The following is a 143,065-nucleotide window of genomic DNA, read 5'->3' on the forward strand; positions in this document are numbered from 1 at the left end:
ACAGACACACCTAGAATCATACTGAACCAAATATCTGGGCAGTGCATGCTCCAGTCAAGTTAACACGTAAAATTAACCATCGTGGGGACTGTCTGGGGGAGAGCAGAGATGAGGAGTGGGAAGGTCCTATTAATCTGGTACTTTGTCACCTGGTGTTGGTACCCTGGGCTGTGTTGCATTCACAGTTACTGAGGGGGGCTTGCTCCCCCAACACTGAGGCTCTCTTGTGTAGAGCTTTTAACCCAGGCTGTGCCTCCTCGTGTTGGCAAGTGTTGACCTCTCCTCTCGGTCCCCGGCTCTCCTTTTGCCCAGTTTGGGGAATCTCTACTAAATACCACTCTTTCCATGGGGTCCACTGCTGGCCCACAGGAAATAGGCACAGGCCAATGCTGACGGTCTGAAGATCTGAAGCGCAGGCCTGTTTTAAGACAGTCCTCACCAATCATCTGCTGTCAGACAAGGGCAACTCCAGCCAGGAGCTGACCTTGAGTCTTTATCAGGTCTTGTGTCCCCTCAGGTTTCAGGAACCTCTCCTCTGACTTGAAGTGCAAGGCCAGGTGGTAGTGGTGGGGATTACGCTCACTGCTAACACTCACTTTCCAAACGCCTCTGCACTCCTCCTCCTCAACCCCTCAAGTAACCTCGTGATCTGGAGGGTTCTCTTGGGTGGGCAGAAGTCAGGTGACTGGCACGTCAAGGAAAGGAGGTGCTAGACAACTCTGCCCTTCTCCTTGGCCTGTGGGGTTCTGCCAAAACTCTGTTTTTAATATCCCTTGTGTGGAATAAGTATTCTCTTTATACACAGCTAGGTTTATTAGCATCTTTTAATGTTTGCCCCTATTTTCACACATGAAATTTCTCATTTATTTTTTTCTACTTGTTTCACCAGACTTTGATACTAGGGTATTTCTAGCTTCATGAAATTACTCAGGGGCTTTTCTCTATAGTTTTGTAAAGTTGGAATAACAAGGAAATTGTTTCTTTGGGGGAAGTTAAATAAAAGTTAGCTGTAAAACCATCTTGGCATGGTGCCTTTTTAAAATTATTATTAATTTATTTGGTTGCCTCAGGTCTTAGTTGCAGCACATGAAATTTTTGTTGTGTCAGTTCAGCGAGGCACACGGGCTCTCTATAGTTGTGGCTTGCAGGGTCTGGAGTGCATGGCCTCTGTAGTTGCGGTGCATGGGATTAGCTGCCCCATGGCTTGTGGTATCTCAGTTCCCTTGTGTGTGTTAGTTGCTCAGTTGTGTCTGACTCTTTGCAACCCTATGGACTGTAGCCCACCATGATCCTCTGTCCATGGAATTCTCCAGGCAAGAATACTAGAGTGGGTTGCCATGCCCTGCTCCAGGGGAGTCTTCCCAACCCAGGGATTGAACCCTGGTCTCCTGTATTAGCAAGCAAATTCTTTACCATCTGAGCTACTGGGGAAGCCCTTGTTGCTGTTGAGTCACTAAGTCGTGTCCGACTAACTCTGTTGTGACATCATAGACTGTAGCCTGCCAGGCTCCTCTGTCCATGGGATTTCCAAGGCAAGAATACTGGAGTAGGTTGCCCTACTAGGGATCAAAACCAAGTCCCCTGCATCACAATGTAGATTCTTAACCACTGGGCCACCAGCAAAGTCCTGGCATGATGCCTTTTTTTTTGGTTGCACTGGGGTTTTGTTGCAGCAAGTGGGGGCTACTCTTCATTGTGGTGTGCAGTCTTCTCATTGAAATGGCTTCTCTTGTGGAGCACGGGCTCTAGGGGGTAGGCTCAGCAGTTGTGGTGCATGGGCTTAGTTGCTCCACAGCATTAGGGATCTTCCTAGATCAGGGATTGAACCTATGTCTCAGGCAGATTCTTTACCACTGAGTCACTGGGGAAGCCCTGGCATGGTACCTTTTAAAGTGATAAATCCATAACAGTGTTTCCAAGTTCTTCTACTGTCACTGAATTCCTCAAGTTTTCTACCTCTCTATGGTTCATATTTGGCAATACACACTTTGTCAGAAAATCACTTTCTTTATAGACTTTGCCATTTATTGCCATAAAGTCGCACATGTCCTAGGGCTGATGGAACAAATTACCACAAACTGGGTGGCTTAAAGCAACAGAAATCCATCCTCTCCTAGTTCTGGAGGCCAGAAGTCTGAAACTAAGGTGTTGACAGGACAGTTTATGCTGGACGCTCTCAGCAAAGCTTGGTGCTTCTTGAGCTGGAGCTTCATCCTCCAGTCTCTGCCTTCGTCCTCACTTAAGCCTCCCCTGTGTGTCTTTGATCTTGTCTCCTTTTTCTTATGAGACACTGGATATTAAACTTAGCTGCTGATGCTCTTTAGTCGCTCAGTAGTGTCCAACTCTATGCCCTCATGGACTGTAGTCCCCCAGGCTCCTCTGTCCATGGGATTTCCCAGGCAAGAATACTGGAATGGGTTGCCATTTCCTTCTTCAGGGATCTTTCCAACCCAGAGATCAAACCCGAGTCTCCTGCTTGGCAGGTGGATTGTTTACCACCGAGCCACCTGGGAATTGAGTTTGGGGGTCACCCTAAATCCAGGATAATCTCATCACTAGATCTTTAATTACATCTGCAAAGACCCTCATTCCAAATAAAGTCACCTTCACAAGTACTGGAGTTCAGGACTTGGACATATCTCTTTTTGGGCCACTATTCAACCCAGTTTGTTGTTGTTGTTTAGCTGTTAAGTTGTGTCCAACTCTTTTGCAACCCCATGGACTGTAGCCTGCCAATGTCCTCTGCCCATGAGATTTCCCAGGCAAGAATATCCGAGTGGGTTGACATTTCCTTCTCCAGAGGATCTTCCTGATCCAGGGATCAAACTCATGTCTCCTGAACTTCAGGCAGATTCCTTACCACTCAGCCACCCAGGATGCCCATTCAAATCACTACAGAATCATGAGAATTGGATTGAGGGTTTCTGAGAAACATATACATTTATCTGTAATTAAAATTTTAAAAATCTTTTATTTTCTTGGAGCTTCCAGCATCAGTAAGAAAGCCTTGTTTACAAGATGCCACCAGGTCCATTTTCACAGGAAATAAGTCTATTGCTTCCTTTTCACCACATGTGTGGGGGATTTGGATGGCAACACTGAGTTCTGTGAAATTCCTCCCTTAGAGGTGACCTGGAGAGAAAGGAACAAATGGTTCACACTTTCTGCAAAAAGTTTATTCATCTATTTGAGATTTTGAGCTTTCTAAAGAGTAGGGGAGTCAGAGGCACAGAATCATTCCTTCAGGTAGCATGCTGCTGCCTTCCCAGGCCTGGCACTTCTTGAGGGCAGGGACTCTCATAACATCATGGTGGGAGGGGGTGGAGGAGGGCAGGACCCGCATCTCCTCCCCTTTATGCTGTCACAGGGCCACCTCAGTGCAACCTCCTTTTGAGGAGAAAAATAGTGTAGCTGCTGGAAACAAGACAGATCATGAAATCTGATGAGATTGGCTATCACAAGTCAGGGTTCTATTTGCTAAGCAACTGTCATGAAAACATTACACATTTCCATCAAGATTAAAAACTAAAACCACAATAATTCTGAGCACCATCATAAGTGAAAACACCTGTCACAACCCTGTCAGGTGGCATACCACACAAACCACTGACAAAACAGTTCAGCCTCTTGGAAGTTATGAATTATGGGACTTCTCTTGTGGTCCAGTGGCTAAGACTCTGCGCTCCCAATGCAAGTGGCCTGGGTTCGATCCCTAGTCAGGAAACTAGATCCCACATGCCAGTAAAGATCCCAAATGCCACAACTAAGACCAGGCACTGCCAAATAAATTTTAAAAATATTTTTAAGTTCTCACCACAAGAAAAAAAATTTTTTTTAAAGGAAGTAGACCCACTGGAGCTGTGGAAAGAAGGAGTCCTGCGGCCATAGAAGAGGAGAGAGTGCTGGCTAGTATATCTCAATCTTCCCAATGCCTCTGAGTCACCTGGAGGGCTTGTGAACCACAGGTCTAGGGTGGGGAGAGGAGAAGGCAATGGCAACCCACTCCAGCACTCTTGCCTGGAAAATCCCACAGACGGAGGAGACTGGTGGGCTACATACAGTCCATGGGGTCACAAAGAGTCGGACACGACTGAGCAACTTCACTTTCACTTTTCACTTTCACGCGTTAGAAAAGGAAATGTCAACCCACTCCAGTGTTCTTGCCTGGAGAATCCCAGGGACGGGGGAGCCTGGTGGGCTGCTGTCTATGGGGTCGCACAGAGTCGGACACGACTGAAGTGACTTAGCAGCAGCAGCAGCAGCAGCAGGGTGGGGAGAATTTGCATTTATCACAAGTTACCAGGGACTTGTGAACCACTGGCCCAGGAGGCTTTGGAATCTGCCCTGTTAATAAGCTCCATCTATGATTGAGGCAGAGACTTTCAACATTTTGTTAAGTGCTGGTTACAGGGTGATCAGCGCTGGTCAGAGGCCAGGGACTTAGGTTTGTGGGTGTTTAGACCCAGAGCGGGGTATGTACTGGGGTTCATCTAATGGTTCCTAAGAGGGTTCTCCAGCCTGGGCATGTGTGAACCATTTGTGAAATATATGGTGAACTTGCTATGCTACACACCCTGGGTCCCATGGTGTACCTGAATCTGGATACAAGCTGCTGTTCTAGAAGGCAGAAAGGCCCAGAGGGTGGAGTGAGAGCAGGGTAGAGGGGTCTGACCCTTGATATCCCAGGAATCTTACCCTGGGAGCCCAGTCAGGGGCCTTTGGGACCAACCCCACCAGGAGAGGCTGGCAAGGGACCCATCTGCTCTGCGATGGCGCCACCTGGTGGACAAGAGGGAAACTGGCCTGGTGGCAAGGAGACCTTCAAATGGGGGTAACACATACCACTTAGTGCTGCTACTACTTCAAACATCACGTTGGTAGTGCCAAGAACAACAGCTAGCAAATATCGAGAACGTACTCTGTATATGCCAGGCACATACCGTATAAGCTCTGTGGATTCATCAACGTTCAATCTTCATGACACTAGAGGACTGTAGTCATATGGGTTTGGTTTTCACATGAGGGGACCCTGAGCCATGGAGCTGGAATAACTTGCCAAGGCCACATGGTTAGTGAGGCAGTGTCCTCAGACCCCTGTTTGGGGTTGGCTTGGAGGGCACCCTTGTAGTCCAGGCTTTGCCATTCTGGCCTCTGAGAACTGGAGAGATCTGTTTAACATTTCTGAAGCTCAGATTCCTCTCCTGAGAGGAGTTTAGTGTTCTCCTCCTAGGGACTAAGTGAGGGGAGACCTGGTGAGGGAAGCCCTCAGCTCTGGGCTTGGCTGCTGTGCAACCCCAGGACATCATTCCCACAAATGTCTGGTCAGTGGTTCCCCATCCCATGCAACAGACCCAGCCCTGCCCAGCACAGAGCAAGCCCTCAATAAGTAGCATTTCAGCTCTTGGCCTAAAACAGGGGCCCCAACCCCTGGGGCCACAGACTGGTACCAATCCATGGCCTGTTAAGAACCAGGCCAAACAGCAGGCTGTGATCGGTGGGCCAGCAAGTGAAGCTTCACCTGTATTTCTAGCTGCTCCCCATCGCTCCTGGTACCACCTGAGCACTGCCTCCTGCGGGTCAGCAACAGCATTAGATTCTCACAGAAGCACGAACCCTACTGTGAACTGCCGGTGCGAGGGATTTGGATTGCATGGTCCTTAAGAGAATCATCTGGAAACCATCAAGTCTTCCCCAGTCTGTGGGAAAATTGTCTTCTACGAAATCAGTCCCTGGTGCTGAAAAGGTTAGGGACTGCTGCCCTAAAAGAAAATATCTGTGTCAATAAATCCATCTCCTCCCCCCCGCCTTCAATACTATACCCCCGCCCAGTGAAAATGTGTGTCACTTCTGAAGAACTTCCTCGCAGAAGTGAATGACAAGGGAGAGAAATTAACAGTGTCTGAGTGTTAGAGAAAACCTGGCCCTGACTGAATCCAGGAACCAGCAGTGGCCACAGAGCCTGGCTGGGTACCACCCCTCCCAGTGCTAAAGCACCCCTCACCCCCTCACTATGCCCCAGCACAGGGCAAGTTCTACCCCTGGCTCCTGCTGGGGCATATGCTGGCCAAGTTGGGGGCAGCTAGAGACCATGTCGAAACAGACTTAGTGGGCTGTGGGAAGGGTGTGGTTAGAGAAATATGGATCTCATTGGCCCCTGAGGCCCAAGTGAAGTGGGGGTTTATGCGAAGACTGAGGCCTTAAATTCAGGAGGCCCTGAAGCTGGACTGGAGAGGGAGATGGCATCCTACTGAGTGTGACTTGGCTTTGCCCCCTACCATTAGGAAACCTGTTGTGACAGAGGTCTTGAACTTGGCCCGGGGAAAAGTTCTGGGTGAGAGGATTCACAGGACACTTTGGAGCAAACTTACCCCCAGATTACTGCTCTGTGAAGGGAATTCCCCCTGGAATTCTGGGGTCAACAAAAAGATTGCCTTCCGTACACAGGCTTTTTACTGGGACAACTGGCTTAACATGAAAGATAATACTTATTTCACTCTTAATTCCAGAATACATTTCCAATGAAGTAAAGTTGATGACAGAACACCTACTATGTGCGAGAATTGTTTCTAGAGCTTTCTATGAAAGCTTTCACCACAATGGTATGAGAGTCCAAGGAAGAGTCCCTTGGACTGCAAGGAGATCCAACCAGTCCATCCTAAAGAGATCAGTCCTGGGTGTACATTGGAAGGACTGATGCTGAAGCTGAAACTCCAATACTTTGGCCACCTGATGTGAAGAGCTGACTCATTGGAAAAGACCCTGATGCTGGGAAAGATTGAGGGCAGGAGGAGAACGGATCGACAGAGGATGAGATGGTTGGATGGCATCACCGACTCAATGGACATGGGTTTGGGTGGTCTCTGGGAGTTGGTGATGGACAGGGAGGCCTGGCGTGCTGCAGTTCATTAGGGTCGCAAGGAGTTGGACACGACTGAGCAATTGAACTGAACTGAACAATGGTATGAGGTATGGATGATTCCATTTTGCTATTTAATGGATAGGAAGTGATCTGGGGGAAAGGTGTAAATATAAAGGTATCAGAATAAAATATTTGGGTGAGAAAGAACCTGGTTAGCCTTAATACCAAAGACAGAAAACCATAAAGGAGAGAATAATAGTTTTTTAATATGTACTTATTTATTTTATTTTTTGGCTATGATGGGTCTTTATTGCTACACATGGGCTTTCTCTAGTTGTGGTGAGTGGGGTTCTCACAGTGGTGGCTTCTCTTGTGGAGCATGGGTCTAGGGTGTGTGGGCTTCAGTAGTTGCAGAGAGCGGGCTCGGTAGTTGCGACGCAGGGCTCTAGAGTGCAGGCTCAATAGTTGTGGCACGTGGGTTTTGTTGCTTCATAGCGTGTGGAATCTTCCTAGACCAGGGATTGAACTGGTGTCCCCTGCATTGCAAGGCAGATTCTTAACCACTGGACCACCAGGAAAGCCTTGAAAATAATAGTTTTTTGTTGTTGTTGTTTTAAACATTGAAAATTAGAAGTATCTATACAAACCATAAATAAAATTAAAAGATTAATTAGATGCTAGGAAAATAAGCATGAATAAGCAATTTCTGAGGAATAAAAACTGTCAAATAAAAAGCTTAAAATGTCCAATCCTACTGGTGCTCAAAGAAATGAAAATAAAATAGAAATTTGATGCCATTTTCTTCACGTTTCCGTTAAGCAGACATTTCGAAAAAGATGATACAACCAGGGATGGTCAAAGTACAGGAACTGTACATTTCTTATGCTGGTTCACACATTTTCTCTTTACTAGCTGGTCACAGGTATTGCATTGTTTATTTAATTTTGCCCAATTACTGTTCACTTAGATCATTTCCAATTTTTTTTTTCTGTCTTTTGAATGCAAAGACCGTCTTTGTTCATCCATTCTTTGCAACTTTGACAATTTCTTTAGGAAAGGGCCCCACGAATGGAACTTTTAGGGCAGAGGATTTGAAACCTCTTGATGCTGGTTCCAAATGACTTCCCATGAAGGTAGAATATGTTTGGCTTGACAAGGGGAGCTGGGTAAGAGCAGACCTCAGAGCAGCCCTGGGCCTGGAGAAAAGAGGCAACAGCAGAGTGAGGAGAGCCTGGGGGCTGCCTTGCAGATGAGGAGCATGGGGCGGGAGGGACTTGGAGGAGAGAGGCAGACGGGGAGAGGTGGGAGGGCAGAAGTCAGAGGACGGGGTACAGGGTGGAGCCTTCCAGGCTGGCCATCCCAGGGAGGATAGTTGATGCCCAGGCTTGCCCCACAAGGGAGGCAGGGGGACCCCATGGGGCAGATTGGCCTGGATTCTAGCACTTCACTTACTGGGGCAGTCACCCAGCTTCTCCAAGTCTTAAGTGAAGTGAACCAGGCAAAGCACAATGACTGGTAGGTGGTCAGTTGCGAAGTGGTCAATAAATGGTGGCTGTACTTACTAGTCGGCACTCCAGAAGCATTTACTGATTTGATTCTGGAATTTTGGCTAACACTTAAATAAGACATTCCCTGTGCCAGCCATTGGCTTCCCAGGTGGCACAGTGGTAAAGAATCCACCTGCCAGTGCAGGAGACACAGGAGACACAGCTTTGATTCCTGGGTTGGGAAGATCCCCTGGAATAGAAAATGGCAACCCACTCCATTAATCTTGCCTGGGAAATCTGGACAGAGGAGCCTGGCAGGCTACAGCCCCTGGGGTTCCAAAGAGTTGGATATGACTGAGCACACACACGCGTGCCAGCCATTATTCTAAAGTGTATATGTCTAATTCAAACCGAACAATCTGATAAATGAGGAAATCTAGGCACAGAGCAGTTGGGCACCTTGCCAAAGTCATCAGCCAGCAGCACAGCTGGGCCAGACCTGGGCACCCATGCTCATGGCCCTACCCCATGCCACCCTGCACATCAGTAATATCAGAATCTCAGCAATGCCAACTGCAGAGAAGGAACAAAAGTCTGAATTCATTTGGGGGTGAGGGGTAGTTGTCACATTGACTCAGAAAACGGTTGGGGTGCCTGCATCAACGACTCCTCCAGGTCGCCTTCACGTAGGGTCGAGGTGGATCCCAAGCAGCCCCTGGCTGCAGGCTGCTCCCACAGGCTGGAGGCCAGAGGCCCCAGACTGCACTTGGGGCCCCTGGGTCTCACCCATTGTGCTAACTGCTGGCTGGCCAGCCTTGCTCAGGAAGAAAGTCTGGAAAAAGGCAGCAGACAGGCCAGGCGGTGTCCCTGGAAGGAGGCCCAGTGCAGAAGCTCCAGAAAATGACAGTGATCTAGGTTCAAAACGCCTCTGCTGAGTCACTCAGGGGAAGTTGATCTGCAATCAGCTCACTCGGAAGAAGGCGGGGATGTGGGAGATGCAGTGAAAGATTTGCCTCAAACAAGTTAAAATTAAAAGAGGGTGGGGTGACTGGCAGGACCAACTCATCCTTGGTGTGGAGGGGCTGTCAGTACACAGCCCAGTCTTGGGAGCCAGACAGACCCGAAAGCAAGGCCAGGCCCCATCAGCCCTGGCTGTCCCTGGGCCTTGTCTTCTTTTCCTGTAAAACAAGGGCCATAACGCCTACCTCATGGGTGCCTGAGGAGAGTAAACGAGATAACATGCACGAATAGCACAGTGCCTAGCTTACTGTAAGCTAGTATCATGAAACATTCGCTGGTAACTAGTGTGTCTGGTTCATGTACCCTGTGTGGACCGAGTAATGTGGGTTGGCTGATTCAGGGTTCTCAGCATCACGTGCCAGGAACTTGGGAGAAGCTCAAGTGCTCAGGCCCCATCCCAGACCTGCTGAATCAGCCTTAACCAGTCTCCCAGGGGATTATGATGGTTGCTAATGTTTGAGAACTGCCACCTAACTGATAGTATTAGTATTGCTGTTATAGAACAAGGTGAAAATTTTTATTCTTACTAATAGGGGGAGCCACTGTCCTGGTTTGCCAGGGACTGTCCTGGGTTAACACTCAAAGTCTCACATCCCAGGAAACTCCTCAGTCACAGGCAAACTGGAACCTTGGCCTCCCTCATTAACAGTTGGACCCAGGGACTTCCCTGGTGGTCCAGTGGTTAAGAATCTGCCTTCCAATGCAGGGGATGCAGATTCGATCCCTGTCTGGGAACTATGATGATTCCACATGCCAGCAGGCAGCTAAGCCTGCCACAACTAGAGAAAGACCAGGCCACATAACAAACACCCAGCATAGCACACCTGCCCCTCCAAAAACCAAATAGTTGGAACCATACTGTACCCTAGGAAGGGATTATGGGATTGTGGCAAAAGAAAGCCAACAGGCGAGGGGGAGGGAATCTGAGGGGCAGGTGCTTAGCTGACTAGTTGTTGGGGGAGGTTGCTGTCAGAGGAGGCGTGGGTGGGATGGCAACTGGGCAAGGTGTGGGGTGAAGGCCAACTGAGAGGCCTTGACAGCCGAGGGGCCATCCTGGGGACCCCAAGTCCTCAGCACAGCTCAGGGGTGGCTACTGAGTGTGGACTCCCTTTGTAGAAACTGAGGCAGAGGCTGAACTTCAGAGGAAGGCAGCTGTGGAGCCTCAGAAACTGAGTCTGCAGCTGCCCTGGGGCTGCTATATGCTGGGGACCAGGGACAGAGGAGGGCAGCACAGGTCTGTCTGACTTAGGTTTGAAGGCATGGAAGCCCCTGCTGATATCTATAATCATTATTAATCCATTTAATAGTCATTTGGCATTAACATTGTAGCACCAGGACTGGCCCTGGATCTGGGGTCATACATGTACATCATTTTAGATTGGACAGACTGGTCAACAAGTTAAGCCAGGCTCTGAGAGACCAGCTTGAGTGAAGAGAGAATCATCATAGTCAAGTGTTAGTTTACAAAAGGTTGGGCTCCTCGACCCACTTGCTTCTTTTATTAACCAATTTTCACTGGGAAACTATATGGTTCAAGGAATCAGCATAATGCTCCCTGGTGGTGCAGTGGTTAAGAATCCACCTGACAATGCAGAGGACATGAGTTCCTTCCCTGGTCCAAGAAGATTCCACATGCCATGGGGCATCTAAGCCCATGTGCAACAACTACTGAGCCCATGATATAGAGCCTGTGCTCTGCCACAGGAGAAGCCCCTGCAAAGAGAAGCCCACAAAATGCAACTAGAGAGTAGCCCTCACTGGCCACAACTAGAGAAAGCCTGCACACAGCCAAAAAAAAAAAAAAAAGTATGCCTCCAAATTAATATATATATATATATATATATATATAATTAGCATAAAAATGGAACCCATCTGGTGGTCTCAACCCTGGCCATCAACTGAATCCTCTGGGGAGCTTTAAAAACTCTTCATACCTGGGCTCTTACCCAGGCCAACTGCACCTGATTCTCCGGGGGTGTGGCCTGGGCAACAAGGTTTTTTCCCCAAACTCTGGAAATGATTCTAATACTAATATACAATCCTTTGCAAACCACCAGTTATGAATTCAAGATGATGACATGTCAGGAACCTTAGCTATATGCCTTACATCTCTTCTCCGAACCTGGTTTCCACCTGGGGAGGGTTGCCAAGTGATCTCATGCCATCATGGCATCCTAAGTTTCCTCTCCACTTTGCCAATTCTGCCCAGGAGGTTGGGGCCTGAGCGGCAGGTGGTGTTAACCCCAGTGGGAGGAGCTGGATGAGTCATGTATGGGTCACACACTTAGTCACTTGGGGGATGGGGAGAAGAAGGGAGGCCACCCTCATCTCAGGATGTTGCGGGGGCGATGCAGGGGTGTGTGAAGAATGTTGTCAGAGCTGCTCAGAAGAAAAGATGGACCTTTGCTCCGTTCATTTCCTCTCCCTACTCTCGGTGGCCTTGAAACTAGCAGAAGGCCCTGCAGTCAGAAAAGGAGGTTCAAGGGGCTGGTTCACGTTTTCGCTGAGGAAGCGGGGAGGGAATCCATGACCGTCTCCCCAGAAGAATGCACATGTACACACAATTTTGCATGCGATTTTTGAAAAATGTTTATTATTTGTTTATTTTTGGCTGTGCCGAGTCTTCATTGCTGCTTGGGCTTTTCTCTAGTTGCAGCAAATAGGGGCTACACCCTAGTTGTGGTGTGTGGGCTTCTCACAGCAGTGGTTTCTCTTGTGGAGCACCAGCTCTAGGGCATGCAGGCTTCAGTAGTTGTGATGCTGGGCTTAGTTGCCTGGCAGTATGTGGGATCTTTCCAGGTGAGGGATTGAACCCATGTCCCCTGCATTGGCAGGAGGATTCTTTACCACTGAGCCACTCGAGAAGCCCCTACATATGATTTTGAGGAAGGGTCAAGAGGGGGTCAGCCACCCTACCCGTCACCCCACAGAGCCAAGTCTAATAACCCCCGTACTAGGGTTCCTGGTGGTCCCTAGGGTCCCTTAAGGGACCCTTATTCATCAGACACAGGAAGGAGAGGAGGATCTGGGCAACTTCCCCCAGAAAGCAGGCTGCTGTCCTGCAGATTAGAACCAAACAAGCTGCCATTACGTCCACGCGGTAGGAAAGCACTCAAGGCTGGGCCTCAAGTCACAATTTCTGACTCAGTAGGTCTGATATGGGCCTGGGTGACTTGCATTTCTAACAAGTTTCTAGGTGATACTGAAGCTGCTGGTCTGGGGACCAAACTTTGAGAGCCACTTACCCGATTATTTTACCTCTGTTCATCAGTCCAGATACGTGTCCCATGATTGAACAGGAAGCTGATTTTGAGTCAGAGTTAATGGTTTCCCTTATCGTCACCAGGATGTATGTTCTACTGAAAGCATCCCTCAGTTCTTGGCTGGTAGAACTCAGCTTTCTTATGTTTAAAAATTCACATTAGCATGATAATGCACTGTTTGCCACAATGTGTGTGTGTGTGTGTGTGTGTGTGTGTGTGTGTGTGTGCACGTGCATGAACATTCATGCACCCTCATTCATATCCAACTCTTTATGACCCCAGGGACTGTTAGGCTAGGCTAGGACTCCATGGACCCTGCTAGGCTCCTCTGTCCATGGAATTTTTCAGGCAAGAATACTGAAGATCTTCCTTCTCCAGAGGATCTTCCCCACCCAGGGATCAAAACTTTGCCTCTTGTGTCTCCTGGGCGCTTTACCAGCTAAGCCACCAGGGAAACCCCAAGCATGATGGTGGAACTCTGCAAAGTGAGAGTCCTGGGGGGTGAGAGTATCTCCAGCTGGTACAGAACACCCACTTTTAGAGAAAGCTCCAAGAACACTGAGCTTTTGTGTGTTCTCAGGTTGGATTCAGGGCTCTGTACATTGAATGTGGCTGTCTACGTTTTCAGAAGAGTGAGTGTTTGAGAAGCAAACTGGGATCCAATCTGCCTTCGTGTAAAAACTTCCCATAAGTAAGGAAACTACTTGCTGGCTGTGGGAACACTTCTGAGTTTGCTGCCTGGCAAAGGAGCAAACTCTAATTGTTGAGTTGAAAGCAGATGAGACTTCTCCTGGGTGGACTGGCTGAGCTGGGTCCCAAGGCACAATGCATCCAGGCTGGATTTCATTCAGGTGCTGAGTTGATGTCCTTTGTAGGGCAGTGATACTCAGATTTTACTGCACATACGAATTACCTGGGGATCTTGTTGAAATGCAGATTTTTTTTTATAGCCTGGATTTACTTATTTTAAAATATTTATTTATTTGGCTGTGTCAGGTCTTAGTTGAGGGACACAGGATCTTTTGTTGTGGCACATGGATTCTCTAGTTTGGGGAATTCAGGCTCTGCAGTTGTGTTGTGCAGGTTTAGTTGCTCCAAGGCATGTGGGGTTTTGGTTCCGTGATCAGGGATCAAACCCATGTGCCCTGCATTGCAAGGCAGATTCTTAATCACAACAATCAGAGTTAAGAATTTTGTCCTGATTTTGATTGAGGACAGGACTAAAGGAGAACTATCAGAACATCCTTCGCCCTGCTCAGCACCATATACCCAGTACCCAGCCCAATGCCTGTCATGGGTGGAGTCCAATAAATCTGTGTGGAAGGAATGAATAGGCAGGCAGCCACACCACCCCTCCCCATTCTAGTCGACAGTCTTCTCTGCCCCCAGCCCAGAGGGGATGAGAAGCTTCCTCTAGCCCCCAAGTTAACCTGCTTCAACTGTCATCACCCAAAGAGTACCCAGGAAGGGATTTGATCTCTACACCCTGGGAAAAAAGACCCAAAGTTTTTTGCCAAGTACCCAACAGTTTCAATCAAAAGAGAAATCACTTTATACAAAAGACAGTTGGGGGCAGGGGGCAGGGGGCAGTTTCCATGAAAAGCAACGTCAGACAATCCACTTGGTGTCCTTTATAAAGAGCATCATTTCTAGGATCTGTACTATGGATGTCCACACTTAGCTTTAGCTTTTGTCTACTTAGGAAGCGCACATCATTGTCCCATTCATAGGAGGGGAAGCTAAAGATTGAAGCAGGTAACTTACTCAAAGGCATATAAAAGTCAGAGGCAGAGCCCGAATGCAGGGCTGTTGGACATCAGGAGGCTGTGTCTCTAAATAAGTGCTCACCTGCCTTCATCCTCTGGCTCCATGCAGGACAGGGACACCGCTCATAGCCACCTGTGGTCTCCTTCTCGCGTTAGATTTGCTCTGCAAGAGGGTGTCATTTTGGGCCAGACACTGATCACATAAAATGTTCTCGTCAAAACTTTAGGTATATTTGAGTAAGAGGAAATCAGACAGACAAGAGTTCCTCTGCTTTTCTTTATTAATGAGTTGGGATACACAAAGACTTAATAAAAGTTACACAAAAGGCTCAAGCATCATCGAGATCTTCAGGCATCACTCGTTTCACGGACAACGGCCACCAGCGTAGACAATGGCTAACACGGTGTGATAGAAGCTGGGTGCTCATGGGCGCTCAGCAATTCAAGTGTCTTTCATTCTAAGTAAACCCGACATGGAATCCCTACTCCAATGGGGGCGGAAAAGGGAGGGGACCTGTCTCTGGCTCTGGATTGACTGTAACACATCTGAGGGGCCTCTGAGGTCCGAGCGGCCATGTGTTAATGGGTCTTGTCTCCTGGGAACGGGAGCCAGGCCACACGAGGCTCACAGGCACTCTCCACAAGAAGATGGGGGTGGGGTGGGCGCACAAAGTCCTGACTGAAGCCACCTGGTGTCCCCTGTGAGGCAGAGTACCCTGTGAGGGGAAGTCAGTGGCCATCACCCCAGGAGTGGGCGTGGGGAGGATGGCGGATTGCTTGCCCTCCGAGGGGAGAAAAGGAGCCCTCTGAGTGGGGGGCAAGGGCAGGATGTCAGAAGGAAATCTGTGAGCGCACAGTGACAAAGGCTGGGGGTGAGGGGATTTCAGGAATGGTGTGCTCCAGGGGCATGATGGTAGCACAATTCAAATGGAAAGCCAGTAGGAACACCAGAGTGCCACCAAAGACGCAGGTCTCACTGGGCTCTGCACTCAGGGAGGAGCATGGCTACTGGTTTTCCAAACTGACCTGCCAGGTGCCCATGTGCGGGGGGTACCCCTGGGCATACTCTAACTCAGGCCTAGGTGGAAGCCGCCACTGCCCCAAGAGCCCACAGTTCTCTAAAATGCAGAGAACCATCTTTCAAAAGTGTTATTTACCCATCGCAGCTGTGGGGGAAATGAGGTCATGGGAAATGAAGGCGGACTATTAACTCAACAGGGAGTCTGCCGAAGGCCATCGTTTACCCAGTTTCTTCCTTCAGCATTGTGGGCTATGTGCTGAGTGCAGGAGAGATGCCCTGGAAGATGGGGCTGGGGGCTGGGGTAGATGGCACTGCCTTAATTGGGGGAGGGCCCGGAAGCAGCTGGAATCCCCTTGTCTGGTTACATTCAGAGCTAAGGGCTTCATTCTAAGTCAACTGGTCTGCTTCCAACAAGACTCCCCAGTGCCATCGGGGAACTGCAGGCTCCACAGTGGATAAGGGTGCTGGTGGTGGTCCATGCCTGGGAACGTTTCACAGCGGATGCTGCCCTGTGGGCAAGGCTTCCTGGCCCACTCCACCACTCTCTCCATCACCACATCTCCATCCTTCCTTCTTCCCTCTGTCTTGCCTCTTCCTCATCTCCACTTACAGCCGCCACCGAGCTGTACCTGGGCAGCTGGGATGTGGCCCAGAGGAGCATGGCAGTTGGAAACGGCCTTGTCCTGTCAGTGTTTAGAAGGCCCACTAACGTTACAAGGTCTTGGGAAGATCTGAATGCCTGAGCTGAATGTTCTTTGTTATCCTTCCTTTTCGATTCAGAAAAAAAGGGTCATTTAGACAAATGATGAAGGCTAATTCTCCAACAAACTATTTCGTTCGGCAGCAGAGTCACTCTTTGGCTGTGCCCCCACCCCTTCCCCCACATTGCTGGTGACCTCATTGAGTTAGGAACATAGCATATTTTCACAACTAAAGAATCCAGGTGTCTCCACGTCCAGCGGGGTGCTCACTTGCTCCGGAGTTTCTTTCTCCAAGTGGTGGCCAGGCCACCTGCTAAGGATGTTCTACTTTGCTTGGTGGCCTGATTTGTGACAGAGAGAAAATACGGTCACTAGCCGACTGCCTCGTCTTCCTACTTTCTCTCTGGGGTGTACTGTGGTTCCTGCTGCCCCTCCACCCTGCCCCACCCCACCTCACCCCGTCTGGCTCATACCAGCAGCACCTGAGAGGCAGGTGGGCATTGTCAAGGAGCTGGGGGCTGGCCCCGTGTAGAAACAGGTGTAGGAGAGCCATGTCATCACCCCCACCTTTCTTTCTCTTCCAATTATAGTAAAGATCCAAGAGGTTAATAAAAGTTTGTGTCAGAAGGGCAACCTGTAATACTAAGTTTGCAAATACTTCAAGGGGTTTTTGCTCATTTATTGGACTGAAGACGTGAGTCAGTTGACTCAAAGGGAAAATGGCTTCAGGTCTTGGTGCTATTTTAGTAAGAACAGTATTGGATCATTTTTGGTGAAGACTTAGCACAAACCAGAATTTTCCAGATGGTGTCCATGTTAGCCGACTTCAACGTGGAGACCATTCACACCTGCTCAGTGTGTTTGTATCAGAGGCACCAGATAGCGCAGGTGATGGGAGAACGCTCTCTCACAGATGCTGCGAAGAACACAGAACTTAACCCACAACAGTTGGAAAAGAAATGAACACTTTCACAATGCCAGTCAGTTTGCTTAGTTTATACATCTCCAGGTTAAGGCGAAGCCCTTTAAAAACCGATGTGCCAGCCTCTCTCCTCAGCAAAATAAAATTTTGTTTCATAATATCTGTATCCTGAACCACAGTAAAGCCTTCTGGGTAAACACATCTCTCTTCTCTCCAGTTTACAGGCTGTGAGTGGGGTCTGTTTCTCTTGAACCTCCAGCCAGTGTCCCTGTGAACTTCCCAGTCTCAGTCACTCTACTTTCATAATGAGTTGAGTTTTGGCACGGCTGGGAAAATTCAGTTTGAAAAAAAACCCACAATATTCCAGACATGTTATCGGAGAGGTCTGCTGAAGACTTGAAACTTCACCAGGCAGTGGGTACAGACCCCTTTAATAAAATAATAATCCCTAAAATAATTTAAAAACCTACAAAAGACACCCAGGCTCAGACACTGTGGACTGGGGGTGGGGATGGGGGGAGCTTGATCATGGCTTGTTTTTGTACGTGGAGAAACACTTCCACATCAAACCCACACTGTGGAGTTCAGAGAAACAACAGCCATGAGAGAGGGAAGGACCGGATTGTATCAACACGGGGGCTCGGAGGCTGCTTTGCTCACCGCTGCCTCCTCGTTTCTGGTGAGACTCCGGGCCACCCGTGCCCCTCCAGAAAAGCCAGACCCTACCTCCTCCCTACCCACCCTCCCTCTCTCCCTTTCTGTGCCAAGTCCTCGGGCCAAGGGTCATGGTTAGAATGGTCTTCGATGGAGTTAGGCAGTGGAGGGGTCCCGAGGGCTGGCCAGTTCCCGGTCACTGTGCCCAGAGCCTCGGGCCATCACAATATCACGCACTGCAGTTTGTGGGTGCCCGTGGCCCGGTCTCCCCGCCATTTGGTTTTCTTCTTCTTCTTTTGGCTTTTTTCCGGAATCTGTTGCCTTTTGAGAGAAGGAAGGACAGAATGGCAATGTTACAATGTTACAAACGGCTTTGCTTCTCCCTGCCTCTTCTCCCTTGCTCCTGGGTCTGTGACTGGGTGGTCAGCTCTGGTTCTGGATGGGGAGCAGTTAGGGGATGGGGAGGGGTGGGGGAAGGGGGACAGGGAGGGAACATCCTGGTCCTGGACACTGGAGGATGAAGGCCTGGCCTGGAAAGCATCTCTAAGGCAGGGAAAGTGGGAAGGGAGGGAAGGCAGAGCAAAACCTGCCATCCTACTGGATGAACCTGCCATTCCTGATAACACGCTATGGCTGCATTTATTTCCATCACATATAACATCAGGCTATAAGTCATACAGTTACATGTCATACAGTGGTGGCTTCTATGTCTGTGTTTCATATTTTATTTTTTTAAAGATTTTTTTTAATGTGGACCATTTGAAAATTCTTTACTGAATTTGTTACAATATTGTTTCTGGCTTATGTTTGGGTTTTTTGGCCAAGAGACATGTGGGAATCTTAGCTCCCTGACCAGGAATCAAACCCTTGCTCCCTGCATTGGAAGGTGAAGTATTAACCACTGGACCACCAGGAAGTCCTGTTCATTTTTCCTATATCTAAAACCTGCCCTTGGAACTAGGAGGTCCATAACTAACTAGGTCCATAACTAGGAGGTCCACACCCTCCTGGTGTGGTAGCATCTCTTAACACCAGGAAAACACCCATGAGAAAATAATTTCACGAGTGCAGGACTGCCAGCTAAAGCATAAAGTGAAGGCTGCCAACCACAGTCCACTCTGGGGAATAATCAGAAAAGGAGGTTTTTGGGTGTGTATGCATGAGTGTGAATGTGTGCACACACTGGGGGTGGGGGGCTGAGAGATGGCAGGTCAGGAAGCACATGGTTACCGCCTGCATGTGATTCCACAACTATATGACAGTCCTAGAGGTCCTCAGCATAAGACAACGGGCTAAATGCACGTTGTCTGCAAACCACTGATTAGGTGTTTCTGTAGGTTGAGGATTTGGGGAACAGGAAAGATAGAGGATGATGAGACCAGCCAGGAGGCTGTCTCTGTCATCTAAGCATGAGATGATGAAGCTTTACACCTAACTATGCAAAAGAATGTACAAGAGACCATGGCTGGGGTTTCTGACAATCCTCCCAGACCGCCAGTGTGTGGGGACTGGTGAGGAGACACATGTGCAAAGCCTCTGTGACTGCAGCCTAAGAATCGGATGCTGGTCGTTTAGCTAAAATGTCAAGGGGTGCTCTGACATCAGGGAAGAGGGGAGGGCCTACTTTTTACAGAGTTGGCAGCTTTGGTGTCGGGAGAGCCTGGGATTGGGGGGGTACAGGATGGAGGTGCTGCCCAAGGGGATCCTGAGCTGCAGGATGGAGGAGATCCAGGGAGGAGGCTGCGCTGGTGCTTGTGGCTCCATCCACGGGGAGTAGGGGAAGGCACAGGTGGGTGGGAGGACAGAGATCGATGGACAGAGGCATAAGAAACCCAGAACAAGGCCCAGAAGAGCCCGGCCTGGGCCTGGACAAGGTGCCCCCGAGTTCTTCCAGCCCTCCCTGCGCCCATCCTGCTGCAGAGGCCCGGCTTCCGGGTGGCGAGCCTCACTCACCTAATGACTCTAACCAGGTCGTGGAAGGCTTTGTCGACGTTGAGAGGTGGGTCCTTGGCACTGGTTTCTATGTACGGAATCTGGAAGGCAAAGTGGAGTCACTGAGATACACAAAGCCCCTTGCCCTAAAAAATGCAAAATTCTCAGTCCCCGAGGAACCCTGCAGAGCCCCCTGGCACCTACAACCTCAAGCCTTGGGTGGCTTCTCACTCTTTGTTTACTTATTATTGCTTTATTTAGAAGCTGTGTGGATTTTATTTTTTACTTAATTTTTATTGGCGTATACTCACTTTACGATGTTAGTTTCTGCTGCCCAGCACAGTGAACCAGCTATACATTTACACACAGCCCCTCTTTTTTGGGTTTCCTCCCCATTTAGGTCATGACAGGGCATTGAGTAGAGTTCCCTGTGCTGTACAGCAAGTCCTCATTAGTCATCTATGGTTTCTCACTCTTTAAAGTTGGAAAGTTTTCCTGATGGCTTTTCTGACTCTCTCTTTGTTCTTGGTTCACAGAGATATTTCAGAGCCCCCTAAAAATAGAATGAAAAAGACCTTTTTATACACTTGAAGACTAAAGACTGTTTCATTTATCAAACTGATGTATGTTCTGATTCTATTCACTTTCCTCCCTGAGGTCTCTTTCTGTGCCCTGGGGGATCCTGCCCCTTTTCCCGGGTCCTCCTGAGGGGATGTGGGTGGGAAAGGGGATGGCCCTGGGCAGGACTCTGCACCCTGGTGGTCTGTGCATCCCTTCTGGTCTCCGGCAGCCTGCCTGGCCCAGCTCTCTCTTGGTGTGCATCTGGGAGCCCAGAGCTCAGTATGTTTACAGAAGGCTCATGTCTGCATCCGGCTAGAGGGTGGCAGTTAACTGGGAGACGTGGTTGAAGGGACTTCAGAGGGCCATGTCTACCTCAAGCCGTGGGCAAACAAAGCCTCCATGAAGTCAGGACAGAGACTCCTCCTTTCATAGGGACCCCATAAAAGCAGGAGGCACACCCCCACTTTCCTAACAAGTGGAGACAGTGTGGGCTCTGGACAGCACGCACTGGCCTCCCTAGATGAGATGCAGGCAAGCCAATCGTGATTAGACTGAAGAATTCTGGTATTTTTTGCAACTTTTTCCTGATTACAAAATTAAGACATTTCACTATTGGAAAAAAACACAGCGAAGAAAATAAAAATGACTGAAAGGTTAAACCTGGGGATAGGGTAAGTCATCATCTTAGAGGAGGAGCAGGTTGTAAATGATTGCCCAGAACACATCAAAAAGTACCTTCCCACCAACGATCATCACAGGAAATCAGATGTTCACACATTGCTGTGGCTTTGAGCAGGGGCCTTGCTCTACTGATCCAGACACAAAGAGCAGAGCACAAAGGCCAGGGCTCAGACCTTCGAAATTTCCAAACTTCCATTCAACAAATATTTGAGCCTCTGATAACCCTGAGAGGAAACGGCCTTCCTGAAGGCTATTAGGTTGTAGGCTCCTCACTGAGGTGACTGTAGGCTGTTTGGTCTCCCAGGTCTCAATGTCCCCAACCTCGCTAATCCTCACGTTAACCCACTGAGGTAAGCAAATCAGCTATCTCCATTTTGTAGCTGGGGAGACTGAGCTCAGAGTGGTGATGTATTTGCCCAAGGCCACACAGCAGCCAGCGGAGACTCAAAATCTGGACCAGGAACACATTCCACTTCCTGCCTGGCCTGACGCGGACAGGTAGGGGTGCTGAGGTCCACTCCAGAGCCTCTTCTAAGCATGATAGGCACCCCAATAGGTCCCGGGAGCTGGAGTCCTATTTGATCTTTTGAGGGCAGAACAGTGTTCTTCCTTGTGGACATCCAGGGGCCAGGGACCTACCCAGAGCCTCTTAGATTCCTGTTATCCTGCCAGCTCGCATGTCCCAGGTTCCTAGGGCCAGACCTCTGCTGCCTGCCCACCCCTTCACAAGCACACCAGCTGTAATATCCCTGGCCCCCAGACACTGCCACATTTTTTCTGGGGGGTTCGGCCTCTGCAGAAACACTGATGTGCATTACCTGGGTTCTTGGAATTCTAAGAGTTCGTAGTAACAAGACTTAAACTTGTGAAATCGTGCAACAAATGGTAATACTGTTTGGCTCCACTGAAGGGCCAGGAAATGCCACCTTCTTGCATTGAGTGGGGGTGACCTGCCTTGGTCAGCTCAAGAGGAACTTGCCTTATGAGCTCTAAAATTAGGACAAGAGCTAACAACAAGGTCATGTGGTCTAATGATAAATGAGGTTGCAGCATTTGCTGTAAAAGCAACATAAGCTGAGGCACTGGAGACCTGGGTTCCAGTGGGGGTAGGTGGGGTACACCTCACCAGCCCCCTGTGTCTCAGTCTCTGTTACCTGAAGAATGGGGCTGCTGCTACCCCTGCACTGCCCACTTCCCCCCATCCTTACCCACCCACCCAGAAGGGGTCTGTGAAAGCCCTCAGCATCAGCTCACTGTGTGGAGCCTGAGTCTATGGGATGGGATAGCTCCTGGCCTCTCTCTGTTCAGGATGTTGGCTGGTAGAGAGGTGCTTTCTGAGGTCTGAATCTAATTCTAAACCCACCGGTCAGTTCAGTGCTCACCTGGAGACTTCTGAGCACATCTGTCTTGGTCGATCACTTCCTCTTCTTTGAGGCATGTCCTTTTCTTAGCTCTCAAGACCTCACTCTGGTACTCACACATCCGCTCATCTCCCCGCATGCATGGCACTGAAGTGTCCCCAGCCTCAATCCCAGGACTCTTGCCCTACCTATAGGGGTTTCATAACTTTTTTTCCCTTGGGTTTCAAGGCATTTTTTTCTTTTTCCATGTATACAAACATATAATTATACATGTACACATAAAATTGAGGTATAATCGACATATAACACTAATTTCAGGTGTACAACATAATGATTTAGAGGAACTTGCCTTATGAGCTCTAAAATTAGGACAAGAGCTAACAAGGTCAGGTTATATACTGTATATACTGTAATACAGTATATTAGACAGCTAATATACTGTCTAGGTATTTGTTGTTGTTCAGCTGCTAAGTCATGTCCAACTCTTTGCCACTCCCATGAACTGCAGCACACCAGGCCTCCTTGTCCTTCACTATCTCCTAGAGTTTGCTCAAACTCATGTCCATTGGGTCATTGATGCCATTCAACCATCTCATCCTCTATCACCCCCTTTGACTTCTGCCTTCAATCTTTCCCAGCATCAGGGTCTTTTCAAATGAGTTGGCTCTTCACATCAGGTGGCCAGAGTATTGGAAGTTCAGTTTTGGCATCAGTCCTTCCAATGAATATTCAAGGTTGATTTCCTTTAGGATTGGTTGGTTTGATCTTGCTGTCCAAGGGACTCTCAAGAGTCTTCTCCAGCACCACAATTCAAAAGCATCAATTCTTTGGCACTCAGCCTTCTTCATGGTGCAATTCTTACATTCATACATGACTACTGGAAAAGCCATAACTTTGACTATACAGAACTTTGTTGGCAAAGTGATCTCTGCTTTTTAATATATTGTCTAGGTTTGCCATAGCTTTCCTTCCAAGGAGTGTCTTTTAATTTCGTGGCTGCAGTCACTGTCCACAGTGATTTTGGAGCCCAAGAGAAGAAAATCTGTCACTGTTTCCACTGTTTCCCCATCTATTTGCCATGAAGTGATGGGACCTGATGACATGATCTTTGTGTTTTGAATGTTGTTTTAAGCCAGCTTTTTACTCTCCTCTTTCACCCTCATCAAGAGGCTCTTCAGTTCCTCTTCACTTTCTGCCATTAGGGTTGTGTCATCTGCATATCTGAAGTTATTGATATTTCACCTGGAAATCTAGAGTTCCATGTCTGGTTCTAACTGTTGCTTCTTGACCTGCATACAGGTTTGTCAGGAGCCAGGTAAGGTGGTCTGGATTTCCCATCTCTTTAAGAATTTTCCACAGATTGTTGTGATTCACACAGTCAAAGGTTTTAGTGTAGTCAGGGAAATAGAAGTAGATGGTTTTTTGGAATCCCCTTGTTCAGCCAGGAGTCAGGCCATGTCACTCCTCACTCAGAACCCCAGTGGTTTCCCCCTCACTCTGAGTAAAAGCCCTTAAGGCCTTAACCCACTGCACCCCACTTGCTCTGACCTTGCCTCCTGTTACTCACCCCTTCCATTCCTTCTGCTCTGGCCTCCTTTCACCTCCCTGCTGTTCCTTGAACTCCCACAACAGGGTCTTTGGACTGCTGGATTATTCCTCTGCTGGAACATTCTTTCCCCAGATATCCAGAGGACCTGCTCCCTCATCTCCAGCCAGTCCTGGCTGACAAGCACCTTCTAACAAGGCTCTCCCTGATCACCTTTTTGCAAAAGTGTGCCCCCCACTCCACATTCCCTCCCTCTATCCCTAATTTACCTTCCCCCAGAGCATGTTACCTTTGGGCACACTCTAATTTACCTGGTTTACTTATTTTTTTAAAAGCTGGGTTTTTAAAAAATCATTTATTTATTTGGCTGCATTGGCTGGATCTTAGTTGCAGCATGTGGGATCTAGTTCCCTAACCAGGGATGGAACCCAGGCCCCCTGCATTGGGAGCTTGGAGTCTTAGCCACTGGACCACGAGGGAATTCCCTGCTTTGTTTATTGACGGTCTTCTGTCACTAGGAGTAAGCACCTGGAGCATACAGTTTTGTTTCCCAGGACACAGGATGGTTGAATGAATATGTGAATAAACACAGAAGGCAGAGATAAGCAAGACTAACCCACAGTGAACCCTTTCCTCTACTCACAGAGCCAGGCCCACCAGGCAGAGGGAAGCGATAATCCTGTAGACTTCCTGGGAGGCTAGGTGGATGTCTACAAAACTGACTAGTGAGGCCAGGGCATGGCTTGGCCAATGCAGGGGAGAGGTGGGAAGAAGCCCAGTGACCCCACCATCCAGTGGGTAAAGGGGCATCACAATGAATAGAAAAAACAAAAACAAAAAACTTAAAGATGTCTGCTGACATGCACTGTGGGCTGGGCCAACCCAGGTTTGATCACTTCCAAGATGAAGACAGTAGTGCCTACCTCCCTGTGTGGTGGCTGGGAGTAGATGCTCCCCCAACACAACGCCTGGCACGAGCAGCGCTCAGAGAAGGTGACTGATCCGATGGTTCTGAGCAGTCAGGTGCTGGCTCAGAGACAGAAGCCAACTCTTTGCACGGCCCAGTGATGAACCTGCCGCGTCAGGGCCAGGGCCAGGGCCCTCCCCAGAGCAGGGCCTCTACTGACGGACAAGGACATGCTTCCTCTCTAGGTTGGCATCTTCTTTCACAAAATATCCCACACTGCACATGCCCCATGTCTATGGAATCCAGCCCATGACCTAGGAGGTCTGCAGGAGTGAGGTGACACTGACATCCCCTGATGTCACACTCCAACACACACACACACACACACACCACCTACATTGTGTTTGGTCGCCATTTCTTTCCCTTGCTCCCTGGTGATTTTCCTCAAATGCATCAGATCGACCTTGTTGGCCACGAGGATCATGGGGAATGACTCCCTGGAGAAAAAAGGAACAGCTCGTGAGCTTTCCCTGGTGAAGGTGCCCCTGGTGAAGGCGGGGTGCCCTCGCGCCAGGCCTGACACAGCACACAGCACCCCCCCATGGCCTGAGGCTGACTTCAGAGTCTTCCCTTCCACATCTCCAGGGATGGAAGAGGGGCCTGCGGGCTGCTGGCTGCCTTGGTTTGAAGCCTCATACCTGTTGCAAGGCGGGTGGGAACTCTCCTGGGAACCCTGTGGCTTTACACTGTCTGGGCCAGTGGCTGGGTTCCCGGGCCCACTTCCTCTCATCTCCCAGTCACCGTGACACACGCCCATGCAGGCCATCATGCTGTGGCCATCAGCAATGACTCGTGAAGAGCGCCAGGGCCAGGGGTGGGCACACGGCTGCCCCTCAACAGTGGCAGCTACAAAATCAGGATGGCTCCCAGGAGAGTCAGGAAGGGATCTGGAGGCGTGTCTGCCTGAAAATTTCTGAAGGACACATGTGGCCACACTCCTGTCCCGAAGTCAATGAAATGCCCGTCTCACAGCATCTTTGTCAGCAGTGAGGATTTTCATTAAGAAGTTGTAATTGATGGGTGAAAAACAGTACTTTATCCTGCTTTCTTGCACTTCTTTGATTAGCAAGAAAGTTGAATATCTTCCCACATTTGTGTCATTTGTGTTTTCTCTTTAGAGATTCCTATAGTCAAGGGTTTAACCCACATTTATCTCTTAGAACTTTATGTGTATGTATGTGTACATGTTTGTAAGCATGTATACCTTTATCTTGAAAAGTTACTAACACTTTGCCTTTAAGATAGGTGTTAACTGGACTTTTCAAATTTACTGAGATTTGTTCAAAACTCCTATTAGTTTATCCTTTTGTTTTTATACTAACCTCTTTAAGAGCTGATTAACTGAAAAGACCAGTTGGACTTACAACAATTTCAAATTATTTAACTACTCCACGTTATGCTAAGGGAAACTTGAGCCTTTAACTGTTGCTACTATTTAGTTGCTAAGTCCTGTCTGACTCTTTTGCAACCCCATGGACTGTAGCCTGCTAGGCTCCCCTGTCCATGAGATTTCCCAGGCAAGACTACTGGAGTGGGTTGCCACTTCCTCCTCCAGGGGATCTTCCTGATCCAGGGATTGAACCTGTATCTCCTGCATTGGCAGGTGGATTCTTTACCATTGATCCACCTGTTAAGCCCAAGCCTTTAATTAGAGCCTTATAAATCTCACAGTCAAATGTGATTTAACCAATTACAATGTACACTGGAGAGAAAATTCACCTTTTCTTTAGCTGTAATAAAATTTGGTTAAATTTGAGCTGAAAAACAGATGTTACTTATGATTCCTTGAGTCATGAGTGGCGACAGTTTAGGCAGGATGGGAGGGAGCCAACCCCTTGAGGCTGTGGATGCATGTCGATCCCTCTGCCATGTGGAAAGGACTAGGGTGGGAGCTGGTGGGAGTTGGAGGAACCAAGGGCTGAATTCAGTTCTGCTCCTTGAATCTCGGCTTTCACCTAAAGATCTGAGATAGACAGACAGAGCCCACCCTGAGCCAGGCCTGGGGTGTCCCGACCCTCACCTGTCCTTGACGCGAAGGATGAGCTGGTGGAAGCGGTCCACGTGCTCGAAGCTGGCCTTGTCCGTGACCGAGAAGACGATGAGGAAGCCATCCCCTGTGCGCATGTACTGCTCCCGCATGGCGCTGAACTCCTCCTGCCCGGCCGTGTCCAGAACTGCAGTAGGAGGAGGCCACTCAGGGGCTGGCATCATCCATCTGGGAGCCCCTGGGGCCTGCAGACCCCCAGGCTACAGCTGTGCCCCGCCCAGGGTGGCTTCATGGAGCTGTCTCCACGAGGCCCCGGGCTGTGCTATTAGGATCCAGCGGGGCCTCAGGCACTTCAATGTGAGGCTCTGACTGACTCACTTGTGGACCCACCGATTCTACCCCATGGTGCTCCCCGGGCCTTAATTCTTTGTCTGAAGAAAAAGCCTCATGAAGTCACTGATCACCTCTGTGGCAGAATTCCTCCGGAGTCCCCAGACCCGGGCCTGGAGCCCTCAGCAGCCCTTACAAGCTGAGTCTTGGGGAGATCACCTGACTCTCTGAGTCCTTGTTTCTTCATTTGTAAAATGGACACAGTGCCTCTACTTGGCAGCCCCTTGGAACGAGAGGCCCTGGACAAGCCTGTGGGAAGCCCGAAGAGGCCTTCCCAGGTCAGGAAGGGTCCCCGGCCCTGTGTGCACAGACGCCAGGCAGGACCAGGGGATGGGGCAGCCCCCTTAGAGCCAGGGCCTTTGCCACCAAGGATGAGGCTGCTGCAGGCCTCCTGGGATCTGGGAACTGAGGCTCTTCCCCTCACCTTCCCCATCTGCCACCCCATAAGCCTATTCTCCAGAGATAAAGGTTCTCCCTGATTGTTTCAGAGGTCACAGCCACAGCTGGGGGGAGTCTCTCTTTAGATCTGCGAGCACGACAGGCTTCGGGCCCATGGGGGTTGTGAAATTTAAACCCTTCAGCAGCTTGCAAGCTTCTGCTGTCTGCCACCCCTCCCCATTCCCCCAGCTCTCTACCTCTGACCACACACCTCCCCTCTCCTGGAGGCCGTGGAGCAGGTGGTTACAGATTCTGAAGCCCGATTCTGGGCTGAGTCTGGCTCCTCATTCCCAGAGTGTGACCCTGTGCAAATTCACTTCTCTGTGCCTCCTATTCCTAAAATGGGGCTCGTCAGGGTTGTCCTGAGTTAATATACTAAGGCCATGAGAGCAGTGCCGACACAAAGAAGTCCCTTAGGAGCATCTGCTATGAGTATCTATCCTCTCCTGGGGCTCCTTTCCCCAGCCATTCCTCCTCCCTGCTCCACTTGCTTTGGTGAGCTGATACTGATTCACAGAATATTGCTGCCTCAGCCCCGACTCTCCACCCCCATAAAGGCCCACTTAAAAGGCCCCTAGCTGGATTGTCAGTTCCCAGAGGCAGGGACCTGGTTTGCGCATCACCCGTCTACTCGGAGTCTGGCATAAACAGTACTCAACAGCAGCTGAGTGAATAAATGAATGTGAAGTCTATACACTTTCATTCGTTCATAGTCTATACACTTTCATTTGTTCATTTATTCAAGAAATATTTGAGCATCTACTGTGTGTCAGGCAGTGTTCTAGGCACTGTGCATACAGGGGAATGGGGCAAAATCCTTGCTCTCATGTGACTTACAATCTAACAGGAAGACAGATAAATAAATGAACGGATACTGTAATTTCTAGTAAAGATGGGTACATACTAGGAACAGTAGCACCAGTTGGAGGTAACTGGTGGAAGCTGGTGTCACTTTGGGTAGGGAAAGATGGCATCTCTCCTTCTCCTTTGGGAGAAGCTTTTGAGCAGTGACTAAATGATGAGGGTGGGGGAGCCATGTGACCAATGGCAAGAGCATTCCGGGCTGAGGGAACATGGTGGGTGGAGGTGTGCAAAGGCAGGCCGGCTGAACTGGGGAAGTGGAGGGACTGGTGAGTGGAAGATGGGGAGAGGTGGGGCAGGTCAAGGGTGGGTGGGACTGCTGCAGCCAGATAAGGCTGACTTCATTCACGGCAGAGACTGGGCAAAAGAGAGAGATGATCTACAGGACATCTGAAAAGTTTACCCTGGTTGTTGGGGAAATCCAGACCAAGAGTAGAAGCAGGGGCACTAGGTAGGAAGCTATGTAATAATCCAGCAAGACAAGATGGAGAGCTGGACTGAAGGTGGGGTGAGGTGGATGTTTGAGTGGCCTGATTCAGGCCACTATCTAAGACAGAGCCAACAGGAGCAGGGTGTTCTGGAGGGAAACATGGGGACGTGGGGGTGAGAGAGAAGAGCATTGAGGACGGTGGCTGTTTGGGGCCTGAGCCAAATGAATGGTGGTATCATATCCTAAATGGGGGAAGATGGTGAATAACAGGGTTGGGGGGGGGGAGCTCAGTTTCTGACACACTTCAGAACCTCTCAGACATGTATGTGGGACTTCAAACAGGCATTTGGAGACTTAAGTCAGAAAAGTAGAAGAGCGGCAAGAGATACAGACATAGGAGTTGCCAGTATGTGGATGGCCAGGAAAGTCATAGCACAAGCTAGTCAGGACCCCCCGGAATCCACATCTCAGGCAGACACTGTGAGATCATGCCTGAGAAAGTGATCTTGTCCCCACAGCCTGTCACCCTGCACACCCCCCTGAGTCACTCAGCAAGGCAGAGGGCCAAGGCTTGGTGGTCACACGGACACAAGCTGTACCCTACACATAACAGTCCGGGTCTCCTCATGTATGAAAGCAGGGCAGGGCTCCTGGGTCTTCAAGTCCTTTAAGTTCTGACATCCTAGAATTCTTTGGTTTGAATATTAATAATAAATGAAGGGGTTAAGAAAATAAGATTTACAGCTGAGGACCAGTGGGGAGACTGAGGAAGTTTCCCCAATTTCCTTGGGAAGAGGGATGAAGACTGACCTTCACCCAGAGAGAGTGAATCCCACTCAGAACTGTAGTCAACAAAACAGATGCAAATGGCAAGGACTTGACTAAAGTGGGGATGGCAAGGCCTGAACTGAACAGCACAAGACATTCAGGTAATATTGTAATTCATGTATGCACAGATTTTGAGGGTATATATTACCTGAAACAAAAATAGAGATCTAAGATATCTATAAATACCATCATTCGGAATTAAAACAAAAAATTCAACAGGGAGTTGAAAATCAAAATGGACCCCTTTAGAAAGGAAAAATAGTCATTCCAGACATCAACTGCCTTATAAATTACATTATCCATGCTTTCTAAAAGAATTCCTGGAGGACATACTCCAGCAAAGTGAAAAATAGATCCATGAAAAAGAAAGATGCCAACAGTGGTATGCAAAGGAAACAGCAAAACCTGAGTTAAGTTTCAACACATATTATAATAAATATTATAAAACAATTTGACAACAATGAAAGACAATCTAGAACTAAAATCTATGATGATCCATATGTGAATGTAGGGGCTGGGAAAAATGTTATCATTAATAAATACTAAAGTTCTTGCCTCATTTGGGAAGAGTCTAAACATACTGATTACATCCAGATGTTGATATAAAAATGTAAGTATATACACATATATGTACAATATATAGAATAATCACCCGAGATAAAACTCAAAACTTCCTAATCATTAGAGGAAAGAAAACAGGACAAAGTAAATGGGACCAGTTCAATGAAAGGCAAAAATAAACTATACACGGAGTTCCCTGGTGGCTTAGTAGTTAGAATTCTGGGTTTTCACTGCCATGGGTTCAATCCCTCATTGGGGAACTGAGAGCCTGTAAGCCACACAGTATGGTAAACAAACAAACAAACAAAAAAACTGTACACAAATAAGAAAGTTTAAAACATAGACGTGAAATAAGATGGCAGAAATAAATCTATGATTAACGATAGCAAATGGGTTAAATCCACTTATTAAAAGCAGATACTCAGTACAAAACCCACTTGTCTGCTACTATAAAAAATATGTATAAAACAAAATGACACAGAAGAAATAAACAATGAAAGAAAAAAAGGATATGCCTGTAATATGCACCCACAAAACAGAATTCAAGACTAAGGCATTAAATAGAACAAACCAGAGTATTTAGGGGAAAAGTACAGCATCAAAAAGTATCAAAGTCATGAGTCATAAATATATAAGAATATTGCCTAAATTATATGTATATGTATAAAAAACTGATTTTTTAAAATGGTAGGAACTGATAGATCCCACAATCATTGTGGGAGAATTGAACAGCCTTTCCTTAGAGATAGAACAAGTTACTCCCAAAATAATGATTTATCATTAAATAACACAATTCAAAAATGTAAACTGAGAGACTGAAAGAACAAACTTTACATCCAAACCATAAATAAATATTTTCAAACACATGTGAAACAGTCATAAAAATTGGCTATATATTAGGTCATAAATTAAAATGTCAACAAATTCCAGAAAGCAGAAGTCATATGGAACATCTTTTGCACTATAAGATCAGAACTGAACAGTAACATGATTCTAAAAGAAACTATCCACTTGAAAAATCTAAAAAGCTATAGTGCTCTATGGTGTGGTGGTGGTTTAGTCACTCAGTGGTGTTCGACTCTTGCAACCCCATGGACTGTAGCCCTCCAGACTCCCCTGTCCATGGGATTTTCCAGGCAAGAATACTGCAGTGGGTTACCATTTCCTTCTCCAAGGGATCTTCACAACCCAAGGATGGAAACTGAGTCTCCTCCATTGCAGGCAGATTCTTTACCAACTAAGCCACCAAGGAAGCCCATAGTGCTCTGTAACTCTCCAGTAAAAGAGAAAAGTGAAGCAGAGATTACAGACAATTTAGAATTGTATGATAATAAACAATAATAAACCCCTCTGCTTTGAGACCAAAGTGGTACTCAAAGGAAAATTACGGCTTTAAATGTACTTTAAAAAACAAGAAAGACTGAAAAGTAACTAAGCATTTAAACCAAAAGGCTAAAAAGAAAAAATAAAACCAAAGAAAGAATAAATTGTCAATAAAAGTAGAAATTAAGAAAATGGGAAGAAGGGAAAAGTAGCTGATATCTAAAAATCAAAAGCTGATTCTTTGAAAACTAATTTAAAAAGAACCCTTTAGGAATTCTTATCAGAGGAAAAATAAGATATTTGGAATGAGAAAAGGGCCCTGTCTATGGATATAGATAAATATTTAATTACACGAGAAAATTATCTACAGTTTTATAGCAATACATTTTCAACTCTTTATTTAACTTAAGAAAATATGAATGAACAAAACTGGCTCAAGAAAATATGTAAAACCCAAATAGGTCAATACTTATCAGTGAAATTGAAGAGACAAAACTATTCTGTGAGGAGCACAAAACTAGTTTTATAATCAACGTGGCTCAGTGGTAAAGAAGCTGTCTGCCAATGCAAGAGATGTGGGTTTGGTTCCTGGTTCAGGAACATCCCTTGGAGAAGGAAATGGCAACCCACTCCAGTATTCTTGCCTGGAAAATCCCACAGACAGATGAGTCTGACTGGCAACAGGCCATGTAGTCACAAAGACTAACAACTAAAGTCACACCAACTAAACAACAACAAGAACAATACAGAACTTTCTAGCTCATTGTAACAACCTAGCATAATCCTAATAACAACCTGGACAGAAATAGCACGTGGGCATGTAGTGACTGCCAGGCCTGGACCACCTTTGGGGGACAGAAGTAGGCTGCATTGTGACCCTATGAGGTACACCCATCCATTTGCCAATTACTTTCTCAGCACTTATTTGGTGCTAAGCCACTGTGCTGCTTGGTACTTTGGGTGGTTAAAGAATAAGATGCATCTCCTTCTCAGGGTACTTAAGAGGCCAGTTGGGCTGATACTTAAATAAGAATACAGGACAGAACAACGGACTGGCTCCAAATTGGGAAAGGAGTACGTCAAGGCTGCATATTGTCACCCTGCTTATTTAACTAATATACAGAGTACATCATGGGAAATGCCAGACTGGATGAAGCACAAGCTAGAATCAAGATTGCCGGGAGAAATATCAATAATCTCAGATACGTAGATGACACCACCCTTATGGCAGAAAGTGAAGAGGAACTAAAGAACCTCTTGATAAAAGTGAAAGAGGAGAGTGAAAAAACTGGCTTAAAACTCAACATTCAAAAAACTAAGATCATGGCATCCAGTTCCATCACTTCATGGCAAATTGATGGGGAAACAATGGAAACAGTGAGAGACTTTATTTTCTTGGGCTCCAAAATCACTGCAGATGGTGACTGCAGCCATGAAATTAAAGACACTTGCTCCTTGGGAGAAAAGCTATGACCAGCCTAGACAGCATATTAAAAAGCAGAGACATTACTTTGCTGACAAAGGTCTGTCAAGTTAAAGCTATGGTTTTTCCAGTAGTCATGTACAGATGTAGAGTTGGATCATAAAGAAAGCTGTATGGCAAAACCACTATAATACTGTAAAGTAATTAGCCTACAATTAAAATAAATTAATTAAAAAATAAATAAAAATGCAAAAAAAAGAAAGCTGAGCACTGAAAACTTGATGCTTTTGAACTGCGGTGTTGGAGAAGACTCTTGAGAATAACTTGGAGTGCAAGGAGATCCAAGCAGTCCATCCTAAAGGAAATCAGTCCTGAATATTCATTGGAAAGACTGATGCTGAAGCTGAAGCTCCAATACTTTGGCCACCTGATGTGAAGAACTGAGTGTTTGGAAAACACCCTGATGCTGGGAAAGATTGAAGGCGGGAGGAGAAAAGGACAACAAAAGATGAGATGGTTGGATGACATCACCGACTGGATGGACATGAGTTTGAGCAAGCTCCCAGAGTTGGTGATGGACAGGGAAGCCTGGCGTGCTGCTGTCCATGGAGTCACAAAGAGCCAGACATGACTGAACTGAACTGAACAGGACAGAAAATGATACATGTTATTGGAGACCTAGAGGCGGGGTGGGTCGCTTCAACTTAAGAGGGATAATGGAAGGTTTTAGTGAAGAGAGGACATTTATTGGAAGAAGAGAAACTGATATAAAAAGACAGAAAGCCCTTCTAGGCAGGGGAATAGCAGAAGCAAGGGCCCAGGGGCTGGAAAGGAGAGAGCAGTAATGAGGCTGGCACATCGCGGAAAAGGCTTGTGCTGGAAGAGGTGGGAGAAAGACGAGATGGGGAGGTCAGAGGCTGGGACCTCGGATTCTAAACTAAGATGGCAGAACTTGGTTGTACTGGGGAGCTACTGAAGGTTCTGAGAGGGAAGAGATGCAGTCAGAGGAGAGTGAGTGAAGGAAGCACTGGTGAAGAGGAGGAGGAGGGGCCTGGGCAGAGGCAATGAGCATGGAAGAGAGAGAGGGTGTGTGCTTCAAATAGAGGAAAAGGAACAAGTGGGGCGCCCCAAGGACATGGAACACAGGGATGGGAGCCAATGGGAGACGGAAGACTAACCTTGAGCCCTAGGAGGGGAGGGCAGGTACAACCAGGGAGGACATGGGGGCTGAGCTGAGCCTTGTCTGGTTTGGGGTCCACCCCTCGCCCACCTCTCCCCTCCACACATCCTGCAAATGCCCGGTCACAGGCCCCTTGTCAGCGGCCCTGCCTCCAAGAAGAAAATGGGCAGCTGTGCTTCAAAAAAAAATTATGATTTTGCCTGTATCCCTCATGCCTGATGTCATGAAGGTGGGAGGACTCCTGAGACAGAAAGTATTAGTCACTGTGAGAGGGGTCCTGCCAATGTGTGCGTGTGAGAGACAGACAAAGGCAGAGACAGACAGAGGCAGAGACAGACAGAGGCAGCCAGCCTGGAGGAGGGAAGAGAGAAAGAGAGATTCTGGCATCAGAGCGGGTCAGGGCTGTGCACTCCATCTGCCCTGCTCCAGGCTTCCCACCCAGGGGTGGATGACCCTGCAGTGTTGCTGAGGAAGATTTGAGTGGACACCCTGGAGCTGTTCTTGGATCTGGTGGATTCTAGAAGCCAAGCCCATGTGCTGGCAGGGATGGGGCCCCAGGCAGGCGGGCAGCCAGCGTGCAGGCAGCACCAGCCTGGGTCCCTGCTAAGCCCTCCCCTCCTAACCCCTCCTCGGTCTCCCCCTTCTCCTCCAGGGCCCCTAGAGGGAGACAAACCCTTGGAGAGGGGTCTGGGGGCTCTGACATTGGCCCACAGCCAGGGTACAGTCCAAGCTCTTTGGCTAGAAGTAGTCCTGCCCAGTGTGTTCCGACTGATGTCAAGCACTGCGCTGAGACTTTATACACACATCTGTCCTTGCAGGCCTCTTCATGGCCCTGGAAGGAGGTATTACTGTCCCCCTAGTACAGGTGAGAAATTTGAGGCCCAGGAAGTTAAAGGATCTGCTCAAGGCCACATGCTAGGGAGAAGGTCACCCTGACTCCCCAAGACCCAACTGCCTCAGCTCGTCCAAGCTGTCTGCTTCAACCAGAGGGTGTGGATCCGACCAGCTGTGCCTCAGATCCGGGTGACCTCTACCAGAACGCCTACACAGGGCTCCCCCAGCTGCCCCCAGCTGGGCTGCAGCCCCTCTCCTTCCTGAGGGCCCTGGCCTCTGATCTCCATCTCTGAACCCTTCCTGTTGCACGTGGCTCTGGTTCCTCCAAGCCTATGCTCAGTTCCACACTAGGGTGCAGTCCCAGAGGGTGGGAGTCTAGCTTTCATTTCCCTGGGTCCCCCAAAAGCTTCGGCACCCAATGAAGTCTCAAAAAATATTTGCAGAATGACTGGACAAATCACACGCACGCTACAGGAAATGCAGTTATTGTGTTCAAACAGCCCACGCCAGCTGCAAGGGTAACCACTAAAAACGGACTTTTAAAGCCCTATAACTCACCCTTCAGAGTGAAGTAAGTGTTCTGGAATATGAAACAACACAGATGATAATTTCTAGAGATACCATGCCTCCAAGGACCGACGTCTCTCATCCAAAGGTTCACCTTGGGAGGCAGAAGGGACTGTGTCCAATTTCACAGGGCAGTCAGACAGGGAAGCCTGGGCTCTGCCTAGGAAAAGACTCCCATTAAAAAATGCCAGTTCACTGAGGATCAATAGTGATGAGGGTTCCCCTATGGGGTAGGCTAGGTGCCTGGCAGAGGGCTTGATGCATCAACCAGCCACCATGCCCAGGAAAGGGGCTGCTCTTTCCTTCTCCGAAGCACTGGCCCAGCATGTTGAGCCAGGCAGCTCTAAGCGGGAGGGAGCTAAAATCCTGTGGCAGGCGCCGGCTGGCTCTTTGGCAATGGGGGAAGAGTCCCTCTGGCAGTGGCCCCAGCCTTGACTGGCTGACGTCAGGGGAGACGTGCTGGCCACCGGCCCCAGGGAACAGTTGTCCTCATGACCACACTACTGCGGTTGGAGGAGTGGGGGAATGGGGGGAGGTCTTGGGAGACGTTTTCATGAGGCCCATGAGACCCCTGACTTGGTGGGCATGTTACATGTGAGGGGTCCATGACTTTGTGGGATTCTGAGAGGAGCCTGGACCTCCCCCCAGTCCCTCCTCAATGTCACTCTCAGGCAGGGAAGAGAAGAGAGGGCAGAGAGCAGCAGGGGATTCACCAGTGTAACCAGGGACCCAGGAGCATCCCAGAAACAGATGGGGCCCAGGAAGGGAGGGAAACAGGGAGGCGAAGCACTGTCCTGGGACCCCATTTCCATCTTACAACCACAGGGATGTGGGGGGGTTTACAGGGGAAGAAACTGAAGCAGGGCAGGGTTGGGACTTGCCCAGGTTCCTGCTGTAATGAGCAGCAGAGGCAAGATCTGCACACAAGTGTGTCTGGGCCTGGCCTGGCTCTGCTCCTGGCTCTATCTGTCTCCATGGCCTGTGAAGAGGGGCAGGCCCAAAAGGAGGGGTGAGGACAGAACACCTGAGGTTTGAGGGGATGGAAGACAAAGGCCTGAGGGCTATGCCTCCTCCCCTACCCCCACCTGGTTACCCCAAACCCTCTACCTGTTCCACACCTGCCCCTGGGCAGTCCCGCTGAGCCAGGAGGAGAGAGCTCGGGTACACTGGCCTGGTTCCCTCACAGCAGTTCCCAGGGCATCCTTAGAGCACCCAATAAATCTAAACACAGCCCTACCAGTCCATCCATTCTCCAGCCACTGTTTCCCATCAAGTCCTCACTCCTCAAGCTTCCACTGCAGCTGAAGGTCTAGAACAGATCAGCAGGTACTAAACTCCACAAGCTTCCAAACCAACCCTCCTCAGGGACAGCACAAGACTCACCTACTGTGGGTGAGGAAGGTAAAGCAGTGCAGCCACTTCAGAAAACATTTTGGCAGCTTCTCACAATGTTATATGCAGAGTGCATCATGTGAAATGCTGGGCTGGATGAAGCACAAGCTGAAATCAAGATTCCGGGGAGAAATATCAATGCCCTCAGATATTCAGATGACACTATCCTTATGGCAGAAAGTGAAGAGGAAGTAAAGAGCCTCTTGATGAAAGTGAAAAAGGAGAGTGAAAATGTTGGCTGAAAACTCAACATTCAAAAAACAAAGATCATGGGATCCAGTCCCATCACTTCATGGCGAATAGTTGGGGAAACAGTGAGAGACTTTATTTTCTTGGGCTCCAAAATCACTTTGTACAGTGACTGCAGCCATTAAATTAAAAGACACTTACTCATTGGAAAGAAAGCTATGACCAACCTAGACAGCATATTAACAAGCAGAGACATTACTTTGCTGACAAAGGTCTGTATAATCAAAGCTATGGTTTTTCCAGTAGTCATGTACAGATGTGAAAGTTGGACCACAAAGAAGGCTGAGTGCCAAAGAATTGATGCTTTTGAACTGTGGTGTTGGAGAAGACTCTTGAGAGTCCCTTGGACAGCAAGGAGATCAAACCAGTCAATCCTAAAGGAAATCAACCCTGAATATTCATTGGAAAGACTAATGCTGAAGCTGAAGGTCCAGTACTTTGGCCACCTGATACAAAGAGCCCACTCATTAGAAAAGATCTTGATGTTGGGCAAGGTTGACGGCAGGAGGAGAAGGGTACGGCAGAGGACGAGATGGTTGGATGGCATCACTGACCCAATGGACCTGAGTTTAAGCAAGCTCTGGGAGATGATGAAGGACAGGGAAGTCTGGCCTGCTGCAGTCCATGGGGCTGCAAGGAGTAAGACACGACTGAGCAGCTGAACAACAACAGCACACCGTTAAACACAGAGTTACCACTCGACCCAGCAATTCCACTCCTACAGGTGCATCCAGGAGAACTGAAATCACGGGTCCACACAAAAACTTGCACATGACTGTCCACAGAAGTATTCTCCATCACAGCCCCAAAGTGGAAACAAGCCAAGTGTCCATCGACTGATGACGGATAAACAAAACGTCATTCCTCCATATACAGCTGGGCCTTGAACAGCACAGGTGTGAACTGGGCAGGTCCATTTATATGGAGATTTTTTCCCAATAAATATACAAAAATATATGCATAGAACATTGTGTGAAAGACTGGATTGAAGTGGATATCCTATCCTTACACTAGGCATAAGTTGAGAGAGATTTAAAATCATCAATGTGTTGGGCTTCCCTGGTGGTTCAGTGGTTAAGAATCTACCTTGCAATGCAAGGGACACTGGTTCGATCCCTGGTCTGGGAAGATCCTATATACCATGGAACACACACACACAATGCTATTGAGTCTGTGCTCTAGAGCTCAAGAGCCGCAACTACCGAGCCCAATACGCTACAGTTACTGAAGCCTGAAAGCTATAGAGCCTGTGCTCCACAGCAAAGAGAAGCCACAGCAAAGAGAAGCTTGCATATCGCCATGAAGAGTAGCCCCTGTGTGCCACAACTAGAGAAAGCCTGCATGCAGCAATGAAGACCCACTATAGTCAAAAAAACCAAATAAATAAACCTTAAAAGAAATAAAGACACGCAACATCACTCATTACCAGAGAAATGCAAATCAAAACTACAACAAAGTACCATCTCACGATGGTCAGAATGGTTGCCATCAAAAAGTCTACAAACAATAAATGCTGGAGAGGGTATGGAGAAAAGGGAACCCTCTTACACTGTTGGGCTTCCCTGATAGCTCAGTTGGTAAAGAATCTGCCTGCAATGCAGAAGACCCTGGTTTGATTCCTGGGTCAGGAAGATCCCCTGGAGAAGGGATAGGCTACCCACTCCAGTATCCTTGGGCTTCCCTTGTGGCTCAGCGGGTAAAGAATCCATCTGCAATGCGCGAGACCTGGGTTTGATCCCTGTGTTGGGAAGATCCCCTGGAGAATGGAAAGGCTACCCACTCCAGTATTCTAGCCTGGAGAATTCCATGGACTACAGTCCATGGCATCATAAAGAGTTGTACAAGACTGAGCAACTTTCACTTACACTGTTGGTAGGAATGCAAACTAGTACACCCACTAGAGAACACTGTGGAGATTCTTTAAAAACTGGAAATAGAACTGCCATATGACCCAGCAATCCTACTGCTGGGCATATACACCAAGGAAACCAGAATTGAAAGAGACACGTGTACCCCAATGTTCATTGCAGCACTGTTTATAATAGCTAGGACATGGAAGCAACCTAGATGTCCATTGACAGATGAATGGATAAGGAAGTTGTGGTAAATATACACAATGGAATATTACTCAGCTATAAAAAAGAATGGATTTGAGTCAGTTCTAATGAGGGGATGAAACTGGAGCCTATCATACAGAGTGAAGTAGGTCAGAAAGAGAAATACCAATACAGTATATTAATGCATATACATGGAGTTTAGAAAGATGGTAACGATGATCCTATAAGCAAGACAGCAAAAGAGACATGGATGTAAAAAACAGACTTTGGACTCTGTGGGAGAAGGTGAGGGTGGGATGATTTGAGAGAATAGTATTGAAACATGTATATTACCTTACGTAAAACAGATGACCAGTGCAAGTTCGATGCATGAGTCAGGGCACTCAAAGCTGATGCTCTGGGCAACCCAGAGGGATGGGATGGGGAGGAAGGTGGGAGGGGGCTTCAGGATGGGGGGACACATGTATACCCATGGCTGATTCATCTTGATGCATGGCAAAAACCACCACAATACTGTAAAGTAATTATCCTCTAATTAAAATTAATTAATTAATTTAAAAAATGTGTTAGTTTCCTTACTTTATAACTTTGCTTTCAAAGAATTATAGTACCACACAATGTTTGGCCCCCACCCCTCTTTTCTGTCTCTCTCTTTCATAATTAAACTGCATATCAGTCTATCATCACAGGTTAGTGATTTTTTTTAAAAAAATGCAACAGTGTTTCCAATACGGTATTATGAATATGACTATAATACTACATGTCATAAAAACTGTATAACCCTTCATTAGTGTAAAAACTAGGCTACTGGGAAACAATTGTATCAGTTACACCAGGCTACCAAAAACACTTATATCGCTGCTTTTCTGTTATCAATGCATGAATCATTATGTATGTAAGTGCTAAGTCACTTCAGTCGTGTCTGATTCTGTGCGACCCTGTGGACTGTAGCCTGCCAGGCTCCTCTGTCCGTGGATTCTCCAGGCAAGAATACTGAAGTGGGTTGCTGTGTGCTCCTCATGAATTATTATACCTGTACAATGTATTTTTCATATCATCCTTTCATTTTTGATGTTTAGTGTTAGTAATACATATAATATTGGCAGTGTTTTATATCCTGTAAGAGAAAATTGATGTAGATACTGACAGATATAAACAGATGACATAAACTTACGGTATCAATATATACAGTATGGCACTGTAAAATTTTCTCTTCCTTATGATTTGCTTAATAACATTTTCTTTAGTTCACTTTATTGTAAAAATACAGTCTATAATATATATAACATATAAAATACATGTTAACGACTATTTAAGTTACCAGAAAGGCTTTGGTCAACAGTAGGCTATTTAGTAGTTAAGTCTTCAGGGAGCCAAAAGTCATACCCAGATTTTCAACTGCATGAGAGGTTGGCACCCCTAGCCCCTGTGTTGTTCAAGGACCAACCATATTAGAATATTATTCACACAGAATAAGGAATGAAATTCTCAGAGCATGCTTGAAGTGCTAAGGGACAGAAGCCAGACACAAAGGTCACATATTATATGATCCTATTTATGCGAAATGTCCATAAACGCAGAAAGTCTCGGAGACGAGAGGTTTGGGAACTGGGAGGTAGGGAGGGTGGCTAATGCGGGTGAGGTTTTTGGAGGGTGATGAAAATGTGGATGAGATAGTGATCCCAGTGATGGGTGATTTTTTTAATCCACCAGAAATGTTGACTGCACACCTTTGTGTATATACTATCAGCCACTGAACTGTGCACTTTAAAAGGGGAGGTGGGGTGGATGTCACATGAGAATTACATCTCAATTAAAAAAAATTGTACGGAGGGGAAAAACCCATTTCCCTTCTCTGCAGCGCCTTCTCCACCTGCCTCTCTCTGCGGTGGATGACTCAGCCCACTCCTGCCCAAGACCATCCCCTCCCCTCCAGCTACATGCTGGATCTTGTCTCCTGTCCCCTATGCAAGGACATGGCCACTATTTTGACCTCTCCCCCTCCTGCATCATCCATTGCTCTGTTGGTTCTTTTCCATCAGTATGTAAACATTGCATAGTTTCTTTTATCTTAATAAAACAAAAATAAAGCCAAAAAATTAAAAGTAAAAAACAACCCTCCCCTTGACCTCATACCTTCCAATGATCGTTCATTTCTCTAGTCCTTTTACAGCCACACTCCTTGACAAGTCTGTCTTCACTGCCTGCCCTTCCTCTCCTCCACTGTCTCTTGAACCCGCTGTAATCAGGCCACTCTATCAAAGCTGATCCTGTCAAGTCACCATGATCTCCAGGTCACTAAATCCAGCAGACACTTTGTGGTCTTCATCCCACTGGGTCACTTTCCAGAATCTGACACACTTGATGGTTCCCTCCTTTTTGAAGAGCCTCTGCACTTGGCCTTGGTGAGTCACTCTATCTTGCTTCTTCTCTGATTCTAATCACTCTCTGAACATTGGTGGGTGCCCGCACTCAGTCCTGGGACCCCGTCTCCAGCCATGTTCACTTTTTCTCAGAGGTCTCCTGTCTCATGGCTTTACATGGCAGTTCCCAAGTTTCCATCTCCAGCACCTCCCCTTACTCCAAACTTAGACCTCTGCCACTGGCTTGACTTCTATTTGTATGTGTGAAGGGCATCTCAGATTTAACACACCCAAAACTAGACTCTTGATTTTTCCATCAAACTTACTTTTCCCAGTCTTTCTAATCTCCTTTAAATTTTATTTTATTCAAGTATAGTTGATTTATCAGTCTTCCTAATCTTGACAAACATCACTCTATTCTACCAACTGTCCAGTCTGAAATCTCTTCTCATTCTCCCCAACCCATCCCACATACTCCATCAACAAGTCCTATTATTTCCTCCATAAAATACATCCAGACTCTAACTCCTTCTCACCACCTCCTTTACCAATATCCTAGTCTACCATCAAGAGCTTCTTAACTGGTCTCCCTAGTTCGGTCCTGGTTTCCCTCTGGTCTGTTCTCCACCCCACGGCCAGAGTGAACCTTTTAAACATCAGTCAGACCGTGCCTGTCCTCTGCTCAAAACTTCCCATGGTTTATATCCCTTCTAGGTTCTGGAAGTCACTGCCCTCAGCTATCTCCCTGATCTCTCCTCTTAGACTCTCACTCACCTCCTCTGCACCCTGGCCTCCTAGCTATTCCCCAAACACATCCCTGCCTTTGCCCCTGATTCTTTATCCAAGATCCTTTTCCCCGCAGCTTTTTCCTTCAGGTCTTTGTTCCAATATCACCTCTTCAGGAAGGCCTTCCCTGCTCTGTGTGGATGAAGTAGCAACTTCTTCCTTTCTGTCTATTTCTTCTACCTTGCCTCACTCTCCATCACAGCATTCATACCATTTGACACATTACATATCTGTTTACACTCTGTTTCCCCCATTCTACCAGAAACTTCATGAGACCAGGGACTTGACCTTGCCAACTGTTGCAACCAAAGAGCCCCAAAGAGAGCCAGGCACACAACAGGTACCCAGAATTGTTCATAGAATGAATTAGTGAACACTCCCACCTACATACATCTCAGGGACTGATCCACACATCACTGAAGGGGAGTGGCGGCGGGTCCAAGTCAGGGGCACAAGCCGCACTCTGGACCTCCCCAGATGCAGGCAGATAGGTCAGCGATCCCTCATCTGCATGTGTGATGGGACCTATTCTTTTTCCTTCTTTCACCTGGTTGGATGATGCATTTTATTGCTTGCTTCTTTTTGTTTAAACTGGAGTATGATTGCTTTACAATGTGTCAGTTCCTGCTATACAGCGAAGTATATCAGCCACTTCCCTCCCTCCCTCTTGATCCTCCCCCCCCACCCCACCCCCATTTCACCCCTCTAGGTCAACACAGAGCACAGAGCTGAGCCTACGCTTCCCTGGTGGCTCAGACAGTAAAGAATCTGCCTGCAATGCAGGAGACTCGAGTTCGATCCCTAAATTGGGAAGATCCCCTGGAGAAAGGAATGGCAACCCACTCCAGTATTCTTGCCTGGAGAATAGCCATGGGCAGAGGAGCCTGGTGAGCTACAGTCCATGTGGTCGCAAAGAGTCGGACACAGCTGAGTAATTAACACTTTCACATTTCTTTTTTCCCAGGGTATACAGGTGTCAATGCTACTCTCTCTGTCCCACCCTCCTCTTCCCCAACAGGACCTATTCTTGAAAACATCAGGCCACCCTCTTCAAATGTCACATTAGAACAATTTTAACAATGAAAGCATCTCGAGGCTTACTCTGTGCTGTGCTTCACAAGATGTCACATTCCCTCACTCACTCAACAAACAATAATGAAGCACCTGATAGGCGCTGCTGGGCTTCCCTGGTAACTCAGCTGGTGAAGAATCTGCCTTCAATGTAACAGACTCCGGTTCAATTCCCAGCTCGGGAAGTTCACCTGGAGAAGGGACAGGCTACCCACTCTAGTATTCTTGGGCTTCGCCAGTGGCTCAGATGATAAAAATTCCACCTGAAGTGGTGAAGACCTGCATTCGATCCCTGGGTTGGGAAGATCCCCTGGAGGAGGGCATGGCAACCCACTCCAATATTCTTGCCTGGAGAATCATATGGATAGAGGAGCTTGGCGGGCTACAGTCTGTCCATAGGATCACAAAGAGTCGGACAGGACTGGGTGATTAAGCACAAAAGGTGCTGCTGGCAGCAGACACACAGTGGTGGGCAAAGCCTCTTTCCTCCAGGAGTTACAGTCTGTAACGTTTCACCTACTCTTGGCAACAACTATGAGGCTCTATAGCTCAGACAGAGACTCCACCAACAAGGGCATGTGGTCTTGGTCCACAGGGTGTTTGTGCCCAAGGGAAAGAGGAGCCCCCAGTCACTGGAACTGGGCCCTGGTGATAACAGGCTGACAGTGGCTGCACGGGGGCCCGGAGCCAGGAGCATCACCCAACCCAAGGGCAACAGGAGAAATCTCAAAGTGGACTGGAGCGTGCAACCCAGAACTAGTCACGTGACTTCTAACAGTGATCAACAAAAAGTTCTGAAATCAGGGCAAAAGCCAGAATTAACTGCAGGAGACTAGGGCCTGACTGTGAGTAAAAGGAAACCACTCCCCTGGGGTTTGGGTTGCTGACAAGCAGGGACTGACCCCACACTGCACTCAGACCTTCATCACTCAGCCCTGCCAAGCAGACTCTAGGTCACTGGCCAATGGCCAGTCCCGCAGCTCCCAGGCTGGCCAGTAGGGCTAAGGTGAGCACAGAGCAAGATCTAGTCGGCTTTGGGGTCAGAGGGAATGGGGCACTGATTAGCTGTGTGATTTGGGACTTATTCTTTCACTTCTCTGAGTCTTAGTTCCCGCCCCTGCTGAGGCCTGACCAGAGGGCTGCTGGACAGGTGTGGGAGCAGGAGGCCTGAGTTCCCAGGAGGAGTGCTCTTGGAGTGCAGGCGGCGGCAGCAGCAGTTATCCAGTGGTACTGAAGGATTTTACCACCCTACCCACTGGTACCAGTAGTACTGGTGCATACTGGCTAAAGAGCTTTTGTGCTCACTGGTAAAGTGGAGACACTAATCTCAATCATCACAAGTATGAAACAAAGCAATCCCCGTGAAGCGCTCAGCACAGGGTCTGGCTAGGAAGCGCCAGTGCTACTCCACCTGTGGGGAAAATGGTGAAATGTGGGGTTGGCCAAAAATTCACTCGGGTTTTTCCATACGATGTTAAGGAAAAACCCAAACAAACTTTTTGGCCAACCCAATACTTTAGTGCCATTGGAAAACTGCCACCCCGGTTGCCACCCTGTGTTCCCAAGAGCCCTCCCCTTGGGAACCCCGACTTCCTGCCCTCCTATCTGCCCAGCAGTAGCTGCTAACAGTGCTGAGGGCAGAAGGAGTGACAGTGACCTGGCCTCAGTGGAAGGAAGGACTTTCTACCAGCAGGCACTGCCCCCAGCAGCTTGGAGATCAGTGAGCTCCATGTTACTGGGAGCATTCAAGCAGTGATAGCTGATGGAGGCAAGATAAAGGGTCAGGCAGAGGTCAGCAGGGCTGAATTGCATAATCTCAGGGCTGTGGCCTTACTCCCTCAGAAAGGAGAAGAAAGAGGGGAATTCCTCCCCCATCACTGCCCACAGGGAAAGGGGGGGACAGGGCGGGAGTGGAGGAAGGACAGACAGCTTTGCCTGAACCCCCTCTTAGTGGGGGCCACGGAGAAGGGCCTGCTCTGCAGTTGGCCTAAGGACTGCTGAGCATAGAGCCCACCATGCAAAGCCCCCGGCTCAGAATAAACTCTCAGTAAGTGTTCTTGTCCTCTCGCTGCCCTACCCACGCCCTCCTCCCCGACCTCCCCAGAAAGAATGTGGATTCGAGTGTTCGGGGAAAGGCCAGATCCAGGCCCGTCCGTGAAGACAACAGCACTTGTGTCTGTGGTTTGGGCAGAAGCCAGGGTGGAAACGTCCCAGCTTCTGAGGGTGCAGGAGGGGAGCCGACGCTTTCGCTCTTGGCAGAGACTGAGCCCTTGTTGAGGATAGAGTGACTGCAAAGCAGGGGGCCCAAGAGCCCCCAGGTGGGAAGGGGAGTCCGGAGACCACTGTCCTCTGTTGAGGGGAGACAGATTCCAGCTTCCAGAGACTGGTGGGGCCAAGGGCGGGGCTGGCGGCCCTGTGGGTGGCAAAGCGAAGACTGTGAGTGGGCAGAGGATTTGGTCAACATCCTCCCCTGCAGGCCTGAGGCCTGGGCCAGAGGAGGAGGCAGGCTGACAGGATGGGACGTGCTGGGCAGAGGGAGGAGGCCCTGGGCCTGGCTCTGCCTCCAGCGAGGTCTGACCTTGGCAAGTCACTTCTCCGTCTGCGCCGTACTTCTCCTGGATGTAAAGTAAAGGGGCTGACACCACACAGCTCAGGAGCCTTCCAGCTCCAAGCTAACAAGAAAAAGAGGCAGGCAAGAACTCCACGACAAAGCGAGGGAGAGCATGGACTGGAGCAGATATCTGTAGACCCACATTCACGGCAGCAATAGTCACAAGGGCCAGAAGGTGGAAACAATGCCAATGTCCATGCTGGATGCATGGCTCAGCAGAATGCGGGTAGATGCACACAGAAGATTACTGGGTGTTAGAAAGGAAGGGAATTCTGACGCATGTTATAACACAGCTGAACCACTGTGGCAAGTGAAATAAGCCAGTCACCAAGAGACAATATTGTATGATTGCGCTCATATGCGGTAGCCAGAGTACAGAAAGGAGAATGGGGGTTACCAAGAGCTAGGAATGGGGAACAGGAGTTGTTGTAACAGGGCTTCAGCTGGAAGAAATGAAAATGTTCTGAAGATAGTGGTAGTGATTCTGTGAACAGTATGAATGTACTTAATGTCACAGAGCTGTCCGCTGAAATATGACGAAGATTGTCAGTCTCATGTTATATCTATTTTACCACATACACACACAAACCCCACAAAACTCCAGGACTCTGCCTCAGGCTTGGGTCTCTCTGACTGGGGTGTGGGGAGTCACACAGCTCCAAGTCACAGACCCCCAAAGAGGGGGCCAGAGACCTGGGAGACGGGGAGGAGAAGCAGTCCCACAGCAAGCGGTGGGCCCAGTAAAGAGGGGAGGTGCTCCCAGAGTTGGGCCCTTAACAGCGGAAGGCGAGACAAAGGTCCCTAACCCTTGTAGGAAAGAACACAGAGCAGGCTTGCTCCAAAGTTGGGGGCCCCCTGCAGACACTGGGGAACCTGACTGCTGGCCCCTGAGGTCGTCCATCTCCTGTCTTTTAGATTCTGGGAGGACTCGGGCAATGAGACTCCTTGAAAGAAAACAAGAAATAGGGAATTCCCCAGGGGGTCCAGTGGTTAGGACTCTTCGCCTCTACTGTAGGGGACCCAGGTTCAATTCCCGGTCAGGGAACCAAGATCCCACATGCTCTGTGGAGAGGCCACACACACACACAAAAAAGAAAGAAATATGGAAAATAAGAAATAAGTTTGTTTGTAAGTAGGTAGGGAGCCTGTGAGACTCTTCAGTGTGGAAACCACAGAGAAGGCCCCTTGAGCATCGTGAGCATCTCTGCTCTGAGGTTCAGATCAGAACCGGGGCCCCTGGCCCTCTGAAGACCTTGGGGCAAGGAGCTGCAAGGGCAGGTGCAGGTGTCTGTCGACCCTGATAATCCAGGCCACACCCAGTGCTCTCGGGATTTCAACTCTATTTCCAGAGGCGCAGGGACCAGCTGTGTGAGGTTTGGGAGGTTTTCCCACCCAGCCAGATTGACAGAGAACAGAGGAGACAAAGGGAAGTTGAGACTGTTGCTGGCTGTGTGACTCTCTCTGCACTTTATTTTTATAACAACTGTAGCTACCACAATTATGTTCGTAAGGACAAAAAGTATGTGGCACAGACCTTCCACACAGTAATCGCCCGCAGATATCATTACTCTCTCCTCCTCTTCATCAAAACTATCAAGCTGCCATGTGTTTCCTCCTTCTGAATTTGGAAGAAGAGAAACCCCAGAGTTCGGGGCACTTGGCAGGCATCCCGGGCTCAGCACCTCCCCAGGATGCTCTGGCCTCCAGGGAAGCAAGATGTCAGGGAAAGTCCCATCCATCCCAGGGCTGCAAACCACTCAGAAGAGTTCAGTCCCAGCAGGGGTCAGAATTATGCCCAAGCCTAAACATAACCAGCATTTGATGAAAGTTCCCCAAATACGGGACATCCTTTTAAATGCTAGACTAATTAGAACTGAGTTGTAACGTTTTAATCCTTTCTTTTCTTAATAAGACCTGATTGAGTGGAGAACTGTGCTAATCTGGGAATCTAGTATCTACTCCTGAGGCAGGCCTGGGTGGTGTGTGCTCAGTCACTCACTCATGTCCAACTCTTTGCTACCCCATGAACTGTAGCCTACCAGGCTCCTCTGTCCATGAGATTCTCCAGGCAAGAATACTTGACTGGGTTTTACCATTTCCTCCTCCAGGGATCCTTTCTGACCCAAGGATCAAACCCATGTTTCCTGCATCTCCTGGATTGGCAGGTGGATTCTTTACCACTGAACCACCTGGGAAGCCCTATAGGCCTGGGTGGGCAATGCCCTAAATCAGGTCTGATTCTGGGGTCAGGATCAGAGGTGCGGCCCCTAGGGGAGTCCAGGAGCTTCAGAACACAAGCTCTGCAGATTCGCACTTACAAAGTAATGCCGTGGCCATGCTTCCCCCTCCCTGGCTCTGCTGCTATAAATGTTATCCCAAAACCTTCCTAAAATCACTCTTAAGGAAAAAAAATTTTTTAAGAAACAACTTTGAGTAGTCTAATACCCAAAGTTACTTTCTAAAAAGTTAGAGAGGGACTTTCCTGGTGGTACAGTGGATAGGAATCTGCCTGCCAATGCAGGGGACATGGGTTTGATTCCTGGTCTGAGAAGATCCCACATGCCGCAAGGCAACTAAACCCATGCACCTCAGCTATTTAGCCTGTGCTCTAGAGGCTGCAAGCTGCAACTACTGAAGTCTGCGCATCCTAGAGCCCGTGCTCTGCAACAAGAGAAGCCACTGCAATGAGAAGCCCATGCACCACAATGAAGAGCCACCCCCTCTCACCGCAAGTAGAGAAAAGCCCGCAAGCAGCAACAAAGACCCAGCCCAACAACAACAACACAGTTAATTAATGGATTTTAAAAACGCTAGAAAAGATAATATGTCTCTGAAGAGAAATAACATTTATTGAGCTCCATCTACATACCAGGCATGATGTTACTCTCTTACAGGCATTATGCAATGTTTTTCAGAACGTTTTCTGTAGAAATAGACCAAGAATGATATGCTAAAAACGGTCCCTTGGGAAACCCTAAGGGCAATATATTCTCCTAATAGACTTCTAAGATGTTTGTATATTGAAAGTTCTTTCAAACCATGTAGTATCGAAACTGTTTATATTTCTTTAACTCAGTATATTCCAAAGTGTGGTATATATTCAAATGGGTGATGCATGAGAAGATTTTAGAAAGTGTGTAAATGTAAGTTTCAAACTTTACTGGTTACACATATTTATTTTGATGTCAGTTAGCAAATGTATATCACTAGCACATCAAACCTGTGATTGCACATATATTGTTCAGGACTCATTCATTTATCTCAGAGACATTCACTGTGGACCTACTCAATACTCTAGATGCTGAGGATATAGCAGTAAATAAAGTCCCTGCTCTCATAAATTTATATTTTAGTGGGGAGCAACAAAAACTCAAAGAAACAAGTAAGTATATTGAACATTTATAAACACATGTTCAACAGCAAAAGGTAGAATAAAGAAAAAAAGCTGGGCAGGGGGACAGGGGGACAGAAGAGACAGGGGTGGAGTGGATACGAGTGTAGGGAAAACCTCTCAGACAGAGGGACACTTGAACAGAGATCTAAATGAAGGAGATTGTAATTCTGCAGGAAGAACGTGCTCAGCAGAGAGAACAGCAAACACAAATCCCCAAGGTGGGAATGCACCTGGTACCTGAAGAAACTGTTCCAAGCTCCAGGACTACAGACAAGCTCTGAAGGATGCTTTTAAAAATTAATTAAATTCATATTCCACAATATTTGCCCTTTTAAAGTATACAAGTCAGTGCTTTTTAGTACATACACAAAGTTGTTCTATTTTTTTAAAGTGATGATTTGTTTTGGTTCTGGTCAAGATGGAATATGGGCGACCAGATTTACCTTCTCACCTGAAATAACCAAAAAACAGACAAAACATATGAAACTGGATTTCAAGACATCAGACAACAGGCAACAAAGGACAGTGACTCCTGGGGGATGGGATAAAAAAGAGGGCACCTGTGAGTGCCCAGCTCACTGCCCTGAGCACTGCCAGGCTGCCGTGCTGAGAGGGGAAGCCCAGGGATAAAGAACGTCATTTTATAATATAAAAGGGTCAGTTCATCAAGCGAATGTACTCATCCTAAGCACGAAGCAGTTAATAACAGAGCATCAAAATACATGCAGCAAGAACTGATCAAAGTAAAAGGAAAAAAAATAGACAAATCCACAATTAAACTCTGAAATTCAACACCCCTGTCTCAATAATTGAGGGGACAAGTAGAGAGAAGATCAATAAGGATACAGAAAACCCAGAGAACACTACTTACAAACTCGATACAGTTGACATTTACGGAACACCACACCCAACAACCGCAGGATACACATTCTTCTCATGTGCGTGTGGGACATTTACCAAGATAGACCATATCCTGAGTCATAAAACAAGCCTCAATAAGCTTTAAGAATTCAAATAATATACCGTACATTCCCTGACACAGTGAAACTAAAATAGAAATCAATGACAGAAAGATCTTTGGAAAATTCCTAAATAGTTGAAACTAAATAATATACTTCTAAATAACTTATGGGTCAAAGAAGATATCAAAATGGAAATTAAATGGTATTTTTAACCTAATGAAAATGAAAACATTAAAATTTGTGGGACACAGCTAAATGAGTAGTAGTTAGGGGAAATTTATAACACAAAAATCAATATTTTATTAAGCAAGAAATGTTCAAATCAATGATATCAGCTTCTACTTTAAGAAGTTAGAAACAGGGGACTTCCCTGGTGGTTCAGTGGCTAAGACTCTGTGCTTCCAATGCAGGGGGCCCGGGTTCATACCCTGGTCAGGGAACAAGATTCCATGTGCTGTAACTAAGACCTCATGCAGTCAAATAAATAAATATATATAAAAAAAAAAAAAGTTAGAAACAGTATAGAAACTTAAACCCAAAGTAGTCAGGCAAAAGGAAATAAAAAACACAAGAGTGGAAAGCAATAAAACCACATGGGAAAAATTAATTGACTCAAAAATTGGTTCTTTGTGAAGACCAATGATACTGATAAATCTCTAGTCAGCCTGATTAGGAAAAAAGACAAAACGCAAATTACCTATATCAGAAATGAGAAAGGCAACAGCACTATGGATTATACAGATTATAAAAGGATAATAAGAGAACATTAAGAACAACTCGATGCCAATAAAATTGATAAGCTTGATGAATTGATCAAGTTTTTAAAAGACACAAACTACAAAAATTCACTGGAGAAGAAACAGATAACCTGAATAGCCCTGTATCTATTTTAAAAATTGAATTTTTAGTTTAAAACCTCCCATAAAGAAAACTCCAAGCTCAGATGTTTTCATAGGTGGATACTACTAAACATTTAAGGAAGAAATAATACCAATATTGTTCAAAGTCTTCCAGAAAATTGAAGAAGAGAGCGTACTTCTGAGATCATTCTAAAAGCCAGCATTACTCAAACATTACAAGAAAACTACAAACCAATATCTCTCAAGAAAATAGATGCAATAATTCAAAAAAAAAAAGTGAGGTTTATCTACAATACAATGTTGTTTTAACATTAGAAAAATTAATCAATGTAATTTACTATATCACAGACTAAAAAGAAGAACCCCATATAATTATCTCAGTAGACACAGAAAAAGCAGGTGACATGTGCAAATGAACAAATCTAACATGTACTCCTGATAAAAACTCTCATCAAACCAGGAATACAAAGGAGCATCCTCAATTCGATAAAGGATATCTGTAAAAACTCTACAGCCAACATCATACTTAATGCTGAAAGACTAAAAGCTTTCTCTTTAAGATCAAAAACAAGACAAGTACAACATTAATTCAATGGAATAAGGTAAGAAAAAGAAATAGAAGCCATCCAGATTGGAAAGGAAGAGGTAAAACTATCCTTTTTCACAGACATGGTCATCTCTGCAGAAAATCCAATAGACTCTCCAAAAATCCACCAGCACTAATAAGTAATTAGCAAGGCTGTAGGTTACAATATATAAAATTCTATTGTATCTCTATATACTAGCAACAAACATTAAAAACTGAAATAAAAACTAGTGTCATTTATAATACAAAGGTAGGTATAAATCTGACAAAATATGTAAAAGACCTATGCACTCCAAACTACAAAATAACTGACGAGAGAATTAAGGAAGACTTAAATAAATGGAGAGAGACACTGTCTTCATAGATTGGAAGCTTCAGCACTGTTAGAAAGTCAGTTCTCCTCAAACTGGTCCATGGTGGCTCAGACTGTAAAGCATCTGCCTACAATGTGGGAGATCTGGGTTCAATCCCTGGGTCGGGAAGATCCCCTGGAGAAGGAAATGGCAACTCACTCCAGTATTCTTGCCTGGAAAATCCCATGGACGGAGGAGCCTGGTGGGCTACAGACCATGGGGTCGCAAAGAGTTGGACACGACTTAGCGATTTCACTTCCACTTCCACTGTCTTCATAGATTGGAAGGCTCAGCATTGTTAGGATGTCAGTTCTCCTCAAACTGATCCATAAATTCAACATAATCTCAATCAAAATCCAGAATTTTAGAATTTAACTGATTCCAAAATTCATACGGAAATGAGAGAAACTAGGCTATCCAAAACAGCTTGAAAAAGTATATGAAGTTGGAGATTTAACCATACCTGATTCTAAGACTTATTATAAAGCTACAGTTGACAAGATGGTATGCTACTGGTGTTAAGACAGACAATAGATCCAACAAATAGAATACACGGACAATCAATTTTCATCAAAGGTACAAAAAAGACAATTCATTGGGGAAAGGACAATCTTTTCAACAAATAGTGCTTGGACAAGTAAGTGCATGTCCACATACCCAAAGATTAACTTTGTCCCATATCACACCACATACAAAAGCTAATTCAGATCATAGACCTAAAGGTAATACCTAAAACCATTAAATTTCCAGAAGAAAACATAGGAGAAAATCTTTGTGACCTTGGGTTAGGAAAAGATATCTCAGACACAACACCAGAAGAACAATCCATAGAAGAACAAACTGATAAACTGAACTTCATCAAAATTAAAAACTCTTGTCTTTGAAAGACACTGTTAAGAGAACAAAAAACAAACCAAAGACTAGAAAAATGTTTGCAATTCACATATCTGATAAAGGACTTGTATCCTGGTGGTTTTCAAAGACTCGCCTCATAGCATAACACTCTATGATTAATGGCTCTTTGTTTCAAGAGTCAAAACAGTACAAAGTAAGGATCAGTAAGAATCTAGAACAGCGGTTCTCTAATTTCACCATCACCTGTGAAGTGAAGTCACTCAGTCGTGTCCGACTCTTTGCGACCCCGTGGACTGCAGCCTACCAGGCTCCTCTATCCATGGGATTTTCCAGGCAAGAGTACTGGAGTGGGTTGCCATTTCCTTCTCCAGGGGATCTTCCTGACCCAGGGATTGAACCCAGGTCTCCCGCACTGCAGGTAGACGCTTTACCGTCTGAGCCAGTAGGGCTTGTTAAAACATAGGTTGCTGGGCCCCAGCCTCAGAATTTCTGAATCAGTAGGGCCTGAGGGTTTTCATTTCTTCTAGGTTCCCTGCTGGTGAACTGCTACCCCAGACCAACATAGACTAAACTAGAAACACAATGTCAAATGCAAGATTTCCCAGCCTGTCCTAGGGGCAGTTACCAAATAAACCATGCTTATTAAGAAAAAAGTTGATTTCCTACTTTTTAATTAGTTAGCGCTCAGTTGTGTCCAACTCTTTGCAGCCCCATGTACTGTAGCCTTCCAGGCTCCTCTGCCCATGAGATTTTCCAGGCAAGAATACCGGAGTGGGTTGCCATTTCCTACTTCAGGGGACCTTCCTGACCCAGGGATTGAACCCGGGTCTCTTGCATCTCCTGCATTGGCAGATGGATTCTCTACCACTAGCGCCACCTGGAAACTTCGTAATCAGCTAGAGATATCTATAAATGTTAATCAGAGCTTCTGATCAGAGAGAAATAACAACCATGACATCACTGAGTCGGCATGATTCTAAGCCTTGCCTCTTTGTTGAATACACATTTTGGTTTCTACAAAGCTGTTCAGAATTCACCCTGGAAAACATGCACAGCCTTACACCAACCATCCCATAATGGCAACATGGAAGAAACCAGAACACCCAGATGAAGACTATCAACTTTCCCTAAACCTGCATTAATGCCCCACCCCCATGCAGGGCTGTCATCAAGTCTCACCGTCCAAGATGGCCCATTGATTGTCAATCTCTGTATGTTTCAGGTAGGAGTCTTCGATGGTGGGGTCATAGTCAGGCACAAAGATCTTCTGGAAAAACTGGATGGTGAGGGCGCTCTTGCCCACACCCCCGTCTCCCACCACCACCAGCTTGTACGTGGGGAGGTTGTCGCTGGGGACTGCGCTCGTTGCCATGTTGCTGGTTGGTCAGACCTGGGGAGGCAAGACATGTGGGATGAGGCAGAAGGCTTCTTCCTCTTTGACTTAGGGGAAAATATTCACAGGGTTTCCTTTTTTCTTCTTTTGAAAATGAAGACCTGCAAAAGAAAAGTACCAACCCTGATCCCTCACCCAGAGACTGTAACTGTTAAAATGACTTATTCAATCATTTATTGGAAACCAACTATGTGCCAGGCCTGGCCTTGGGGACATAATACTAGTAGATGCCATGGAGTCTTTAACCAGCCAAAGGCCATGTCAAACAAGCTATACCACCACTGAATTCTGCACTATATTCCTGTACAGCTAAACACATGGGCATTGGTCTGGGCAGGGAGGGCATAGAGGTTCACCTTTGACATCGAGTCTGGTCATTGGATTGAAGTGCTGAGAAGGATGGGAGGTTTTCTGAGCTCAGTGGAAAGAGGAGCACAAGAGCTTAGCACACCTGAGCTCAGAGTCCTGAGTCCCTTCTGACTCTCAGAATTCCGTGATCCTGGTTCCAGTCTCTGGCCAACTTGCCTTTGATCATGCAGAAAGTCATGCGAGAATGTCATGACATCTGGTCAACCCATCTTTTAGTTGGGGAGGAAGAGGAGGAGGATCAGAGACAAGTTTTATGTTGATGGTGTTGAGTCCAGAGAAGGCAGTGGTTGTTAACCAGGGGCAAGATGCAATGCCTAGAGATGTATTTAGATGCCAAAACCAAGTGAGTGCTACCGGCGTCCCACCAGCAGAGGTAAGGGATGCTGCTAAACATCCTATAATGCCCAGGGAATTCCCCCTTCCAGCACACAATTATCCATCCTAAAATGTCCAGAGTGTCAAGGTGACTAGGAAGGGGCTGGAAACATGGGACCAAGATTCCAAAAGACAATTGAGCCTGAATAGCTCAGGACTGGCTGTGCAGAGGAGACAGCAGAGACATGAAGAGTGGCCTTTGGAAACTGTATCACAAAGTGACAAGGAGGAGAGCATGGAGCATGGAAGGAGCACTCAGAAAAATGGAGGGAAGCTAGGACCTGTCACAGCAAAGGGAGCCCAGAGTTTCCAGAAGGAGGAGGGTGACAGCACCAAGGCTAAACACTGGTGGGGGAAACAGGAGGAGAGTTACCCAAGGAAGAATTTGAGGGTGTTGCCAGAGACCTAAGCTGCTCACTGCAGATGCTGCTGGAGGGAAGCACAAACTACCTGGGGTGAGCCATTCCCGGGTAGCTTCAGGGCTGGTAGAAGGGTGGGGGGTGGCATGCCAGGAGACAATGAACTGCTGTCCTGTTTGCATCTCTGCTGCTTGGAAATGCCACCAATTGAGCCACAGTTTCCTTATCTAATAGAGTAAAGGGCTGAGTTTTCACAGTTGTTCTTAGCTCCAAGAGTCCTCCATTCTAGATTTCAACAGAAAGGGTGTTAGACACAAATGTGGATTATGAGGTCACCCTGATTTGCATGGGGCTATAGGCGATTGTGCAGTTACTGAAGCTTGATGTTGACATTTAGGATTTCCCTGCAGTGGCGGGGAAGTAGGCATTTTTATACATTGAGGATGAGAGTATAAGTCTGTCCAAACTGGGCTGAGAGTACACTTGCATAGATATGTCAAAATTTAAAATGGACATATCCTCTTTTAAAGCTATACCACATGTGAGAATGTAGTCCAAGGAGGTAATCAGACAAGTGTACAAAGATGTTAAGAACAGGGGTAAAAATGGAAATAACTTAAATACTGGGTAGATGGGGGAAGAGTTAAAGAAAAGTTTATCCATACAATGAAATACTAGATAGTCATTAAAAAAGAATGCTATTGACTAGCCTAGGGAAGGTTTACAATATATATTTTAAAAAACAAGCTGCAAAACAGCAAGTACGTATGATTACATTTCCACGAAGTTACCTACCTATGAATCTACATGTCTAGTGTGCTTCCAGGCACAGAGAGGATTGGCACGTAGCTGTCTCTAAGGCAGATTTGGGGGCACTTTTTCAATGTCCTACAATAAGCATGTATTCTATTTGTGTATTAGAAAAGCCGGACAATATTATGAATGTTCAGGCCATCTGGAAATGTGTGGTTCCCTCTCCTTTTGAGTGGGAATTTAAGCTCCCCTGGTGCAGGATAAAAGGACCAGGTGCCAGCTAAGCCCCAGCATCTGGCTCCCTCATCCCCACAACAGGTAAGGATAATGGTGGGGATAAGCTGTGGCTTCAACACACTGAGCTCTCCCACATGACAAAGCTGGTGGTCCCACGGGGCCAGAGGGGTGTTGAGGGAGACAGAAATGGGGCGGGGGCAGGGGGAGGGTATGGGCCACTCTCTGTCTTCTCTGCCTCTCCTTAACCGCTGACCTAGCCTGAGGAGGGAGGTGACACTTGGGCCAGAGTGAATGTGTCTTCCTGTGAGAGGCTGTTTTTATTTTTTTTTTATTTTTATTTTTTTCTCCTTTATTTATTTATTTTTTCAGTGGGTTGTGTCATACATTGACATGAATCAGCAATAGATTTACACGTATTCCCCATCCCGATCCCCCTTCCCACCTCCCTCTCCACCCGATTCCTCTGGGTCTTCCCAGTGCACCAGGCCCGAGCACTTGTCTCATGCATCCCACCTGGGCTGGTGATCTGTTTCACCATAGATAATATACATGCTGTTCTTTTGAAACATCCCACCCTCACCTTCTCCCACAGAGTTCAAAAGTCTGTTCTGTACTTCTGTGTCTCTTTTTCTGTTTTGCATATAGGGTTATCGTTACCATCCTTCTAAATTCCATATATATGTGTTAGTATGCTGTAATGTTCTTTATCTTTCTGGCTTACTTCACTCATCGCAGCACTGTTTATAATAGCCAGGACATGGAAGCAACCTAGATGTCCATCAGCAGATGAATGGATAAGGAAGCTGTGGTACATATACACCATGGAATATTACTCAGCTGTTAAAAAGAATTCATTTGAATCAGTTCTAATGAGATGGATGAAACTGGAGCCCATTATACAGAGTGAAGTAAGCCAGAGAGGCTGTTTTTAAAGCTCCCTTCCGAGGAGATATAAACTACTACGCATAAAATAAATATGCTCCCAGGATATAATGTATAGCATAGGGAATACAGTCAATATTTCACAATAACTTCAAATGGAATATAATTGATAAAAATTTTGAATTACTATGTTGTACACTTATAAGCAGCAACATGAATAAAAAATACTATGCGGGTGGAAAGGTATCAGGAAGAAAAATAGTTCCTCTTGATTTGCTTCTCAAGAAATAAGAAATACATCATAGATATGATAGAGGACATGAATCCAACCTTCGAGGCGGCGCTCAAACCACCCACAGCAGAATCACCTGGGGACCTGACAAAACTGCCCTCTGCCTGCAAGCAAGGTAGCTGGCAGGAAACAGATGAGGGCCGATTTCCTTTCACAGTGCCCCACACTCAGGGGTTGAGCCCAAGCGATCACAGGGTGGGGGTCAACTCAGAGTTCCCTCCAAACTCAGACTCAATGGAACAGGGTTAGAAAGCATGGTTAACACAAACACTGGACTGGTCCCTCATAGAGGAAAACCCTTCAGTGCTTCCCATAACGGATGGGGATTCACTGGACATTCATGGCTGACCTCTCACACTGCTCTCTCCCAAGCAACTGTGTTTTCCAGTGTACCCTGAGGTCATGCGGTGCCCTTTGCCCACCCCACCCCCACTGGGGCCCTGGGGAAAGAGCTCAGGCCCATGGGAAGAGCTCACCTCCCATGGGCGGCGCCCCTTCCGACCCATGCCCCACAGCTCCTGGTGCAGAGGCCCCCACTACTTGCAGAGGACTTGAAGTCCTCTACACTAACTGCACGTAACAGGGGAGGGCTGCATCACATCCCTCCATCACCTGGCCTGGCACAGCATCAGCAAGGACATATGTTAGCTAGAGGTACCAGAGCCCATCAATGGCTTTTTTTTTTTTTTTTTTAATTTATTTATTTGGCTGTACCAGGTCTTAGTTGTAGCATGTGGGATCCTAGTGCCCTGACCAGGGATCGAACCCAGGTCCCCTGAATTGGGAGCAAGGAGTCTTAGCCACTGGACCAGCAGGGAAGTCTGAACAACCATTAGACGACCCACCACACAGCGCCAGCCTCTCCACACAGAGGGCTCGGAGACAGCTCACTCAGCCACAGGTTGGGACTGTCTCCCTCCCCTCCCAAGCATGACTGGTCACACAGATAAGACCCTCCTGGAACCAAGTGTGAGCCTAGGAGAAAATGAAGGTTTGCAAGGGTGGGACTGGAGTCCAGAAAACTCCCCAGTCCGTAAGGGCTCTTGGGCAGAACCTTCCCTGAAATAATCCCTGACTCAAAGGATGTCTTTGTAAACAGGCAAGGCAGTCAAAATGCCAAGGGGCGTGCACCACCCTCCTACAAAGTCGGCTGATCTCACGTGGTGTGGAGAAAGATTTTTGAAAGTCACCACAGGGTAAAAGGTTGGTTGGTGGTTAAGTAGCAAACTGGTCCCATTTACATCCCTCTCCTCTCCGGCCTGTTCAACTAGATAGCATCTTGGACATCATTCTAGAACACTGGTTTTTCGCCATTTGGGGGTCATAGACGGCCTCTCGGAGGTGGGAGGGTGAAATAAGGTGGGTCTGGGGCTCCCTTTAAAGTCTCCCCACCGATTTTCCATGTCTGATACTCTCCCAACCCACCAGCTGAATGACCTTGGGCGAGTTAACCTTTTGCAGCCTCAGTTTTTATTAACACTTGTAAGAGAGGGCTGGCTAGAGAACCATCTTTTGCAGGATCGCTCTCGGCATGAAATTAAAATGTTTGAGAGGAGCCCGGCTTAGAGAAGGTGCTCAAACGTCTGTTCTCTTGCCTTGTTGACTTTTTTTCCCAGAAGAGAGACCCACAGTCCCCCTCCCTCCACTCTAGGGGCTCGGCAATTCCCAGCCTCCTCCCCCGCCCCCATCAGAAGCCCCACTGCCACCTCAGCTCCCTTGCAGTCGGATTAAATAGGCTTGTGTGGCAACGTCACCCATCATTTAGAACATTGTTTCCATGGGAAAGGGCTCTGAGGTTCCAGGCAGCCCGCTCCACTCAGAAACCAACTTCGGGAACAGCAGCCACGGGGCAGAGGCGGCGGCTGAACGCGGGTTGCCGTGGCAACCACCGCTCGCAGAACCCCTCCCAGTGCACAGGCAACCCAAATTCTACCTCATATTGGAAACTTCTTCCTAACAGGCAGTATCACTTTCAGCTGAGAAATAAGCTTTTCTGGTGGCTGTCTTTTGCTCCTTTTCTCTCCCCAGAATTAGCACCATTCTGCATGGGTTGAAGTTATTTCCTGAATGGCAAATTCACCTCCCCAGCAACTGGGGAGCTCCACGCGGACAACAGCCACGTTTCCTCAATCCTTTGCTACTCATGCAGCCAGGCAGGGCCCAACACATGGATACCCCTTAGAGTGTATTTGACTACTCAGCACTGCCCAGGGCAGCCTTCCACCCAGCCCGCCCTCCCTTGGATCAAGACGCAGGGCAAGACACCCACCCGCCCGTCTGATAGGGGCAGCCTCGTCACCCTAGAAGGTGTGTGTATGTGGGGGGTGGGGTGGCTTAGGTGGACACAGGACCCCAGAACAACCTTTTCACCCAGCAATTTTCAAAGTGTGCTTGGAAGTGGGGGGTGGTTCCTGAGACCTCCTGGGAAGTCTTGGGCAAAGACTCTGTTCTCGGGGGCAGGGGGCGGGGGGGGGGGGGGGGGGGGGGGGGGCGGGGGAGTTGGACGGGGCTGTCAGTCATAGCCTTGGACTTCAGCCACTCAGTGTCTCTGATATGGACTGCCTATGTGACTGAGAGCAAGTTTCTTAATTTCCGGGAGCCTCAGTTTCCCCATCTATAAAATAGAACAGAACCCTTGAGAATGCGTAATTACAGTCCCAGTGGGAAAAAACTGGGGGTGGGGGTCCCCGAGTAAGGGCATATTTGCACTGATGTGCCAAGTAGCTGGGCCCCTGGGCTTCCTCCCAGTGTGGTAGGCCCCAGTGATCTGGACCTTGCCCACCCCGTCCTGAAGGCGCCCGTACCGCAGAGGGCTGCTGGAGGACCCAACACAGTAATGAATGCCTAGGACAGCGGTGGGCCCCAGCAGTCCCTCAAAACAGCAGTGCCCAGTGGTTATTATCCCTCACCAAATCTGCCCCCTTCTCCCCAAGTTCCCAGTTTCTAGGGCTTCTACAGAGCTATCCCAAAAGAACAGTCCAGAACCCTGCCCATTTTTCCAAGTGGACACATGGTAAAAGAAGACTTTGGCTGCAGACACTGTCAAGGGGCTCACTGGGCTTCCTAGCCTCTCCATGCACCCCACCCTGCCAGCACCACTTCCAAAACAGTGTCACATAGTCCTGGCCAGGAGAAGAGGTGCCCAGGAGAAGCTACACAGCAGTAACAACCCCCACCACTTAGAGGGCATTGGCTGTGTATGGATCAGACACCAAAGGCGCCATCATGCCACACTGCCTAGAATTCTTCTGGTTATTTTTGCAGCATCACAGGACATTTCTTGGACTGTCTTTGTGATTCAGAACCCAAAGGGCATTCTTCATCCTCCCTGACCACAGGAACCATGGTAGTGGTCATCCCAGAGCCTCCCCCAAAGATGCTACCAACTTAATTGAAGCTTTAGCTTCCACTGCTTTTTGCTTCTCTGTTTCTAGACTAATCATTTTAAAGATTCCTTTCTAACCCGATCAGTTGAACTACAAGTTGTCTGGTAAATAAAGCTGGAAGAGGGGGACACATTCATTATTAATGCAGCTCTTGGGAGAGTGAATGGACTTTCATTCACATTGAGTGGAATCAGCCTGGGGAAGTTAATCTCATCTCTGTGATGTCTGGGTGTGCCCGGTGCAGGGGGATGAGGACACACTGCGGGGGAGGACCCAACCCATGTGGAGGAAATGGCTCTGCATTCCAGGAGCTGCCCTTCCCTTCTGCACAATTCCCAGAAATGGGCAGCTTCCCCGGGGGCTGCTGATTTGCAGGCGGTGCATAAATGATGTGCAGACCCGCCAGGGGTCTAGGCCACTTGGCGTCCCTAAGGCTCCACTCTCACCTCGGGGAGACTATGCTCCACCCTTTGTCTCCCACCTTGGCTATTCCCAGGCCGGCACTGTTACTGCATCACTCAGGCCGTCCAGGAAGCTACCGGTGCATTCAGCTCACTTAATTTTAAGACTTAACCACCTATGGCTGATTTATGTTGATATATGGCAGAAACCAACACAATATTGTAAAGAAATTATCCTCTAATTAAAAATGAACAAGTTAAAAAAAAAAAAAAAAAGATGACCACCAACCCAACCGTGTGTGTCATTTTATGCTGGACAGGACCTTAAATATCATCAGGTCTAGATGGTGAGTATATGGCATGGGTGCCCCTCCTTCCCAGAGCCAAGGCAGATATCGAAGTCCATTGTGCTCCTCTTCCCTGCTCAGTCTTACAACCCTTTTCAATGCAGCACCCTTGGCAGACAGAACCAGACGATTGGTCCAGAGATGAAACTTGTTTGCCATCCCAGAGGGAACCCAGTTGTGTTCGACTCTTTGCGACCCCATGGACTGTAGCCTGCCAGGCTCCTCTGTCCATGGAATTCTCTAGGCCAGAATACTGAAGTGGGCAGCTGTTTCCTTCTTCAGGGTATCTTCCCAACCCGGGGGTTGAACCCAGGTTCCCACACTGCAGGCGGATTCTTTACTGTCTGAGCCGCCAGGGAAGCCCCACTACTCTTTAGGTTCCTCCCAAAACATCCCACCTACTGGCCATCCTGTTCCATGGAGGGGCCCAGGACCTTTAGGGGGAGACTGCCTGGCTATCCGTGGAGAACTCTGCTAATGGATCAGCCCCTGCTTTTCTACCCCATCAAATCCAAGTTCCTCTGCCAGGATCACACCTGGACTGTGGCAGCAGAGCAGAAATACCAGACAGAAGTGCAGAGATCCAGGCAAAGGCCAATGCTTGCAGTAATTCAGGTGAGGAAAACAATGCCCTTGACCTTCCTCATGAATCCCAAGTACCATGTGCTTCCTTATATCACAGCATTAACACTTGGGTCTTACTTGCTAGCCTGTGGGTGCCTCCTGACAGAGCCTGGGAGCTTAGCCATTTACAACCCAGCACTATGAGTCAGAGTAGGTGTGCAGAAATGACCTGTTGTAATAATTATATCAGTGGCCCTGTTAAAAATAATAGGAACACTTAAATAATATAAGTGATGTGTCTGACACTATTGGAAGATTTTACTAAATTAACTTATTTAATTCTCATAACAACCCTATGAGGTATAACTTAATTGTCCCCGTTTTACAGTTTAAGAAACTGAGACACAAGAAGTAAAATAACATTTCGCTCTCTCTCTTTTTCTGCCATGCCCCGTGGCTTGTGGGATCTTAGTTCCCTGACTGAGGGCTGAATCCGGGGCCTTCAGCAGTGAGAATGCGGAGTCCTAATCACTGGACTGTCAGTTTCCCAAACTTCTTTTAGGTCATCAGCTAGAAAGCAACAGTGACAGGATTTGAAACCACGCATTATGGCTCCAGAGCCTGTGGCCAGCCCAACAGGCTAGGCATCCTCTCGTGATAGGCAGGATGTTGTGGGGGCAGAGTCAGGCCAGGCCAGAGAGAGAAGATCCAGAAGCACTGGGAAGAGGTCAGCAGTGAGCCGGGGAGGTGGTGTTAGAGTCAGGGCGACCTCCATGACCAGACGGCTGCCCCCAGAGGAGCAGCTGAGCAGGTCAGCACCCAAGAATCATCAGGGCAAATGCTAGTCTCTGGGAACAGACACGCCATCCCCCCCCATCCCCTATCCTGACTGTGACCAAACGGGACACAGGGCTGGTACTGCCAGGTCCTCCTGTTTTGAGGACCAGGGAGGAAGCTGAGGGATCAGGTGGCTGCTCAGCATCATGGGAGCACCAGGGCTCTGAGACCTCATTTTCTGGCACCCTGGTTGGGACCCTCTCCACTGTGCTTGTCCCTGCCTCAGTCCATCTCCTTGTGGTCTTACACACCGGTTGCTCCTTGACCAGCTTGGGGCTGCACCTCACTTAAAACCCCTCACCAAGGAACCTGAGCTAGGAATCACACATTTGCAAACTCTGACAAGTTACATTCTGTACCTCGGTTTTCTCTTCCATAAAAGTGGAGACAGCAGTATTTGACTTGTGGGGGTCTGGCTCACAGACAGTGTTCAATAAACATCAGGTAGTTACCATCATTTCTCTACCAGAATGCCAAAGAATTGATGCCTTCGAACTGTGGTGCTAGAGGAGACTCCTGAAAGTCCCTTGGACAGCAAAGAGATCAAACTAATCAATCTTAAGGGAGATCAACCCTGAATATTCACTGGAAGGACTGCATCTGCAGCTCTAGTATTCTGGTCATCTGATAAGAACAGACGACTCATTGGAAAAGTCCCTGATGCTGGGGAGGATTGAGGGCACAAGAAGGGGGCCTCAGAGGATGAGATGGCTGGATGATGCAATGAACGTGAACTTGGGCAAACTCCAGGAGACGGTGAGGGAGAGAGAGGCCTGGCGTGCTGTAGTCCATGGGGTTGCAATGAGTCACACATGACTGGGCTATTGAACAACAACAACAAAGTTACCATCATTAGCATCCTTCAAAGTTCATCCCAAGTCCCTCCTCCTGCAGGAAGCCCTCCTGCCTCCCCAGAGTCCTTCCTGTCCTTCCTGGGCTCATGCCCTGCCAACCAGCTGGTTCAACAGATGACAACTCGTCAGAACTCAGCCCCTCGTCAGTTCCTCCTTGGGGCACTCTCACACCCATCTGCCAGCTGGTCTCAACACCCCATTGTCTTTGGGGGGTGGCAGTCTCCTATAGCGATGCTGTAAGACATCAAGCCCCCACATGCTGCTGATCCAACATTGGAGGAGATTTAAGCTCCTCAAAGACATGTCCCCAAATATTCAGGAGATGCTTGTTCACTGAAAAGACCACAGCAAATATCAAATTACTGGGAACTCAGCATGAGACACAGTTTCTCCCTCTTTAAATCCAGAGGTGATCTCCATCATAAAACCCAGCCCTGAGCTGGGTTACTACTGGCTTGGCGGATTTATCCTTGGAAAGAAAAACCTGTTAGGAACACACGACATGAGGAAGGGCCCAGAGGAGAATGAGCCAGGAGGAGTAAAGTGGACAGACCACCAGGGCACACAGAGGCTCAGGTCCGGGAGACATGCATGTCCAGTCAGTGCTCCCAGAGCACCACCAGTGTGCCTGGTCCTGGGACCTGGGGAGCCTGAGATGAATGAGCCCCACCCCTGGCCTCAGGGTTCAAGGGGTGTGTGGGGGGAGGGGCAGACAGATGGTTACAATACAAGAGGCTATTAAGTAGGCACACAGGGAGAGCAGGAGGGTATCATGCCCAGCCTGTGGGCATTGCAGAAGGCTTCCTGGTAGAAGCAAGGCCAAAATGGGGTCTTGCAGGCCAAGTAGGTATCAGCTAAGGTGAGTGATGGAGACAAGCGTATCCTAGGTGAGGACCAGAAGGTGCAAAGGAGTAAAGCACAGAGGTGTGAAAAACCAAGCAGGTGCCAAGTTCTGCAGACAACACGCTGGACTGGACTGCAGCACGTGTGCCGTGTGCCAGGGCGGGAGGGCGGGAGGGTGAGGTGGGGTGGGAAGGGGGCAGTGAGGAGCGCCTGCTGCTCCCTGACAACCAGGGATGTTGGTCTTTGCATCCTGAGCACTAAGCACAGAGTCTGGTGGGTGGTGGCTGCCCAGCAGCAATGAATGATGACCACGTGCAGGGGCTGCGGGGCGAGGTGGGGGGAGCACAGGGGGCCCGGGGGCCCTGGGACCGTCCCCTCCCCACAGGGCGCCACGCAGGCTCTCTGGAAGGCTGCCTAGTCTGGTGGGCCCACAGCCCTTTCTGATGACCACAGCGATGTTCACCCAGCAGAAAAGCCCAGTGGAGACTGGATAAGTTGGGTGAGAACTAAGGGCTCCAGAGGCTCCGAGGAGAGGGGAAGCAGATGGAAGGGGCTGCAGGGTCAGGTGGGAGCAGGAAGGTCACATAGGCACAGCTCGCGTGGCCACAAAGGTCCCAAGGCAGAGCTGCAAGGGGTGGCATTTGGTCTCCCCAGTTAGCAGCCGGGAGCAGCGTCAGGGACACCAAGGCACGTGCCCTTGGGCACAGCTGGAGGAGGGCCAAGCTGGGATTTGGCACCGAGACTGACAACAAAACACTAAAATTCTGCCCCACTCCCCACCCAGCTACTCCAGGGGTGGGTGGTCAGAGAGGTTCTCAGGACCAAGGGATTAATGAGGGCTTCAGGGTCCACACTGCCCTTCAGAACCACGTACTCTGTTAGCATCCCTGGGTCACGGGGTGCTGCCACTGGCCGCTTGGCCCTCACAGACCCACGTCCTCATGGGTTGGGGTCCCACCAACCCCCTGCCCCTTCTGTCCCCACATCCCACCACCACAGGGAGGGTGGGGCTGAACTCAGTCCAGGGGTGAGGGACAGGGCTGCCGCCCTCCCACAAGAGGCAGAGAGAAATTTAAATTCTTATTCTCAGGGACTTCCCTGGTGGCCCAGTGGTTAAGAATCCAACTTGCAATGCAGGGGACGTGGGCTCGATCCTTGGTCGGGCAACTGAGATCCCACACGCCATGGAGCAGCTAAGCCCACAAACTACAACTAGCGAGTCTGTGTTCTGCAATGAAAGATCCTGCATGCTAGAACTGAGACCCGCATGCTAGAACTGAGACCCGACGCAGCCAAAGAAAGAAAGAAATACTTTTTGTTGTTCTTATTCTCAGTGCTGGGGGCCTCTGCCTGTTTCCCCTAGTGCGGGGCAGTTCCACCGGCAGCTGGAGGAGAGCTTCTCAACCTTAGAGAGGCATCTGTGTGCACATTGGGAAAGTCCTGCTGGCTGTCACCCCGCTGCAGAGGGCTGACTTCTGGGCTCCCAAAGCGAGGCCCTCGGACTCCCCAAAGCCTGGCAGGTTGCTCCCCATTCTGATTGAGCTGCCCTCTCAGGCCACGCCTGGAGCAGGGGCTCCTGTGAGCCCCCCGCCTCTTCACGTCTCCTCCTGGGCTGCTCCGGCTCCAGCCCCGCAGGCCCCTTCTCCCACCCCCTGCCCTGGCCCTCTGCCCCCTGCCTTGCCTCTGTCTTTACCTTGCTTGAGTCCCAGGCCAAGGCCTGGTGGCACGTCCCCCTCCGTGGCTGGCCCTGCCTTGTCGCCTGGGACCCCTCCACCAGTGCTGGCCTCCCCAATTCCAGCGGTGTCATCCCTCACCCAATCCCCGGCACTGCTCCTGGAAAACCCACCATGGGAGCTGGAAGCTCTTCCCACACGCCCACCCGAACTGCCCCAGCATCTTCGTCCTTAGGGACAGAGGCGGTGCCAACCTGTCAGGGAGTCTGCAAATGAATGCTATCTGCCTGCACTGCCTTTTTACCTTCCCTGCCTGTGAAAACATTCCCTCTGAGGAACACCCACCCTGTCCCCGCCTCCCAGGGCCACACCTTCCTCCCCAGCCTCTCTCACTCCCCAAGTCACCTTCCACTGAACTACCTTGCCTGTGACGACCTGGAGCGCTGGCCAGGTGGCAGCCAAGAGGGCTTTGCAGCCACTATTCCATTTGACTCATCATGGCCACCTCGCTGACAGGGCTCTGTTTAGCCCCTGAGGTCCTCGAGGTTGTCCAGGCCACGCATCTCCATCTGTAAGTGACCATGAGCTCCCTTCTTAGCTGCACGGCTACACTGTCTTCTCCCTTCAAATCAACGAGCCAGGAGTTGTTTTATTATCACATTTCCCCCGCTAGAGTGGGGCTGGGGAGCTATAGGCTGGACCTCATTTTCCTTATCTCAAGGTCACCCTAAGGCCCTGGCAGAGAGACTCCCAGTGTCTGCTGTCTGCATTCCAGAAATGCAGGGGAGACACTGGGAGCTGGCCAGGGTTCTGCTTGGGTGGAGGGTAAGGTGAGGTGGTGTGGGTACTATGACTGTGGACCAGAGAAGTGGGGCGGTGGTCCTCAGAGGGGAGATACCATGTGAGGCGTCCCAGTGGGCACACGTGGCCACCAGTCCAGCAGGAGGAGTGGGTGACTGTAAGGGGGTCCTTCCCTGCCACCCACTCTCCCAAGGCCCAACTCCTGGACCATCCCTGCCTTCGGGATGTGGGTACCATACCCCACCCCCAGAACCCTCTGATAGCAGCAAGGCAAATGTTCTCATACTATCTTTCTCTTGGGTGGGGTGTGTGCTAACCGGGGCACAACTTCACAGGCTGTCCCTCAGGGATGACCCAGCCTAGAGCTGCTGCCTCACAGAACCCAGGGCCTCCCACCAGCCCAGGAGGCAAGTGGCCCAGGAGAAGGGCAGGCATGGTGACAGACAGCAAAGGGGAGGCCTGGGTGCAGGTAGCAGGCCTCCATTTGTGTCAGCAGCCCCTTGCCTCTGAGATGGATGCTCCTTGTCAGGGCTGAATTGTTAAACTCCACCCTCCCACATCCTGGCTGACCCACCATCTGAACTGCTTTATCCTGCAGTAGCAGAAAGAGGAACTCGGGAGACAAATGGATATCCCAAACTCACATGTAGGCAGAGGCGAGGTGGATAAATGAGAGAAGGGAACAGGGACAGGCAGTAGGGAGTAGTGGGGCCTGGGGTAAACAGGAGACCTCTGGTAGCCTCCACCAGCTAACTATAATGACAGGAGCATGTCTGCAACAGGATTACCAGAGAGTCCAAATTTTTTAAGAGTAGCCAGATATCTGAATTTTTATGTGAAACTAATTTTTTCTTAATGTTGGCCTCTCAGGTGGTGCTAGTGGTAAAGAACCCACCTCCTAATGCAGGAGACGTAAGAGAGCGATGAGGATTTGATTCCTAGGTCAGGAAGATCCCCTGGAGGAGGAAATAGCAACCTACTCCAGTATCTGGCCTGGAGAATCTCATGGACAGAGGAGCCTGGCAGGCTACAGTCCACAGGGTTGCAAAGAGTTGGACAATGACTGAAGTGACTTAGCACACACGCACCAATTAAAAAGTTGTGTACACTATACAAGCCAAACAAATCACCCTCCTGGGGGACCCCAGCCCATAACGGTACCTGCTGCCCCCCTGGCCACCGTGAGCATGCCAGCGCTGAGCGATGTGGCCGCTCCAAGGCAGATAACCTTTTGCACTGCCTTGGCCTGGCCTGGCTTTTGGCCTTGACTTTGGTGTGAGGTTAAAGGAAGGGCTTCCCTGGTAGTTCAGCTAGTTAGGAACCGCCTTCAAGGCAGGAGATTCCAGTTCTATTCCTGGATGGGGAAGATTCCCTGAAGAAGGGACAGGCTACCCACACCAGTATTCTTGGGCTTCCTAGGTGGCTCAGATGGTAAAGACTACACCTTCAATGAGGGAGACCTGGGTTTGACCCCTGGGTTACAAAGATGCCCTGGAGGAGGGCATGGCAACCCACTCCAGTATTCTTGCCTGGAGAATTCCCACGGACAGAGGAACCTGGTGGGGTCTACAGGTCATGGGGCTGCGAAGAGTTGGACAGGACTGAGTGACTAAGCACAGATTAAAGGAAGTGACCATCACACCAAGTAGGGGGTACTCAGTTCGGAGACTCTCCAGTCTGGCCATCTTTAGCTGGGAAGGGGGATGGTGCACGCAACCACCCCAAAGCCTGGCAGAGCCTGAGAAGGAGGAGGGCAGAGAGGCACACTCAAAAATGACTATTGCTTTGATTTCTTTCCATCATGTATATACAAAATGTTAAACACCATAAATGAAAAATGTGAAAAATTTTATGTTCAACCAAAAATGAGAAAGAAACAGGATTGAGGCCCATCCCTGAGGTGAGGAGAGGCAATCCAATCCCCCTTCTAGACGAGTGAGCAGACTGTAGAGAGAAGGGCTGGAGCAAAACAAAGGGGAGACTTTCTGAAGGCGAGGCAGGCATGGCAATGAGCGCCCTGGGGAGGTGGGGGTGGGGGGGTGGCGTTCCTGGGCCAAGGGAAAAGCCAGGGAGGCAGGACCGGTGGAGGGTCCAGCTCCCTGGGTCTCAAGGCCTGAACTCGGCCAGAGGTGGGGAAGGCAGACTTCTCAAGGACACTGCCAAACTCTGAAAGGGCAGGAGACCACTTTTCAATCTCTTTCCCCAGACCCTAAAGAGCAGCTGCATCTTCCCTGCCCTCCTGGCCAGGCTGGACCGCAAGCCCAGGATGGACAGAGAACAAAGGGCAGAGTGGGCGGGCCCACTCGGTTCCCAAGCAGCAGGAGCCACCTAGAAGCCTCCACTGGCCGGGGGAGCTGGCTGCCTACCTCTCTTTCTCCTACATGCGGCACTTTTATAAAAAGCTGTGAATCAAAGCATCTGCCCCCTTGGCTACACAGGTGCTGACGCTGGTGCGAACTCGCTTCAGTTGTGTCTGGCTCTTTGTGACCCTGTGGACGGAGCCCGCCAGGCTCCTCTCTCCATGCGAGTCTCCAGGCAAGAACACTGGAGTGGGCTGCCATTTCCTTCTCCAGAGGATTTTCCCAGCCCAGGGGTCAAACCCACATCTCTATGTCTCCTGCACTGGCAGGCGGTTCTTTACCACTAGCGCCCCCTGAGAAGCCCAGCTTTGTGTGTGACCTTAGGCAAACTGCTCCACCCATGTGCGCCTCAGCTTTCTCACCTGTTAACAACCGAATCCACCTCACAGGGCTGCTCTGAGGATGGAGTGAGCCAGTATACATGAGTGCTTAGATTAGCGCCCGGCACGTGAAGTGTTTGTTAAATTACTGTCGTCATCATCGTTGTCATCACTATGTTGTGAGAACTCTGGCCAGGGTCCCCTCCACCGAATTGCGCAGAAGGGTGCCTGGGGCCATTCAGGGCTGCTCTCCAGGCTTCCCTGAAGCACTCAGGATGGGGCTGGAGGGGAATGAAGGGGCTGCCTTTGCATCACCTCCTTCGGCCTGCGAGGCGATCAGTAGGGAGACTATAGTGAGACCTCAGCCACCCAGCGGGATGCAAGACCACCACTCCTGCTGCTAGGGCATGCCAGGGCTCAACAAGGAAGCACATTTTATTCCTGATGACCCAAGGAATGATCACCACCCACAACCCATGGGTGGCTTGTTTTGGGGTGCAGAGAAAGGCAGAAACTGCAGAGCCTCATTCCATCTGACAAGGATGAGCCCAGGAGGTAAAACTGGAGGCAGAGCAGATGTTAGAAGCATGGGAATGAGTCCAACAGGCCCAGTGCCACCTACTAGCTGTGTGATCCTTGACAAATTAATGTATAAACCTCTCTGTGCAAAACTATCATTGTTGGATGGGTAGCAGTAACCAGCTGGAGCAAATTCAGGCTGAGTCCTGTGGCCAGGGCTGATCATTAGAATGCCTGTTCAACACTTCCTGACCAAGTGCTAAGCACTCACCTACCTTCCCGGACCAGCACCTCAGACAAGGTGAGGTCACAGCTCCGCCTCCCAGAACACCCAGTTGTCTTGTCTTGACAGCACTCTGCATGCTGCACTCATGGCTTAATTGTTTATGAGGCAGTGTGTATTCCCCATTAGACTGTCAGCTCCAGGAGGACAGGGCCCATGCTCCGTTTTATCCTCCATTGTATCACTGGAGCCCAGCACATAAGTTACACTGAGAAGATGCTCAATAAATATATTGACCTACCTCAGTTCTAATCCTCACAGCTACAGTGCACACTGTTCTAACACAAAGAAAAAAGATTAACATTTTGTTTGCTCTGGTCACTGGGGAAGAAAGCCTGGCTGAAGACTTTGACCGGGCTCATAACAGTGACAACAACAACCCCACAGTTCCTGCTGTGGTTCCTGCAGAAGGCCACAGTGTAGGTCTGGGGTGCAGGTGCATACGTCTTGCTCGAACAAGTTCTTTAATGGCTCACAAGCAAAAGGGTAGGCTCCCAGCCTAGTCTCCACGTCATCATTTCTCTGTAGTCACAAATAATGGTACAGAAACACAAAAGACCCCGATTAGCCACAGCAATCTTGAGAAAGAAGAATGGAGCTGGAGGAATCAACAATCCTGATTTCAGTCCACACTACAAAGCTATAGTCATTAAGACAGTATGGTATTGGCACAAAGACAAAAATATAGACCAATGGAATACAACAGAAAGCCCAGAGATAAATCCACACACCTATGGGCACCTTATCTTTGACAGAAGAGGTAAGACTATACAATGGAGAAAAGATAACTGGGAAAACTGGACAGCCATGTGTAAAAGCATGAAATTAGAACACTTCCTAACACCACACACAAAGATAAACTCAAAATGGATTAAAAACCTAAATGCTAAAACCAGAAACTATAAAACTCTTAGAGGAAAACATAGGCAGAAACTTTTTGACATAAATCACAGCAAGATCCTCTATGATCCACCTCCTAGAGTAATGGAAATAAAAATAAAAACAAACAAATGGGACCTAATTAAACTTAAAAGCTTTTGCCCAGCAAAGGAAACTATAAACAAGATGAAAAGACAACCCTTAAAATGGGAGAAAATAATTACAAATGAAGCAACTGGCAAAGGATTAATCTCTAAAATATACAAGCAGTTCATGCAGCTCAACATCAGAAAAACAAACAACCCAATCAAAAAATGGGCAGAAGACCTAAACACACATTTCTCTAAAGAAGATATCCAGATGGCTAGTAAACATGTGAAAAAAATACACATCATCACTTATTATTAGACAAATGTAAATCAAAACTATAGCTAGGTATCACCTCACACCTGTCACAATGGTGATCGTCAAAAAATCTACAAACAATAAATGCTCGAGAGGATGTGGAGAAAAGGGTACCCTCTGGCACTGTTGTTGGGAATGTAAATGATACAGCCACTATGGGGAACAGTACGGAGATTTCTTAGGAGTTTTATTCCTGGAAATAAAATTACCATATGACCTAGCAATCCCACTACTGGGCATATACCCATAATTGAAAAAGACACATGTATCCCAGTGTTCACTGCAGCAGGATTTATAATAGCTAGAACATGGAAGCAACCTAGATGTCCATCGACAGATGAATGGATGAAGAAGCTGTGGTCTATATATACAATGGAATATTATGCAGCCATAAAAAGGAACAAATCTGAGTCAGTTCTAGTGAGGTGGATGAACCTAGAACCTGTTATACAGAGTGAAGTAAGTCAGAAGGAGAAAAACAAATATCATATATTAATGCATATATATGGAATCTAGAAAAATGGTACTGATGAACCTATTTCTCAGACATAGAGAAGACACTTACTGACACAACAGGGCAAGGAGAGAATGGGAAGTATTGAGAGAGTAGCATTGAAACATACACATTACCATGTGTAAAACTGATGCTTTTGAACTGTGGTGCTGGAGAAGACTCTTGAGAGTCCCTTGGACTGCAAGGAGATCAAACCAGTCAATCCTAAAGGAAATCAACCCTGAATATTCATTGGAAGGACTGATGCTGAAGCTGAAGCTCCAATACTTCCGCCACCTGATGTGAAGAACTGACTCACTGGAAAAGAGCTTGATGCTGGGAAAGACTGAAGGCAGGAGAAGGGGATGACAGAGGATGAGATGATTAGATGGCATCACTGACTTGACAGGCATGAGTTTGAGCAAGCTGCGGGAGTTGGTGAAGGACAGGAAAGCCTGGCGTGCTGTAGTCAATGGGGTCACAAAGAGTCAGACACAACTGAGTGACTGAACTGAACTGACTGAAGTGTAAAATAAACAGCTAATGGGAAGTTGCTGTATAGTGCAGGGAGCTCGGCCTGGTGCTCTGTGACAACCTAGAGGGGTGGGATGGAGTGAGAGGTGGGAGGGAGGTCCAGGATGGAGAGGACATGTGTATACCTACGGCTGACTCATGTTCATGTATGGCAGAAACCAAAACAACATTGTAAAGCAAATATCCTACAATTAAAAATAAATACATTTATTTTTTTAAAAAAAAAAGAACAATCAAATTGGGAGTTTTCAGAAGTTCTGGAGGAAAGTGTCCAGGAAAAGTGGTCCCTGGAAAATGGCAGTCAACTAGGCTTGAGGAGACAGACAGCCAAGGAGGTGAGCAGACAGGGGAAGAGGTCTGAAGCTCAGTTTTAACTTCTGCCCCATTCTGAGCGATGGGCCCTTTCTTATAGGCCCTTGGTGACAGCCTGTTACACACAACAGCGTCCGCGCGGTGGGGCTTAGGGAATGAGGAAGCCACACCTAGGGGACCCACGCAAAGCGTGGCGGCTGACTCTGGAGCCCAGATAGCCAGCGGGCCTGATCCCCACCCTGCAATCCCCAGAAATACTGCAGATGGGGAGGGTGTCCATCAATGAACCGGTAATCTTCAAAGAAAAATAAATGATACTCTCTGAGAGCTTCCACAGGGAGAAAATCTTTGTGGAAAACAAAGAACTCTTAGGGAGAGCATCTCCCCACTTCCACATCTGTGGGATGAGAGCTTGCCCAGCCTAACTGGATTAAACAAGCAACGGGGGCGGTGCAGCCAGGACATGTAAGTCACAGCAGCCCCATCTCTGTTACAGACACGGCAAAGGTGGGCCAAGCAGGTGGGGACCTGCCCAAGGTCACACAGAGGACAGGCAGGGGACAGAGAGTCAGCAGGGGGCCTGCGGCCCAGGACCCTCCCCACTCTCCTGTGGGTCCTCTGAGGAAGGCAGTGAGGACTGAGGGGCCCGGAGGCCCCCCCGAGGCCAGTTGCTGGTGGTCCCAGACCCTGCCTGGGCCCCCTCCTCCTTCCTTCCACACAGGGGCTCTCCCAGCCTCCACCCAGCTCTCCTATCCATACATACCAGCCCCAAGTAGAAAAAAAGCCCCTGTTAAGTGCTTATGAGAATGGTTATTTTGTGGAAGCGCCAAGTGACCTGCTCCTGCTCCCCCTTTCCATCCCTCCAGCCGCCCTCGGTTTGAGCCCAGAAGTAAAACAAAGGCTTTGTTTCTTTATTTTGATTTCCTCTTTAAAATCTCAAACATGCAGGAAACACCCACCCAGCCCCAGATAAGTGGAAAGGAGCCCTGTGGGCGGGCGGGGCGGGGGTCACCGAGTCTTAGCATCCCAGGAGCACCAGCAGGGCAAGGGGGTGGGGGGGCTGACTTCCTCTTTCAGAAGAGAATGGATATGAGGACGCGTGGGGAGCCTAGGCCTTCCTGACTCTGACGCCAGGGGAATCTCAACCTGAGGAATGTGGGTGTGGAGGGGCCCCTGAGAAGGCATATCTTATGAAAGTTATTTTTTCTAACATATGCCCCCGAGGCTTTGGGACTGTGGTTCCACCCTTTTCTATCATCTCCGGTTACAATAAAACATGCACTGAAAGAAGAACATGATGGACGCTATTTTGAGCTGCCGAGCCTTCCTGTGAGAGAATGGTACTCCCCAAAAAAGATGCGTTTGCCTCTGCCTCTCCCTTGGGACCTCCATTCCCTGTGGAATTAAAATACAAAGGGGTGAGTTTGGGGTCATCTAAAAGGGGGAATCTTCAAGGTGTGTTAAAAGTTCTAATGGCTAAAAAAAGAAGAAAAAACAAACAGAACTGAATTAAAACAAATTTTGCCCTTGAAATGAATATATAATGCTTTGGGGAGGCAAGAACCTGTCCCCAGGTCCCCCTAGAATGGTCAGCTCTAAAGGGAGGATGGGCTCCTCAGTTCCAGCACATCTTTGGCTATCTCCACACAGCACCACATGCTTACAAATACTTTTACTTTTAATCTGGGTAGTTAGGATTCAAGGGACATCCTAACATAGAGTATGAATAGCAGATTCTTAAAAAAAAATTTTTTTAAATACTTACAGTTTCTGCCATACATCAACATGAATCAGCCATAGGTATACATATGACCCTCCCTCTTGAACCTTCCCTCCCACCTCCCACCCCATCCCATTCCTCTAGGTTGTCACAGAGCACAAGTGTGAGTTACCTGCATCATACAGCAAATTCCCAATGGCTATCTATTTTACATATGGTAATGTACATGTTTCCATGCTACTCTTTCCCTTCGTCCCACTCTCTCTTCCCCCCACTGGGTCTACAAGTCTGTTTTCTATATCTGAGTCTCCATGGCTGCTCTGCAAATAGGTTCATCAGTACCATCTTTTTAGATTTTACATATATGCATTAACATATGATATTTGTTTTTCTCTTTCTGACTTACTTCTTAGGCTCTAATTTCATCCACCTCATTAGAACTGACTCAAATGTGTTCCTTTTTATGGCTGAGTAACATACCCTGAGAAGACCATAACTGAAAAAGATGCATGTACCCCAATGTTCATTGCAGCACTTTTTACAATAGCTAGAACATGGAAGCAACCCAGAGGGCCATCAACAGATGAATGGAAGCTGTGGTACCTATATATAATGAAATATTACTTAGCAGATTGTTTTTAAACCAAAACTTTTCTTTAAAAAAAGTAGGCCATCAACATAATATGTATGTGTATTCTTGCATAAACAAATAGTTATCAGAATATACTTAACTGCCTTCACTGGCACAGCCTCTGACCATTTCTATTGCAAGAGAAACCCCAACAAAGCAGATCCTTCTGAGGTCTTTGGGGTTCCAGCCTTTGCCAGCTTCTGCAGCATCTCCATCGAGTCAAGGGAAAGGATGCAGACAGTGTTATCCTTTGTTGGCAACTCAGGCACAGGAAACATTTCAACTCATTCTCACCACTTAGTAAAGAAAACCTGGGGACCACCTCAGGTCCCTGTGTTCTACCACAAAACTAATTGAAATCTCTGTCCCCAATGGTGACTCCTTGAAAAGCCAATCTGCTTGGGGAATGCAGGGCTTTTCCAGAAGGTTTTTAAATCTTTACTGCATAGCTTTACAAGCGGTGCTTTGCTAACTGTCTTAACTCAAGCCTAAGCTACATGCAAATGGGCCATGTCAGGTTCCAGCTCAGTCAGCCGGGGTGGAAGAAGGAGCCTGAAGAGTGGGGTGAGAAACCATCTCCTGTCCTCATGGAGAGCTGCCCCCTCTGCAGCTGGAACGCTTGGCAGGTAGGAGGACCCAGGGCCAGGCACACGGGAGCCCTGTTTCCGGGGAAGCCCAGGAAAGGGACAGCCGGCAAGGCTGCGATGGTGTTGTTCAGTCGCTCATTCGTCTCTGAATCTTTGTGACCCCATGAACTGCATGCAATACACCAGGCTTCCTGTCCTTCACTATCTCCCTGAGTTTGCTCAAACTAAATGTTCGCTGAGTCTGTGATGCCATCCCACTATCTCATCCTCTATTGCCCCCTTTTCCTCCTGCCTTCAATCTTTCCCAACATCAGGCTCTTTTCCCAAGGCCATGTTAGAGGTTAGAAAGGCACCATATCAGACTCCATCTTCCTTCCTTCAAAGCAGTCCTGCACTTTAGAACATAAAATGTATTTTGCTCAAGGTTTTGAAGATGAGCAGCTTAACAAATTGTCATCTAATCAGAAAAAGAAAATTGTTTTTTTTTCCCTCTCTTTTCCAAATATTTACATTTACCATCTGAATCACAGTTTGGTTTGGGCAGCTATGACTAAATGATGCGCCACAGTCTGGCCTGAAACCACGATGGTCAAGGCAGGTGTGTATGTGGGTGGAGGAAGTTTTTGAAATAGGTTAAATCCCAAGACGCACACTTATCTCTCCCCGGTGTGAGTTCAGGCAGCAAAAAGATCTGCTGAGGACCCTGATGGAGACCCAGGTGGTTATTCATTGAATTTGCTGGGGACATGGAGCTAAAAGAGCCAAGACATGGAAACTTGGGAGCGGGGCTCTGAAAGTCGGTCAGAGACTGAGGACAGGCCCAGCCAGCCAGGTCTCCTGAGCAGGGACGTGACGAAGCCCTGCCATCAGGGAAGGGATCAAGGGCAGACAAAGGGGTCCCATCTGCTCAACTGGGGTAATGGGTACATGGTGTTTGTTAGGTATCATCCTTTGTATTTTTATATTTTTGAAAATTACAAAATATGTCAAGTATGCAAATGATGGAGGGGTTCCTGGTTGACCGGAGGCTTAATGGAAATTAGGGGAAAACTACCACCATCCAGGGTCCCTCTGCCTCTCTTGTCAACCAGCCGCACCTGCACCTCCATGGGTGCTGTCGCTTCACAGCATCCCTGTGTGTGAACGGCTCTGCCCCCTCTCCCCACGAGGCCTCCACTCCCCTCCAGCACTGACTACATCGGGCCAGACCCCCATGGGCCACGCCCCACGAGCACTGAGAGAGAAGAGGTGTCGTCAGAATGACCAGCGTTATCTATCAGTCCTGGGAGCAGCACTGTGTAACAGGTGGAGCATGCCCTCTGGGACCAAACAGACTTTGGTGAGACTCCTTCCCGGCTCTGGTCCTCTCAGGCCATGGCCATGGGGGTGACTACCACTCTGAGTCCCTGTTTCCACATCTGTAAAGAAAGGGCTAACAGCAAAACTGCCGTGAGGCTTAGAGATGGCCAATGCAGAGCCTCTAGTCCAGTCCAGCCTGGAGGGAGAGTGGACATCCAGAGACACTATCTTTAAGCCACGTCATCTGAGGAGCAGTTGGAGAATGCAGGGCTGCTCATGCTGGAGAAAAGCATGACGGTCAAAGTTCATGTGGCACAGATCCAGTGGGACAGGTTAAGATAAGAAAGGAAAGAACTTTGCAAGGATGAAAGAATGAGTGAATGAGATGAATGAATCCCCATTGGGTAAACTGATTTGAGGGGCAGCAACCTCCCTGCCTCTAGAAGGGCCCAGCTAAGCTCTGCTCCTCAAAGGCTGCACAAATTTTCCCAGCCTCTACTCAAGGGCCCATTTGGGCCAAAATGTCTACTACTGAACTATTACTGGCTTAATCTTTACCTTAAAAATCAGCATAGTTTTTAACTTAAAAGCCTTACTTAGCCTTAATCTGAGCAAAATAGCCATTTAAAAAATAGGTTTGATGTCATACCTTTATTTTTAAAATACACATAAGTAAGTATATATGTAACTATTAAAATATGTCCTGCCTAAAAACCATTTACCTCACCACTATGAGAAATATGCTCTCTTGGGTCTGAATTGAGACTAAATATGCTCCAGGGGCCCCTTCCTGGTCTGTGATTCTGTTATCTAAAGGCTGCCTGAACACTGATAATGCTCTTAGTTCTTACCGCCCTTTCTGGTCTCCCAAGCATGTTCTCATCTGTGTATTTCATCTAATCCCCATGACAACCCTGAGGGCGGGCTAGAGAAGTCACAGATGGAGTCTCAGCCCTTGTAGCGCAGGACGCTCCCAAGGCCCTGTGGACAGGGTCACAGAGGGCCCGAATTGGAGCTCAGGACTCTCCATCCCCTGCCACCTCCTTCTATTACCACATGCTCAACAGCCAAATCCCTTCCTGTACTTTCCAAAATCTCATTAGCAACACAACCCACATCCAAATCATGATGTTTTATCCATCTAGGTGGCCAGATGCCAGCTCTGTAGATGAAAATGTGCCCCTCTGAGCAAGTCATCTCATAACCAATGGTAACCCACATTGTCATTTGGCCACCTGGCCATCAGCAATTTCCACTGACTAAAGCTATCAAAAATACTAAATGAGAGACATCCCTGGTGGTCTAGTGGCTGAGACTCCGTTCTTCCAACACAGGGGGCCCAAGTTCAACCCCTGGTCAGGGAACTAGATCCCTCATGCCACCAACTAAGAGTTCATACATCGCAACTAAAGATCCTGCATGCCACAGCGAAGACCCAACACAGCAAATAAATAAATATTAAAAAAAAAAAAAAACACGAAAAGACAATGATAGGGACATTTAAAAGCTAAATAGACACTGCTACTTCATAACCCCTACAATGCGGATGGCTGCAGAAAGCTGTCTTGGATCATGCCAGCGGGCAACAGACCCTTGGCTCGGTGGTGAGGCTCAGTAGATGGCCAGGGGTGGGGAGTCGGAACACGCAGCACCAGCCTCATTATGGCAGCAAGAATGCTGCCTGGAAGACTAGAGATGGGCACCCAGGGAGGCACAGCAGACACCGAGTGCAGTGAGGATGTCCCCCTAGCCTTGACAACGCCCTCTATTGTCTGAAGAAGGGATTGCAGCACCACGCTCTCAAAGTTCCACAAGACAGATGTGCTGGCTGATGGCATGGACGTCCTCTCATGGCTGAGAACTGATGCCCGTCCGGCTCCACCACGACAGCCTGCTGGCCTGGCTGGGAGGTCAGAGCCTCAGAGCAGGTCCTCAGTGAACAGCAGTGAAGCAGGGGATCTAGCCTGGGATCCAGGGCTCATTTTCAGAGATCCACAAATCTCCCAAACTGATGCCTAACTTCATACATCCAAGCAACATTTCTCTGGGCTTTTCACTGGCATATTAAAGAGGTAGTGGCCCAAGAAGGTAAAAACCATTGCTCTGAACACTCAGCCTTCTTGGCTGCCTGTCCTATGCAAGAACTTGCTGGAAGTGGCACTAATATCCCATCCCTGTACAGAGACTTCACCAGAGTTGAGAGCATCTTTGGGAGATCTAAACTCTGCTTAATCCACTATTACTTGGGTTTCGTTACTTGCCGCCAGAAGCATCCTTCTTTTCTCCCATCCCCAGACAAAGGTAACTGTACCTTCTAGCTAGTCAGATACCTGCCCCAGGCCTGGCAGGTATGGAGCCTTTGGAACTCAATGCACTTTTTGGACACTTGAGAACATCCCAACTTTACACGAGAATGTGTTTTCATTTAGTTCACACGTGTGTGTTTTGTGCAAACTACATGATATTCATAAACAGGTATGTTTTCAATTGCTTGCAGGGAGGCATACTCCTTGGCATTTCATTGGGAGACGGTGATGACACCAGATGTGAAATATAAAATGGAGGTCATATTTCCTCGAGAAGTTACTTGATCCAGCAGGCTGGTCAACTTGTGAATCGAGCTGATATTAAACCCAGACGCTTCAGGAACTGGTTCAGTCCATCAGAGCCCAGAAGTCTTCCCTGGTTCCACGTGATCACTCAAGCTCAGGAGCCAACCCCAGGGATAATGGACTTGTCTCTCTCTAAGCAACTCAGATCAACCGAAAGTGTGAAATACCTGTGGTTAGAGCTAATAAAAGTTATACCTGTCACAAAGATATCTTAGGCAGGTGAAAACGTAAGTAGTGGCAAATACAAACAGAGGTGGCAGCCCTGGACAACTGTCACTTGCCTCACCAGCGTTCAGCTGAGGACCTTGACCGCCCCCACCCCCCATAAGGAAATGCTGAAGTAGGGGGGTAAGGGGTAGTTTCTACTAGAGCTTCCGGCTTACACAGCACCTACCCCACCCCCATAGAGGCTGGCAGACCCTGTAGCTTCCAAAACCCCAGAGCATCAAAGCTTCAAACCTCCTGACCTAGCAGAGAAAGAACAAACTACACCCTAATCCACAGACAGAGAAGCTAACTAGCTGCTAGGGATGACATGAGACTGAGGGTCAAAATCATGACCCGAAACATTTTCAGTCCCCTAGTCAGCAGGGAAATGCAATTCATAGGAAATTGGGAGATGTACAAATATGTTAGCCAGCTCAAGTTTCTTTCCTGGGAAGAGAAGTAGGAGCAGCTCTAAGAATTGTCATGGTGAAAATGCTTTGTCTGCTGCAAAGCCCCTGACACATGTCAGTTATTAATACCAGCAGTTCACCACCCCACACTTGAACCAACCAGTGAAAGGCAACAGACTCAAAGCAGGCTGCACCTGGAGCCATGAAGCTGGGGCAGCCAGACCCTCTCCAGAGGGGCTGGAAAGCTGAGGGTCTACATGGACCCTAGACAGGATCTTGGACAAGTTACTGACTCTTTATAGCCCCTGTTCCCCAACTGCACAGGGGTAATAAGAAGACCCTTCTGGAGTCTCGTCAAATGATGAGCAAGCATATACAAGTCAAGTGCCTGGTCTGTGTAAGCCCTGCTGGCAGCTATTATTACAGTGGAGCTTCAGGGCTTTTTGGTCAGATTTCTTCATCATTCCTGCTGTGAGGAAGGTTACTCTTTTGAGGCTACAGTTCTGAGCCTTGTCAGTTACCTTCTCTAATCAGGTGCAGGGCACAGTGTGAGTCTTGGAGGGGCAAGAACCATTCTAGCCCAAAGAGGTTTGCTAGGAGTAGGGGCTGGGGGTGGGGGAGAAGAAGGGACAATCCCAGAGCGCACAGATCAGGGCCCGGATGAAGTGGCCCTTGTCTGCCTCTCCAGATGGGCCTCTGGCCCCAGCCAGCACAGACCTCAGCTTCAGCCACAAGAGTCTATCTGGGTGCCTAGTGCCCATGCTCTGCCAGGCATCACCTCCTTCAGGAGGCCTTCCCTGACCCTCCACGCTGTCTGTTCTACAGTCCCTGTGCTCCCCTGATCCCAGAACCGACACACAGGGCTCACTTTGCACCCCTACTTTCCCCGCGGCACAGGATCTGGCACTGTGCCCCACACGCAGTGGGCGCCCCTGCAGGTCCCATTCAATGAATGAGCCGGGGCCCTGATGGTGACCAAAGCCCCAAGCCCCGTGGCGCCGCAAAAGACTATTAATGCAACAGCCTGCTTTTTATCATTCGGATGAATTTGACAACTCTCTCGGCAGATCCCTGCCCTCGTTAACGCCCTTCTAAAAATATAAAGAGCCACCACCAACCCTTCCCCATCCCACTCGAGACCCGCCGCCCACTCCCCGCGGGTTCTCGCCCAAGGAAAAAGGAACCCAAGGGCGGTTACCATGAAAGGGGCTTTTTAGGTGGTGAGCAGGCCCATCTCTCTGGGGTCCCGATGGTCGCCGACTTCTCGATCGCACACGGTTACGCTGGAGCCTGCGATGGGGGTAAAAGGCCAGTCCCGGAGCGCAGTCCTCCAGCGGCGAGCGCGGCCCGGCCCGGGGCGGCCACACCTCCCGCCCGGAACAAAGCGCCCGGCCAGTCCCCTCCCCTCCCAGCCCGCCCCGACCTCTCACCGCGCACTCCAGCCCAGCTTGGCTCCGGCCTCAGGCCACCTCCTCCATGCCCACGCCAACCAGAAGACAGCGCCGCGCCCTCCCGGCCCCGCGGCGGCCGGACTGACGGCTTCGGGCCCGCGGCCTGCCGGCCGCTTCGGCCGGTCCCCGCCCCGGCGCCGCCTTAAAGCGACCGCGCAGCCCGCGCGCGCCCCAGCCTAGCGCCAGGCGAGCCGCGCATTCCTTATATTGCAACAGCGCCTGCTAAAAATAGAGCGCCGCCTCCGTGGGCGCTGGGGGGGCCGGGCCCGGCGCCGCGACCCTGCCACCCCAGCGGGCCCCTAACTCCCAGGACGCGCGGCTCACGAGGTTTGTGCCACCTGCGCCGAGCTCCCGGGACCCAGCAGGGCGCGCGTACCGGGCCTCCCCCGCGGCCTTACTCGGGTCCGACTGCCCCGACCACCGGCGCCCGGGAGCTGGTTTTAAGGTGGACGCCGAGTGGGAATTCGCCCGGGCCTCTTTAAGAGCCTCTGCGCTCCAGCCTTTAAATCTCCGCTCCCGCCCGGCCAACTTCGGAGCCTACAGACGCCTCCCCTGTCCTAGGCGATCCCAGGCCGCCACCTTAACCGCATTCCCTTCTAATCCCGGACCGCGTTTCTTCCTAGATCCAGTCCCCAGCGTCGCTTCCCGAAGGCCCTCTCAGTGCCGGTTCTTGAGCCTAAAGTTCGTCAAACAGAGGCGACGGACGGGGACAGGCGACACTCGCGATCCATTTCATTTCTTCAGTTCCGCTGACTCCTCTCCATCGGCGTCATTTTCCCCTGATTTAAAAAACTGAGATATAATTCACACACCAAAAATTCCAGCTTTTAAAGTGGGCAATACAGTAGTTTTTAATATATTCACAAAGTTGTGCAACCGTCACCATTACCTAGTTCCAGATAATTTTTATAACACCACCTCCCCTTAAAAAAAAAAAAAGAAAAGAAAAAGAAAAAAAAAGAACCCACTTACAGTTACTCCCCATTCCCTCCTCCTACCGGCCGCTGGAAACCACTAATCTACTTTCTGTCTCTACGGATTTGCCTACTCAGGACATTTCATGAAAGTGGAATCATACATGTGGTCTTTTGTGACCCAGCTTCCTTCACTTCACAGGATTTTTTTAAGGTTCATCAGTGTTGCAGCATGTAGCAATGCTTCATTCCCTTTTGTGATTGAATAGCATTGGGTTGTGTGGACACACTACATTTTGTCTTTCATCAGCTGATGGACAGTTAGATGGTTTGTACTTTGGGGCTATTATGAATAAAACTGCTATGAACATTCATGTACAAGTCTCCGTATGAATTATGTTTTCATTTCTCTTGGGTATATACCTAGAAGTAGAATTGTGGATCATATGCTATGTTTGACATTTTGAGGAACCCCAAAACTGGTTTCCAAAGCAGCTGCTATTTTACATTCGACCAACCATGTATGAGTGTTCCACATCTTCACATCCTCACCAACAATTGTTATCATCTGTCTTTTTGATTATAGCCATCCTAGTAGTGGGGATGGGGGAGTGGTATCTCGTTGTAGTTTTGATTACAAGTATCCTTTTTTAAAAGATTTTGTTTTTTGATGTGGACTGTTTTTTAAGTCTTCATTGAATTTTTTACCATATTGCTTCTGTTTTATGTTTTGAAAATTTTTTTTTTTTTTGGCCTTGAGGCATGTGAGATCTTAGCTCCCCAACCAGGGATCACACCCATACCATCTGCATTCTAAGGTGAAGTCTTAACCACTGGACCACCAGTGAAGTCTCCTATCAGTATCATTTTTGAGGATGTTCTTTTTGTAGACAGACCTTGATGATAGCTTGGAACCAGCTTTACACATCTGGTAAACCCATCTGGAACCCATCCTCTTATTATTTTCAAAGCTTCACTCACCACCCCAGGCCTTTGCTATCCTGAGTCCTTCAGGCTGTATTGTGGCACAGGGTCTGACACAAGCTTCAGTTGGCACCCAGGTACCCAAGCTGCCATTTGGTGAGAGCTATTGTGTCCCTTACACCTACCCCGCCTGCTGTCCTGAAGGCCCTATGGACCCCCTGAGTCCCCATGGCAGCAGGGGAGGGTTTGAATGCCATCAAGACTATTGCATCTTGGGAGGGAATGAAAGACCCGATTGAGGAGGGGGCTTGAGGGACAACTGTTCGTCTTGACAATCTAGTCTTGCCCTGGGACCTGCCTCTTCCCCTGCCCCTTCCATATACCACAGGCCTTGGGGGAGGAGGCAGGAGTCTGTGTGTCCTGGTTTGCAAAGGAGTCCAAGGTTTGCCTTTAAAATTTTTTTTATATAAATATTTATTTTATTTATATTTATTTATTTGGTTGCACCAGGTCTTAGTCAAGGCACGTGGGATCTTTGATATTTGTTGAGGCAGGTGAACTCTTAGTTGCCAAGTGTGGGATCTAGTTCCCTGACCAGGGATCAAACCTGGGCCCCCTGCAATGGGAATGTGGAGTCTTGGCCACTGGACCACCAGGAAAGTCCCTCAAAGGTTTATCTTTATACCACTTTCATACACAAATCTTTAATAACCTGTTTCCCTTTAAAGTGGAACTTAAGCAGTTAGTACTAACACATAAGTACCCGGGTTTCCCTAAGGGTGAGACTAGACACTTCAGGTTGACACTGGAGTCTTACAACAGGGCACTTGTCTCACTTGGGCTGCCTGCTCTGCTTTCTGAGCCCTGAACTAAAGCAAACAGCTGCTAGCAAATAGGAGCTTCAAAGAACAAGGTCACTGAGCAGAAAAGTGAGGCCTGGGGTTGATGGTTCATTCATTCGGTAAATACTGTCAGTATACCTACTATGTGGGCTTCCCTGGTGGTTCAGACAGGTCTCCTGCAATGTGGGAGACCTGGGTTTGATCCCTGGCTTGGGAAGATCCCCTGGAGGAGGGCAGGGCAATCCACTTCAGTATTCTTGCCTGGAGAATCCCTATGGACAGAGGAGCCTTGCAGGCTACAGTCCATGGGGTCACAAGGAGTCAGACACAACTGAGGGACTAAGCACTGCACAGCATAGCACCTACCACGTGCCAATGCAATGTGCCAAGTGCCAGCAGAGGGGGGAATGGTGTGGAATTGAGAGGGATGGGGGCTGACGGAGCCCGGAGGAGGGGCAAGCACCCGGGGCAGATTTTCTGTGAGAGGTGATGACGAAACCAGGGCTCGATGGACCAATCAGCTAGGCTGAGAAGGGAGGGCGAAAACCTTATAGACTGAGGTATGGCTGAGTTGAAGTCTTTCCCAATCTCCAGCAGAACCCTATGGCCGATCAGGTGTGGTTGGGGCATGATAGAAAGCTAGGCTTGTGGCCAAGAACCCAGGCAGGGTTCAAGCCCAAGTTTCAGGCACTGAGGTCTAAGGCCAGCCATGGGGCCAGGAGATAGTTCCTAAAATAGGACAGAGATCAGAGCTGTGACCCAGAGGAGAACTTCCCCGCTCAGCGACAAGAGCAAACACACCTGATGGGTCGCGGTGCATCCCGTGTCTGCCTCTGCCTGAGCCTTGCTGAGCACCAGGCCTCACAGCAGACCCAAGCTGGTGTCTTGGGGTTCAGGAAGCAAACCTGGAGGAGCAGGGCTGCAGACTTCAGGGCCTGGAGCCAGCCAAGTAAGTCACTGTGGCACAACCTCCCTCCAGAACTCTCTGCCCAGAGCAGCCGCTGGGGGTTCCAGCAGCTCTGGGCTCTGGAACACACATTTGTGCCTCACACGGGCACAGTGATGACTTGCACGCCTCCCAGGGCCCAGGGCAGAAGGTCTCACCCGCCCTGCTTTAGACATAAGAGGACCACAAGCCCAATCCTACCCAGTGGACCGAGCGTCAGGGCCTTCCGCCCACAGAGCCTCCACTCTTTCTCTGGTGTCTGGTGGCCTCAGTGGCCGGTCAGTTGGTCAGGGGTGTGTGTGTGTGTGTGTGTGTGTGTGTGTGCTGGGAAAGCAGGGCAGAGGTGAAGAAAACACTAGCACTCATCCCAGCCCTAGTCCCTTCAGGCCTGTGGCCCAAATTAATCTCTTGCTGACCCTGGAGCACCAATCATGACTTAGCAGAAGAGCTTCACCCCACCCCCAGGCCTGTTCTTCCCCTTAGCTAACCTTTCTTCTCTGCCAAGTACAAGGCCTTTCTTCCCCTGGGCCGCCCATGATCTGGTGCCAAGAGCTATACACAGTCTTCTCTCAGGGTTGCCATGGTCTTTCCCAGCCCAGGTTCAGCCATCTCTCATCTTTAGCTCTCTCTGCTACCTGCTCTGCACCCACCATGCCTGTCTTAGCCCCATTTGGGGAGGCCTCACAAGATTTTCTTCTTTGATGCTTATGCTTACTGATGCTTGTTGTCCATCCTTTGTGAGGGCTCCCTCTTGCTTTCTGGGGCCAGAAGAGTCAACTTCCCACTCATGGCCAAACTTCTCCCCAAAGTTGTCCACACTCAACTAACATTTGTTTCTGATCATTTATTTTTCTCTCCTTGGTCCCTCCTCTACTTAAAGTCCAGCAATTTTTAAACACTTTGTCCTGCAACCCATAGGAAAAAAGAGGCTTGACATTGCAAACCAGAACAGACACACAGACATGAAACAAAAATTTTATGAAACAATACTTATTACTGTGTGCCATGCACTCTGATCTATTCCATTCTGTTTGGTGAGAAAATGCTAGCGAGAGCTACTGAATTGATTTCATGCTCTATAAACAGGTTGTGACCTACGGTTTGAAAACCATTGAATCACGTTTTGACTCCTGGAGCCTCAGGGTAGAAACATGATAAAAGTTAGTCAAGAAAGAAAATTCTACTCCAAGATTTTGAAACCCATGCTGGGGACAATAATCTGAAAAGGGTTCTGAGTTTCTGCTTTGGAAGCACAGGGTCCCAACCACTGGACCACCAGGGAAGTCCAACACACAAATTTTAGAATGGCACATGGCAGAAAGAGAGCTAGCTAGCTCTCCGGCCTCTGCTTATAAGAGTGATAATCCCATGCAGGAAGGCATCACCCTCAGGTGATTTCCTCTTCTAGGTAGGATGTGTAGGTTGTGGCAGGCTAGTTCTCCAGCAACAAAATGAGATGAGGCTCTTCAGCTGTGCCCTCTCCCCTCCCCAAGGACATTTGCTAATTGGGGACACTGGCTGATGATCACTCTTTGCCCAGAAGGAAGACTTCTAATGGAATAAAGAGAAACCCCAGTAAAGTTTTTAGGGGCTACATGGTATTAGAATGACAAACTGGAAATAGGAGGCCAATTTTCTCCACATGACATTGGCTGAGTTCCGGGCCTGAGAATACATCTAAAAGACTGAAATCTTCCAAAGTACTGCAGTGCTTAGAAAATAAAGCTTTCCCAAGAAGGAACGGCCCGCCTCAAAACCAAGCCCAGTTCCTGCCTCCTCCTGAGATTTGCCAGATTTTGAAACTCCATGGGGACAGTGTCCAGACAGCTGGGTTGGGAATTTTTTTTTTTTCCTTAAGAGAACGTCTTTTTTAAAAAATGTATTTATTTATTTGTTTGGCTGCGTCAGGCCTTAGTTGTGGCATGAGGGATCTTTTGCCAGGGTGTGCAGGCTCTGTGGTTGTGGCACAGGCTTAGCTGCCCCAGAGCAGCTGGGATCCCAGTTACCCAGCCAGGAATCAAACCCACACCTCCTGCACTGCAAGACAGATGCTTAGCAGGTTAAGAAATTCCCAGGGTTGGGAACTTCTGAAGGGCAGAGCTGACTCTTTGCAGCCTTCCGTCTTAGGAGACAGATCTTCAAGTCTCTCAATCAAAAACCACATGTGAGAAATAGGGGTAAACCAGAGATAGGGTGAGTCTTGCAAAAACTAAAACCTAGTCGCAACCTATCTCGATCCTTCCATGGATTGAGATGATCACGCCTCAACCTCACCTGCTTAAGAGAAGCAAGAGGGTGCACTCTGTGGGGCCAATGACCTAATCTGGGATCTCCCTACCTCTTAACATACAATAAGAGTCTGTGTATAAGAAAACTGGGGGCTTCCTCAGTGGCTCAGTTGGTAAAAAAAAAAAAAAGAATCTGCCTGCAGTGCTGGAGACCCAGGTTCGATCCCTGGTAGGGAAGATCCCCTGGAGAAGGAAATGGCAACCCCCTCCAATATTCTTGCCCGGAGAATTCCATGGACAGAGGAGCCGGGCAGGCTATGGTCTGTGGGATCGCAAAGAGTTGGACACGACTGAGCGATTAACTTTCACTTTTTTTTCATAGGAAAACATAACTAGTCTTGTGAAGAGGCATGAATATATAATTGATAACAGAAAAAAATAGACAACAGACACACAAATCATTCAGATATCGGAGTCAGTAGACAGAACTTTATAATAATGAATGGAGGAACTGGAACTCTTATGCACTGCTGGAGGAAGTGCAAAATCCGTGTATCTGCCAGAGTGCACTAAGGATAGAGAAACTGCACAGTACTTTACACAGGAAATTTTCCTGTGAAGAATTATTAAGGGGCTTCCTAGGTGGCTCAGCGGTGAAGACTCTGCCTGCCAATGCAGGAGAGCAGGTTCGATCCCCGATGGGGGAAGATCCCACATGCTGCAGTGCAACTAAGCCCCTGCCCCACAACTTTTGAGCCTGTGCTCCAGAGCCCAGGAGCAGCAATTAAGGAGCCCACGTGCTACATCTACTGACGCCTGTGTGCCTTGAGCCTGTGCTCTGCCACAAGATAAGCCACTGCACTGAGAAGCCCATGCGACTAGAGAGAGTAGTGCCCGCTCTCCACAACCAGAGAAAAGCCTTCACAGCAACGAAGACCCAACACAGCCCCAAAAATAAATAATAAATTTTAATATAAAGAATTATTAAGCATTAGAAGAGAATGCCTCCTAAGGAGAAAAGATAACCCTAAAGAATACAGTTATAGCAGATGTCGGGAGTAGCCTCTAGGGCTGAGGCAGAGGACCCAAAGGAGGACAAGGCTATACGAGTCCCAGTCCTCACCTTCTACCACAGGGCTGAGAATCTCCATTGTTGGAGAGTATGTAGCCATGACCCACTGGATGATGAAGAACGGCCCGTCTCAAAAACAAGGCAGGCCCTTTGTTGAAGGTCCATGCAGATGGAATTTACTGGAAAGCATTTCCCTCTTGGCGCTGAGGGAAGTCATCCATGGAAGGGAGTCACACTGTGGAAACTGCTGGAAAACTTCCCACAGGCGTGATACACTGGGAAGTCAACCTCTGGGGTTTTGGAGGATGCTGCACATGGAGATATGCTTTTGTATTTCTGACTGCCATATGCTTCAGGAACTGCCAAGGAAGACATCAGAACCAGAAGAGAAGCCTCTTTCTCCTACAGCGGCTGCCATTGCTCCCTACTGACAAACCTTGACTCTGTGCTGGATGGCAAAGGAGAAATGCTGGCAGGGCCCAGCTCCATTAGAACAGGGCAGGTAACTGAGAATGGACCTGGAGGTAATAAATTGGTAACTGACGAAACTGGCTTTGCAAAACTATTTAGTAGACTCTACTAAAACTAAACATACCTTTGGACTCAAATTTTTTATTAACACTCCTAGGTATATATCTAAAGACAAATTAGTACATTCACCAAAAGACACATTTAAGAATATTTATAGCCGTTTTAGTCATAATAGCCCCCAAACTGGAGACAATCCAAATGTTTATTAACTACAGGATGAATAAATAAATTGTAGTTTATTCATATAATGGAATATTCTATTACAATAACTAAGAATGATACACAAACAGAAATGAATCTCACAGACATTATATTAAGTGAAAGAAGTCAGATGCAAAAGATAACATATACTAAGTCCAGTAAAAAGTAAAACTAATTGATGGTGATTAGAGTCAGAATAGTGGTTTTCTCTTGGGGGAGAGGAATGAGAACTGCGTGGGTGGGAAAAAAGTGCTGGAAATGTTATGTATCTCAATCTGAGTGGTGGTTACAAGGATATACACTAACGTGAAAATTCAACAAGCTGAGCATTAATGATTAGTACACTTTTCACAACTCTGGGAGATAGTGAAGCATAGAGGGGCCCTGTGTGCTTCAGTCCACAGTGGTCGCAGAGTCAGACACAACTTAGTGACTGAACAATAAGAACACTTTTCACATTTCACTGTATGTGTGTTACACAGTCATCCCCCAGTATACACAGGGGATTGGTTCTAGGACTTGATCAGTTCAGTTCACTTCAGTCGCTCAGTCGTGTCCGACTCTTTGCGACCCCATGAATCAAAGCATGCCAGGCCTCCCTGTCCATCACAAACTCCCGGAGTTTACTCAAAATCATGCCCATCGAGTTGGTGATGCCATCCAGCCATCTCATCCTCTGTCGTCCCCTTCTCCTCCTGCCCCCAATCCCTCCCAGCATCAGGGTCTTTTCAAATGAGTCAACTCTTCACAGCAGGTGGCCAAAGTATTGGAGTTTCAGCTTCAACATCAGTCCTTCCAATGAACACTCAGGACTGATCTCCTTTAGGATGGACTGGTTGGATCTCCTTGCAGTCCAAGGGACTCTCAAAAGTCTTCTCCAACACCACACTTCAAAAGCATCAAGTTTTCAGTGCTCAGCTTTCTTCACAGTCCAACTCTCACATCCATACATGACCACTGGAAAAAACCATAGCCTTGACCAGACGGACCTTTGTTGGCAAAGTAACGTCTCTGCTTTTGGATATGCTGTTTAGGTTGGTCATAACTTTCTTTCCAAGGAGTAAGTGTCTTTTAATTTCATGGCTGCAGTCACCATCTGCAGTGATTTTGGAGCCCCCAAAAATAAAGTCAGCCACTGTTTCCACTTTTTCCCCATGCAGTTGCCATGAAGTGATGGGATCAGATGCCATGATCTTAGTTTTCTGAATGTTGAGCTTTAAGCCAACTTTTGCACTCTCCTCTTTCACTTTCATCAAGAGGTTTTTTAGTTCATCTTCACTTTCTGCCATAAAGGTGGTGTCATCTGCATATCTGAGGTTATTGATATTTCTCCCGGCAATCTTGATTCCAGCTTGTGCTTCTTCCAGCTCAGCATTTCTCATGATGTACTCTGCATATAAGTTAAATAAGCAGGGTGACAATATACAGCCTTGATGTAGTCCTTTCCCAATTTGGAACCAGTCTGTTGTTCCATGTCCAGTTCTAACTGTTGCTTCCTGACCTAGGACTTGATACGGATACCCAAACCCACAGATAATCCAAGCTCCATGGTCGGCCCTCTCCAATATCTGTTGGGTCCACATCTGTGGATTCAATGAACTTCTGAGTATGTGTTTAGTCTGAAATTCACAGTAGGTTGAACCTGTAGATGCAGAACCCACAGCTACTGAGGGCCAACTGTATATTTATTGAAAATAATCCATGTGTAAGTAGACCAATATAGTTCAAATCCATGCCTTTCAAGGGTAAACTATACTTTAAAAACTCATAGTATCTCCACTTAGATTAATATATTGAGTAATGTGGAGGAAAAGCTATTAATAAAATAGATGGATAAAAATGCCACCAGATAAGTGGAATCTACCAAAAAAAAAAAAAATCCAAAGCAATAAAATTCAAATGAACTCTCTAGAAATTAAAAAGTAGAAGAACTGAAACTGAGAACTCATTGGATAAGTAATAGCAGATTGAACACTGTTGAGCACAAAATGAATGAATTTAAAGACAGGTCAAAAGAATACATTGAAGCTAAAGCATGAGGGTGGGGGGGATAGAGAGAAAAAGAGAAACTAGCATCAGAAAGATATGTGGGGCATATTCACATGTTTAACATTCCTATCACCCGAGTTACCAGAAGGAGAGAAGAGAGAGAAAATGGCACAGAAGCAATACAGGTTTCCCCCACTATCTGAAAGTAGAGCATTCCTATGAAACCTTTCATAATATCAGTTACTTTGGTGCTAATGGATGCACAAAATAAATTGAGATAAAGCAGAGATGCTCATAGACACTGTTCAAAGCTATGATGCCTTGATGCTGAGATGTTGGGTGTAGTTTCTGGGAAAGGAGCTTGGCAATGCCATTTTTGCTGCCTGTGTAACAGCTCCCTGCAAAACAAATGCTGAATGTTATTTTCAATTTTTTGCCTTTTTTCGAAAACTCTCTATGGATTTCTTTCTGTTAGTAAAAACATGTATTTATGTAGTCTTTCATAAAAGCAAAGTGGCTTAAAATGAACTTTCAAAAAGTGGGAATGCCTGTGTTCAGAAAGACATTGGGAGAGACTTTTCCAAAACCAATGAAAGACATAAATCCATAGATTCAAGGAGTTTGATAAATTCCCAAAAGGAATTCATGTAGTTAAGTGCAAAGAAAACTATAGGCAGACTCATCATAGTTACATTGCTGACAGCAGAGTGAAAAATAAAATTTTAAGCATCAGACATTGAAAAAAACCCTTTGATGAACATTTCCTGGCAGCTGATTAGAAGCTGACTGAATGAAAGCCATTCCCTGCCATGTGGAAAATGTGGCCAGCCTCTCAACAGGAGTCAACCCCGACATCGTTCTGCAGCTCAGAGCCTGGGACCAGCATCCTGAGCACCACTTCTAAATAATCCCCAGCCCCAGCTTGCAAAACGGTGGGGAAATGATCATCATTTGTAGCCTCACGTTCTCATGCCTTAGGATTTGAAGTATCCTTAGGATTTGAAGTTTTCCAAGTCAGAAAAGGGGAAATTTCCCTGATTTTGAAACTGAAAATACAATATTGGCTTATTTCAATTTAGCCCAATTTTCTGAAATCCAATAGCATCAACCCCTGTCAACAAAGAAGAATTTTAGATCTCTGATGGTTAAGATTTTGAAACATTTTTACATTAAAATAAATATGGATATGATAGCATCCCAAAATACACAAATCTTTGAGATAAATATTTGCAAAGTTTGGAGAACTCAGAGGCCATTTAGAATTAAGACTTTAGATGTTCACACAATTTTTATCATTATTATTTTTTGGCCCTGAGGCATGTGGGAATCTTAGCTCCCCAACCAGGGATTGAACCCATGCCCCTGCTTTGGAAGCTCAGAGTCCCAACCGCTGGGAAGTCCAACACACTTATTTTAGAATGGCACATGGCAGAAAGAGAGCTAGCTAGCTCTCTAGCCTCTACTTATAAGGGGAGTAATCCCATCAGGAAGGCATCACCCTCATAACCTAATTACCTCCTAAAGCCTCACCTTCAAATACCATCCCATTAGGATTAGGATTTCAACATATACATTTTGAGGGGACACAAAAATTCAGTCCATAATACTATACAAATATAACAATCAAGTCAGAGAGGTACTGGTGTTGTTCTTGTTACTGAGTCAGTAAGTCATGTCTGACTCTTTGTGACCCCATGGACTACAGCACACCAAGCTTCCCTGCCCTTCACTATCTCCTGGAGTTTGCTCAAATTCATATCCATTGAGTTGGTGATTCTATATAACCATCTCATTCTCTGTGGCTCCCTTCTCCTTTTGCCCTTCAATCTTTCCCAGCATCAGGGGCTTTTTGCATCAGGTGGCCAAAATATTGGAGCTTTAGCCCCAGCATTAGTCCTTCCAATGAATATTCAGAGTTCATTTCCTTTAACATTGATTGGTTTGATCTCCTTGCAGTCCAAAGGACTCTCATGAGTCTTCTCCAACACCACAGTTCAAAAGCATCAATTCTTCAGTGTACAGCTTTCTTTATGGCCCAACTTTCACATCCATACATGACTACTGAAAAAACCATAGTTTTTACTATATGGCCATTTGTTGGCAAAGTGATGTTTCTGCTTTTTAATATGCTGTCTAAGTTGGTCATAGCTTTTCTTCCAAGGAGCAAGCATCTTTTAATTTCATAGCTGCAGTCACCATCTGCAGTGATTCTGGAGCCCTAGAAAATAAAATCTGTCATTAATTCCATTTTTTCTCCTTCTATTTGCCATGAAGTGATGGGACCAGATGCCATAACCTTAGTTTTTTGAATGTTGAGTTTTAAGCTGGCTTTTTCACTCTCCTCGTCCACCCTCAACAAGGGACTCTTTAGTTCCTCTTCATTTCTTGCCGTTAGAGTGGTGTCATCTGCATATCTGAGACTGTTGATGTTTCTCCCGGCAGTCTTGATCCCAGCTTGTGATTCATCCAGCCTGTCATTTCACATGATGTACTAGAAATATCAATAACCTCAGATATACAGATGACACCACCCTTATGGCAGAATGTGAAGAAGAACTAAAGAGCCTCTTGATGAAAGTGAAAGAGGAGAGTGAAAAAGTTGGCTTAAAACTCAACATTCAGAAAACTAAGATCATGGCATCTGATCCCATCACTTCATGGCAACTAGATGGGGAAAAAGTGGAAACAGTGGCTGACTTTATTTTTCTGGGCTCCAAAATCACTGCAGATGGTGACTGCAGCCATGAAATTAAAAGACACTTACTCCTTGGAAGGAAAGTTGTGACCAACCTAGACAGCATATTAAAAAACAGAGACATTACTTTGCCAACAAAGGTCCGTCTGGTCAAGGCTATGGTTTTTCCAGTGGTTATGTATGGATATGACAGTTGGACTATAAAGAAAGCTGAGCGCAGAAGCATTGATGCTTTTGAAGTGTGGTGTTGGAGAAGACTCTTAAGAGTCTCTTGGACTGCAAGGAGATCCAACCAGTCCATCCTAAAGGAGATCAGTCCTGAGTGTTCATTGGAAGGACTGATGTTGAAGCTGAAACTCCAATACTTTGGCCACCTGCTGTGAAGAGCTGACTCATTTGAAAAGACTCTGATGCTGGGAGGGATTGGGGGCAGGAGGAGAAGGGGACGACAGAGGATGAGATGGCTGGATGGCATCACCAACTCGATGGACATGAGTTTGAGTAAACGGGAGTTGGTGATGGACAAGGAGGCCTGGCGTGCTTGGATTCATGCAGTTGCAAAGAGTCGGACACGACTGAGCGACTGAACTGAACTGAATACACACATACACACATAAATGAGTACAACTAAAACTAGGGACATCTGAGTAAGATGGGTGGATTGTATTGATGTCAATATCCTGGTTGTGATATTATAATTATAGAAGATATCACCATTGGGGAAAACTTGCCACAATATACAAAGATTTTCTTAGCGTGGTTTTTACAACTGTATGAATCTACAATTCTCTCAACAAAAATTTCAGTGAAAAAGTGAGTTTGAGATGGCTCATAAGCCTACATGTAAATTTTAAATAACTCCTTCTATTATAATTAAAAAATAACTTCATGGGACTAGGCAAATTCCTTAGGAAAAGATCTCTTAGGGCAAAGAAAACAATATACAATTAAAAAGTCTTAAATCTTCTCAAAAATTTAAAATTTATGGTCATTAAATCCAACCTGGTAACAGCATCAGTCTGGCAGCTAGGGTCAGAGTGTGAATTCTACACCGGATACTTCATCACTTTGGTTGCAAAGGTACCAGGCTCATTGAGGAAATTAATCAGAGAGCTCCATCTGGGGGCAGGGGAGGGAGCAGCCACTGTGATCCTTGACTGGGAAACTGCCTTTAGAAGGTGATACTTTAACAATACCAATAATGGCTTTGCTGTCAAGAAAATTTAAAGGACATTGTCTCTCTTCACAACATCCCCGAATGGGAGGTGTTATACTCCTTCTTTTAAAGACAAAGAAACCAAGGCTGAGGAAGCTGAAGTGACTTACCCAAGCTCATACGGGCAGTAGGTGGCAGGTTCAGGGCCCAACCCAAGCCTATGAGACTCGAAAGTTCCCAATTCTAAGACGTCTGGCTGCCTTCCTCAGAACAACTTACAGTAAGGACATGCTGGTACTCATGGAAAAAGAAAACAATATCTGGGAGCAGAGATATTTGTCAGCCTAGACAAAAAAATGTAAATTCTTGTCTAACATGGAAAACTGGAAGTTGTCTGGGGAAAATTTTTGCTGTGGTTTGTGATTTGCTCTTAAAGCAAGTAGGTTCATTCTTCTTTTACACAGTCACATCACAGTTCTGAAATGTTTTAATAGAGAACATGCTCCTGGTGTTCAATCGGGATCACAGAAAGGGTTTCCCTTGAGGAAACCACCACCTTGTGGCAATGAGCATAACTTGCAGGACCAAGAAAGGTTTCTGTTTGTTTGTTTCCTGTCTTTCATACTCCAAAACACAGTGGTAACCCTTAAAGTTGGAAATTTTTGCATTAAACAAAACAAGCCAGAAAAGTACCTTCCTTAGGACAGGCTTAAATAAAAGAGATATCAATGAAAAAGATAGCTTTTGAGCAAAGCAATCAAATCACTGACCCATGTTATAAAATATGAAAAAGATGGAAATTTCTTTAAAACAAGATAGTAAAAGTTAAGGTGATCCATTTGGAGAAAAAATTGAAGAGGTTCCATGTTGTCTGAACTGTACACTTTTGAAAGTAAAACGGGCTGCTATTAGTAATTACAGAGGACAGCAGGTATAAGGTCAGGGTGTGAAGACACATGTCTCCCCTAAATTGTTTGTGTGGTTTAGCCTGGCAAAGTTGTGACTACATTTTATAGACACTGTGTGGTAAGAAATCTAACCCTTTTAAAGTGAATAAAAAGTCTTTATTTCTCAGTGTGCTGGCAGGAGGAGTTTCATAACTGATCTGAATTTTATTTTTGGAACTAAGATCTAAAGGAGATTTCAAACTATTAAAGAGCTTGAGTAACCACCATCATGTAGCAAAAACAAACAAACAAACAAAAACAAGTCTTCACTTGCACCTAGTAAACCCAGTTTGTAATGTTGTGTTTTACAAATACAATTGTACAGATATAACACAGACTATTCACTCACCTATTGAAGGATATCTTGGTTGCTTTTAGTTTTTGGTGATTATGAATACAGCTGCTATAAATATTTATGTGCAGGTTTTTGTGTCCACCTAAATTTTCAAATCAGTTGAGTAAGTATGTGTGTGTGCTAAGTCGCTTCAGTTGTGTCCAACTCTGGGACTCTACGGAGTGCAGCCCGCCAGGCTCCTTTGCCCATGGGATTCTCCACGCAAGAATACTGGAGTAGGTTGCGTGCCCTGCCCCAGGGGATCTTCCTGACCCAGGGATCTAACCCCTGTCTCTTATGTCTCCTGCACTAGCAGGTAGGTTCTTTACCACTAGCGCCACCTGGGAAGCCCTGAGTAAGTACAAAGGAGTTGGTTGCTCAGTTGTGTCCTACTCTGTGACCCCATGGACTGTAGCCCTCCAGGCTCCTCTGTCTATGGAATCCTCCATGCAAGAAAACTGGAGTGGGTTACCATTTCCCTCTCCAGGGGATCTTCCCAACCCACAGATCAAACCAGGGTCTCCTGCATTAGAGGCAGATTCTTAACGGTCTAAGCCACCAGGGAAGCCAGTTTTAAAGTACATCTAATTTTTCTTTCGTGGTTCATTCTTTTCATGTTGTATCTAAAGTTATTGCCAAACCCAAGATCACCTAGATTTTGCCTATGTTTTCTTCTAGAAATTTTATGATTTTCCATTTTATATTTATGTCTATGATTAATTTTGAGTCAATTTTTGTGAAAAATGTAGTCTGTGTCCAATTTTTTTTTTTTTGCATATGGATGTCTGATTATTCCAGCACCAGTTTTAGAAAAGACTTATCTTTCTACATTGACTTTCCTTTGCTCCTTTGTCCTGGATTGGTTGACTACATTTGTATAGGTCTATTTCTACACTTTTTATTTTATTCCACTGATGTATATATCTATCCTTTCACTAAAATATTGCCTTACTTATTGTGACTTATTGGTAAGTCTTGTAGTCTTGTTATATCAGTTCTCCAACTTTGTTAATCTTCATTGTTGTATTGACTATCTGGATCTGTTATCTTTTCATATAAACTCTAGAATTAGTTTGTTGATATCCACAAAATAGATTGCTGATGTTTTTATTGGAATTGTGTTTAATCCATAGATCACATCTCAACAATATTGATTCTTCCTATCCACAAACATCCTATCCTAGACAGCATATTAAAAAGCAGAGACATTACTTTGCCAACAAACATCCGTCTAGTCAAAGCTATGGTTTTTCTAGTAGTCGTGTATGGATGTGAGAGTTGGACTATAAAGAAAGCTGAGTGCTGAAGAATTGATGCTTTTGAACTGTGGTGTTGGAGAAGATTCTTGAGAGTAACTTGGACTGCAAAAGATTCAACAAATCCATCCTAAAGGAAATGAGTCCTGACTATTCATTGGAAGGACTGATGTTGAAGCTGAAACTACAGTACTTTGGCCACCTGATATAAAGAGCTGACTCATTTGAAAAGACCCTGATGCTGGGAAAGATTGAAGGTGGGAGGAGAAGGGGACGACAGAGGATGAGATGGTTGGATGCCATCACTGACTCAATGGACATGAGTTTGAGTAAACTCCAGGAGTTGGTGATGGACAAGGAAGCCTGGCATGCTGCAGTCCATGGGGTTGCCAAGAGTTGGACATGACTGAGTGACTAAACTGAACTGACATGTTGTTATTCAGTTCAACTATATTCATTCTCAACTGCCTGCTGGATCTACTCATTCCTAAAGATATGGTGTTAAAGTCTTCAATTATAATAGTGGTGGTGGTTTAGTTGCTAAGTCATGTCCAACTCTTGCGACCCCGTGGACAGAGGAACCTGGCAGGCCACAGTCCACGGGATTCTCCAGGCAAGAATGCTGGAATGGGTTGCCATTTCCTCCTCCAGGGGATCTTCCCAACCCAGGAATCAAACCTGGGTCTCCTGCATTGTAGGTGGATTCTTTACCAACTGAGCTACAAGGGAAGCCTCCAATTTGGGTTTATCTACTTTTTCTTTGCAGTTTAGTCAGTTTTTGCCTCAGGGATTTGGATGCTTTGCTGTTAGGTGCATACACAAGTATTGTTATGTCTTTCTGGAGAACTGATCCCTTTAGCATTATGTAATACCATCTCTTTATCCCTGATAAATTTCCTTGCTCTGAAATCTGCTTTGCCTGAGATTAGTATAGTGAGTCCAGCTTTCTTTTGATTACTGTAGCATGGTGTAGTTTCTCCACCCTTTTACTTCTGTCTTTAAAAACAAACAAGCAAAAAACCCTTTTAAACCTGTGCTTTATATTTAAAGTGGATTTGCTGAAGACAACGTATAGTTGGGCCTTGTTTTTTTAATCTCCTGGCAATTTCTTTTTATTGGTGTAGATCATTCACACCATGTTTATAATTGTTTCTATTTTCTCCACTTGACTTTCATACTTAATTTTGAATTTGTAATTTTGTATTCTTTATCTTGAAGGAAACCTCTTCAGATCTGTCAAAACCTGGGAGCCACCCCTGCCCAGCATGTATTCAGTAATAATAGAAAAGCTGCATGCCAGTCCTGGTGGGACAGAAGGGATGCAGGAATGGAAGATGGAGCTCTACAGTACATGATGCACCAGATCTGTGCTTGGTGAGTGCAAAAGAACCAGACAAGACAAACTCTTCAGCCAGTGAAAGTGTTTCTGCAATCCAGTCCTGACAGCAAGAGGCGGGCCACCCTCCTGGCTTTGAGCTAGTCCAGAGTGGGCGTGGCTTATGTGTACTCGGGTTCATTTCTTGGCCGCCTTAGTCCCCCCCCCCCGCCCCACCCCGCGCAGTGTTGCCATGACGACCGTGGCTGGGTAGCCGCAAACTCCGTTGGAAACTCTTGCTGCAGGTTGAGGACCCGGTACCTGTTTGCAGGGGCCCAGTTTCCCAGGAATAAATGGGAACAGTAGGGATGGCAGGGTTCTGTAGGCTTTTTCCGTCCAAATTCCTTGGCAGGCGTTTAGGGGCCTGATGGGCTGCGTGGCCCCGCGCCCCTACTCGGGCCTCCGCGAGCGCCCCTCCGCCAGCTCCCGAAGGGGAAGCGACTCCGCATGTCCACAGAAAACCTTCTGGCGAGCCAAGAGCCCTCGGGCTTAAGCTCAGCTTTCCCCGTGGAGTGTTCATTTTGGATCACTGCGTTTATTTGCTGCCATTCATAATTAACTTGAAGGAGCGGAGATGGGGAGGTGGGCTTTCTATCTGAAGGAGGCTCTAGGCTTGCAGATCTACTCAATGTTTTGTCGTGAGGCTGCGGCCAGAATGACCTGAACCCTCAATAACAGAGCTTCTGTTTTCTTTGTAGAGCCATGAGCAGCAAGAAAAAAGAAGTTGCCCTGCAGGTAAGTCTCAAGGCGAAGTTGGCTTCCAGCAGTTGATTGGGGTGGAATAGAGGGCGGGGAGGGTAGTCTGGAATGGGAAGTACAGTATAAAAATGACTTCTCTGGTGGTCCAGTGGTCGACTCTGTGCTTCCATTGCAGGGGATACGGGTTCTATCCCTGGTGGGGGAACTAAGATCCCATAAGCCGCACAGTGTGAGCAAAAAATAAAAATTAAAATGTACTATTAAAAATGTAGCATATAACAGTGTTCACAAACTTGAATATTGTACCCTTCTGCCTTAAAGGAATAAAAGCTTATCTTGACCTTTAGTAATGACAATTTTTTGTGTGTGCACTTAAATATAAACAGGAGGAGGGCGTGGCAACCCACTCCAGTATTCTTGCCTGGAGAATCCCATGGACAGAGGAGCTTGGCGGGCTATAGTCCCTAGGATTGCACAGAGTTGGACACAACTGAAGCAACTTATGCATGCAAATATAAACATATAATCATAAACTTGGATAAAAGCTGCTTATGTTTATAATGCTTATGCAACCATGAAACTGAAACATGAATTAAAATAAAACAAAAAATAGCAAGAAAATATGAATCAGTATAATTCGATCTGACATATATTTTGTTGAGGTATAGTTATGACTTGCTGAGAGAATATGTTATAAGTTCTTAGAGTCTGGGCATATGTCTGTAACTGTGCCCTCTCTGAAGACCCACTTCTCCCATCACTGTTTTCTTAAAATCATTTGCTTATTCAAAAAATGTTTTGATATTTTATGCACTACACTTTCCTTTACTTCGTTTGCAGCTGTGACAAGTGAATTGATAAGACAATAACTACTTATTGTCCTGGCCCTAGACAATAAGTACTGGTTGATTCTAAAGTGATGGTAAAAAAAAAAAGCAGGCATGGAAGGGGATGGATGCTGGATGGAGGGCTTTATCATCATAATGTAATATGGGTGCCTTTTAAAGTAAACTTAAAATTTTTTCATGGTCAGGCCCTAGGCACCTCTCAGTAGATGGGCAGTGGTCTCCAGGCATCTGACTTCTCCTTTATTGTTCTCTGTGGCATTAGCACTTTACATGTGAATTTGCATGTGATTTTTAAAAAGAAGAAAGCAGTATCAGGCTAATGATAGTGTGCAGGGGGCTGGATGGGCAGGGAAGGGAAGAGTTTTGGTCTGGAAGTCGAAGATTTGATGCAGTTCTTGACTCTTCTGGGACTTCGGATAAATCACCTAACTGCTCTGGGATAGAGCTTGCACATCTGTGGAAGGACATCGTTGGGTGAATTATCTCTAAGGGGCTTCCAGCACTGAGATTTTAGTACTCTAGAATTATGAGGCTTTTTCTGTGTCTGTAAATCAATTCTAAGCACCTGGTCCTATCATTTACTGCTGTGAACAATTTCCTCAACCTCTCTGAGACTCCTTATTCTTTGTGTAAACAGGAGGGATGATACATACATGGCAGAGCTGTGATGAGACTCCTTTAGATATGTCCAGGCTTGTGGCTCTAAAAGTTTGGCCCCATATGATTGTCTCTTCATGTGTCTATGTCTGATATTCCCTTGGAGAGTAATAACATTTGTTATCATTTTTTTCTTCATGCATATTCCCTAGAGCTCTGAGTTCATTGTGGTGCTCAAAGGAAGTACTCCCTTTTGCTGAGGCAGGGGGTGGGGGGTTGCTATGCACCGAGGCCTCTGTGTAAGCATTGCTTCTCTACCAGGTCAATTCCTTGAAAACAGTGTTCTAGGGTCCACCAACCAGGAACCCTGTCCTCTCCCTAGGTAACACTATTTGGGTTCCTCAGTTGACCCAATATTCCCAGCAATATAACTCCTAGGTATTTACTTACTGAAGATAAATGAAAGGGTGAATGCAAAAGATTTAACAAGAATGTTCGGAAGTCTTTATTCATAAGAGCTCCAAATCATCTATCAAGCAGAATGTGGTGTCATACAATGGAACGTGCTCAAGAATAAAAGTGAACAAAGTACTGAGATACAATTACACAGACGAATGCCCAAAATAGCTGAGCAAAACAGACCAGCACAAAACAAGACATGCTGTACTACTTCATTTATATGAAGTTTTAGAATCAGTAAAATTAAGTTGTTATGACAGAAAGCAGGTTACTGTTTATCTGGGGAGAGGAGTAGGGAGTGACCGGGAGGAGACCAGAGGGAACTTTCTGGGGAGATGGAATGTTCTGTATTGTGATAGAAGTGTGGTTACCTGGGTACATGCATTTGTTAAAACTCTCATGTGTAACAGTTTCATTCTGTATGTCTCACTGTATATACTTTATACCTCCATACAGTATAAAAAGACAAAAAAGCAAAAACAAATGAGTACCTCCCTGTACATAAATTCAGATAAATGTCAAAGTTTAATGTTGAGTCAAAACACAAATTGCAAAAGGAGATCTTCAATATGATACTGTTTATGCCTATTTGTGTACACAAAACAATTTTATATATTGTTTTGGCACAGTAACAAGTAAAAATGATTTTTTTAATTTAAAAGAATTTTAAATTTTTGGCTGCGCTAAGTCTTCATTGTGGCATGCAGGCTTTTCTCTAGTTGCTGCCCATGGGAGGCTATTGCAGTTACACAGCATGGGCTCCAGAGGGCACAGTCTCAGCAGTTGCCTCCTGTGGGCCTCTCTAGTTGTGGTGCCTGGGCTTAATTGCTCCGAGGCATGTGGGATCTTAGTTTCCTGACCAGGGATCAAAGCCATGTCTCCTGCAGTGGAAGGCGAATTCTTAACTACTGGACCACCAAGGAAGTCCCAACAATTTTTAAAATGAGATTTTCTTGGAGGCAGGAGGAGAGAGAGGAAAAAAGAAGACCGGGCAAAGAGGGAAGCTTTAGCTGTATTTGTAAGTATTTCATTGAGAAAGAGATGGAGAGAGAAGAGAGAGGCCTGATTGATAGACATTAGTAGATAACCTAGAGCAAATGCACCAGATTGCCTCCCCATTGGTACCTTCAGTAATACAGCATTTGTTCTTCTCTGATGCTAGGTCAACATCAGCACCCAAGAACTCTGGGAGGAAATGCTCAGTTCCAAAGGACTAACTGGTAATTTAAGATGATTTTTTAGACTCATTCTTTTCAAAATTCCTAAATGGCATATTGAACCATGGAGGGAAAACCTGCAAAGAGCATCATTTCCCTATAACCTTGAGTTTCATAAATAAAGAAGAAGGCAATTCTTTTGTGTATATATGCATATCTGGTTTCAACATCTGTTAGTCCAATTCAGGAAACTAGTCAGTACTGCTGGATAGCAGGGTTCCCTTGTTTTAGAGCTGATTGTCATGCTCAGGGCATATTTGGTATTAAGGAACAGAAACCTCTTCTAACTACTTGAGGCACAAAAGGGGAAGGGACTGAATAGGGGATCCCTTGGAACTCAAGGGCTGGAAGGAGAGCCAGGTAGCCCAGGAGAGTAGAACCAGGGGCTGCACAATCACTAGGAAACAACACAGCCTCCTGGTCCCCTACCCTCCTTGGATCAATATCTACTGCTGAGTAACAATTTACCCTAAAACTTAGCAGTCTATAGCACTCAAAATTTATTATCCCACAGTTTCTGTGAATCCAGAATCCAGGAGTTGCTTAGGTGGGTGCCTTTGGCTTGGGGTCTCTCACCAGGCTGCAGCTAAGGAGTCAGACCAAGAATGTCAAGGCTCAACTTAGAGTTTAACTTACTTCCAAACTTGGTCATGTGGCTTTGGCAGATCTTCAAAGGTCACTTCCAAGTCCATTCCTGTGGCCATTGCCAGGATATAGGTCCTTACTGGCTGTTGGCCAGAGACATCCATTTCTTGCCATCAATTTCTCACAACATGTAGCTTCTTCCCCCCAGCCTCTCCACCCAAAGTAGGGTTCAGGGAGAGAGGAAAAGAGAGAGCGAGCAAGTACACAAGAGAGGTGAAATTCACAGTCTTCATGTAACCTAATCTCAAAAGTAACATCCCATCGCGTTTGCCCTGTTTATTTGTTAGAAGCTGTGGGTCCAGCCTGCACTCAAGGGCAGAGGACCACACAAAGGTGTGAACCCTGGGAGACAGGGCCCACTGATGGCATCTTAGAGGATGCCCAGCACAGCTGCTCCCCACTCTTCCTTTCTCCACTTCTTTTCTTCTAGAAGGGCTCTATTTTTGTGTCTGGTCAGTTCTCTCTATCAATGCACCTGCTCTGTCAACTTGTATCTGCTCTCATCTCTCTCCTTCACTGCCCCCCACACCAGGACTTAAGCACTCAAACCCCCATCCCTTATCCCTCTCTTAAGACTCAGTTTGTCTCTGCAGCCCTGTCACCCGCTGTGCCCTGGGGTGTGTCCTGGCCTCCAGCCTGTTTCCAGCACATGCCACTAGTTTCCCCACTTCCTCACTCATATCCATGTTGTTCCTACTACCTGGAGTATCATGGTCCCCCAACAGACTGTTGAAATCTTTCTCCATCTCAGACAGCTCTAAAGCAACCTCCTTGAATGAAATCTTTCCTGAACCTCTATGTGGTCACTTCCACCTGGTGTCTCTAGGGCATCTGGGGTGGGACTCTGTCTCAACCTTCTAGCACACAGCCAGCCTTGTGTGGCCCCTGTGTGGCTGGACATTCCATGCCTGTATCCAGGCTCTAGACACAGGGCCGTTGTCTTTTCATCTCTATCTGGAGCACACGTGTCCAGGCCTGGGCTGAGTGGGTACTTAATAAATGCGGTTGCATTGATCCAGGATGGGGTGTGAGTCTGGCCACACTCTGTTACTTGAGGGGTTACAAAGTTTTGTTGGTGGTGCCAGGTCTTAACTATTTTGTCCATATGGCTTGTCTGTGCAATCAGAACATGGCTCCCAGTCAAAACTTCTATATCTTTAACAACAAACTCATAAGAAAGTGAGTTTATTACTACTCATAAGTAAGAAAACCACAAACTCATCATGTTTTGAGGATTTGCCATGTTCCAGACATGCTACGTGATCCTAGCTGCCATCTGTGGCGCGTGGAATTGTTGAGCCCAGTGCTAAGCGCAACACGAGGGAATCATGTGGACTGAAGGCAGCAGGGGCTCATCTGCCCCATTCATCAGGCAGTCTCAGGAAGACATGAATCTTTCTAGAGCCAGCAGAGATTTGTGCCCAAAGTCAACCACCATTTTGGAACTCTGGCTGGCTCACTTCCATCTGCCTTCAAACATGCAAAAGCCTATTCAGGTTTGTGCACACACAGACACACCCCCCCCCCCACCTTTTCATTTCTCTGCCATTTCTTTCCTTCCTTCTCTGTTTCCTGCCATCCAATCTCTTCATATAGTTTCTCCCCAGTCCCCAGTCCCTTCTCCCCCATAACCATCGCAAGTGTGATTTTGTCCCTAGCACTCCTTGGAGAGCCAGGGAGTGCAAGAGGAGATGGGAAGTTGGTACAAATGACTGGGCTGACCTATCAGTGGAAATCCTGCATAGACATTGGTAGCTAACTGTGTCCCAGTTTTTTTTTACCTGCCAGAGCTTGAACCTGCTTTCCTTTGGTGGGCTTGGATACAGGGGCGTCTGAGTCTTCCATGACTTTTCCCCAATATGACCCAATGCCTTTCTCTCCCATTACTGTGGTCTCCTGAAATTGCTCAACTGTGAAGCTGTCATCCTTAAGGAAGCCCAGAGCTTCACCCTCTGCCTGGATGCTAAGGACCAAATCCCTCTGTCTTGCCCCTGCTGGTGTCTAACTGCCTTTGGGACCATTTGGCTTAGACTCTCTGGATGGTACTGGAAATACAGCATATCTGGAATTAGTTCACTTTCCTCCCTCCCCAAACACTCTTTCCCTGCCTTCACTCAGTTCTTTTTCTCTGCTGGGCTCAATGGTGGGTCTTTCTCACATCCGCAGGACTGTCGCCCCCCAGTCTTTCCACTTCCTTTTCAAAGTCTCAGGGATTCTTCCATTCCTTCCATCCCTCCTTTGACACTACCACCCCTGTGTCTGGCTTCCCCATCCCTCCCAAACCCAGTCTGATTCTCACTATCTCTGCAAAACTATGTTGCTTAGCTGAACTGACTCATACTCTTGAATTTGTGCATCTTCATTGCTAGAGTCATTGAAAACGCATGAACTATGGCATCAGACAAACCTCAGTCCAAAACTTGGTTCTACTCCTTGAGAATTTTTGTTTTACCTTGGGTTGGTTATTTCATTTCTATTTCTATGGTAGGATAAAAATACCTATTCTGCTGGATTTTTTGAGAGAAAAGCCAAGTGCAGATGGCTTAGTAAATATTAACTCTCTTTTCTAAAAATGTACTGTGAGTCCTCATTGCCTAGTAAATCAGGATGGAGCTCCTCAAACCCACATTCCTTGCTTGTCCAGTGTTCTCTGTCACCACTTCCCACAGCCCAATCCTAGTGGCCCCTGGACACCCCTACCATGCTTCCCACCATGGGCTCCCTCTCTGCCCACCCAAGCCTGGCATTTCCAGTGTCCAACGCAAGTCACCCCTCTACTGGGTAACCTCTTCCCAATTCCTACAGTACAGTGTTAGTGCTGCCAGAGGCTATGCTAACTTCAGTCATGATAATTTAGGGAATTCCTTTGCAGTCCAGTGGCTAGAACTCGGTGCATTCACTGCCAAGGACCTCGGTTCAACTGCTGGTCAGGAAACTGAGATCCTGTAAACCATATGGCACTGCCAAAAAAAGGAAAAAAAGATAATTTATACCATGTTTTATTAATAAATGTTCTCATATGATGTGAAAAATTGAAATGTGAATCTTCAAAAAGTAAAATCACAAACTGCATGCTATTAAAACTGGCAGAGCTGAGAGTTTATAAGCAGTGTCCGTACTCCCTTCCCATGACCATGCACTCCTGCTGCTGAACAGAAACGGCTCTGCTGGCATGAACTCTGACTGCTGAGTTCTTCATGAAGACATCCTTTCTCTAAAATGTGACCATTAGGACGTCACCATCTAGCACTTACTCGCAGTGTCTGACTGGGCTGGGTGGGTCCTATGTGTGTCCGCTGCACATGTGTTGGCTTTGTCGCTTAGCTTCTTGCAGGCCTCAAGGTCTAGTGCTGTCAGACAAGAGAGTCCCTCCTATCCAGTCCCTGCCACACTCCAGAGACCAGGACCAAGACAGAAACAGGCACCCCAGTTTCCACCTAGGTCTCTCTTAGGTTCACTGTCTGGGAGAATAATGTTGATTTGATAGAGTAGGTAAAATTCCCCTTTACCCAAAGCAAGTGGCTTTTAACTTGTCAGGAGGGAAGGGTAATGCTGTGTTTATTAGCTAAGAGTTGATTGTATGTTGACAGGTCACCTACTGTTCCTTTTAGAAGGGATACTTTCAGTCCAATTCAAATAGTTACAGAGGGCCTGTCTGTGCTAGGCCTGCAAACTCCTTGTGGTAAAGGATGCATGTTAAATGATTTTCACTCTACTCACTTCATTGAGCTTAGAATTTGGAACACTGAGTTCATAAAGGAATGCTGTATTTCCACTCTTGCTCATGCTCTGCTGGGAGAATAAATCCTCTTAACAGCAATTGGGGCTTCCCTTGTAGCTCAGTTGGTAAAGAATCTGTCTGCAATGCAAGAGACCTGAGTTCAATCCCTAGGTTGGGAATATACCCTGGAGAAGGAAATGGCAACCCACTCCATTATTCTTGCCTGGGAAATCCCATGGACAGAGGAGCCTGGCGGGCTACAGTCCATGAGGTCACAAGAGTTGGACATGAAGGACTAAACCACTAAACTACCACAGCAAATAAAGATGGCTATCGGAGTGGGTGGAAATGTGCTGGTATCAATTTTGCCTGACATTGCCCGGGGCTCCGGCTTCTTGGTTCTCCGCAGTTGTTGACGTCTACCAAGGATGGTGTGGCCCCTGCAAGCCCGTGGTGAGCCTGTTCCAGAAGATGAGGGTGGAGGTCGGCCCGGACCTTCTGCATTTTGCATCAGTAAGATCCTCTCTCAGCAGAATGTCGAACAACGGTTGCAAAAAAACTTAAAACATTGAAAAACAGGAACAGGAAGCCTGAGGGCCCTTTGGCAGATCATGGAGCAGGCAGATCCGTTGTGGAGTTTCTGCTGATGCCAGTTTCTCAAGGGAGGAGGTTTCCTGCCTACCCTGCCTCCCGCAGTCCGGTGGGCTCGGCCACCCCTGGCGCTGGAGCGGGGACTGCTCGGCTGCTCTGAGGCCAGGGCTCCTCCTTGTCTCCCTGACACTGTGAAGCCTGGAGTCTCACTTCCAGAGCACAGGGTTTAAGATCTCTATCCTTGCTCCTTAAAGGGGACTTTCAGCAAGTTTCCTTGGGTCGGTGGATGGAGATGGGAAGCACTTCCGGAGACGCGCGTAGGAGACGCGGGAGGAGCTGCAAGGGGTGAGGCTCAGCCAGTGAACACAGGAGCGACGCTCCCTCGCGATAACTCTGGAGAAGCTGGGCTTCCGGGGCCTGCCCTCCTCCTCGGATCCGCTTGTGAGGCTTCGGTGGAGGAGCGCAGGAGGGGCCTGAATCCGACCTGGGGGCAGAGCTCAAGGACCCTCCTGCGTCCCAGCCACTAGGAGCAGACGTGGGATGGTAGCGGAGGACCTCCCTTGATCCGGAGCAGGAGAAGCTGTCATTTCCTCCGTATTTTATTCCTCAAAAAACTACACTAGCAACACATTTTACCCATATGTTGACAGGACACTTGTTAAGGTTCTGATAAAAAGATATTAGAAGGCGCAGCATGAGAGTGAAAAGCCAGGGCTCCACCTGGGGAGGGCATCACTCGTGTGTGTGTGTGCGCATGCGTGTGTGATGTGTGTGGCGAGTTGTGTGTAACATATGTGTGTTATGTAGTTTGTATTATGTGTGATGTATGTGCACGATGTGTGTTACGTGTAATGTGTGTGTGTGGTATGTGTGTGTGATGTAGAGTGTGACTTATGCGTAATGTATGTGTGTGATGTGATACGTGTGTTATGTGCACTGTGTGTGGTGTGGTGTGTAATGTATGTGTGTTGAGTGGTGTATGTGTGGTGTATAATGTATGTGTGTGCATGTTGTGTGGTGTGTGTGTGTATGTGGTATATGGTATGTAGTATTGGTGTGTGTGGTGTGGTGTGTGTGGTATGTAGGGGGGATGTGGTGTGTGTGTGTTTTGTGGGGTGAGGAATATGTGTGTATGTGATGTCTGTGTGTGGTGAGTGTGTTGTGTGTGTGTATGTGATATGTGGTGTGGGGATGAGATGTGGGGGTGTGTGTGTGTATGTGGTATGGGGATAAGGGGTATGTGTGTGTGTGGTATGTGGGGGGTGTGATGTGTGTGTATTGTGTGGGATGAGGGGTATGTGTGTATGTGATGTCTGTGTGTGGTGCGTGTGGTATGTGTGTGTGTGTGTATGTGGTATGGGGATGAGGTGTGTGTGTGGTATGTGAGGGTATGTGGTATGTGTGTGTTGTGTGGGATGAGGGGTATGTGTGTTTGTGGTGTCTGTGTGTTTGTATGTGGTATGTGATGTGGGGGATGAAGGGGGTGTGTGTGTAAGAGATGCGTGTGTGATATGTGTGTCCCACGCAGTTCTCCCATCACCCTGTTGACCATCTCTTTCCTTTAGGCAGAGGCAGACTGTCTTGATGTGCTCGAAAGATACCGAGGGAGGTGCGAGCCAACCTTTCTGTTTTATGCCGTGAGTACCTTTTCAGTCAGGGATGGTCCCATGGCTGCACCCTTGAGGGTTCAGAAGGACGCCTCTCACCAAGAGCCCACACTGCTCCCAGCAAAAGGTGCTGGCTTCTCCTGACTCTTTACTGTTTGGCCGAGGACCAATGCCCTCAATCACAGCACTGCTCACGGGCAGAACCCTGGGGAGTCACTCTGGGCTGCAGGCCTCTTGAGGGTTGGACTCGGGACAGAGGACAATCCCCTCGAATGCCTGTGCACCTTCTAGCTCGTGAGCACTCTTGACTGAAGACTCACTCCCAGCACAGAGTTTGGCGAGTCCCACTGTGCTCCACAGAGGGAACATGAATGCGCCTGTATTTACCTTTGTTTCATCATTAAATGTGAGGATATGTTGACATAAAGTTGGAAATGAGAGGGTCGATGGATGACAACTGGTGGTCCAGCATTTGCAAGACGGCCTTGCTGCCTTCAGCTATGACATCCACGTGGGGCTCCCGGCCCCCAAGGGCCCGCCATCTCACATCTGGCTCCTGGCTTTAGGTCACCTGCCAGGCCCTGAAGACAACGGGTTGATTTTCTCCTCCTTACTCAGTGCAGCGCTCCGTCACACAGTCAGGGCAACTGGGGTCTGCTCACCAGGGACAGGGTTGTTTACCTTGGAAACCTTCGGGCTCCTGCCCTCAGCAGCAAGTCTCACAAGTTGAGAAGCTTCTGGTGAAACCTCATTTGAGCTTCGGCCTTTAGGAGGGAGATTGAAGTTATCTGATGGTGGGGGAGGGAGGGGGAGCAGGAGATGCTGAGATGGACATGCCCCCAGCCACATGGCATCAGAGCTCAGTGGCAGAAAAGGCATCATTACCACAGTGGTTGGCTTGCCTGAGCCTGGAGCATGTGGATTAAAGCATGGTAATGGCCATGTGGGGACACGTGGAAACTTGTCACCATCGTCACACAGAGGTGGTCCCCTGAGGGTGGGATGGAGACAGAAGGAGGACCCAGTGTATGTGATGGTCTATGAGTGACGGGCATGCAGACTTCTGAAGAATCAAAGATGGGAAGCTCCAGTTCACTGCAAACAGCACCTCCACTGTGAGGTTCTCCCTCATCACCCCAGATGGAGTTGGGAATTGATTCTTGCCCCAAATCCCAAGCACCCCTGTTAATGCAATGGTCTTATGCTGTCGTCGTTGTTTCTCTGACACCACCATCTCCCTCCCCGCTCCACACCCAGCTCACTGAGGGTGGTGTCTGTGTCTTTCCATGTTTAGGGTTTACGTTCTGTGCCTCTGTCTTGGTGTTGGGCATAGTAAGTGCTCAGTTGATACTTGTTGGATGAAGGAGGCACAGAGAGTCCATACTTAGTGACTCCCAACCTATGGCCCTGGTCCTCCCCCACCTAACTCCCCGCTGCCCTCAAGGAAGTTTTGAAGGGAGGGGGGACATGGGGTAGGGGGCAGAGAAGTGACTGGAGGCTGTAGGCGTGGGGTCCATGGACCTTGACCTTGGGCACACTCCCAAACAAAGCCCTTGGACACTCGCCAACTCTTGAAAGAGGTTGCTGTCGTGTGATCTGAGCAGGACCTCTGTGCTGTGTTCCAGGGAGGAGAGCTGGTGGCGGTGGTGAGAGGAGCGAATGCCCCACTGCTGGAGAAAACCATCCGTGAGCAGCTGGAGGCAGAAAAGAGGGTGCTGGCTGAAGGCAGAGAACGGCGAGTGGTAAGTGGCCAGGCCAGCAGGTCACTCCCCTGCCCCACCAGTGTCCTCTTTATCCCTGGAAAGCTGCAGTAAATGCCTGTCTGCTCAGGGGAGGTGCAGGGCCCACTAGGAAGTCTTTGAAGAAGTCCTCTTCTTCCAGAACACTTTAGTGTCTCATCTATTCTCACTCATCCCCACTTGATCTCCCAACAGGGCTTTCTGTAACCCTGACAGTGAATTCAGGAATGAAAATGAAGTTATGGATCCAGGAGTGGGTTGGAGGAGTCAGCCTCAGGGGGACATCTCTCCTGGTGACCTGCCCTCCCCTCTCATTCCTGGGTTTTATTTGTGACCCCTGGGGGTTCATATGTTTAACTAGAAAGGGGTCATTACTTTGAGAAATAGGATCAGCAAGCACTGTTTGTGATTTAGGTACAATATTTTCAGGATAACGTGGACTGTGAATTTTTCATAAAGAATCGGCAGCCTTTGAAAAGTGACACCCTTTAGTTAGAAAGAAATATTTCCTGTGCTCTGAGCGGCTGCCACAGGAGGCTTAACGTTGTTCAGTGTCCAGTGTTCAAAATTTCACACTCAATTCCAAAGAGCAAAGCCCTGTTCTCATAGAATGGATTGGAATCAAATCATATATTTCCCCCAGAAAACTGGCAAATTTTCCCCAAGAAAGAAAACACCTGTGCCTCCTCCACAGATAAATGATCTGTCTTTACTACTTCCCCAGACAGTGTAGCCAGTTGCTTTCTATCTATTTGTATTTCAATTCTTCACTTGTCTGCTTGTCAATTCTCTACTTCATCTTTCTTCTTCCTTAGTTTCTACTTGATTTGAACAGGCAGACTCTAAACCTTAAGATCAGCATGGATTTCCTTGTGTTCAGTTGCTCTCACCCTGTACCACCATCCAGTTACTCAAAAGGACCTTGAAAAGTTTCCAAGACTGATAATCTTGACCCTCTTCTTTTGCTCTGCATTTGTAACCTTTACCTTCTTGGCTTCTGTTGGTTGTTGAAAGTCTTTGTGGAATTTTAATCAGCTGTCTACTTTCTGTCCATGACCAATTTGTACTAGGTTAAAGATGAAGCTCTTTCTGATGAAGATGAATGCTTTTCTCATGAAAAGAACGATGGTGATGGTGAGGACCTGGGTGAGTACAGAACCAACAAGCAAGCAAAAGGCAGTGCAGACTTGGACTTGATGTGTTTTTAAAAAAATATATGAGTAGTAAGTTTATTGAATAATCTGAACCCTGGGAAAATAACTCATAAAACATTTCGTCTCCAATCACCTGCCTTCAAACTTACTGTGTTAATCTACCTCCTGTGCTTTAATGGCATCTTGAGTGTCTTTCTGATCATGTTCAACTATAACAAGTGTGACTTTCATGACAATTACTGAGCATCAGGAAAGGCTCTCTTAATAAAGTGGAGGGGAATGACACTAATAAGGTAAAGTAATGAGGTGCTGGGGTTTCCTTAGCCCTTATTTAAGAACTTGAGTTTCTTTAACCATTTTTCTCAAGTGTGAGGTCAGCTGTACTGAACCCCTTCCCTCCCCACAGCCCTGTACCCTCTTCCTCTTAGTCCCCAAGTATCAGCTCATGGATTTTACACTCCTGAGCATCACTGTTCTTCCTGAGCCTTTAATATGCGAACATCTTGATCTGACAGTGGGAAGAGAAGCTAGAAGTTAGAAAGGTTGTTGCTGGCAAGGTGGCTCCTGATGGTCCCTGAGACACAAGAGGAAACCAGGATGTGGCTCAGGAGCTAAGCAGGAGAGAGGAGGAAGTTCTGATTACTGCCTGAGTGAGAATAACTGCTATTTATGTGTGGATCACGAGGACTGTCTGAGATGGATTCTAATACGGGATGTGGTGCAGTTTAGGAGAGCAAGAAATTTCAAGTGTGAAAGAGAAGTCAGTGATTTGGCTTCTGCAGGAAACACTTGTTGTCTCATTTATGGATTATCACTTCTTCTCTTCCCCATTATTTTATCCTAAATCCAGTCTCTCCACTTAGGAAACTACACAAAGTCTGCCCTTGCCCTTAGCCTTCCACTCCTCCCAGCTCCGCTTCCCAGCTCAGCTTCCTGGTCCACACTCCTTGGGCCACCCTCTCCTCTGTCACTGCCCATCGGCGCTCCCAGGGCTCCAGTGACCTTCTTGGCACCAAATCCAGCAGGCAGTTACCAGTCAGCCTGTGGTGTCCTGCTGCGGGATTGGCTGCCGTCCACAGCGTCTTCCTACTCAAAACCCTCTTCTTGAGGCTTCCCTGGTGGTCCAGTGGTTAAGATTTCACCTTCCAATGCAAGGGGTATGGGTTCAATCCCTGGTTGGGGAACTAAGATCCCACATGTGCTAAGTCACTTCAGTCATGTCCAAATCGTTGTGACCTTATGGACTGTAGCTCGCCAGGCTCCTCTGTCCATGAGACTCTTCAGGCAAGAATACTGGAGTGGGTTGCCATTCCCTCCTCCAGGGAATCTTCCCAACCCAGGGATTGAAGCCGCATCTCTTATATCTCCTATGCTGGCAGGTGTGTTCTTTACCACGAGTGTCACCTGGGAAACCCTAAGATCCCACATTCCTTGTGGCCCCAAAACCAAAACAGAAGCAATATTGTAACAAATTCAACTGAGACTTTAAAAATGGTCCACATAAAAAAACCCACAAAAACAAAAACACCCCTCTTCTTGTCTGGTGTCTGAGACATCTCAACCTTTCTCATTTTCCTTCTCATTTTCTCTGGCCTGTCCACAGCCTCCCCATCCTCAGCTTTTCTTTTGCTCTCTCTTCAGAACTCTCTTCAGAGTTCTTGGGCTCCTGCTCTGGCCTCTTCTCTTCTCATCTTATACCTCTGGGCGGTCTCATTAATTGGTCAATTTATAAGGGCATTTAAAGTCCAAGGATTCATAGGATGTTAGAAATAGTGCTCATGGAAGAATGAACCGATTGGCTGCTTAACATGATCAGCACTTTTTCAGCCCACATTTTTGAGATTTTCAGAGTCAACACAACTGATGAGAAAGTTGAAAAGAGAAAATAGGCCGTTATAGTCTGTGGACAGCGTGCAGAGCTCACCAAGGCCAAGTCCATACAAACAGGAATCCGACAGGGATGGGTTGGTGCACAGATGTGGGTTCCCCCGAGGCGTCTGTGGGCCGGAGCAGTGGACGGTGGCCATGCAGCATCTCCCTCATCACCACAGCTGCTTGGCCTGTGGACACAGCCACCAGTAACCTGGCCAGTGAGCTCTGACTGGTGCCTGGGCTCCAAACAACGAGGAGGCCGATTCTCAGGAGAATGGGACAGAGACAGAGGAGTTTGGTAGGACGTGCCAGCCCTGAGCGGACTTGGGACATGGGGAAGCCACCACTGACCACATGCTAGAAAGTCAGAAAGACGCACCGAGAGAACACAGTTGGTTGCAGTTAGAGACCAAGAATCATGAAGGGGTGACAGAAAGGGACGAGAGTGTCCTGGCCTGCTTCGCCTCTGCTCCAGCTCTGTCCCCTCTCCAGGTTGACTTGGTTGTTTCTGGGTTTTGTTCCTGAGTCGTCTTTGATTTCCTTCTCCACCTCCCATCCTCTTCTCCCTCCCCACACTCTCCCTCCCAGTTTGTGTCGCTTGCAGCCAGGCTGGGTTTGGGGTCTGGAGCCAGACCCCTGCATCCACTAGAGTCCAGGTCAGCAGAAGCTCAGCCAAGAGGCTGGGGGAGGGAGGTGGGGGCTGTGTGGAGCTGCACAGTCCCTGTGGAGGGCGTCCTGAGAGCCTCCTGTGAGTCCAGGGTCTGACAGCACCATCCCTGGCTTGTTGCAGTGTCATCAGAGAAGGCCTGCACCTTGGCCATCATTAAACCAGACGCGGTGGTCCATGGGAAGACAGATGAGATTATCATGAAGGTAAGAGACACAATGGGAGACTTCTGAGTTGGGAAGGTCCCCTGGAGGAGGGCATGGCAACCCACTCCATTATTCTTGCCTGGAGAATCCCCATGGACAGAGGAGCCTGGTGGGCCACAGTTCATGGGGTCGCACAGAGTTGGACATGACTGAAAGACCTAGCCCAGCAGCAAGAGAGAAAACATTTCCCTTACAGACTATCCTCGTGTCTTCTCTGGTGGAAAAACAGGGCTGGGGCATAGTGTAGCAGTGTCCTGGGGGAAGAGGCCTCTAAAGAATTTAATAAAATTTTATTTAATTAATAATAATAATAAAATTAATAATTAAATAATTAACTGTTGATTATTAAAATTTGGTTTAATTAAAATTCCAGTGAAGTAAATCACAATATTTCTTTCTGGGTCTCTGTTGCTGTGTGAGGGCTCTTCTCTAGTTGCGGCACGTGGGGGTGATTCTTTGTTGCCGTGCATGGGCTTATTGCCGTGGCTTCTCTTGTTCTGGAGCACAGGTTCAGTAGTTGTGCACGGGTTTGGCTGCCCTGTGCCATGTGGGATCCTCCCAGACCAGGGATCGAACTTGTATCCATGCACTGGCAGGTGGACTTCTTAACCACTGGACCACCAGGAAAGTCCTAAATGACAATTTTTAAATTGAATCAGGTCAGATATGATGAGAATGAAGGTCTCTGCTGCTTGTAATGTTGTCTTTCCATCATCTTTTACTTTCAACACGTGGAAATGTGAATTCATGCTTGCTTTCAGTTCAGTTCAGTTCAGTTCAGTTTCTCAGTCGTGTCCGACTCTTTGCGACCCCATGGACTGAAGCATGCCAGGCTTCCCTGTCCATTACCAACTCTTGAAGCTTGCTCAAACTCATGTCCATTGAGTTGGTGATGCCATCCAACCATCTCATCCTCCGTCGTCCCCTTCTCCTCCTGCCTTCAATCTTTCCCACCATCAGGCTTTTCCAATGAGTCAGTTCTTCGCATCAGGTGGCCAAAGTATTGAAGTTTCAGCTTCAACATCAGTCCTACCAATGAATAGTCAGGACTGATTTCCTTTAGGATGGACTGGTTGGATCTCCTTGCAATCCAAGGGACTCTCAAGAGTCTTCTCCAACACCACACTACGAAAGCATCAATTCTTCAGTGCTCACCTTTCTTTATAGTCCAACTCTCACATCCATACATGGCTACTGGAAAAACCATAGCTTTGACTAGATGGACCTTTGTTGGCAAAGTAATGTCTCTGCTTTTTAATGCTGTCTAGATTGGTCATAGCTTTTCTTCCAAGGAGCAAGCATCTTTTAATTTCATGGCTTCAGTCACCATCTGCAGTGATTTTGGAGCCCCCAAAATAAAGTCTCTCACTGTTTCTATTGTTTCCCCATCTATTTGCCATGAAGTGATGGGATCAGATGCCATGATCTTAGTTTTCTGAATGTTGAGTTTTAAGCCAACTTTTTCACTCTCCTCTTTCACTTTCATCAAGAGGTTCTTTAGTTCTTCTTCGCTTTCTGCCATAAGGGTGGTGTCATCTACATATCTGAGGTTATTGATATTTCTCTCGGCAATCTTGATTCTAGCTTGTGCTTCATCCAGCCTGGCATTTCACATGATGTACTCTGCATATAAGTTATATAACCAGGGTGACAATAGATAACCTTGACGTACTCCTTTCCTCATTTGGAACCAGTCTGTTGTTCCATGTCCAGTTCTGACTGTTGCTTCTTGCTCTGCATACAGATTTCTCAGGAGGCAGGTCAGGTGGTCTGGTATTCCCATCTCTTGAAGAATTTTCCAGTTTGTTGTGATCCACACAGTCAAAGGTTTTGGCATAATCAATAAAGCAGAAGTAGATGTTTTTTGGGAACTCTCTTACTTTTTTGATGATCCAACAGATGTTGGCAATTTGATCTCTGGTTCTGCTGTGTTTTCTAAATCCAGCTTGAACATCTGGAAGTTCACGGTTCATGTACTGTTGAAGCCTGACTTAGAGAATTTTGAGCATTACTTTGCTAGCGTGTGAGATGAGTGCAATTGTGCTGTAGTTTGAACATTCTTTGGCATTGCCTTTCTTTGGGATTGGAATGAAAACTGACCTTTTCCAGTCCTGTGGCCACTGCTGAGTTTTCCAAATTTGCTGACATATTGAGTGCAGCACTTTCACAGCATCATCTTTTAGTATTTGAAATAGCTCAACTGAAATTTCATCACCTCCACTAGCTTTGTTCATAGTGATGCTTTCTAAGGCCCACAGGACTTCACATTCCAGGATGTCTGGCTCTTTACCATATATGTGTGTATATCTCCTACAGATCCAGGAAGCTGGGTTTGACATTTTAATGAATGAAGAGAGAACCATGACAGAAGCAGAAATGCGACTTTTCTACCAACTCAGAGCTGGAGAGGTCAGCTTTTCAGTTTTCATTTATCCAACATGCTTGCATTTCTTTATCTTTCTCCAACTTTATGTTTATAGATTGATATTAGTTTGGGAGAAACTAGACTATTATGAAGAACAAGATTATGAACAGCAAGTGGGCCATGAAATTACTCTCAGCATAATGATTACAGGCTGTGTCAGGGAGATGTTGCTTGGTATGCTCCCAAAGACTAGAGTTTGACTCCAACTTAAGTAATGAAATAAGGAATTTATTGGGGGGATACTCTGTGACTCCCAGAACTGAAGAAAGAAAGCTGAAGGAGTTGCATGAGAAGGTGTGGAGACAAGAAGAACCAAGGCAGGGGTATGGATTTCTGGAACAAAACCTCACAGGCCGTCACTTCAGGTGCTCCTGTTGGGTGACAGATCCAAGCACTTTCCATCTGTTTCTGCTTCTGACTCACCCACCTGGGAGACAGGGTCTCCTAGCCTGGGCCCCACCTCTCAGGTGTGTGGGGAGGGGTGGATAGGCATTGTGGTTGTCGGCCAGACTAGGACTGAGTGAAATGGGGAAGGGCTGCTCCCCAAAGGAAGCTTGAGTGCTACTACTTGAAGAGGGGGGAAAGGTTGCAAGATGCTGCAAAGAAGTCTCAGCTGTATCCTCTGGTTTCCATGTGTGTGGTCTTCTAAATGCTGCTATCTAACTTCTTATAATTTCATGCTCAACCCCAAACATGTCATTTCAGAGCCTCATCTTCCTGCCTTTAACTTATATCTGGGTTCTCTGTGTCTTTGGGTACCACTTCCCCTCCCTGGGGTCTTCCAGGGTATACTGGCTGGTAGTGAGGCAGCTCACAGACCCTCTCCCATCCTGTGGGTGGGATGGGCCCCTGGCCTGATTCACTCCCTTCCCTCCCTGTACTAGGACACATTTGAGAAGCTGGTACATCACATGTGCAGTGGACCAAGCCACCTCCTGATCCTTACCAGGACTGAGGGCACCAAGGACGTGGTCACTGCCTGGCGAACCCTCATGGGGCCCTGTGACCCTCATGTGGCGAGGAGGGAGCAGCCTGACAGGTAATGTCACCAGTAATGGTCCTTTCATGCATCTCAACACCTGCATCCGAGGAAGCTGAGAGCCCTGCTAGGGGTTCAGCCCAGAATTGTGGCTAACACAGAAGGCACTCTGCTGGCCACGAAGCTCCCTCTTTGTTATATGCTGGGGAGTCCCTGCCCTTTGTTATGTATTTGAGGAGACCCTGATGTCCTCCCCGTCTGATCCCACCCCAGCCCTTCAGAGGATGCCTGCTTGCTGCTGCCTCTTCCCCTCTTCTGAAGGCTGCTGTGGGCCCAGTCCTCACTGTTCTCTCTGTAGCAAAGGGTTTGTGGCCCCAGAGCCATCTGAAACCCTGACTCAGGAAGGACAGGTTCCAGGGCTCACCCAGGCCTGCTGAGTCAGGGACTCTGAGTGGGGCCTAGGGATCGGCAGTGAGGACTCAGACCCCCAACCCTTATCCCCTACTCCCTACCCAAGATGTCCTGAGGTCCCAGCCCTAGGCTGCCTTGTTTGGCTCCCTGACCCTGTGTGAATGTTTAGCTTGACACCACCACTGCCAAATCCACTGTCTTGCCTTTGAAGCTGAGAGAGGCCCTGCCAACAAGAAAGACATTAGCAAGAGACTGAGTAACTGCAGTTGTACCTTATAGTTGTAGGGAGCTGGGAACATTCATGTTTGAGGCAGCAGGGGCTGGTGAAAGACAGCCCAGAGTTCAGATCTTAGGTTTTCTGAGCCTCAGTTCTCTCATCTATAAAATGGGGTTGTGAGCACCTATCTTGGGAGGCTGTTAGAGTGCTGTGGTTAGAATCTCTCTTCTTCCTCTTGCTAACTGTGTGGTCTTGGGTCATCTGTGCTTTAATCCCTCTGTCTTAATGCCTTCGTCTGGAAAATGGGAACTACAATGGGAAAGGACCTGCCTGAGATTAAGAGAGAGAGAGAAAGAGGGAACTTGGAACACTGTTTGAGATAGAGGAAATCTTAGCAGTATTAGTATTATTTTAGGGAATCTTGAGGAGAAGGCAATGGCACCCCACTCCAGTACTCCTGCCTGGAAAATCCCATGGATGGAGGAACCTGGTAGGCTGCAGTCCATGGGGTCGCTAAGAGTTGGACACAACTGAGCGACTTCACTTTCACTTTTCACTTTCATGCATTGGAGAAGGAAATGGCAACCCACTCCAGTGTTCTTGCCTGGAGAATCCCAGGGACGGGGGAGCCTGGTGGGCTGCCGTCTATGGCGTTGCACAGAGTTGGACATGACTGAAGCGACTTAGCAGTAGCAGCAGGGAACCTTGAGGGACTGATTATGCCAATCTGTATCAAGCCCTCAGCAGGGTGCTTGCCTAGCCCCCAGTAGTAACAGCTACAAAATGACAGCTCCTGGGCTCACACCATGACTCATGCATATTTACCCCCTTTTAAAAATATTTATTTATTTGGCTGCATCAGGTCTTAGTTGCCACGTGTAGGCTCCGGAGCACAAGAGCTTCAGAAGTTGTGGCACATGGGCTCTCAAGTTGTGGACATGGGTTTAGTTGCTCCATGGCATGTGGGATCTTAGTTCCAAAACCAGGGATCAAACCCACATCCCCTGCATTGCAAGGCAGGTTTGTCACCAGTGGACCACCAGGGAAGTCCTGACTCATGCATATTTAAAGTGGGGGTCATGATGGTCTCCCTAGTCTCCCTCTCAGGGTTGCTGCACAAATCAAACAAGGTCAGAACACCACTGGTTACCATCACCCTTGATGCCATTCCTGGCACTTCCAGCAGAGAAAGCCGCGTCACAGAAATGCTGCCTGTTGATGGGTAGCTGGTGGCCTTGTTGCCAGAGATCAAAACATTTCTTTTCAAATGAGACCTTTCTTGTACATTTTGCATACTGCCAGTCTCCGGGCTCAGTATGGCACGGAAATGCCCTTTAATGCAGTCCATGGAAGCTGGGACTTAGAAGACGCCCGTCGGGAACTGGCCCTGCTCTTCCCCAGTTTTCAGTTTTCAGACCAGATTCCAGAATCCGCCCCTCTGGGTAAGTCATCCAGGCAGATCTGGTCTTGTGTGTGTGTGTGTGTGTGTGTGTGTGTTTGGAGCGGGGGTTACTGATAGTTACTATGTGGTAACCACCTTCAGGAAAAACAGGGCCCCTTAGGAAACTTTAGCAACTGTCCTGCTGTTTTATTTTCAGAGTAACAGTGTTGCTTTTTAATACCTCATTACATTTTTTGCTGCATATTTCACTTTGAAGCCAAACTCTTATTGCAAAGTTACTTTGCATTCTCCCCTGGAAACCACAGGAAAATGTAACTAACTTTCCAGAAGGCAACTTCCAAGGCAGAGGCCAGACAGTCACTCAGTCACTTCCTCCAAGCTCCACAGGCCCCACCAAGCCTTTGATGGGGCTGCCGAGAAATAGAGGGTTATACAGAAGTACCCTCCACCTGGAGCTGCTGTGGCTCTCGTATCCCTTAGCACCCACATTTGGGTTAAGGGTGCTGGGCTTTTTTGGAGGCATCCCTTCCAAATCAGGGTGAGAAACCCCCGGGGCTCAGAGCACATGTGACCTGCCCCACTCCATGAGTGGGAGAACAAGGCCTGTGCTGCTCCTGCCGAGTTGCACATCTCTGTTTGAGCCTGACGTGAGGCGGAAGGGGCCGGGAGTGAACATGCTGGGAAAAGCAAAGGATGTGAAGGTCGCCTTCTTGGGAGAGGGCTGCTTGCAGATCTGAAACAGTAATAACCTCTTATGTCCCTGCATGTTAGGGGTTTTCACCCAAATGCTTCCCTAAATGTTTATGTTCATCATGGTCTCCTCAAGATCCACATCCAGCCAAGTAAGTGTAAGTGGTCCGAAGGCAAGGAAAGGAGGGTGAGAGCTGCCCCTGCTGGCCCGTGTTTAATCCTGGTGCAGCCTGCTCCTGGCTGAGGGACAACTGGGGGTGAGATGGAGTTTAGGAAGGAACTCTCACTCTGGTGCGGGCGGTACTGGGAAGACCGCTTGACTCAAGGGACCTGCCCTCACGGAGAGCCCTCGACGTGTGCTCAGGGGACCTCTTCATCCATTTGGGGTAGTGACTGGAACAAGCAGGTATGACTCTGGGGAAGGAGGAGAGGGAACTGGCTGGGGAACACTCACTGGGGAGAACTGGGAGAGTGTGTGCCTGACCTCCCGTGATAATGAGCTGAAGGGTCTGAGCCTGGATCACACCTGGGCTAAGTGCACAGCTTCCCATGGGGATGACCCGGAAGTAGCCTGGTTGGGGTGCTCGTGTTCTGCCCCTTTTCTGATGTATGTGTTGCACCCTCTCAGCCGTCAGGACAAGAGTGTGCTTTCCGTGTACCCAGCACTTTTTCTGGGCTCTGGAGACAGACAGTCCTGGGTCTGAATCCCGCCTCTGCTATTTATTAGCGGAACAGTAGGGAAGGTTACTCTTTTGGACCTCAGTTGCCTCGTCTGTGAGATGGAGGTGATGAGACCTGTTATAGCCCCATAATCATCATCTTTCTCAGAGGGTTCTTGTGACGCTCATAGCCTGGGGCCTGACACAAGTGCTTAGCCAGTGTCACTTCCTTTCCTAATTCTTCCCTAGTCCTTCACCCACATACTAGGGCCTCTTTGCTGCTCTGTCCACCCTGACCCCTAGCTTCACCGTCTTTTTTTTTTTTTTTCACCGTCTGTCTTTCTACTGTTCTTTGGTGGGCAGTCTGTGGGTGGGGGAGCAGGACCGGGCTGTTGTAAGAAGTCCTACAAAATGCCTGTCATCCCACAGGCCGTGAGGCTGAAGGAGCAGAGGGCCCCGGCAAAATGCTGTGCTCCCCGGAGGACATGGATGAGGCAGCCCGTGACCAGGGCGAGGCCACAAGCTGAAGTCAGAATGCTTATAACTGCTGCACATAAGGAAACTTCTGGAACTGAAACTTCCTCTTTTGAGCACTAATACTTTCTTGATTTAGCTATCCTTCATGAATAAAATTAACGGTACCCACTTTCCTGCCTTACTAAATAGTATGAATGTGGAATATGTACTTTTGGGGGGCCATCTTTGACATTTTAGAAAATAAATGGACATCAGTCATTGAACTCTGCTGTGACACGATGTGATCTCAGGGGATACTTACTGAGCTAGAGGACAGTGTCTCCCCAGGAATAAATCTACATTATGGATGAAATGATTTTATTTTTTAGACAAAATTTTAAAAATTTATTTGCTGCGCCAGGTCTTATTTGCAGCACTTGGGAGCTTCAGTGTTCACTGTGGCATGCAGCCTCTTTAACTGCAGTTCTTAGTTGCAGCACACGGGACCTAGTTCCCTGAGCAGGGATCGAACCCAGGTCCCCTGCATTGGGAATGAAGTCTTAGCCAGTGGACCACCAGGGAAGTCCCATGGATGAAACAATTTTAAAGCTTAACTTGGTAACAGTGAACTTGAAATCAGTGCAATAGGACTGGACATGACACTTCAGGGCTTATGGGGGCAGATATAAATCAGCTTTAATTCATGCCATGTGCTCTGGCTACAACGGGCAGTCCTGGAATAAGCTGATTCACCATCTGTGGTTCTCCATGAATCAGAGCATGTTCAGAAAACAGTGCTTGGGGGTTATATCTGGAACCAGGGTTCAACTGATTTTCTTAATGCCGTTCCACCCTCATTTCTTGGGTTTCTGATTTTGGCTAAAGCTGAATTGTGTTTTATTTAAAAAATTTTTTTGTTTGGCTGCACCATGGGCTTGTAGGATCTTGGCTCCACAATCAGGGATCAAACCCCAGCAGTGAAAGCTCCCAATCCATGGGGCCACCAGGGAATCACCAAAACTAATTTTAAAACCTGAGAGCTCCTCGTGGTGGCACCAGCTTTCACACAATTGCCTGGTTTAGTTGTCCCTTCATGGGTCACAGGAGCTGTTCAGTAACTATCACTACTCCCGTGAGTAGTAACATGCCAGCTACTCCTCCTTATCAGTTTGTTCTTTGGTTTATTTGTAAATGCACTGAGCCTGGGCATACTCTTTTCTCTCTGACTTGGGAAAAGGCTGTGTTCTTCTACACCATGAGGCAAACGGCTGGTTTTCTCATGAGGTGACTTTGTGCTTATGACCTGAAGAAGCTGTCTAAATGGACAGTTTGTGTCGACAAACTGTCTTTTATGGGCACACTACTCTGTCCTCCAGCCTGTAGCAAGAGGCCTTCAGGACTGGGGACAGGGACACAAGGATGAGTCAGGCTCTAGAAGGTTGGGATCAAGGTCCGTGACACTGGGTTCAGTTCAGTTCAGCCACTCAGTCGTGTCCGACTCTTTGTGACCCCAATGGACTGCAGCACGCCAGGCTTCCCTGTCCCTCACCAACTCCCGGAGTTTACTCAAACTCATGTCCATCGAGTCAGTGATGCCACCCAACCATCTCATCTTATGTTGTCTCCTTCTCCTCCCACCTTCAGTCTTTCCTAGCATCAGGGTCTTTTCTAGTGAGTCAGTTCTTCGCATCAGGTGGCCAAAGTACTGGAGTTTAAACTTCAGCATCGGTTCTTCCAATGAATATTCAGGACTGATTTCCCTTAGGATAGACTGGTTGATCTCACTGCAGTCCAAGGGACTCTTAAGAGTTTTCTCCAACACCACAGTTCAAAAGCATCAATTCTTCAGCACTCAGCTTTCTTTATAATCCAACTCTCACACACATACATGACTATTGGAAAAACCATAGCTTTGACTAGATGGACCTTTGTTGGTGAAGTAACATCTGTGTTTTATAATATGCTGTCTAGTTTCACCATAGCTTTCCTTCCAACAAGCAAGCGTCTTTTAATTTCATAGCTGCAGTCACCATCTGCAGTGACTTTGGACCCTGCAAAAATGAAGTCTGCCATTGTTTCCACTGTTTTTCCATCTATTTGCCATGAAGTGATGGGACCAGATGCCATGATCTTTGTGTTTTGAATGTTGAGCTTTAAGCCAACTTTTTCACTCTCCTCTTTCACTTTCATCAAGAGGCTCTTTAGTTCTTCTTTGCTTTCTGCCATAAGGATAGTGTCATCTGAGTATCTGAGGTTATTGATATTTCTCCCAGCAATCTTGATTCCAGGTTGTGCTTCACCCAGCCTGGCATTTTGCATGGTATACTCTGCATATAAGTTATATAATTAGGGTGACAATATACAACCTTGATGTACTCCTTTCCTTATCTGAAACCAGTCTGTTGTTCCATGTCCAGTTCTGACTGTTGCTTCTTGCTCTGCATACAGATTTCTCAGGAGGCAGGTCAGGTGGTCTGGTATTCCCATCTCTTGAAGAATTTTCCACGGTTTGTTGTGATTCACACAGTCAAAGGTTTTGGCATAAAATGAAGTAGATGTTTTTCTGGAACTCTCTTGCTTTTTCAGTGATCCATCAGATGCTGGCAATTTGATCTCTGGTTCTGCTGTGTTTTCTAAATCCAGCTTGAACTTCTGGAAGTTCTTGGTTCACATACTGTTGAAGCCTGGCTTGGAGAATTTTGAGCATTACTTTGCTAGCGTGTGAGATGAGTGCAATTGTGCAGTAGTTTGAACATTGTTTGGCACTGCCTTTCTTTGGGATTGGAATGAAAACTGACCTTTTCCAGTCCTGTGGCCACTGCTGTGTTTTCCAAACTTACAGACATATTGAGTGCAGCACTTTCACAGCATCATCTTTTAGGATTTGAAATAGCTCAACTGGAATTCCATCACCTCCACTAGCTTTGTTCATAGTGATATTTCCTAAGGCCCACTTGACTTCACATTCCAGGATGTCTGGCTCTAGTTGAGTGATCACACCATCATGGTTATCTGGGTCATGAAGATCTTTTGTGTATAGTTCTTCTGTGTATTCTTGCCACCTCTTCTTAATAGCTTCTGCTTCTGTTATGTTCATACCATTTCTGTCCTTTATTGTGCCCATCTTTGCATGAAATATTCCCTTGGTATCTCTAATTTTCTTGAAGAGATCTCTAGTTTTTCCCAATCTATTGTTTTCCTCTATTTCTTTGCACTGATCACTGAGGAAGGCGTTCTTATCTCTCCTTGCTATTCTTTGGAACTCTGCATTCAGATGGGTATATCTTTCCTTTTCTCCTTTGCCTTTAGCTTCTCTTCTTTTCTCAGTTATATGTAAGGCCTCCTCAGACAACCATTTTGTCTTTTTGCATTTATTTTTCTTGGGGATGGTCTTGATCACTGCCTCCTGTACAATGTTACGAACCTCTGTCCATAGTTCTTCAGGCACTCTGTCATCAGATCTAATCCCTTGAATCTATTTGTCACTTCCACTGTATAATTGTAAGGGATCTGATTTAGGTCATACCTGAATGGTCTGGTAGTTTTCCCTACTTTCTTCAACTTAAGCCTGAATTTGGCAATAAGGAACTCACGATCTGAGCCACAGTCAGCTCCTGGTCTTGTTTTTTTGCTGACTATATAGAGCTTCTCCATCTTTGGCTGCAAAGAATATAATCAAATAATCAATCTGATTTTGATACTGACCATCTGGTGATGTACATGTAGAGTCTTGGTGTTTCCCACGACCTTGGGTCACCTCTGGATGGAAAGTTGCCTGCCTGTCGTACTCGGCACCATCAGTACAGGCCCCGTGAGAACACTCAGTGGAGCGCCCCCTGACAGACTCTGTCAGGAAAGTTGACTCCGCCAAGGCAGACACCCCCAGACACAGAGCCCACCAAAGGGCTGTGCTCTGACCTTTGTGAGTGGTCTCAAGATGGGGCGGCTGGCTCTGTCAGTCTGGGCTCACCTCTGAGCTGGCTCCAGAGCCCCACACTTGGCCTTCCACACCACGGGTGCGGTTTGGCTCTGAATGAGCAGCTTGGGGTACACACAGTTGACAGTTATCTGGTCTCCTCAGAAGCTGGGATGCCAAGCTTCCATCACTGGAGAGAGGAGAGGTGAGAAATGGAGTGACCAAGGCCTCTGAAAGCAGGGGAGAGAAGAGCAGATGGAGGGACTGGCCCATGTCTGTAGGTGTCTGTGATGACCTTTCAGCCTTCCCAGGATGTGGCTGGGATGGCAGGGCTGGGATGGGGAAAGCAGGAGGACACAGGTGACAGGGCTGGGGTAGGAGGTGTGGTGACACACCCCTTTCTTCTATTACAAGGGGGCTTCTTTTCTCAGAGTCCAGACAGTTCCTGGCAGAAGGAATGAGGGTAGGGTGAAGAGAGAGAAAGAGAAGCTCCTGAAAGTGATGGAAATGTCTGCTCACCAACAGAGGAGGGAACTCCTTGGTAGATACCCTGGGCCTATTGGATGGGCGCTGTTTTAGGTCTTAAGGCTTCTCCTGGGTGTGAGCACCCGACAGGGTGGAGGGTAGGCCTGGCCCCACTAAGTCAAGGAGGTGGCCTCACTGTCTCAGGCCCTCCACTCAGCCAGAGGGCTGACTGTCCAGCAGAGCCAAGGCCAAGGCCAGGAGCTGAAGGGATAGAGGGAGGAAGGCACGTGGGGGGCCATAGCATGGCTCCCTCAGCTTGCCCTGAAGCCAGGTCAGGACCAAAACCTCCTCAGGCTGGGAATGGACACACGCCTCCGGCCCAGCATCCAGGGAGGTCAGTGCCAGGGGCAGGACGGGGGCAGCACTAGCCCCACCCCAGGTGGCAAGGTCCCGGGACTTCTCTGTCAGCTCTCCAGCAGGATCAGGGGTCAGTCCCTGCTTTCCCAAGCCTCACCTCCAAGCTCCCCCTGTGGCAGGGGAACTGCCTCCCCCACCAACCACCTCACCATCTCCCCCTCACGCTCTAGGGCAAGCATCCTTGGCTTTCTCTCAGATTCTAGTGAGGCCAAGAGACAGGTGGTGTGTCCCTATGTTTCAGACACGGGGGAGGAGGGGAAGGAGGTGGCGCGCCGGAAATGCAGAGCGTCTGTGCAGGTGGTCATCTGCTAAGCTCCGGGCTTGAGTCCAGTGGGTGGTGGCGGGGAGGGGCATACAGAAAGAGAAGAGGAGAGGATGGAGGGGGAGCCCTGGGAGTGGCCACCTGTAAGCAGGAAAGGGGGCCACAGATGGCTGCAAAGGCTCCCGGAAGCCACAGTTACCCTAGGGCACTAGTCCTAGCTCTGAAATGCAGTCACTTCCCAGCCTCTCACTCATCAAGAATCCCAGGTTTTGAAAGCCAGTCCACATCATCTTCTAAGGTTTCCTATTGTTCTAGATATTTGGAAAACAGACTCCTTTTTAGAAGTTGCCATGCTTTTTTCTTGGCTTTTATTAGCATGTGTTAAAATCATATTATCCAAACACTACCAGAAGAACATGGTTTGTTCTGCATAAAGTGCTTAAGAAAAAAAATGCAACTTATTAAATTGGACATTCTTTTCTAGTTCATAAATTTTGGGTTACAATCAGGGCACAAAAGGAGAAACAGAATGCAGTATTAGAGAGAGCGAGAAGCTTAGTTAAGAACTTGGGTGGAGACACAAGCCCACGTTCCATTCCCCCCACTGCATCTGCATAAAGCAGCAAACAGCTTTGTTTTAATAAATACATTTTCCTTCATTCAAATCAGAAAAGTTAATTATCATAAAGCACTTTTCCTCTGACCATCTGTTTATAGCCACAGGCAAGATTTATCCACAGAGTTTAAGTGTCAAAGTGTCATTTCATTGGACTTTCAGCTTTCTAATGCTATCTGGGTTCAAGATTGTCTCAGCAATTCATTATTGGTTTATTTATATTTACCTGGTACTCAAAAATACCAACTCTATAGTGTTTTGTGTTACAAATGCCAACCAAGGATATTTTCTCAGTACTAGAAATGTCAGTGAGTGGGCCTAAATAAGGCTTTTATCCCCAGAACACTCCATTTTCTTTAAACTGGCTTCTGCACATTAGCACTCTGATGGTTGCACAAAACCCAAGTCCCTGTTGGGACAGATTTGTAAATCAGTAATGTTCTGAAAGAAAAAATACAACTTGGAAATCTCTGTGTTTGAATCTTGGGTGGTCATGTTGAGAACAGAAAAAAAAAAATGGCGTTAAATACATTTTAAAAACATTCATTTGCAATCAAACATATTTAAATCTTCCAAGGAAGGAGCAGGTTGGTGATGGAGTGGCTGCACCGCCGGCAGCTCCGTCAGGACTGGCAGGCGGGCTTGGGAGCCCATCGGGTGCACACACTCAGGGCAAGCTTCTGAGCACAGACCCTGCTTCCTGGCCACGATGCCTCTGAACTTCTTATAGCCAAGGGAAAAGGAAGGTTGGTTGTACCTTCAAACAGTCAGGAGTAATCATGTTGAGTTCACCTTGAAGCTGACCCAGAAGTAGGAGCAGGTACCAAGCTAAGGGCTGCCAAAGGGCAAAGCAGTCCTGACTGGAAAAAGCTGTCATCTTCAGTCCTCCCAAGGGGACCCCCTTCCCTTCTCTCAAACTTCAGTGCTTTGGGCTTCATGCAGGAAAAGATCTTAGCCACGTCATTTACTAAAATTTCCATCTCGCTTTACAAAAGCTCACTGGATAGCAGTCCTGAGTGACAAGTGTATAGAAGTTGCTGAGTACAGCCGAGAGAAAGCGGCTTTTCTGTTCTGCTGCTTCCTACAGATGCGTCTGCAGGACGTTCCTTAGTTTCACAGTGATATATGCTGTTTCAGGAAGCACAAGGTGATTGGACTTTGTTTCCAGGAAGTGGTGACCTACTTCAGCTGGAGCACAAGTTTCCACGACTGGATCTAAATCCTGCCATCTACGGCTACACCAGTGACGGGGCTTAGGGCAGCTGGGAGGCTCCTGGTGCCCAGCTCCTGCCAAGTGTAGTCCACCAGTCATGGCTGGGTTTCCACTATCAGTAGTTACATTTCCCTTTGATGTCTGTATTTGTCGCCTCACTCCACTCCAACCTGTCCATCTGACTTGGAAGCCTGAGAGCTTATTGAATTAGGCTGAAAAGAGGCTCTGTACCTGCTGATATTGACGGCAGTAAGATGCTAGCTTACTATTTTGCACAGCACCATATGTCATGCCTGTTACTCAGGCCAACTATAGCCAACCTTTTCTTTTTCTTTTAAATTTTTTTTCTTTTTTTTTCGTTTTTTGTTTTTTTATAAAGAAAATCTATGTAAGTTGAGGTTCAGAAATGCATATATTTTTTACTTACAAATATTTATCTGACCAAAATTCAACATAACCTTTATGGAACACTTAACAATTGTTTTGTTTTTAAAATAACATTTCATTCAAACTGTATATAATTCAGTAAATTTTTTTTTTTTTTTATACAGCAAGCAATGCTTAAACCCTGGAAAATCTGTAGAAAAGAGATTTTCACACAAAATAAGAAAAGAAAACTCTGAGGTATCCCTCACACACACACATATTCATTCATTCTTACCTTCGTCCACACATGCGTGCTCACACACACAGACACACACATCCATTCTCACTCACAAAGTGGCTGCAGCATAGGCAAAAAACTGTAGGTCCAAAGGAAAATAATTGATTGTTCTAATAAAGAGTCCAGGTAGCTCAGAAAGAAACAAAACAAAACACAATAGTCCTCTGAGAAAATTACTACCTCAAAAAAAAATGTTCTCAAGATGAATTTGAGATCTAAGCCTACCAAATTGCTTTTGCAAAACAGCTCCCTGCAGTCCAAGGTGACTTGTGCAAATAGAAGGAATCAAATGAGGCTAGTTCCTGTACTTCCTTTAACAAGGATGTGGGATGCCCGCAGGTGCCCCGGGTGTTCTCATCACGCCAGGTACTGCTGCAGCGCTGTCTTTGCCCTGGAATCACAGAGTTTCTGTTAGCCATCATCTCAGAAGTGTAATCAAGGCTCAAAGATGGCAGCTGGGAAAGTAAAAAAATAGGTTCCCCCAAGGGAACTGGGGTGAGCCCAGCGGAATGCCTACTATATAAGGGACAAAGATCTGTGGTCAGCACACACAGCAAACTCATGCTGGCTACATCCCCTTCCTGTGGTCCTGCGTCTTGTCCTTACAGCTGCTGCAACTCAGACATTCTATAGTTCTCCTTTATCAAACCTGACCCAGGCAGGGGTGAGGAGGTGCTGATTAGAAAGTGCGTGGGAGGGGCCAAGAGCTCAGGGGATGAGGCTGTCGCATGGCTCAAAACTGAAGTAGGGAGGTTATGATTTTATCCTGTCCACGACACTGACTGATGTGGGTTGTTATGGTGATTGGGGAAGGTAGTTAGTTGAAGAGGAAACTCTGTAACGTAGGCCATGCCTTAACCTGTCCTGATCCTTGCAGAAGTGCCTTCCTTTGAGCTGGCACTGAGAAGGCCTCCTTTACTCTCCCATCATGCACTTGGTCAAGGCTGCAACTGTGGAAGGTTTTAGCAATGGTCTCTTTCCCCTTCAAAGTTATGGGAAGAAAAGGCTAAGATTTTCTGTTACTATTAGCTGTATACCAAAGCAGACACGGCATGCAATAAGCGGGACTCAAGCAGTTTCTTTGGTTTAGTAATGGATACAATCCATAGTCTTAAAAGAGGTCAGCTCAGGGATACTCCTGTAATTATTTAAGACTCTATAAAGATGACTGTTGCAAGCAGTCCAATCCATTAGAATAGAAAGCTCCACAGAAACCGTTCCAGGTTATAAGCGAGTTGGGTTCTATGAGGTCGTTTTCGTAGGAAACAGTTTCTGAATAATGCCACAGGCTACTTCTCATTGGCCATAACTTCACAAACCGAGGCCCTCTGAGCCTGGGGTGGACAGATCTAGTTGGCAATAGCTGCACATCTGTTAAGTGTCTGAAAGTCTAAAGGTCACACAGCCTTGAAGACAGAAAGGACCTTAGAGATGTTGCTGTTAGGTCATAGACTGTGCCATGGTGGGAATGTCTACGTGAGGGTCTTGATCAAAATTCTGCATTACTCTTTAAAACTACCAAATCAGACTCCTTGTGGATCTTTCTAAGGGTTTGGCTATGTTTGATTATATTGGACCTCAGAGACTATGCCCTCATGATCTTTCTGCTACCTATTACTATCTAAGGAGTCTTTCCAATGGATGGCTTTAAGGCAAGGTCACCTTTCCTTAAATGGACTGAGGTAGAGTAGCTTGGACCTTGATTCTTTTCATGGGGTTTAAGAAATGTTGACAACGTATGCGCCACGCAGATTTTGGGCAACAATACTAGATTGGTCTAAGTAATGTTAGGCCAGAGCTTAAACCTACCCCACTTCATACTGGTGAGGTCTCTTTTCAGGTCGTTCCAGAGAGGGTTTTAAGCAGAACTATTTTAATTTCTGAACAAACACAAGAAAAAACCCTGGGAACAGCCTGGCTCTTGGCCAGAAGAGATGGGCTGACAGAGTCTGTTACTGCTGCTGTGGAGGCAGAGGTTCCCGCTCTCAAGGTGGAGCTCAAATCCCGCCTTCAGCATGCGCCGCCCTGACTTCAATGTGCCTTCGATGGCACACTCGTCTGAGCAGCAGCCTGGGGATCTGTCTTCTTTAACCCCCTGGAGAGCAAGCTTCAGGGAGGCAGGAGCCTGGCTCTGTGTGCTCCATCTGGCCCAGCCGTTTACTCGAGGAGCCGTTACACAAGTGCCTCTTCCCTTCCCTGGAGCAGATGAGCAAGCTGACATCCGTGACACAGTTTGGTGTGTTCTCTCGGCGCTACGGGAGCACAGAGGGGTCCCTAGCAAAGTCTGGGGGCCAGGGTGGAGAATGGATCCAGCAAGACTTTTCCACAGAGGTGACAACCTGATTTGAAGGACGGATGGTCACTGTCCAGGCATTCTCTGCCTTTGCTTTCAGGACACCTATGTGCGCAGGTCTCTGCCTCTTCCAGTGGTTGTTCTTTCTGACCTTTTGCTGTTTTTCATTGTCTTCTAAGTGCTGGGGTGGAGGTGGGGTATTCCAGTCCATTGTCCTTAGCCCTTCTGTCTTCTCTCCTCTTGTTTATTCTCCCTAGGTGATTCAGGCAGCTCCATGGTAGATATACCATCCCAATTCATATCTTCAGCCCCTCTCCTCTGAGTCCCATGGACAGCTAATAGCATCCAAAAGCTGTCACACCAAATGACAACTCTTGATTCTCCAAGACTTGATTATCCTTCTCTTCTGTTCTTCTTGGCATCTTGGCAAATGATCATCTTGGTAGACCTCTATTCAGTTGCTCAGGCTAAAACTCTAGGCATTTTTCCTTTCCTCTCTTTAACATCCTACATCAAATCCATGAGCAAATCTGTTGGCTCTGCCTTTATATTAAATCTTGAATCCAACCACTTCTCAATACTCCCACCACTACCCCTCTCCCTTCTCACCTAACACAGCTGCAACAGCCTTGACTGGTCTCCCTGCTTCCATTCCTGCTCTACTGCGAACCATTCTCCACAGAGTTACCAGAACCAGCTTCTAAAAATTCACATCAGATACTGTCTCTTCCATTCAAAACCCTCCATGACCTCCTATTAAACTCTGCATAAAAGCCAAAGTTCACACTACAGCCTACAAGGCTCTTACTGCCTCCCTGCATCCACTTCCTCTCACTCTCCCGCCCATTTATTTTTCCCCAGTCCCACTGGTCTTCTTGCTGTTTCTTGAATGCTCAAGCTTATTCCTGCCTCAGGACCTTGAACCCACTGTCCCCTAGTCTGGAATACTATTCTTCTAAACATCTGCTGGACAGACCCTCTTATTTCACCCAGGTCTTAGATCAAATGTCACATCCTTAGAGAGGCTTTTACTGACTAATCTATATGACAAGAAACTTTCTTACTTTCCATCCCCTCATCTTGGTTATACCTTCAGTACCTCTCATTATCTGTGATCACATTACATATTCACTTGCTTACTGTCTGTCTTCTGTACTAGAACGTAAGTTCCATGAGGGCAAGGCCTTCATCAATTTTATTCACCCTTGTATCTTTGAGGGCTGAAGCAATGCCTGGCAGAGGTCAGTATTAAAAAAAACAGTACTTGTTGAAATGGGAAGTCAGAGGAGGGAGGACTGGGATGGCAAATCTGGTGGAACAGAATGTGTAAACACATGAAGATGTGATCCTCTAAGAGGGCACGTGTGACTGGAGCACAGAGTAGACATGGGGACAGGGGAGCATGAGGAAGGCAGGGCCAGACCACGGAGCACTCTGAGACCTGCTCAAGAGTCTGCAGGATGAAAGTGAGCTGGAAAGTGAAGGCTGTATTATAAGAAGTGTTCACAGCCAGGAAAAACATTCTTGGCTATCTAAAGGTTAGAGGGGTCTCAGACTGTGACTCTCACCTCCTCTAGTAAATGGTGAGCTCACTAAGGACAGGGACTCCCTAATGGTCACAGCTGCACCTCCAGCAGCCAGGCTGGGCTGGCACAAGGCAGGCACTTAGTGAGGTTCTGAGCTAATGAATGCTTTTATAACTAGCCCTCATTTCTGCTCTCCAAAAAACCACATGCATTTCTATTCTAAGGATCAAGAGACTGAAAGGGAATGGCCTCAGGATCCTTTCCAGATTCCCATTACGGTGGCCCAGGCTCACATTCATTCATAGTGAGATGAAAATCTTTAATAATCTGCCAATTATTGGTTTATCTCTTACTCAGATGTCACACAGTTGGCTCACAGATTACTAAAAAGGGAAGCCAAGAATCTAAAAGACTTTTGAGTTTGATCCTGTGGCTTACTAAGCAATTTAAACTTTTTTATCAAAGAATTCAACATACCTCAAAGCAAGGACCTTTAACTTTGATACTCACTTGTCACAAAGGTTTGAATCTGATGACTGACTCAGTTTGTGTAGAATATCTACGATGCCCATGTCTCGTAATTTATCCTGGCGTTCTTGTGAGCCTGAGAGATGAAAGCTAGCAGGTTACTGGGAACATTACCCAGGCCATTGCTCTTTTTAATGTACAGCCAACAGTCTGGAGCCTTACCAGTATTCTTGCCCCCTCCATCCCCCTCAAACTGGCTCCCCCCAGTGTAACCCAATCTCCTCGTGCTGGGATTCTCCAACAGTGTTCTAACTGGTCAACTGGCCTCTTGGACCCTCCTCCCTGGGTTCTGCTGCTGGATCAGTTTCTCCACAGACCACAGGGTCAAGGTCAGAGTCTTCAGCTGGGCACAAGGCCCTGTCATCAGGCCTCATCTTCATCACTTTTTTTCTGGACAGACTTAGCCAGGCTCTTCCTACTTCAAACCAGTCTCGTTTCCCACCCCTCTCTATTCCCTCCCACTCTCCTCTGATTTCCCAGCACTTCCTGCTGCCTCTCAGACCATGGCAGCTCCAACTCCACACTGCTTTGTCCTGTCTTCCAACTAGATTAGGACCTCCTTGAGGGCAGCTTGTTTCCCTGGCACCTGGGCTGGCATGTGGTCTGTTGGCCTGCACACTGAATCCAGCTCCTCTTTCTGCTTTGTTCTGGACCCACTGCAAAGTGTAATTCCTCCAGATTCTCTCCTCACTGAGGAGCCCACAGTGACTCTCATGCACTGACCTCCCTGAGACTCGGTGAACCAGAATCTCCAGGGGTGGTGCCCAGAAACCTGCATTTCACCAAGTCCCTCAGGTGATGCTCATGCAGCCAATCCAACACAGGCCCACTGCACTCCTCGCTACCTTGGCTGTTCATTGGAATCACATGGGGAATTTTAAAAACCCACTTATGCCTGGAGCCCACTCCCAGAGATTCTGATTTAATTGGCTGATGCAAAAATCTCTGGGTGATTCTGATGCACAGTCAAGGCAGAGTGCTATAGAGGCTTCCTCACACACTGGTCGCCTCACCAGGCACAGTATAGTTCTCCCTTCTCACCAGCCACCCTCTTCTCCATTAAGCTTACCTGCATGTGGTCCTTCGATGTGCTTCCCCTGCACACAGTGAAGGGTCAACCCTCCCGCCCACTCTCACCTCTCATCTTCTTCAAGTGCATCTCACCATCCTCCTCCTCAGCTGTCTCAAGGGCAAGGGCTGTCACTTCTCTAGGGTCTCCTCCAATCCCCACGCTCAGTACTCTGGAACAGTGCTGACTCCAAGGTGGGGGCTCAATGTTAGCTAAGCCAGCAGATTCTCATTCATACCTAGGAGACTTTGTTGGGTGCTTAGGGCCCAATGAGTGGTGCCTCTACCCAGGATTTTGGAGCAGCTGATGCTGTCCCTGTTTGACACCTTCCTCTCCATAATTTTTTTCAGAACAAATCTCACCAATCTCTTACCTTCCTCTTCATTCCATACGAGGTTTGATATACAAAACATAGCGGCAAGCTGCAATTTGACATGTGAATGACCCTATTTGATGCAGAAACAGAAAAAAAAAAAAAAGGAGGTACTCTCATTTGAGGTAATTTTTTGTGTCATACCACAGGCTATTCCAATAGCCTAAAAGTCTGAAGCAGGGGCCTCAAATCCAAATGTCTTGAGGGGTACAAAGTTAGTGCTAATGGGTGAACAGGTTGGGCTAAAGACAACAGAGAGTGGTGGGAAATCTGGTACACCAGGGAGTGAAGGCTTGCCAGGACTCCACACTCAAATTTTAGAGACCCTCTGGCTGGCCAAACAAAACACCTCAAGGGCCACAGGTGCAGTCTGCAAAACTCAACCCATACACACAGGAACACTGGCCTAGGACAAGTCTATGCTTTTGACTATTCTCTGTCTACATCAGGAAGCGTTCAGGGAAAATAAACTAGATGGATGTGCACCTAATATTTATCCCTTTGGCTACTGATTATCTGATTCAAATTGCTCCTGTTTCTCTAGGAACAGCATAAAAAACTTGACTGAGTTTCTACTATTCTTAAGGAGGCTCCTTATTCTTCTAAAACACACTCTCATTTATTTCTCTTCATGTACTGAAAGTACAACCATTTTTGCTGAAGTTATTATTTATCCACATAGGGTGCTTTTTCTTAAATGAAAGAGGACCCTAAACATCTTTACAGATGATTTTTTGGCTGCACCATGTGGCATGTGGGATGTTAGTTCCCTGGCCGGAGGTCAAATCTGCACCCTACAGTGGACACATGGAGTCCTTCCCTGGACTGCCAGGGAAGTTCATACAGATGATTTTTCAATTGGCCAATTAAAAAAATAAAGTTCTCACTACATTTAAATAACTCATGCATATCTGGGAAATACCATGACACAATATATGCTCAACAGTTTCTTGAAGGCCGGGACAGACTCTTCTTGCCATGTAAAACTGTATCTGAACTAAGCAGAGACGAAGGACGTGGTTCCCTTCATCAGAATTCTATGGCTGGTGATTCTTTTTCCCTCCTACCTGCCAAGGCTTTTACAGAGCTGTCCAGTTTAGGCTCCATTAAGACAAAACAGAACAAAATGCATCATCTACTCCCAGCATCAGGCCATGAATGAATATTTGTTGAATAAACAAACTTATTTATATTGCAACACTAAGTATTACATCCAGCATTCACTCAGTGAATTTTTTTTGAGAAAACAAATTGCTTGATAGAGAAAACTGAAGGGTGAAGTTTTCACTAATTTTAAGTGAAACATACAGAAAAGATCTCTTTAAAGGAGGCAATACTTTTGCAGAGGAAGAATAAAAAATAGGAAGGTGCCAGGTATACAAAGATCAAGAGGTGCCAAGAAGAAGGGAAAGTTCCTGAAAGGGTTTGCAGTAAGAAGAAATTGTAAAGCTGTGCATATTGAGAAGGAAAAGCAGAGTAAAATGTGGAGAAGCAGACATGGCTAACTTTGGGTCCCTGTAGGCCAGAGTAAGGATGGATTTCACTGAGTTGACAGGAAGCCCCGAAGGATTTAAGCAGTGGAGGGCACCACATCTGATTTACATTTTTAGAAGATCATCCAGGCTGAAGGGATTGGAATGATAGTGCAGAGGTGTCTAGGAGGCTATTATGGTCAATAGGGCACGAGAGGCTATGGCCTGAACTAGGGTGAGGGTTGTGGTGACAGAAAAAAGTCAATAGCATACAGATTGGTCTTGGGGAAGGGTAACAGGACCTACTGACAAACAGGATTAATGGGGTGAAGGAGCTGGAGAAATCAAGATTGACTCCTAGATGTGAGCAACAGCATAGATGGCAGAGCCACTATACTGAGACAGAAAAGGTCAGGATGGGGAAATTCAGGTTTAGGGGAGATACTTAAGAACTGATTTTTAAGCATCAATGTCAAGAGGCCTCAGACAGCCACATGGAGATGTGGAGGAGGCAGGAGGATATGTGAGTTTGGAGCTCCGAAGAGAGGTCTAGGCTAGAGGTGTACCCCCCATGTGGCCCTTGGATCTTGCTCCCCTCATGAAGAAAAGAACCAGCATTTGTAAAACTGTAGACACCATCAGAGTAGCTTCTTGTCAGGGCTTTTGAAGGCCATGCTGTTGTGTTTTGCATTGCTTGGTATCAATGTAAATACTGTAATGACTACAACACTATAATGACAGTGTAAAAACTATAACGTAAAAACTATAATGACTAGCCTATCAGAACTGACTACTGAACTGGGGCCCAGAAACCAAACAAAGAATAGAGATGACAGTAAAAGCCATGGGAGTGGATGAAGTTCCCTAAACCAGTGGTTCTCAACTCTGGTTAAACGTAAGAACTACTTGGGGGACTTTAAAAAAACACTGATGCCCAGGCTACACCCCAGAACTATTAAATCAGAATCTCGTGAGGAAAGAGGCAAAACAACAGTCTTTGCAAGCTCCCTCCACCATGCAACAGAGGTACTGAACCGCCAATCTCAGGACCATATGAGGAAGAGAAGAGAAGAGGGTCCAGGGTTAAGAAGGGAGGCATAATGTCATGGAAGCCAGGGGAAAAGAAGGTTTCCAGGAGGAGGAAACAGCCAGCTGAGTTGAAATCTGCTGTGAGTGAGCTAAGATGAGGAAAGAAAACTAGCGTTGGACTTGGCATCATGGAGTCAGTGGTGACGTTAACCAGAACAGCTTGAGTTGAGCAATGGGGGTGGAGGCCAGAGGAAGAGGACTAGAGAGTGAATTTAGAGGTGAGGAAGGAGGGAGCACATTCAGAAGATGCTCTTGAGAAGTCTGGCTCTGAACAGCAGCAGAGAGACAGGTGTCCTTGATGGGCGTGGGAAGTCCAGAGAAACCTTTACGGCGATCCTACGTGGATCTGGTATTGGAAAGGTGGTGGAGTCCCTGGTTGAAGTTGTACTTCTCCATCAAACACTTACCAAGCATAAAGGCTAGGCACTGTACAAGGTGATAGATATACAACTGTACACAGAACTGACACAATCCTTGCCCTCGTGAAGCTTATGCTCAGTAGGTTCACTAACAAACAACTGTAAGGGGTGATAATTGAGCTACATGCTCTGAAGGGAACAGAATGCAGTAACAAAGAATAACCTGTGCAGACAAGAGTCCAGGAGGAAGTGTCAGCTGAACTAAGATCCAACAGGTGAGAAGGCACCCCATGAAGGAATGGGGAGAAGAATGCTCCAGGCGGAGGGGCGGGCATGTGTGATGGGGCAGTCCTGAGGCAGGAAAGAACATGCATGGCCTCTCTGAAGAACAAAAAGAGGCCACACTAGTGAACAAAGGTATGAGGGGAAAGAAAGGAGCTGGGGGCACAGATGAGCCAGGTCATGTAGGTCTTCACAGACAGCAAAAGGTGGGGGGAGGATGGATTTTATTCAAGGTGCAATAGGGAACCACTGAAGGACTTTGGCTTCTATTTCCTTCATAAAACAAAAGGTGAAGTCACCCCCAGGAGTGATGAGGGAGAGAGGAGGTGAGGTCAAAAGAATGAGAAGGTCTAAGAGCCCATTCTTGTGGAGAATGGAGGCCCCAGCGTGCTGGAGAAGCAGAGGGGGACACCAAGCAGTGCAGAGTGCACACGTAGGTGTGAATTTAACAAGAAACCAGTCCGTCTGGTTTTGTGCCTTTCTGTATGGTTGTTAACTCTGCCAGGCAGGCAAAGAGAAGACAGGTTCATCCACAGTTAGGGTTTCTCTAGGGGACACTGACAGAATAAAGAGAGGAAGCATGTCTAACTTCCAGATTTTGGCAAGGGGCAGTTTCTGGTGATGACAAGATCCCGGGTAAGGCTTTGGCAGTACATAGCTGAGGTGTCTACAAGTAGGTAGCAGATTATAATTGAAAGCAAACTGGTCAAAGAACAAGAGCCAGAGGTACCAGAAACTAGAGGGTTCATCTGCACAGGATTGAAGCTTTGAGATGGAAGACAGGATTAGGGGCACTGAGAGAAGGCCAAGGGCCCAAGTTCTTCACTGTGTAAGAAGGGTGCAATCAGATGACAGGGTGAAAAAAGGGGTGACGAGTGGGAACCCTGCCCAGTGGTGCAAGCCTCAAGGGCTTGATGGTGTTTCATTTTTCAGGATGGAAGAGGATTTCTGGAATTGGTTACAGAGGAGTATGTTCTTTGTTTAATTTCTGCACAATTTGTTTTGAGCTAGCAGCACTACCCATCCTCACCTTCTAATGTGCAGCTAGTTTAGAGTCATGCAAGGGACAAAGGCCTACCATATAATACTTAATTTTCTGTAGGATGTCATCATTGGTCATAATAAGTTCTTTTGCCGTTGTCCCATCTGCTATGTTGGCTAAGATGCACAGTGTCTGGAAAAGAACAAAGGGCGGGAGGTCAGGAAAGTTCTGAAGTCCCCAGACTCAAGCTCTTTCAAGAACCTGGGCAATTTCCCACCTGCAGTACACGTTCCTGATAATCACACGTTCCCCTCTAAATGCCCTGATTTCTCATCCCCTAAAGACACTGCCCAAAAAAGTAACCACACCTAAGAAAAGTCTGCCTTAGGTAGATGAGAACCCAAATGTTTCAGAGGCTTCTTTCTGGGCATAAGCCATCACTGTTAGGCAAAGGCAGCCATGGTAATGTTATCACATAAATCAAAGGGAAAATGTAATTGATTATTATTTTCTTGAAAATTTCATTTTTTAAGAGGCACTCTTAGGGTACTAACCCACAAGGTTTCTTCAAAGCGGCAGTCTCTTGGGTAGAAGCTTTGTAAGTGTTATAACTCCCTCTACCCCTCCTTTCAGATGCCACTTGTTTCCAAGCCCATGACCTTCTGGATAAAGGCCTGACCCTGTCCACTAGCCTCATGAGATGAGGACCTCTTGACTTTTTGGAATCCTACCGGAGGAACAGAAAGGGAAGCAAAGTGTGAGCAGGAGCGGGTTGGCCTAACGTGGAGGGTGGAGGGGGCCTGTGCCAGCTGGCACTCTTGAGGACACTGCCCACCCTGGTACTGGAAGAAGGGCCTGCTCTTGTCAGCTGTTACAGCCTCACAGCCAGACCAGCAGGTGGCAGGGATTAAGGTAAAGGTGGTACTGAGCCAGTGCCAGCCCCAGCAATTCCACAAACACTGGCTGAGCACCTGTAATGTGCCTGAACTCGGCCCACTCCACTGGGCAACAGGCTGACTTAGGAACAGGACACAGCCCCAACTCCAAAGGCAAACACACGGTTACATTTCACTGTGGTGCAACTGAGGTGAAAACAGGACTGAGAAAGCACTAAGTCTATCTGTGATGACACGAGGGCAGGGGAGGGCCGGGGAAGGAAGCGACGCCAAGTCCATGAGCACAGTAAGGAATCACTCAGAGAAAAGTGACCAGATGTGGGGATGGGGTCTGAATTCAGATATATTTTCTCCAATTTTAACCTTTTTCTTTGCTAGACTTTAGTTAGTTAAGCTTACAGGTTATAGCTAATTGAGGAGGATGTTTTCTTCCTATGGCCCAAACCCTCAGATATCTTAAAGGGTATATGGTCTTATTTTTCCTGGGTTAACAACACCACAGTGATTAGATTGTTAAGGAGTGAGGACTGAGGTTGTCCCTAGGATACAGCAAACAGAAAACGGACCATTTATGATCCAAGGCCCTGGGGGACTCTTATTCCAGGGTGCTTAGATCATAGTGAGGAGACTCTGATATGGCCCACAAGTAGGAGAGAGATGACCTGAGGAAGATGTCAGATTTCAGTGACCTGGTACATGGTGAGCCTGTCAGAAGTCTTGACATGCACAACACCCTTGAATTTTTCAGGACTGAGGAGACAGCAAAGGGGAAAAACAGGACTGGACTCTGTGGACAAGAATTTAGACTCACCTAGGGAAGAACTACCTCTCTCTTACCTACTAGGACAAGGGATAAAAGGGAGGATTTCAGGAAACAGCCCTCAGAATAGACTAGGCCAGCAAGACAGGCAAGTGATTCCCCTTCTTGCAGGTTAGAATACACCCACGCATCCTCAGGCTGGTCCAGCATGGCAGAGTGAGCTATAGTTCTGCTCTCAAGCCCACACACTCCTACTGTGAGTATTCTGATGGAGACAAGACACCAAATCTTAAAGAGAACTAATTAGTTCTTGGGCCAAGCCAATTTAATACATAAGCTAGGGAGCAGAGATAAAAGCAACACACACAAACATACATGTTTTCATGTGAACAACTGGAAATCAATGATACAGAGTAATAATTGGCAAATTATGGCCTGTGGGCTGAATACAACCCAACCCAATACCTGTTTTGGTAAATAAAGTTTTACTGGAAGACAGCCACATCTACTTGCTTACATATTGTTTATGCCTGATTCCAGGTTACAACACCGCAGTTAAGAAGTTGCTACAGACGAGATTGGGCGTGTTCAGGGTGGTATGGCCGTAGACTAAGCCTACAGCAGCCGGTATTCCCAGGCGGTCTCCCACCCAAGTACTAACCAGGCCCAACCCTGCTTAGCTTCCGAGATCAGAAGTTGCTACAGAGACTGTATAGCCTGCA

The 143,065-nt window shown here is 47.4% G+C and overlaps 3 protein-coding genes and 1 long non-coding RNA gene across 17 annotated transcripts in view; 2 read left to right on the top strand and 2 right to left on the bottom strand.

Annotated features, from left to right (window-relative positions):
* Positions 1-14,658: 14,658 nt before the first annotated feature.
* Positions 14,659-83,232, bottom strand: MRAS (muscle RAS oncogene homolog). 6 transcript variants are annotated; one of them, XM_043474291.1, is made up of 7 exons: positions 83,099-83,232; positions 82,238-82,329; positions 54,282-54,492; positions 26,762-26,915; positions 25,079-25,178; positions 19,647-19,726; positions 14,659-18,014 (listed from the first exon to the last, which is right to left on the bottom strand). In XM_043474291.1, the coding sequence occupies exons 3-7, from the start codon at positions 54,472-54,474 to the stop codon at positions 17,915-17,917; spliced, it is 627 nt and encodes a 208-aa protein (XP_043330226.1). In that variant the 5' UTR covers positions 54,475-54,492; positions 82,238-82,329; positions 83,099-83,232; the 3' UTR covers positions 14,659-17,914. The 6 variants fall into 6 exon arrangements, with proteins under 6 accessions (XP_043330226.1, XP_043330229.1, XP_043330227.1 ...); XM_043474294.1 differs by lacking the exon at positions 83,099-83,232 and adding an exon at positions 82,470-82,492; XM_043474292.1 differs by lacking the exons at positions 82,238-82,329; positions 83,099-83,232 and adding an exon at positions 82,470-82,597.
* LOC122445281 lies at positions 82,605-83,776 on the top strand. Its single transcript, XR_006270501.1, has 2 exons — positions 82,605-82,817; positions 83,114-83,776. It is a non-coding gene; the product is annotated as an uncharacterized LOC122445281 (long non-coding RNA).
* Positions 83,777-100,127: 16,351 nt separating this feature from the next.
* On the top strand, positions 100,128-123,352 carry NME9 (NME/NM23 family member 9). Of its 3 annotated transcripts, none has more exons than XM_043474297.1 (12): positions 100,128-100,157; positions 100,599-100,635; positions 103,666-103,723; positions 108,496-108,599; positions 110,243-110,314; positions 111,910-112,026; positions 113,094-113,169; positions 115,840-115,922; positions 118,239-118,331; positions 119,232-119,386; positions 121,257-121,396; positions 123,135-123,352. In XM_043474297.1, exons 2-12 carry the CDS (start codon positions 100,603-100,605, stop codon positions 123,230-123,232), a joined length of 1,029 nt encoding a protein of 342 aa, XP_043330232.1. In that variant the 5' UTR covers positions 100,128-100,157; positions 100,599-100,602; the 3' UTR covers positions 123,233-123,352. The 3 variants fall into 3 exon arrangements, with proteins under 3 accessions (XP_043330232.1, XP_043330233.1, XP_043330234.1); XM_043474298.1 differs by having other exon boundaries at positions 100,132-100,145; XM_043474299.1 differs by having other exon boundaries at positions 100,136-100,145; positions 121,298-121,396.
* Positions 123,353-128,572: 5,220 nt separating this feature from the next.
* ARMC8 (armadillo repeat containing 8) overlaps positions 128,573-143,065 on the bottom strand; it is a 103,772-nt gene continuing 89,279 nt past the window's right edge. For 4 of the 7 annotated variants that reach the window (XM_043474304.1, XM_043474306.1, XM_043474300.1 and 1 more), the window contains 2 exons: positions 140,784-140,879; positions 135,044-136,576 (listed from right to left, as the gene is read on the bottom strand). In XM_043474304.1, the coding sequence (XP_043330239.1) occupies positions 136,343-136,576; positions 140,784-140,879 (330 nt within the window). In that variant the 3' untranslated portion in view covers positions 135,044-136,342. Of the gene's footprint in view, positions 131,106-135,043; positions 136,577-140,783; positions 140,880-143,065 lie in introns of those variants that run through there. The other 3 variants (XM_043474307.1, XM_043474301.1, XM_043474303.1) reach the window with 2 other exon arrangements.

This window comes from Cervus canadensis, chromosome 7, assembly GCF_019320065.1.
Source record: "Cervus canadensis isolate Bull #8, Minnesota chromosome 7, ASM1932006v1, whole genome shotgun sequence".
Taxonomy (NCBI): domain Eukaryota; kingdom Metazoa; phylum Chordata; class Mammalia; order Artiodactyla; family Cervidae; genus Cervus; species Cervus canadensis.

What these genes read in the sequence shown, in the direction of transcription:
- MRAS (XM_043474291.1), bottom strand. Translation starts at nt 54,474, where the DNA reads ATGGCAACGAGCGCAGTCCCCAGCGACAACCTCCCCACGTACAAGCTG. An exon ending in ATCCTTCGCGTCAAGGACAG is followed by an intron (nt 25,179 to 26,761) that starts GTGAGGGTCGGG and finishes TTTTTTCTCCAG; the next exon opens with GGAGTCATTCCCCATGATCC. An exon ending in GACCTGGTTAGAGTCATTAG is followed by an intron (nt 18,015 to 19,646) that starts GTGAGTGAGGCT and finishes TTCTCTCAAAAG; the next exon opens with GCAACAGATTCCGGAAAAAA.
- NME9 (XM_043474297.1), top strand. Translation starts at nt 100,603, where the DNA reads ATGAGCAGCAAGAAAAAAGAAGTTGCCCTGCAG. An exon ending in CAGATGAGATTATCATGAAG is followed by an intron (nt 115,923 to 118,238) that starts GTAAGAGACACA and finishes TATCTCCTACAG; the next exon opens with ATCCAGGAAGCTGGGTTTGA. An exon ending in TCCAGAATCCGCCCCTCTGG is followed by an intron (nt 121,397 to 123,134) that starts GTAAGTCATCCA and finishes GTCATCCCACAG; the next exon opens with GCCGTGAGGCTGAAGGAGCA.